At 40.7% G+C, this 137970-nt stretch overlaps 17 protein-coding genes and 1 pseudogene across 22 annotated transcripts; 7 read left to right on the top strand and 11 right to left on the bottom strand.

The window, feature by feature from the left end:
- Nucleotides 1-3168: 3168 nt before the first annotated feature.
- LOC139205038 (trypsinogen-like protein 3) lies at nucleotides 3169-7326 on the bottom strand. Its single transcript, XM_070835113.1, has 5 exons — nucleotides 7241-7326; nucleotides 7008-7149; nucleotides 5949-6202; nucleotides 3670-3806; nucleotides 3169-3520 (listed from the first exon to the last, which is right to left on the bottom strand). Exons 1-5 carry the CDS (start codon nucleotides 7278-7280, stop codon nucleotides 3329-3331), a joined length of 765 nt encoding a protein of 254 aa, XP_070691214.1. The 5' UTR covers nucleotides 7281-7326; the 3' UTR covers nucleotides 3169-3328.
- A 3587-nt stretch (nucleotides 7327-10913) lies between these two features.
- apoc2 (apolipoprotein C-II) lies at nucleotides 10914-11460 on the bottom strand. Its single transcript, XM_070835739.1, has 3 exons — nucleotides 11369-11460; nucleotides 11090-11246; nucleotides 10914-11008 (listed from the first exon to the last, which is right to left on the bottom strand). The coding sequence occupies exons 1-3, from the start codon at nucleotides 11415-11417 to the stop codon at nucleotides 10921-10923; spliced, it is 294 nt and encodes a 97-aa protein (XP_070691840.1). The 5' UTR covers nucleotides 11418-11460; the 3' UTR covers nucleotides 10914-10920.
- Nucleotides 11461-14452: 2992 nt separating this feature from the next.
- On the bottom strand, nucleotides 14453-16213 carry apoa2 (apolipoprotein A-II). The gene is made up of 4 exons (XM_070835114.1): nucleotides 16115-16213; nucleotides 15851-15895; nucleotides 15133-15364; nucleotides 14453-14889 (listed from the first exon to the last, which is right to left on the bottom strand). Exons 2-4 carry the CDS (start codon nucleotides 15891-15893, stop codon nucleotides 14733-14735), a joined length of 432 nt encoding a protein of 143 aa, XP_070691215.1. The 5' UTR covers nucleotides 15894-15895; nucleotides 16115-16213; the 3' UTR covers nucleotides 14453-14732.
- A 4510-nt stretch (nucleotides 16214-20723) lies between these two features.
- apoc1 (apolipoprotein C-I) lies at nucleotides 20724-21742 on the bottom strand. Its single transcript, XM_070835853.1, has 4 exons — nucleotides 21634-21742; nucleotides 21185-21252; nucleotides 20960-21095; nucleotides 20724-20874 (listed from the first exon to the last, which is right to left on the bottom strand). Exons 2-4 carry the CDS (start codon nucleotides 21237-21239, stop codon nucleotides 20814-20816), a joined length of 252 nt encoding a protein of 83 aa, XP_070691954.1. The 5' UTR covers nucleotides 21240-21252; nucleotides 21634-21742; the 3' UTR covers nucleotides 20724-20813.
- Nucleotides 21743-25869: 4127 nt separating this feature from the next.
- apoeb (apolipoprotein Eb) lies at nucleotides 25870-28126 on the bottom strand. Its single transcript, XM_070835510.1, has 5 exons — nucleotides 28110-28126; nucleotides 27808-27883; nucleotides 27555-27708; nucleotides 27114-27401; nucleotides 25870-27026 (listed from the first exon to the last, which is right to left on the bottom strand). The coding sequence occupies exons 2-5, from the start codon at nucleotides 27848-27850 to the stop codon at nucleotides 26681-26683; spliced, it is 831 nt and encodes a 276-aa protein (XP_070691611.1). The 5' UTR covers nucleotides 27851-27883; nucleotides 28110-28126; the 3' UTR covers nucleotides 25870-26680.
- A 4402-nt stretch (nucleotides 28127-32528) lies between these two features.
- Nucleotides 32529-34201, bottom strand: apoa4b.2 (apolipoprotein A-IV b, tandem duplicate 2). Its single transcript, XM_070835295.1, has 4 exons — nucleotides 34144-34201; nucleotides 33988-34038; nucleotides 33700-33850; nucleotides 32529-33604 (listed from the first exon to the last, which is right to left on the bottom strand). Exons 2-4 carry the CDS (start codon nucleotides 34025-34027, stop codon nucleotides 33028-33030), a joined length of 768 nt encoding a protein of 255 aa, XP_070691396.1. The 5' UTR covers nucleotides 34028-34038; nucleotides 34144-34201; the 3' UTR covers nucleotides 32529-33027.
- A 1456-nt stretch (nucleotides 34202-35657) lies between these two features.
- LOC139205357 (apolipoprotein A-I-like) lies at nucleotides 35658-36997 on the top strand. Its single transcript, XM_070835546.1, has 4 exons — nucleotides 35658-35775; nucleotides 35885-35932; nucleotides 36077-36227; nucleotides 36325-36997. Exons 2-4 carry the CDS (start codon nucleotides 35893-35895, stop codon nucleotides 36899-36901), a joined length of 768 nt encoding a protein of 255 aa, XP_070691647.1. The 5' UTR covers nucleotides 35658-35775; nucleotides 35885-35892; the 3' UTR covers nucleotides 36902-36997.
- An 11321-nt stretch (nucleotides 36998-48318) lies between these two features.
- LOC139205567 (meprin A subunit beta-like) lies at nucleotides 48319-54107 on the top strand. The gene is made up of 15 exons (XM_070835825.1): nucleotides 48319-48366; nucleotides 49310-49331; nucleotides 49468-49512; nucleotides 49757-49788; nucleotides 49874-49970; nucleotides 50052-50169; nucleotides 50278-50456; nucleotides 51219-51437; nucleotides 51550-51708; nucleotides 51847-52065; nucleotides 52708-53148; nucleotides 53278-53442; nucleotides 53641-53749; nucleotides 53863-53916; nucleotides 53991-54107. The coding sequence occupies exons 1-14, from the start codon at nucleotides 48319-48321 to the stop codon at nucleotides 53888-53890; spliced, it is 1881 nt and encodes a 626-aa protein (XP_070691926.1). The 3' UTR covers nucleotides 53891-53916; nucleotides 53991-54107.
- Nucleotides 54108-56146: 2039 nt separating this feature from the next.
- Nucleotides 56147-60936, top strand: LOC139204866 (meprin A subunit beta-like). Its single transcript, XM_070834885.1, has 10 exons — nucleotides 56147-56222; nucleotides 56477-56594; nucleotides 56959-57137; nucleotides 57583-57801; nucleotides 58224-58388; nucleotides 59147-59377; nucleotides 59513-59965; nucleotides 60077-60250; nucleotides 60371-60476; nucleotides 60858-60936. Exons 1-10 carry the CDS (start codon nucleotides 56147-56149, stop codon nucleotides 60934-60936), a joined length of 1800 nt encoding a protein of 599 aa, XP_070690986.1.
- Nucleotides 60937-62362: 1426 nt separating this feature from the next.
- Nucleotides 62363-66676, bottom strand: tomm40 (translocase of outer mitochondrial membrane 40 homolog (yeast)). Of its 2 annotated transcripts, none has more exons than XM_070835249.1 (9): nucleotides 66608-66676; nucleotides 65702-65925; nucleotides 65338-65498; nucleotides 64729-64830; nucleotides 64512-64617; nucleotides 63939-64061; nucleotides 63628-63704; nucleotides 63003-63105; nucleotides 62363-62871 (listed from the first exon to the last, which is right to left on the bottom strand). In XM_070835249.1, exons 2-9 carry the CDS (start codon nucleotides 65904-65906, stop codon nucleotides 62732-62734), a joined length of 1017 nt encoding a protein of 338 aa, XP_070691350.1. In that variant the 5' UTR covers nucleotides 65907-65925; nucleotides 66608-66676; the 3' UTR covers nucleotides 62363-62731. The 2 variants fall into 2 exon arrangements, with proteins under 2 accessions (XP_070691350.1, XP_070691351.1); XM_070835250.1 differs by having other exon boundaries at nucleotides 66614-66658.
- A 558-nt stretch (nucleotides 66677-67234) lies between these two features.
- ddx61 (DEAD (Asp-Glu-Ala-Asp) box helicase 61) lies at nucleotides 67235-75627 on the bottom strand. Its single transcript, XM_070834986.1, has 13 exons — nucleotides 75458-75627; nucleotides 73691-74540; nucleotides 73229-73292; nucleotides 73031-73135; nucleotides 72435-72564; nucleotides 71891-72037; nucleotides 71584-71678; nucleotides 71374-71496; nucleotides 71154-71282; nucleotides 70643-70823; nucleotides 70467-70568; nucleotides 70106-70327; nucleotides 67235-69691 (listed from the first exon to the last, which is right to left on the bottom strand). Exons 2-12 carry the CDS (start codon nucleotides 73867-73869, stop codon nucleotides 70113-70115), a joined length of 1470 nt encoding a protein of 489 aa, XP_070691087.1. The 5' UTR covers nucleotides 73870-74540; nucleotides 75458-75627; the 3' UTR covers nucleotides 67235-69691; nucleotides 70106-70112.
- Nucleotides 75628-75789: 162 nt separating this feature from the next.
- Nucleotides 75790-93164, bottom strand: bcl3 (BCL3 transcription coactivator). Its single transcript, XM_070835498.1, has 9 exons — nucleotides 92390-93164; nucleotides 91505-91625; nucleotides 84195-84303; nucleotides 79236-79437; nucleotides 77985-78073; nucleotides 77787-77864; nucleotides 77244-77411; nucleotides 76663-76762; nucleotides 75790-76572 (listed from the first exon to the last, which is right to left on the bottom strand). The coding sequence occupies exons 1-9, from the start codon at nucleotides 92907-92909 to the stop codon at nucleotides 76454-76456; spliced, it is 1506 nt and encodes a 501-aa protein (XP_070691599.1). The 5' UTR covers nucleotides 92910-93164; the 3' UTR covers nucleotides 75790-76453.
- A 3856-nt stretch (nucleotides 93165-97020) lies between these two features.
- On the top strand, nucleotides 97021-109933 carry cblc (Cbl proto-oncogene C, E3 ubiquitin protein ligase). 5 transcript variants are annotated; one of them, XM_070835179.1, is made up of 14 exons: nucleotides 97021-97125; nucleotides 97698-98079; nucleotides 102662-102808; nucleotides 102903-103059; nucleotides 103692-103813; nucleotides 104433-104570; nucleotides 104657-104744; nucleotides 104916-105047; nucleotides 107152-107331; nucleotides 107956-108087; nucleotides 108283-108341; nucleotides 108645-108728; nucleotides 108830-108885; nucleotides 109693-109933. In XM_070835179.1, the coding sequence occupies exons 1-14, from the start codon at nucleotides 97116-97118 to the stop codon at nucleotides 109824-109826; spliced, it is 1821 nt and encodes a 606-aa protein (XP_070691280.1). In that variant the 5' UTR covers nucleotides 97021-97115; the 3' UTR covers nucleotides 109827-109933. The 5 variants fall into 5 exon arrangements, with proteins under 5 accessions (XP_070691280.1, XP_070691281.1, XP_070691277.1 ...); XM_070835180.1 differs by having other exon boundaries at nucleotides 107149-107331; nucleotides 108286-108341; XM_070835176.1 differs by having other exon boundaries at nucleotides 107149-107331.
- Nucleotides 109934-110619: 686 nt separating this feature from the next.
- On the bottom strand, nucleotides 110620-112841 carry LOC139204968 (trypsin-like). Its single transcript, XM_070835017.1, has 6 exons — nucleotides 112757-112841; nucleotides 112393-112549; nucleotides 112055-112153; nucleotides 111757-111920; nucleotides 110933-111069; nucleotides 110620-110823 (listed from the first exon to the last, which is right to left on the bottom strand). Exons 1-6 carry the CDS (start codon nucleotides 112794-112796, stop codon nucleotides 110671-110673), a joined length of 750 nt encoding a protein of 249 aa, XP_070691118.1. The 5' UTR covers nucleotides 112797-112841; the 3' UTR covers nucleotides 110620-110670.
- A 1246-nt stretch (nucleotides 112842-114087) lies between these two features.
- On the top strand, nucleotides 114088-130772 carry LOC139204865 (transmembrane protease serine 9-like). Its single transcript, XM_070834884.1, has 17 exons — nucleotides 114088-114159; nucleotides 114253-114406; nucleotides 114497-114756; nucleotides 115115-115251; nucleotides 115387-115534; nucleotides 125723-125848; nucleotides 126227-126377; nucleotides 126467-126717; nucleotides 126831-126967; nucleotides 127164-127265; nucleotides 127402-127437; nucleotides 129243-129321; nucleotides 129530-129680; nucleotides 129797-130047; nucleotides 130128-130264; nucleotides 130378-130479; nucleotides 130623-130772. The coding sequence occupies exons 1-17, from the start codon at nucleotides 114120-114122 to the stop codon at nucleotides 130668-130670; spliced, it is 2310 nt and encodes a 769-aa protein (XP_070690985.1). The 5' UTR covers nucleotides 114088-114119; the 3' UTR covers nucleotides 130671-130772.
- Nucleotides 119573-121130, bottom strand: LOC139204969 (trypsin-1). The gene is made up of 6 exons (XM_070835018.1): nucleotides 121020-121130; nucleotides 120774-120924; nucleotides 120431-120681; nucleotides 120181-120317; nucleotides 119889-119990; nucleotides 119573-119752 (listed from the first exon to the last, which is right to left on the bottom strand). The coding sequence occupies exons 1-6, from the start codon at nucleotides 121057-121059 to the stop codon at nucleotides 119705-119707; spliced, it is 729 nt and encodes a 242-aa protein (XP_070691119.1). The 5' UTR covers nucleotides 121060-121130; the 3' UTR covers nucleotides 119573-119704.
- On the top strand, nucleotides 122705-124187 carry LOC139204970 (trypsin-1-like; annotated as a pseudogene).
- A 301-nt stretch (nucleotides 130773-131073) lies between the features above and the next one.
- Nucleotides 131074-133818, top strand: mrpl17 (mitochondrial ribosomal protein L17). Its single transcript, XM_070835665.1, has 3 exons — nucleotides 131074-131431; nucleotides 133175-133243; nucleotides 133364-133818. The coding sequence occupies exons 1-3, from the start codon at nucleotides 131258-131260 to the stop codon at nucleotides 133616-133618; spliced, it is 498 nt and encodes a 165-aa protein (XP_070691766.1). The 5' UTR covers nucleotides 131074-131257; the 3' UTR covers nucleotides 133619-133818.
- The last annotated feature ends 4152 nt before the right edge of the window (nucleotides 133819-137970 follow it).

Here is a 137970-nt window from a genome sequence, read left to right as displayed (position 1 = left end):
TAAGCCAGGTGCCACAGGGGAATGCTGGGAATGTAAGCCGGCAATGAGTGATGGCGACAGTTTGCCTAAGAAGCAGAGAAATGGAGGGAGATGGAAGTAGGGAGGAGGAGATGCCTCACGTTTACTCTACAGACATTGTACCAAACACTGATAAGCACTGTCACACAGGGGAAAAAGATTTTCCCCTACGGATCATCGTTCATTTTAATTCCCTCATTAATCAGTTTATGCCATGCTGTTTGGGCAATTTAGGATGATATTTGTTTTCAATGTGGGCCGTGCCTGCATGCCTGAGTTATGAAAGCCGGAGGAGAGAGAAGGAGAAAAAAGTTGGGAAATAATTTACAGTATGTTGGAAGAAGGGAGTGAAGTAGGAAGGAAAGGGACGATGGTTAACCATTAATAAAAGCAGGCAAATTATAGGTGACTTGGCTGAGAGAGAGGATTCCACAGTCTATCCACAATCTTTATGTGTGTGTCTGAAAGGTAGAAACAACAGCGATGGAGCCAAGAGGTGAATCAGACTTGTGTGTAGAATGTATTCCAGGGCACAAACTCACCCCAAGGTAATCTTTTCTGTACAACTTGTGATTGTGTTGGTCCATTAAATTCTGTGGGTGGGAGCTTAGGAAGGTGCATCTGACCTCTATAGACCGAGAAACAAGGTGCCATTTTGGATGCAACACACAGCTATGCTGCTTGTCAAGACAGCAACTTTGTTTTGTCATTATTATAATTACAGAGTAAGATTTTATCTTTTCCCAAGCCACAAAGAGATTGGTTTGGTCCAAACTGAAGTATTTCAACAACCATGGAGTGGATCGCTATTAAATTTGGCACAGGCATCCATGGATCCCTTGAGGCTGAATCCTAAAGACTTCTAGTGCCACCATGAAGTTGATATTTGTGATGTTGACTGAAATATCTCAACAACTATTGACTTGATCTCTGCAAAATCTGGTGCAAACAATCATCTACCTTTTAGGATGAATGAATATTTTGAGTGATCCCTCAACTTTTCTTCTAGTGCCATCATCTGGTTAAAATCTGGTTAAAATCCAAACAAATACCTGCTAACACAGTAAATGAACATGGTAAACATTATATCTGCTAAACATCAGCGTGTTAGCATGCTGGCATTAGCTGTAAGTGCCAAGCACCATCGCAGTATATCCTCACAGAGCCACTAGCAAAGTCATAGGCTCTTAGTCCTGCTATATGCTACATGTCAGGCATTTCCTTCCCATTGTACTATATACTATGTCAATGTTTAACCTCATTGGATGGCTTTGAGTCACCTTATTTGCAGAGGAAATGATAGGTTGAATTCTAGCTAGACATTACAGGGAAGAAGTGGGCTGTGGTGTTTGCAGAGGCACATGAGATAACCCATTTCAATTACCAGAGAGTTCAGGTGGAAGTTATCAGGGTGATCCTTTACATCTCCAGAGCAGCCTGGCAAAACCAGGAACCACACCCTCTTTGGAGGGAGGTAGACTAGAAAACTACACACCATAACAAACTGCAGATCATTTGGGATTCAGTATACAAACAGAGCAAGTAGGTATTTGGGGAGAAATGAAATCCCACTGGGTTTCAGGCTAGTTGTGTTGGGTATCCTGCCTGAGGGAATAAGTGAAGTACCCATTAAATCTATTACAAAAGCTAGACATTGTGACACAATAGCCATTACATTAAATTGGTCTCAATCAAATCCCCCAGAACGATAAACAAAGACTATCCAAATTGAGAGAAAAAACAAACACAACCAGCAGCTCTTAAAACCCACACCAATTAATGTCACACTGCTCTCTAAAGTGGCATCCCAGCTACCAAAGTCAGGCCCTCAGTTTGCCTTCTGTCCCCCGCTGAGGTGGGAGAGGAGATGGGGTGAGGAACAGGAGAGAAATAGTGAGAACAGATGGCGGAGTGGCCCCTATGTTCAGCTGCCTGGGTGATTATGGACACAGCTGTCAGTCATTTTGCATGTGTGTTTGTGTGTGTGTTTGTGTGTGTGTGTGTGTGTGTGTGTGTGAGTGTGATTTTGTGTGTGTGATCATATGATCTATGGTTCCTTTGTACTCACTGTGTCTTGGTAATGTTACATTAGATCCGTGAGTTTATGGCTATAACATATTTTTGCAAACATATTGGTGTCATGGCAGACTTCAGATCTCAGATCAGAGTTCACACCAAACCTCGCAAAGAATGTAAGATTCATGTCACCCATCTCTCTGTCTCTCTCTCTCTCTTTCTCTCTCTCTGTCTCTGTCTCCTTCTCTCTCTCCAGCTTTCCAGTTTCTTTGCCACGACGTCTTTCTTTATTATTAGGCTTTACCCCCATCTAGTGGTACTTCACATTCATTTTGCCCACCCTTTGTTGTGTGGGAGCATTTTCATGTTGCAAAATTGCCACACCTCATTAACAAGCTCATTCTATTTGACTTAATTTGATTTTGCTGTTGTAAATTTAATAATAAACTGAAATAAACACAAATTACGTGTTTCATTACTAAATAACATTTCTGTTATTTGCAGAATGCCCGCTAGCAACCCTTACAAAACACAGGTCAGTTTGTCGTGCCTGATATTATTATCTATCTTTCCACACACAAATGACAAATTATTAAGTTTCAAAAGGTTAAACCTGCATTATTTATCTTTTTGGCCAATTAGTGGCAGAGAAACGAGCTGTGAACACAACACTGACAGGCAGCATCACTACCTTAGAAAATTAATATGGCAGACCTGTTAGCAAACAGGAGTAATTGGAGCAACATTATGAATCACCGGGACTCACATTTCAAGCCACCTGATGAAAGTACATCATGTAACATTCACTGTTCTTTTTGCCATATTCTGTGCTTTTAGTGTTCAACATGTGGAACAAAACAAATGCATACACAGCAGGATGTGTGGGCATGTTGATCTACTGGGGGGGAAAAATCTGAGCTAATTAGCAACAACTATTAGCAGGCTGTAGGATGAAAGACAACCTACAAGTGTCAGAACCCATAACGATTATTTATTTATGTATTCATTTATCTATTGGTTTGTTTATAACTAACTTACTTTATAACTATAACTTTTTTGCTGAGTATAAGATTTTCATTTGAGACTACTGCATAATGCAAATCAGTTAAAATTATCTAGAGTACCACGTTCATTAAAGCAAAAGTGAGCTGTCTTGCTTAATTGGCTCACTGGCCCCTAAACCTTGGGACTGAGCATAGTTTGCATAACACGGAGCCGTCACAGTAAAGTGGTCAAGAGCAATGCTTATAATGGTGTTTACATTGAATCTGTGAATAAATGCCTCTCTGCTGCCTCATGTCATCATCCTTGGAGTGGTTTCAGTAGGCAGAGGGGGTGTGTAGTGGTCCATCACGCCGGTGATCCAGTCATTGTAAATGCACAGCTTGGTGTAGACGCTCGGGTCAGCTGGGTTGCTGCAACCATGTGTGAACCACTGCACACCCTGCAGCTGGCCATCACACACCATCACACTGCCACCCTGATTCTGGGGAGAGAATAGGAGACTGTTGTGGTTGTTTATGGGAAATGTATGCTAATAAGTGAGTAGAAATGAAATGAAAATGCTGTGATAGAGTGGAGGCGAGGGGGAAGGGTGAGGGGAGAGAGAGACAGATGATATGTGACCAAGCTCACCATGCAGTTATCCGTGTTTGCTTGACCAGCGCAGACCATGCCTGCGGTCCAGAACAGGAACTCAGGGAATGTGTTCACGCAAGTCCGGTCATCCACAACAGGCACGGTTATACACTTCAGATGTTGAGGATGCTCATCTGTTTCGAAGAGGAAGACTGTGTGTGTTATTATTCGGATTCAGTCATAAATATCCCATCTGATTCTGCAAGACAGCGTACATTTTAGACGATGTTGTGATATATGCTTTACCATCAATCATCATCCTAACACTTTCTCTCTGACAAAAGCTTTCTTCCTTCCCCTCAGCAGGCATATGGATTACTTCCCATTTTTATGCTTATCACTTCTTGCGCTGAAGCATAAAGTATAAACCTTGAGTAAGTACTATTTTCAAGGTCTACCTCTCTTAATTAGTCCTGATCACTGACTGGGCATTTTGACAGCCAATTAGAAACTCCTCTGATTAAAGAAAGCCATTTTTAGCCGTTATTAAAACAGAATGTTCATGCCTTGTTAGAGATGCAATGACCAGAATATTGATGAGCATTTTAGCAAGTGCAGACCCACCAGCTGATCAGAAACCAACATTCCCCTGAGTCACATTAGAAATGTTATAATGTTACAATGTAATGTTATACTGGTACATTTTGTATTTCCAACCCTTCATGAGGCTTAAATGTCCAATGACTGCTGCCAAAAGCAACAGCAAGCATTTCAACAAAGCAAGCCAAGTCACATCTGTAACACTGCATTTGTGTATTTCAGTCAAACAGGATTGAGGTTTTTGGATTGTTTCTGGAATAAACATCCAATAAGTTGTTTAACACTTGAAATGAGGAGGTTCTTGTTTGTGCTGTGAAACTGAAAAATGTGAAACTGAAGCTTTGCTCATAATCTGACACACTGGTAAGTGACTCTTCCAATTTTACTAATCCTGCTTGTTCGTGGCAGTATTTTGTGCTACATGTGAGAGTTAGAGGTATTAGACTGAGTTAGAAGTCCATTTAAGGTATGTTGTGTAGTCTGTTTAACCACCAGTGGTGCTATAGAGCAACATTTACAAGATATAGCATTTGTCCCCAGATTATTGTTATTAGCCATGCTAGCAGTTAGCAGCATGGTTCTCTACAGAACCAAAGTCATGGGGTCACATCTAGGAAGCCTCCAAACCACTAGTGTCACTATCGCAGGTGCTATAAGAAATTGAAAGAAAGAAGTTAAATAATGAATCCAGCTAGAGCTCCCCTTGGTTTTATCCATGTCCATAAAACTCACTCAATGCTTTCTACCAATATTGTTTTTCAACTTTCTAGTTGTGATGTATGCCATCAGTCCTGATGCTTTTAGCCATGTCTAGCCGTGACTCCTTGCTAATGGCTTCACCTCTTCAGTCGAGCATTGATGATGCCCATGAATGTCGAGGGTTCATGGGAGATGGTGTTCATTAAAAGCTGTTAAAACATAAATATTCAATAAACTGCAATATGAGATCATTTTTCTTTTTTTTTTACAGTCGTGAAAGGCTTTGTTAGCGTAGTTACAACTGTGAGCGGCATTTTGAATGCGGTTTTCTTACTTCTGGCTCTCTATGGTTGACAGAGTCACCACTTTGGTCCGAACTGAGATAATTAAATAACTATTTGAAGGATTGCACAGAACTTTGGTACAGTTTTTTGAAACTCATACAGTTTTTGAAAGTGAGTGCATAGAATTCACTGTTGACAATTTTCTACATCTATATTTCCTTGTGAAGAAACTGTCCACATGAAAGTGTCCATGGTGAAATTCGTATCTCGATTGTATTCAGAGGAATCTCTCACTGACACACAAAAAAACTAACAAAACAAAAACAACAGTATCTTGCTCTAGCTGGTAGTTGTCTGCTGGTAACCTCGAACTATGAGCACAGTGGTGACATGATACACACTTCTCTTACCTGTAGATTTTACTGCAAATCAGCAGCTGGTGGAGGTTCAGTCAATAGCAGGTTTCAAAAACATTCCAGAAAAGTTTTTAAAAATGCATTCAACGTGTTTATCAGGCCTCAAAGATACACACAAGGCATTTTGATGAAAAATCACTTAAAGTAAAATAATGACAACAAAACCCCTAGCTAGATCAGATATTCATGAGAAAGTTGGGCTCAAAATCTTGTGGGACAGGGAATTCTTGTGGACTGGATTAGGGAACAGTGGCTTTGCTGCGCTCATACTGAATTCTACTGTGGTGACAAGTTAATGAGGTGTGAAAGCCACAGAAGCACCTTTAAATCCACTTACATTGATTTGGGATGGTGGATCCCCAGCCGCTGACATTGCAAGTCTCCCCAGGCTGTGGGCAGCGACTGGGCAGAGGGACAGGCTGGACGTACTGGGTGAAGCGGGCAGGTTTGACCAGACGGACCATCGCGAGGCTGTGGAGGGGTGAGCGGTAGGGACTGTGATAGATAACGTCAGCAACATAAATGTGCTGTTCGGTGCCCTCCTCCACAGTTACGTCATGTTCCCCAAGGGACGCAATGGTGCTGTAGGGTCTGCAAGGACAGGGGAAGAGGAACTCGAATTTATTAAGCTCAGGCACGCCACTCAGGGCTCTGGCAGAAGCAGACCTATGACTAAGGAAAAGTAAGTCTTAATCAGACATGAAGAGCAAGTTTATGCATGCATTTTAATTAAGGAGGAACACAAGTGCAATTTTCAGTGGTTCTACCAACAACGTCAAAACAACATTAACAAAAGGCTGAATACTAAGACACATCTCTACATGCCTCGCTGATTGACTCATCTGACTCAAGAGAGATTATAGTGATGTGTCTGTTTTAGAGCAGCATGCCCTCTGATACAAAATAAATAAAAAACAGCAGATGTCTTACCTATTCATGGATGAGTTTTGTGAGCAAACAAAAAAAAGCAAACACAATAACAGCCTTACAGAAAACTTTCTGCTTTTTGATTTCCTCAGGAAATATTGAGCTAGATAGCGGAGGAGCTGAAGACTCAAGGTCATGCTGAAAAGGCTGCAGCAACTGAATCGAAGATTAAATAAAAATCCTATATTTGAATAATACATGGTTGAATTCTAGCAACGCAGAATATATCAAGCACCTCAGCCAGCTTTTACAAGGCCAGAAATTAGATTATACTGCTGATATTTGGGGGGAAATTGGATGTACATTTGATTTTTAGCTTCTATTAGGATGGAAATACTGCTTAACCAAAACAAATGCAACTTTTTGCATTAAATGTTTTGTTCCTCAAGAGCGACAGTCATAAAACAATTTCAACATATTGGAACAAGCAGTACGTTTTTATTTGACTCAAACAGTCACAATTACCTACATGGGTGAGCATTCAAAGGAGGTTACTATCCACCATTTGTTGATGAGAGCTCCACTGCAGGACGCTCCTTTACCGTGCAGGTAGACCTGCCAGGGTCTGGAGTGAGGCTGGCACGTCTTCTGCTCCTCCAGCGGATACGCTCCTGTAACACACCAGCAAGACCAAACAGAAGCTAAATGGCTTTTCCAATATCAACTTAATTTGATTTTAGACACAACATGGTAAATGTCAACCTGTGAGCCCAAAAACAACCAAGAGCAGGAGGAGAGTCATGCTGTATCTCTGCTGTTTCTGTAGCGTTCTTCTGTAGCTTCAATAGTGTACCATGGCTGCTTGGTTTAGTCTGGCGCCTTTATACCTGCAAGCTTTTTAGGGGACTATGGGAGGAAAAGATTGCTTTATAACTATCCAGCATCATTTCCTGTTCAGCTGCAACCTTTGTAATACCCTTATCAGAGAAATTTCACATCTGTTCATATCAATATGTTCAATTAGTGACACACCTTGTTTGCAGTGACCTGAAAGACATAGTTCAGACATAGATTCCAGTAACAGTTTTTGGTGAAGTTCATGTTTTTTTTTTCATAGACTAGCAAATATTTCCTGTGCACTGATTCCTTTGGCTCAGTGGGCTATATTAAAACATTTTTTTTCTGGTTAGTCTGTGCTAAGTGCGCTCTAAAATGAACAGTGTCACAGACGGATGAAGAAATCATTTGTTGCACTACAGTAAGTAATAATTAAAGAGATGTGAGTAGAGATATTATGTCCGCTGCTCTTTATGAAGTTAATATTTTACCAGGATGCAATTTTAAAGAGCTTGTCTCTATAATCACACATTGCAAAACTATGGCGAACCCACAATATTTGCTAATAATATTCTACTCCCCTTCGAGTATCTAACAAGATGATTGAATATATTTTTTGTATTTTATAATAGAAATTGTGGTTCTCTGGTTAAATTCTTACATAATTGTATGTTTTGTGGACACCTTTGACTAAAATGTCAATTGACCCCAAATAACTAGGAATTATTAATGCTTTGTATAGTATTTCCTTCTTCATTTGTGTGGTTTTGATACAAAGAGCACAGTTGGTTTGTTTATTATCTTTTTATTTTATTTGATTCCAATTAGCTTCTGCCATAGCCTTTCTTTTTAAATCTTCCTGTGGTCCAAACATTAAAAGATGTCCAAATATGACATTAATACAATCATTATTGCAAGACCCCCAAAAGATAAAGGAAATAGATAAAACAAATAATAATTCTGATTCAATACAAATCAATAAAACTGTCAATAATATCAATAAATGATACAAAATTACAACATATAATATACAATATAAATAAAATGAAGACAAAGCTGATAACAGTACAGCTACATTTAAGCAGTCCTTAATATTCATAATATTAATGAAAACTGAGACTGCAAAAGATATAAAACATGAATATTCATTTCTATACTACCACTAATAAGTAGTGGCCAGAACAGATCTTTATCAAGCCTGACTCATCAAAAATCATATTGATCCAGTCACACACTGCTTATAATAATAATCTGTCATATAAACAAGAACAATACTGGTGGGATAGCCCATTCTTCTCTTGAATGTGTTTAAAGTTAATTCTTTCCCAGTTTTTCTTTAAGACAGACTTGTCGATCTGTTGCTCTCTGCACTGACGTTAGCTTTGCTCTTTAAAATTGGAATTGTTTTGGATTCTTTTCACTGAAGTAGAAATATGCATGTAAGAAACATCTATTTAATATTTGACAAATGGGAGGAGTCACACAGCAGCAAATGAAAGTAGTCTATTATCCATATTATCGGCCCCAGGAGAAATATCTACAGGGACTGATGGCAGACATTCAACCTTTTTAAAGGTAGAGTCTGCGACATTGGAGAAACTATCACGCCCCTCCCTTCAGGCTTTCATAAATGTGTGCTGCTGAAGGAAGAGTCCACAATAATGATGAGAATACCAGCTGCCACCAATGCAATAGCTCTGCTGCTGGCTCTTTCTTTTGCTTTGTACACAACCACTGACACTCTCATCTTTTCAGGCTATCAATTGAATAACTCTGTAGAATGCCACAATCATATAATCACAAGCAAAATAGCCATCACGAGTGTAACAGTACCTTGAGCTCACAGTTACTGCTCACTTAGCTCGGAGGGTTTGCTTTGTGCTAACGGGTTAGCTCACTTATCAACAGTCTGTCACAGTGCGCAAACTAGTTCTTCCTCTCAGTGGGTATTTGCTTCATGCTGGGAACTTACGACAGTCTGTTGCTTGCTGTAACTCAAGTTTTGTTTGCACTTTCTCATGGCACTCTAATGGTGCAGTGCGAGCTTAGGCAGGCAAGTCCGTAAGCAGACAGGCAGGTCGGACGTCCAATCATTTCATTCGGGCCAGATGAAGTGATTGGACTGGTTTATGACAATCCTATGATAGCCACAGATACAGGATTTTTTTTTCTTCTTCTTTTTTTTTTATGTCACTCAAAAATAAGTTGCATACCCTGCCTTTAACAATTAGCAATTGCAACATCCCTTTTTGGGTGTGGCAGCTTTAAAATGTGGAAACCTGCTAGGTGGACATGCCAGCGTGCTCCCAAGTTTAAGCTGCGATCAACTTAATCAAACCACATTTGCAAGAAAAAAGAAAAAAAGAGTCAGAGACACAATAAGTTTTGATCACCAGAGCACATCTCTTCTCTTACTGTGTAATGTAGAGAATTTATAGTAGTTGCAGATGCTCACAGATTAAATCATGCTGGTGTCAGAGCCAGATCTGATCACAGCTGTAAGTTGAGAGAAAACACCAGCAGGGCTGTAAACACATCAATCTGCATGTGGCACTATATCTAAATTATTTGCATAATTATTGTAGTAGTATAATAACAGAAACAGCACCATTATAATATTGCATCCTATGTATCCTGAGTCTGTCTGTAACAACTAAACAAGATGATACTTGAAAGCAAATTCATCTCTGTACTTTGCATTGGTTGTAGCTCCAGAGGAGGCCACATGTTGTGGATTGAAGCATTTATTAAAAATCACAACATCCTTGCATCACTGGTTGTCAGAATCCACAAAACAAACTTCACAGACTCTGTTGTTTATTCATCTCCATCAGTTTCTCTGCGCATTTTACATGTTGTTTCTTTTCATCCATTATTAATTGCAACAGAGGCCTCTGTTCTCATGCTGCCTCAGCTGATAGAAGTCTGGTGCCTCATCGCAGATTCATGCAGACATAAACACGCCAGCCTTTACCTCCGTGAGATAAAAGGAAACACAGGCCTTTCACAAAGAGACGAGAGAAATGTGCAGGATTTACTATATCAAACAGTAAACTAAATTCTCAGTCATCAACCATAGACATCAGTTTTTTTGTTTTTTTTATTTTTTTGTATAAAAATTTCATCTCAAGATGTGACATATTTGAATTTATTCAAGAGGTGGGATGACTGTTAGAGTCAACTATGAGGGCGGGAAAAACACCAGTAGGTGGCGTTAGATGATTACATTATTTTCATTATTATTAATGGTTCATTGTTTTGCTAATTCTGAGACCCATGGAGAAATTTGGTGGTACAGGATGAGATGCTGTGGGCTTCTTTGCTTGTGCACACCAAGTTGTTCTGTCCAGTTCCTGTGAAAGCTTTTGGTTGTTTTCTCAAAGGAATGGGGCACCTGTTGGGTGGCCATGCCAGAGCAGTGGCCCAGGAAGGCACCACAACAATGTAATGTCCATCATTTTTGAAGATGCTGTTGGAAGTTTTGAGTTGCGATAAGACCAAGTTCAGACCAATTTTGGACCAAGTTGTTCCAGCCGTTGTTGTGGAGCTTGAATGTTCTGGTGCTGTCTCAACTGGTAGCTGAGATCAATTGGATCAGTTTTTGGTTACTGCGAGTAAAAGAGGTGGTAAATCTGGTCTTGCAGAATGCCAGCATAGGTGCTCACAACTGTGGTGGTATCACTGTAAATATTCCTGTGGGGCAACACATAGAAAGTTCAAATATAGATCCACATTATTTTAAAAATATAAAAATTTGCACTTAAAATCTCTTACTTTGCCTTCTCCTCCAGCTTCAGTCCCTTGATGCTTTCCAGGTATCCACTGGCAGTGTTAACAGCACTGTCGTAGTAGGATTTGAAGCCACCTGTGAGCTTGGTCAGGGTCCCCTGTTCCTCCTCAACCTGCCTTACCACACGGAAGCTTTCAGCATCTGCGCAAAACGGGTCAGAGGGGTCAAAGGGTGCCGAATTTTAAGAGGAAAACAAAGTGGATTTTTCCATCTCCAATTCATCCTATTCTGAATTCAATGTCATGGTCTCAGAATGCACTTACTGAGAGCAAGGAGTGCAACCAGCGCGGTAATGATCAGCGTGTGATTCATGGTGTCACTTGGACCTGTGAGCAGAGAGAGGAAAGAGACGAGAGAAGTTTGCCTCACTTTATCCACTAGGGTGAGACATTGTCATACATTTCTCCATTCGTGTGCAGCTCACAGATTTGTGGTGCTCTTAACTGTTTACTTATGAAAAGACTGCTCTGACTTTTTTTTTTAAATTCTTTTAGCATGACAACAAAAGTTTTCCTCACTTGCAATTCTGTTGAACATACAGCCTGTGTCTCAAAATATTCATTTCCTTTCAAACTTCCTCTTATCTAGCACAACATTCAATCATCTCTAACTCTGATCCCATTCAGAAATGGAAGTAAAAGAATTAGTACTCACTGTATTCCTCTCCAGAAATGACTGATGAAGAGAACAGAGTAAGAAGCACCACTGGCCTATCCCGTTTATATAGCAGAGTAAATGTGTTGACTTGTCGCTCCTAGAGCCAAAGTGCACTCTGTTGTAGATAAACCTCTGCTGTTGCCCGATGTGTGTTTGTGGGAGTGTGACGTTGTTTCTTGATAAAACAGACATTATAGCATTCTCTATGTAAACAGGGGGTGTTAAAAAAAATCATCAGAAGGGGCTTTAAATGTCATCAAAATCCACTTCAGAATATAGTCTTGGTTTGATTTTGTAAGGCACTGAAGGGGGCATAATGCTGATACATTTCCGGCTAACTTCATGGGTGTGGCCCTGACTTTGAATACCCCACAATCAATTCTTTTCAAATGATTAGGTCAGTAGTTCATCAGTGCAGCACGCTCTTACACCTTGCCCCCTTCACAGCCTCCATATGGAGGCACTTGTTACTTGCATAATGGTGGTGATGCGTTCATGTCACATCACTATAGTCCTAAGTCCTGTGAATGTGCCGATCAGGTTGGCTGATTCAGATTATGAAATATTTAGGCCAGCGAGATTAGATTTTGTTGGGCCACAGCTAGAAGACACCTTCCAGCTCCTCTTTATGGACATTTATCGGTGGGTGGGGTGGAGGGGTTATGTCTTTTTTTTTTAAGAGAAACAGAACTTCTCCCACTTTTCCAAGCAAAAGACCCTTCAACAGCTTCTTCTCATCAGTGGGTCCTGAATCCTGAATTGGAGAAACAACTGTTTTAGCACAGGATGTTCTGTGAAATTTATTTATTTTTTTCTCCTTTGTGTGATTTGATTTGATTTGTAGTACAACTGGGGTACAAAATGCAGACTGTTTGATTTTGCACTCATGTGAGTTTTATTTCTTTCTAAATAACAATAATATGTTATGTTTGATATCCTGTCTGAAGTGATAAATTGGATTGCTTTATTTTTTAATTAATTTTTTTTGTGTGTTTTTGATTGTTTTGTGTTTTTATCCTTGAGGTTTTGGCTTGATTGATGACAGTAAATATTGCGGCTCTGGTTAATAATTGCTTTTTTGCTTACCAGGGTAGATCAAGTGTGCACAATTTTGTGAACAACAATCACGTGTTTGTTTTTGAGCTAAAGTGAAAATCACAGGGGAAAAAAACCCTACAGAACAGGCTTTTAGAATGGTTCATTGGAGCTTTAGATTTACTACATAATTTTTAATTAATCATTAATCATTAAACTCCTGAACAAGAAGTGTATTAGCTTCCCAGCTACCTGTTTTCTTCATACTGTATAATTGCAAATGGACTCAGTTTTACTCTCATGCGTTTGGCTTTTAGAACTCATTTTCCCAGAAACAACTAAATGTTGAGTGAGCACGAATTAAACAACATCCCAGCCAATCATGTGATCCAGCCCCACATGTCATGTTGCTTGCGACCCAAGAGCTCAAGACAGCTGTTGGCAGCAGTGAGATCCAAACTGTCAGAGAAGCTCGCGCTTCTGCTTAAATCCAGCTAATTCAGTGCTGCGATGACTCGGCTCTGCTACACGCAACACAGAGCTGTATGACAGACACAGTAGTATATCAGTGGTGCTCTCTGTTGTCTGAGTGTCATTTCTTGAACAGTGCAGTTACACAGTAGAGATGTTTGTATGTTTAATGCTGCTGCTCTCCCACAGCATGCTACCATTCTATAGTACCTCTGGCTTGGGCCCAATGAGAACATCTATGAACACTGAATAAAGGAAATGCTTCAGTGAGTCATGACTCATTAAGATTGCAAAAACAATACTGAGAAGTTGTCTTCATCACCTTTATTTTGATCACTGAGAAGGAGCAATGATTTTAGTATAGGAGTGTACAGTACAGCTTGCTATAATTTTTCACCATTCTGGGAGCAAAGTTTGATTTCCTTGGCCCCCAAACTGGGTCGAAGAGCTCTTTTCAGAGTATGGATTGCAAAATATAGATGTTGAAAACATGAAACAACTTGATGTCTTATCAATAGTGTCTGTGTCCCAGATGTTCATTCATTTTAAATTACAGTTCCTCTTTCATCAAAGTGGTAAAGTGGCAGCTGATCTTATAAACCAAACAGTTCCACAATGTTTAATTGAATATATCCTCATGTATGAGGCAACAGTGGGGATTCTTTTTAGCAGTGGCGGTGTGAAGTAACTGTGCTTAAGTACAAATTTGAGGTTTATGTACCTAAGCATTTCCATTTCATGCTACTTTATGCTTCTACTCCACTACATTTGGAGGCAAATATTGTGCAATTTGTTTTTTGTTGCTTCACTATGTTTATTTTACAGCTTTGGTTAATTTTCAGATTGAGATTATTCATACAAACTAAAAGTCAACTAATAAATCTTGATGTATCATTATTGATAAAGCTACACAGCAGCATTTACCAGCTGCAACCTTAACGTGACTAAACACGAACACATCGCTAATTATGATCCAGAAATTCAGGTAGTTCTGAAATTATGCTTAACAAGCTTTTGAATGAAGTACTTTTACCTGTCATTTAACCGGGTTACTAATTTTACAAGAACCTAAAAGAACACTACTCAAATAATATGCTCAGATAAATTATGCCACAAAATTAAACCTTGTGATGTTAACAGTGGAGGTAAACCTTCCATCTCTTAATGAAGAGGCACATCTCAAATAGTTTCCAGTTCACTTTAATGAACACACTCACACATATACATACACAATCGCACTTTGGTTAGTGTACAAAATACTGTTCATGCACAGGTGCATAGGTGGTGTTGACATGTTTTCCCTGCTTTTAACTCCACTTTATCTGGCAAGGATGTTGATTTGAAAAGAGTCAAGGGATTGTATTTGCATTGTGCATTGCTCTTCTCAGCCTAAACTGGTGTGGTTTCTATGAGCTATCATCTATTACAGGCTGTGCACAGGTGGTTCGCTACAGTTGGTCTTTATTACTCAGTAGGCATGAATTTATCCAGGTAGACCTTGATGTGGTCGATGGAGCTGCTCAAGAAATCGCCGATGTAGGGACGCATGTACTGCTCATATGCACCCAGGGCGCTTGTACGAGCCTTGTCCATCAGGGGACCTGCCTCCTGGCCCACACCACTGTACAAATCAGGGAAGACAGATCAGTTAAAGACATCTTCATGGTAAAAAAGATTGTTCATCTAAGTAAGAGCCTGCTTAGGCGTTCTGCTTTTCTGTGTATGTTATATTTGCAATAGCAATTATGATATATGAATGTATATTAGTATTATTTCACAGCAAATGTGCAGTTGAAATGGATACATAACATCTTCACATTAGCAGTTTTTTGACAGTCAAAACACATAAGGGGTCTTCACTCACGTTGCAACCTTGACAACAGCTTGGAACTCAGGCTTGGTCTGCAGATCCTCGATGAAATCCTTGGCAGTCTGTCCTTGCGTGCTGTCACCGACCTTCTCCACCAAAGGAGCAGCGGCGGCCTGCAGCTTGCCATATGCAGTCAGCAGCCTCTTGTAGAATGTAGCTTTCATTTGATCATACTTGTCAACAAGTTCCTGCGATGGTGTGGGAATCTCACACAGGCTCATGGAGACTGGAATAAAATCAGAGTGGCGGGATCCTTATGTTAGTACCAGTGCTATAATAACCTGATGAGAATAAGTCTTTTAATTTGACAGGGCTCTCTATTCCAATTCTTGCATTGGAAGAATTATAAACTGTTTAAGGATTTGTGCGTGAATTTGCAAAAATGCTTAACTTCTCATTCATGCTAAATGTGTCCAGAATCAGATGTCTGTAATAAGTCTTTGTCTTGCATGTCAACCACAGATAAAGCAGAGTAACAGCAGGCCATGCAGCATTGTCCATTAAATTATTAGAGCAAATGTGAATGCAATAAAACCTGTTAAGCTTTTATCATTTTACAACAAGGAATGCAGATAGTCTGAAAAATGAAAAGGACAGGCACTTAAAGCCAGCTGTTTTCTAATTCTCCCATAGTCACATAGAAGTTCAGCTTTAGTTAAAAATAAAATCCACACACTGCACTTGCTCGGATTGCATTTGTATGTTGCCTTACCCTGCAGAGCGAGGATCAGTGCCAGGGCGTATTTTGCATTCATATCTGAAAAAAAAAGAGAACTTAAAATCAATCTCTCCATTAGGTGGGTCAATATTCTTCAATGCACATTTGACATTTTAGCAGTAAAAGATGATTAACAAGTTCACAAAACCACAGGATGCAAAAATCAAATACCTAAATGTTTTCTGCAATAGAAATGTGTTAATGAATTCTGTTGAGGAAAGAAGCAGTGGAGGCTGCTGCATTAAGAAGAGAGATTACCTGCTGCTGAGTTAGATGTACAGCTCCAAGAAGTGACAGTCTTCTCTGAAGGCGAGTTGTCTGTAACTGGGAGCTCACATCTGGACAGGATGATATAGGGGAGGACTGCAAACAAACGTCATCCAGTGTGCATACACACACGTGCATGCACACGCACGCTCTCACACACACACACACACACACACACACACGTCCACCTACACAAAGTCCAGTGTACATGATATTTAAATACATGTGGAAATAAGACTTAGTGGTTATGCAATTGTTCTTCAAATGTAAGTTTATCTGTACTATTATGGCGATGCACTCAGAGCCCTCCTGATACCGCACAAGTGGTGTGCCATAGTGCATGCATGTGGTAATCGTTATGTTTCATATGGCAAAAATGTCCTAAAGCAGCAGATGTGTAGTTACCTGCTGCAGTAAAAGATACTGTCAGATAGATGAACTCTTACTAAACAGCATTTCTTTGATAGCAGAAGAGAGTCACTTTAAAATGCCTCGTCTGAGTCAAACTGCCAACAGGTCAGTCACCCACGACCTGTCCAGACACACATTGTGCTGAACACAGAGCAATGCATGCTGGGATTTCCGCCTTCACCTTTCACCCTGATAGCCTGAGACAGGCATTCAAGGCGATAAATTATCATTTTTGTAATGATGATTTGGAGGTTTTTCTTTTTTACTTCATTCTTTCTCTCCTTTTTTCTAGATTTTTGCAAACAGTAAGACTTAATGAGCACAGCAGCCATAGTGATGATCTGGCCTCTAAAAATACTAAGATTTATTTGTTCAGTGGCGGTGCTGAATGCTACTCGTTCAATATCTTTCGCAGGGAATGTTACCTATAGCAAAAGTTAAGAAACTATGTTTGTAAATTTTGTAAATGAGTCACCTTATGTATAGAATGTATAACAAGTGGAGCTGTTATATGTGAACCTGGAGCTTTATTATAAATTATTTTGATTCTCTCTGTATTTGTCATAACCAGCAAAGCCTGGAAAAACCTTAAGACACAATCAGTTCAGCAGTAGGTGGCAAGAAAGATGTGTCATGTTGGTGAGAATGTAAATTTATTTTCATTTCTTTCCTTTAGCTTTGAGGGACTTCCACCGGCATGTAGCTATCAATGGTTGTCTGGATTTGCTCCCACAGAGAGCTTTTGACATTAGAGGCCCATTCAACGTAGCTGCCAGTCACTGGTTGGATGTGGTCTTCGTAGTAAGCCAAGTACTGCTCCCCCGAAATCCTGGACTTTAGCTTTGGCTGTTCTATGAGATGCAAAAGTACACAATGAGTACCAAGGTGCAAATACCATATGCACACAAACACATTAGTGTGGAAACAAACAAAATACTGCAGTTATTCTGATACCTGCCTATCAGTTACAGAGAACACTAACTGGCTTGCATTAATGACCTTCTGGCAGATGATGAGCAGAGTGCTTGTGGAAATACCTGGCTTTCTCCGCCAGCCTCTGCAGTATTCCAGGAGCGTCGGGTTGTGTTGGGGCCACTGTCTGGGCCAGAAGTGGACCACATGCTGCAGAGGGGGACATTTGTCAGCCAAGAAAAGCACAGACACACCGGGAAAATAAAGAAACTGAGACTGTAGAATGTTTTTTTTTTTTTCAAAGCCATACCTTGTGTTAGTAATATGAGACTGAAAACGAGCTCTTTCATGTGCATCTGCCATGACCGCAAAGGAGAGAAACACGACTATCAGCGTGATATTATCATAATGTTATTTTCATAATGCAAAAATCTTCAAGCTAGATGTCACAACAACGATCTACCATATTTAGAGCGCATTCATTTACAGAATGTTGGGTTTTTTTTCATCTCAACTCCCTTTTCAACAATAAAACCATCATTATCATCTAATAAAATCACTGACTTCCAAATAAAATTTTACCACAGGTTCGTTACCATCACAACAAACATATGATAATGAATGACAAAGGGGATTTTTTTTACCTTTTCCTCTTGCTCTGGTCAACAGAAGTTGAATGAAACAAGTGTTATCGAGCCATTTTATTTGTATTACGTGACCTCAGCAGCGTGTACATTGGCCCAAATTGGATGAGTGTTCATCATGTTGCTTTTCTTTTGGCGTCATTGCATCATTATCATTTTTCTGTTACTGTCTTTAAGATTGTTTGGATATTCTCCCAAGTAAGAAAACATTAATGCATAGACATGAGCATGCACAGAAATGATCTGAGCGACAAGCGTTCAGAGAGATAAGGTTTTCTTTAAACTCTTCTAAGATTTCAAACACATGCATCTTAATAGCAGAAATTCTCCGGGCTCGATGTGAAAATTGAGCTTCATTTGAGTCACGTGAGAGCTTTTTTTCCGCAGGGTTTATCCATCACAGATAGTTATGTGATTAGTTTTGTCTTTACCCTGAATTAATACACAATATTTTTTAGATTCACAGACACTGAACTCTTGATATCTTGTCAAGATCAACATTAGCTGAGTTCAGTAACTGTCCAAATGCCCTTTGGATCACATATCTCAACCCATTTGATGGCTGCTGATATGTATACAGGCCAGTCAAAGTCTCTGTTCCAGCAGGAGAGATATGGGTTTTAGTGAGTGGGAGACATAGATAAACATTTTCAGCCAAGCGAAGCATTTCTGTGGGCAGAGTCCACCACAAAATCAATTCAATCTTGTCAGTTCTTCAGCTCTGTGTTCTGTGAGCATGTGAGAGGAAAGAACTCAATGCTGATGTTGAGATTAGAGTTCATGACTACGTCGCACTTACAGACCTGATCTCACAGCTGTCCAAACAGATGGGATCAAGAGTTTTGCTTGTTTTAGAATTGTGCATTCGGTATAAAACATCTGTACTGCGCTACAGAGTTAAAGATCTGTGTGTGTGTGTGTGTGTGTGTGTGTGTGTGTGTGTGTGTGTATCCTAGACATGACTGCAGACTCTCATTATGCACCAGAAAAGTTATATTTCTAACACAATATATACAATTACTGAATACCATTTAAAATGTAACATTTATTTAAAGACATATTTAAATTGAAATATTTAGGGTTTACACTTTCCTTTGAAAATAACTTTATTATAACAGAGTATACAGTATGTTTGCATGTACTGTATAAGTCTTGAGAATGACGGTGCCCTTTCTTGGTTTTCATTGAATAGTTTTGTGATGGGTTATAGCTGTGAGATGTTAAGACAAAATTTCACATCTTTGATTTTAGGGTCAAGTTGCTTTAAGTCTGCCCACACTGAGAAGTAGATTTTCCTCCGAATCCAACAGTTGAAGCACAAACTTTTCTTAGCGTGTACAGTGTATTCCCTTTGTCAAAACGGATGAGCTCTATGAGTAACCAGGAGGTAGCAGTTTACTTGACGTCTAAAACTAAATGAAGGGAAAGTGGTTTAAAGTTAATTTGGCCGGTGCCATATTGATGATAATCAGTGCAGCCTGTGACCTCTGTGCACCAGCTGCTGTGCCCCTGTCACTGTGTTCTCTTCATAGGAACAGATTTCAATGAACTGGGACAACAGGTGAATTATTAACCCAGCATAAACAGTGACTTTCGCTCAGGAGTTGTGAAATGCCATCATGTTGGCACTTGCCCTTTGGTACCAGCTAATAATGCAAATAAAGTATTATCTGTTAGATGCTGCTGGCTATTATTTGATCAAATGGTCAGCTTTAGTGCCCATTCATTTGATATTACTAATCATTTGGTCAAAGTACGATCACATTGTAATCAGGCTAATAAATGATGTTTGTTTGTGTGTGTGTGTGTGTGTGTTTCTAAATGTTACAAACAGAACTTTAGCTACAGCGAACATGCACATCCACATCCATTTGCAGCATTCATTAGTTTTCTACAAGACCGTGAAGTCAGTATCTTGCAGGAAAGATTCTCATCAACGTGGGACTTGATCATCTACACGTCATGATTACGTTTTTTAATGCCATGAAACACAGATGCATCTACGTTTAAGATAATGCTGATTATTCTCTGATTGCTCGAAGACACCTATTCAAATGAAACTGTGGTCATGTTGGAGCAGAGACCTCTTTTGAATTGTTAATATTCCAGTTATATAACGGGGGGCATAGATAAGATTTTTTCATTTTGGTTATTGTCTAAGCTCTGGCATGTTGCTTGATATGTGTCTCATGGATGTTGATTTATTAACTGAAGAAAATGGGTGTGTACTGAAAGAAGAAGCGAGAAACTTCGTCCTTCATTGAAATTTAATTTTCTGCCTGTAAATCTCTAAATATGAATAACTGGTCTGAGCTCATCCCACTTTCATGTAGTAGGATTGACACTTCTTTAAGTAAGTTAATTTGAAAATAATGTCACCCAAACAATTGTTTTTGTTATTTAGAGTTTCAGCTCAGTATTAGATTTAAAAACAGTTTGGAGGGGATTTATTGCACTTTTTATCTGACATATGGAGGCCATAATGTCATGGACCAGATCTGGCCATTTATTCATATTAAACATCATTTCCACTTTAACTTCAGTGAGTTCATACTTTCTTTACATAAATAGTGATGCTAACACAGGATTTATATAAAAAGCATTTTTATTTTTTTGATGTCTTTAATGTATATCCTTCACATTGTTTTTTTTTCACAAATTACATCGTCATCATGAAAGGAAAAAAAAAATCATCTCTTCGCAGAGAGGTCATGTGGGGTCGTCTACTGAGTGGTTTCGCTAATCTTGGTCTTCAAGATCTCAAACTGCTGCTGGAACCAGTCACTGGGAGGGAGAGCATAAAAAGTGTCTTACACAGTGCCATCATGCGCATGGGAATATCTGAGTGAATGTAGCCTAGAGGTCCTACCTCGTCTTAGAAACAATCTCGCTGGTCTGGATCTGCTCAAATGCGGCCTTGGCCTTATCAGCCAGGGTCTTGCTCATCTCGGTGACCTCGCCCCCAAACCTGGTCAACCTCTGCTCGACGGTTTCCTCCTGAGCCTCTGCAAGCGGACGGAGACGGAGAAAGTTACACAACGTGGAGGGAGGGGAGAAAACATAGCTGGGGGCTTTTAATTAACACAAGACCCACCTGTGTATGCGACAAAAGCCAGCATCAGCACGGCAACTGCAAGGTACAGTCTCATCTTGGCTGTGACTCTGAGGAGGAAGGACAGAGGCGGGTTTATTTGCGCTCACAGCCGCGCAAAAAGACGCCTTCATGGCGCACCGATCAAGTATATACATATATATATATAGTCTATAAGAATTTCGCCCCCGTTTGTCAGCACCACAGTGGCTGGACAGCTCCCTTTATGCTTAGTCCGTTCTTTACAATTTAATAATTAAAATAACTTCATTTCCGTCTCTGTAGGCTGTATTATGAAGTAAATATTAACTTCAGAGAAGAGCAACACTCCTGGATAAATACTTTAGGTTCTTGTTTGTCATTAAGTTTCTGTGTCCCCTGGTTAAGAGAGCAACAAAGAATATTTGTAGGCGTTTCAGGAATGATAGCAATGAAAATTAAACTTAGCCTACCTGTTTTCGGTCTCAGAGGAGAAAACAAATCGAGTGTGTTTGAATGCTGATGTGAGTGTGTCTTTATAAGCCCGCAGGGTTTTAGGAGCGTGACGCAGAACACCAGACTTCAGTCAACATGTACACGTGGTGACCTTGCGGTGTTTCTGACCCCTGTAATGACCAGCACCGATGTGATTGCATTAAAATGATGCTGATTATGATGGAGACGCCGCTGATTGCTTTATACGCTCCAGGGTTGTGTGATAATGCAGCGCACTGATGAGGTGAATCCAAATAAAAGTCACCATCTACCACTGTGTGCAGTATCTGTTTATTCATTTACAAAGAAAGAGGATGTGAATAAAGAGGGGCAGATGGGTCCGTAATCAAATATTTTACAAATAGTGGTGTGAAGAGATGAGCTTCTTAAAGGGATAGAGTTAATGCCTCAACAATAATGGTGTTAATAGATATGGTGCACTAAGGAACATAGTTCAACACTGATAGCATCATTACCAATAGACCTGAGCTATTTGGAAGCTCCTTTGGACCTGAAGTGTTGGCCAATGTGTTATCAAAATTTTGATATCTAGCAACAGAGCTGCTACAGGATCAGTTTTGACTGTCCCCAGCCTGACTCTTTGCAGCGTGTAGGTCAGATTTCACGTCCACGTCCTTATTTGTTATTCATCAACACTGATATATTGTTTGGGCTGAGTGGTTTCGCTAATCTTGGTCTTCAAGATCTCAAACTGCTCCTGGAACCAGTCACTGGGAGGGAGAGCATAAAAAGTGTCTTACATAGTACATAGTACATTTGTACTGTTACTATAACGCTAACCCCAATATTAAGATTATTCACACTACAAAAGCACTTCAGTATAAATAAAAGTCCTGTAGCCAAAATGTTACTAATTACCGATGTTTTAGCAACAAAATGCACATAAGGTATCCAGATTAAAACTTTTTTTTAATGCAGAATGGCTAGAATCAGTTTTATATTAGTGTATCATTCAACCATTATTGCTGATGTATTAACATGTAAGCAATACCAAATATTGTATTTAGTCAAGGTGGAGCTAATTTTATCTGCTCTTTATCCTGCTGGGTAGTTCTATACATATATATATATATATATATATATATATATATATATATATCCCTCCACTACATATCAGAGGGATATATATATATCCCTCTGATATGTAGTGGAGTGAGATAACTTAACATAGAGTACAAGTACAAGTACCTTGAAATTTTGGTTGAGGTCAGTACTTAAGTAAATGGGCATGGTTACTTTCCACCATTGAGCCGCAGCTCCATTTTTATGATTTGTGTTAATACCTTACTCCCTTGGCCAAATCTGCTGAATAAATGTTATCCCTGTCCTCCTAAGACTGACATTTGTAAATGTTGCCTTTAGCTCACACTCTCAAGCACACTGTCCTGTCTGTTTTGGTGTATTTTTCCATTTCATTGCCTCATCTGGCGTCTCTTTCATCCAGACCTTCCCTTTCTTGAAAGGGAAGTGAGTCAGACAAAGCTTCATCTTGTAAATTAGCATATAACAAAAAAACAATGCCGCTGGTTGAACTGCAATAACCCCTCATTACAAGTGTGACCTAAGTTAGAGCCAGGAAGTCTGTGTCTTACTGTTTGAAGGCTTCATCACCGCTTAACATATCTATTTTCACAGCAAGCAGCAAAGGGCCAAATGCCCATTTGTTCTTAATGTCTTGGCCTATGAGGTGCCATTGCTACGATAAACAGCCTGCAATTGAATAAAATCTGCCTTCACACGCCTCAACATTCTCACATTGCCGCTGAAAGACTGAATATCCATCTCTTTTTGTCATGAAGTGGCCAGTGGGTTTATGTATGAGCTTGTGCTTGCGTGCATATAAGCTCCTCTTGAATAATTGTAGGAGGCATAGGGCATGAAAGTTCTCAACTTGTGTGCTCCCAATTTGCAATAACAAGCTTACAAAAAGGCTGTTTTTGTGTCCGGCCAAGGGGCCCTGTGGTGACTGATTTTCTGTGCCAGCTATGAAGGGGGGGGATCGAGAGAAGAGAGGGGGTTGTAATAGGAGGTAAAATCCCTGCAGGGGTGCTTTCAGAGGGGTTACTAGCAGTCATGGGATAGCTAGCACCTGCAAGTTTGCTGGGACTTTTTTTTTTGTTGCTGGGCAGTGCTCAGCCTGCAGACACCCTACAGGAGCAGACGGAGCAGAAGTGCTGAACTGGCAGGATGCTTGTGGTTTTCCTGTTTTTATCCTCCATGACTGATCCTTGCAGCAATGGACAGTTTATTGTAGGAGTTCACATGTCTGTCAAAGGGAGGGTTTCTAAATCAACACTGGTTCCTGAAAAGGGTGATATCATAGGGGACAAACACCTACTTGTATTGTTAGTCATTCTTTCACTTTACATGCAATGCCCTTTAACACAGAAAGAAAAGGTAAACATGTTTTGTTGAAACACAGTGAGGTTGTTTTGTGGAGAACGAAACAACTTAAATCCTCATTTAAATTAAACTAAAAAACTACATTACACATTACACAACTACATTAAATTAAAACTATATATGATCTGCATTACTTTGCATATATATACAATTCAAAACCACTTTTAAGATTGTTTTTGGGGCATTTTGTCTTTATTTCTGTTCAGTAGAGAGTTAAACAGGAAATGTGGAGACAGACAGACAGGCAGACAGACAGACAGACAGACGATTCAAAACCAGGGATGCCTAGTTGTCATGTATGTTACGTGGTGAGCATCTTACAGGCCACTGTGACATCCCAGTTCAAGGTTGTGATAATGTCACACTGTAAGCAATCATAATCAATCATAATACACAGATTCTGGAGTTTGCAATTTGTGTGACCTTTATGAATCTTAATTATACATAACACAAGTGATTCTTCAGCAGTTACCAGCTCCTTGAGTAAAAACGATATCTGTTCTCAAAACTTACAGAGATTGTGTTTCTTTAAGAGGCAAATATATTTTGCTTTATCCTCCAAAAAAGAAAACACAGCTGCATCTTTGTGCTGCCTGGATCCAAGTGGAGGGGTCAGAGGAGAGGAGAGGAGATGAACAAGGGACAAATGGTGTCCTCTACTGGCCTCTGCTCTGCACTTCAAAGGCAAAATCCTGCTGAGTTTAAAAAGCTTAACTATTTCAACTTTTTTATTGGAAGATTGAGTGATCTGAATGTAGGACAATCATAGCTATCTTTTTCCAATAGGCGGGCACAGATGTGTAGCAAGCTGATTTTAGACTTACAGCATTTTCACGCAGACCATTATAGTTTAATAAGGTTTCTGTTTGAGGACAGATATGTTTCCAAATGGTTGCAAGACGTGTTAGAAAAATGAAAAATACATGTAGAAAGACTCATATTGAAAGTTTTCTATAGATATTTGGATGATTCGTTTTTTGCCTTTATTTAATAACTGACAGTGTAGGGTGCAACAAATGGTCCTGTGCCAGAGGTTGTTTAATGCACCTTAAACTGCAAGGGCAACGTGATGCACACACACACACAGACACACACGTGGGCACACTGCCTACAAACAATACTAGTGTTATTGGTATGTCTGAGCAAACATGTAAATAAGAATGTTCTGCTGCATGTCTTGCAATGTGATCTCAGACAAGATAATCGTAGAAATGGCAGAGTGTGACCATTAAGAGAATTTAATCAGGGGCACAGCATGTTCCCAAATGCCTGCTGGGATCAAGTGAAAGGAATCTGGGAACAGATCTTAACAAGCCTGAGCAAGAAAAACAGTGGGCCAAGGGTTGTGGGGGGGTGGAGACAGGGAGTGGATTAGGGTGGAGTACAGGTAAGACAAATAATAAGATTTTGATGAATTACCTCTGCAGGAACAGTAACTTTAAGACACAATTCAGCAAAGGGTAAGTGGGCCCCTGTGCTCATGTGTGTCAGGGGATGGTTAAAAAAACACTCTTACATAATTAGCCCTCATAGCCTTACGCAACAACTGCTATATGTAAGAACATGATGGGTAACATATCAGGGCTGAGACACTATGGAGCTCAGATTTCTTACTCAGATACTACAGATTATTTTAGACCATTATATTGAAACAACTAAAACGACTAAAAGTACAAAAGTGGCTCATGAGCTTTGTGAAGTCTCCACATGTTAGCGTAACTGAGCAGCATCTTAAATAATAAATGACTCCTTAATGTTTGATCAGAGAAACAAACAGTGGAAACAGAACATCTTTTCTAGGTTCTTTATTCACTCAGCACTGTACAGCACACTGCAGCCACAGGCAGTGCACGTCCAGTGAGCAGCATGGTGGGCATATGACACACAAGGGACAGTTTAAAGTCAGACTGAAGAACAGACAGGCAGCATCACACTTCACTCACTGATTGTCATAGTCTTTACATTCCACTTCTCTGTGAAGCACAACAAGAAATGCACAATACAGAAGGGCACTTAAGTGGTTCAGTATCACCTCTGGAACGTGTTATAATTCAGTGCATTCATGAAATGAAAGACACTTGTGTTTGGTGCATTTAGGGATGATACAGGCTGGAATCCGTGCCTATGAGGCTAAAACTCAGCAGTTAGATTTACAACCAAACAAAATGTAGGAAACTCAGGACAAAAACTTGGGGGATATGCTGATAGAAGTGGTTATTCAAAGTAGAAAAGCGAAGCATATAACAAATAATTGTCTCCTGTTTGTGTATTTAAAGGCTGTTTTTTTTTTCGACTGGGGTGCCGCACATGCTCAGTGATCAAAGGGGTCAATAAGAGAAGAAACAGCGACTATGCAGATGAAAGAACCCGAACAGACGTTTATCTGCCGACTTATCTGTAAGAGACGCACCTCATCCTTGCTCCTTCATCTCATCAACCCCCTTACCCTGAACAACAGAGCACTCAAATGAAGATATCACCTGCAAATCTCAAGTCCCCTCTTTGTCAGGGTATTAAGAAATCAGTGGTTTACTCATCCCCCCTGCTACAAACGGTGAACCACCAATCTTCTACAACCCTTAAAAAACACTCAGTCTTTCTTTAGGCAGTGGTGGTCTCCTTGACCTTTTCCACAATGCTCTCCAACTGCTCACGGATCTTGGTGGCGTAGGGGGAGAATGCGTCGGCCAGCTCGTCGATCTTGGCCTCCAGGGAGGTGCGCAGCTCCTGGGCGGTGGCCTCCAGCTGGGTCTTGATGCCCTCAGCCTGGGTCTCCAGCTGCTGGCCCAAGCCCTCAGCCTGGGTCTTAAGAACAGATGAGATGTCGCTCAGCTTCTTGGAGGCAGAGTCACCAGCCTGCTGGACGTAGGGCTCAACCTGCTCCCTCACGGCGCCCAGGTTCTGGGTGGCGCGGGACTGGAACTCTCCCAGGTAGGTGGTCACAGTTCTTAGGGTGAAGAGGAGAGAGACGCTTAGGCTTCATATCAACAAAGACAAGACAGAGTTCAAGTGTAAAAGCCTCCACCCAACTTACTGGCGAATCTCCTCGGTGTCCTTGCCGAGGCGTTTCTTCAGCTTGTGGCTGTAGGTGCTGATTCGGGTGTGGACATCATCAGCGTTCTGCTCCACCATGGTCTTGAGCTCACCCAGGTACTCAGTGCTGCGGTCCTTGGCATCAAGCATGTCCTTCTGGAGTTTGTTGGCCAGAAGCTGAAGGTCCTGAGACAGCTGGCCGGTGGAGCTATCGGTGTAGGGGCTCAGCTTGACCTGGATGTCATCTCTGTATTTTGCCAGCTCTGCCATGGTGTCAGTGATCAGAGTGCTGCGGGCAAAAGAACAACATGGTGAGACATAGGGACAAACCAGGATTTATAACATAAAGGATGAAAGATTAGGGAGATGTGTGTTTAGGAGAATGTGTGAGAAATACATGAATTAGGAGTGGACCGATGACTGCCTATTTAACATCACTTACTCTAGCTCTCTGTTGAGCTGGGAGGCCTTGAGTTCCTGCACAACTCCATCAGCTTTCTCGTTCAGGTCAGAGATGTGCTGCCAGAAACGGTCCACTGCAACCTCCCAGGAGCTTGTGGTGGCCTCAGTCTGGGGCACAGAGCGGGCATTGCAGCCTATTGAGGGAACATGTGGAAAACTTGGATAAATACACAAACATCAAATCCATTTATTAAAAATTATGCCTGTAAATCCTAGACCAGCGGCGCACTTACCAGTGATGACTGCCAGAGCAAGGATCAGAGCTACAGCCTTCATGGTTGTTAGATGGTTGTTGTTGGACAGAAAGACCTGTGGGATGAAGAGAAAAAAGGTGAGCAACCAACAATAGAAATGCATCTATTTTAATGAATAATGGTGTGTGGGGGGGGGGTAATTCCACAATATTTTCACTGGTAAACAGTGGTCTAGGACTGAGCACAAAGAAGTAAAAGCGATAGATCCAGTTGATTACAGCAGACTAAGCAGAAAAACGTTAAATAAGAAGACATGAGGTCTGTCTGCAGGCTGCACTCACCTTCAGCTTCAGCTCCCTCCGTGATCTGTGAGCGGTGACTGAGGGCTTTTATACCGTCTGAGGAGGCTGCTGCTGCGCGTGGGGGAGCAGTGGGAGGGGGGTTGTGATTGCCCGTTCACGTGGTGATGATGATTTCTTTTTCTTTTTTTTTTTTATGTCTGCTGAGATTCCTGTTCCCCTCCACGCAACCTGCCACCAACACCGCGACCGAAGTTCTCACAGGTTTGAAGGGATGATCGGGCAACGTGTAACTGGGTGACATTTTCACGTGCACTGTCGTTAAAAGCATTTTGTTGACAAACCTTCCATAAAAAGAACAAGGCTTTCGTGTTTTCCTATTTTATTTCACGAAGCAAAAGTGGCCGCAGCACAGTGTAAAATACTCCACTGTAGGTCAAATGTGATGGAGATGAAGCCACAATTATCTTGTTTGTTTATGAAATTAAATATTATACTAAAATACAATACTTGTATGAAGACACTTAATAACATATTGACAGTGTGTACCAATAATTGTAATTTCACAGGCAAAATTAGTGCTTTTAATACATTTCACTGTACTTAACCTTTAATCTTTATTGGGTTGCATTGCCACTTGTTTGTTCTTTCACTACTGGTTATTGCAGGCTTGGTGTTAACTGACCACAGCTTTGGAGGTTTTTGTCTTGTTTCTTATTTCTTATTTCACCTTTCCATCATCATTATGGTCTCATCTATTCATAAATCTTTCTGGCGTCAGGATATAAATTGATATAAAGTGACATATGCGTTTCAACCTAAATGGTCTGCCAGCACTAGCCGCTAACACAACCTCCATATGGCAACTTTACATGAATCACCATGGTTTAGGTATAAATAAGCACAAGATGGGCATGTTCGGGCCTGGGACACTCCGTTATAGCAAGTCCACTGTACAACGGCAGGATTAGAGGAAATATAATACAAAGAACATAAGCTGCCTTATAACCTGAAAAAATGTGTGGACACTGAACAAAAGAGGTAAATTATACAGGAACCACAGGGGAAAAAAACTGAAATCACATCTGTTTGTAGATTGTAGGTTTTCACAGAGGACAGTTATTTCCAAGAGATTTCCAGGATTTTGAAATTGGCACAGAAGAGGGAACATTTGATGCTGAAAGAAAGTGTTTGCCCCAGCTTATTGTGCAACTAAGATGTGTTTATTGGCAGGACATAATCACCATGAACACACAGACATACATACATGCCCTGTCCATCAGACATACCTGCTTTTTCTTGTTGTGATTAAGGGTTTAAAAGACTGATTGTTTTAGGAGGGAATCACACACACAGATGTCCCTGTTCTCAAAAACCACAGATGATGACAAACTCCAAAACTGAATTCATACCGAAACTTCTTGACTAAGCAGCATGTGGTTTTATTTCATCCTGTGTTGAATAAGTTGCATGTTGTTGAGTTTGTGATGTTAGCAGAAAAGATCTCACTGAAAGAGCCTCCTGTTGGTGGCTAGTCTTGAAAGTTAAATTGAAAGTGTGTTATATTTTACTAGTTATGGCGTGTAATGTTATGTGGTAAGATAACTGGATAATATAAATGATTAGTTAGGCCATACCGTACCGGCCTTGAGATACCACTGTTTGTTTCTGCTGGCACTAGTTGTAATAAAACAAAGGTTTTTTACTGTGAGGCTCAACTGTGACTCCATCACTGGCCATGTGTAATGACCTTTGCCCTTTAGGACTTGGTGTCTTTGTTGTCAGCCCAAGAGAGTCCTCTGATTTGTCATTTTTCACAGAAACCCAACTTTACACAGGAACAAAGTTTAAGTGGGTTGGCTTGGTCAGGTAATTAGTGTGATAGCATTTGTGTGTGATAACCGAAAGGGGTCAACTGTGTATTGAGTGACACCACCCACAGAGCTATCTCGTAGTGACTGAAATGTTCATGTCTCTGTTTAAAAGCGTGAAGAATGAATCAAGAACGAGATGAAACAGATAACTCAGCATGACCAAGTGTCACTTAGCTGTTAAAAACCAAAGACCTTTGACCTTGGTATTCCACAGCAGTAGTGTATAGTGCGGGTCACTGCAGGAGGTGTGTCGCACACAGAGCAAAGCTGTATGTGCTCAGCTAGATAACAAGCCCACGTCAGTTCAGTAGATCAAGATCAATGTTTTAATGTGTGGTACATTACAACAACACAGCACATTTTTTGTTTTTACATATTCATTAAGGATTTTCTCTTTTTCATCTTATCCCAAGTGTGACGATCTTCACTACCCTCTAAGATGTAAGCATTATTTGATATATTCTGTGTGTGTGTGTGTGTGTGTGAAGCAGAGATGATGGACAACAGTGACCAAGCCACACTCATGTAGAGATCACAGCCCAGACGGCACAGACCCACAATGCCGTGCCTCCTTTTGCTCAAACACTAGGATAAAGGGACAGACGTGGAAGTGAAAGAGAGAGAATCAGGAGGAACCGTGAGGTAATACAGTAAAATATCTGACACAGTCGTCTAAGCTACAGCTGCTTCTCCTTTTGTTCCACAACAACAGGCAACGTCCATCAGTCTATCAGGCGAGGGTGTGAGAGAGGGCATCTTTATGCGGTGTGAACGACAGTAACCCCACTGATGATGTTGTTCTCTGGAAGGTGGTTTGCAGAGTTTGGTTAAGTCTGGATGATCTCACCCTTCCAAACAGGGAAACATCTGTGTAGATGAATCAGAAAGGTTACTGCAGTTAACGTCTGTGGGTTAAAAGCTGTTGGACTGGGTATTTGAGTTCAGAGTTGTTTATAGCACCGTATCTCTGTAATGAAGGGTTCACTGGTTTTGACACATTTAGCTGCAATGCTTACCCATCAACAAAAGTAACCTTGAGTCAGATCGGTGCCTGCTATCATTCTCTGTACGATGCTCAGGGTAAGAGGACTAAGCTAAAGGTGTATTATCCTTTTAGGCTGGAGGACAAAACCCATGTGTCTATTAAAAAGTTTATTCACAACATGTTTCTTTGGGTTCACAGATCTTTTATTTGAGTACGTATTAATCTAAATCAGTGTAAATTACATTTGATTAAAATATTAGTTCAACTCATTTTAAATAATCCGCTTATTCGCTTTCTTGCTGTGAGTTGGATGATAAAATTCACACCGCTCTAATGCCTATGTGTTAAAATGGAGCTACAGCCAGGAGGCTGTTAGCGTAGCTTAGCACAAAGACCGCTGCCCTCACATAACACTGATCTCCCAGGTGAGTGTCCTGCACCTAAACCATTCTGCCACCACAGCCACATTCATCTTAGCAACTTGTCTTTCTTGCATGACCGGATTTGGTAGAAACAGCCGATTAGCAGCCATCTGGCTATATATAAATATATGCATACCAGCACTTCTAACACTCACCAACAATTAAATAGTCATTCACATATATAACAAAGTTAAAATAATTGAATAGAAGTTGTTGACAAAATGTTTTTTAATCTATTTTTCCCCCAGGCTAGCTGTTTTCCAGTCTTGATATTTATTGTACAGACAGGAGAACAGTGTAGATCTTCATCTAACTATTCAATAAGCATTTCCCCACATCTTAAATTATTCCTTCAATCTTTTTTGTTGCCTTTTTTGCACTTCGTCATGAATTTACTTTGATAATTACGTGTTATCTGGGATCACAACCCCAAAAGCACTTTCTGCAGTTATCGGCACAAAAGTGCAAACTCTAAACTGATCCAATGCACTGTCCCTGTTACATAAATACAAATAGAGACAAAATAATTGAACGTACTGAGCATTTATATGAATACACCAGGAAACGTATTACAGCACGTACCTTTACCATTTGCAGATTGACACATATAAAAGCAAAAACCTTCACATAATCAGTCATAATAGAAGAAATCAGAGCAGTGTGTGTGCGCTTGGAGGGTTAATGGTGAACAGCATAGTCTGTGACAGCTGGGGGCAGAACAGAGGAATGTTGTTTGCCACTGGGTAAGGCAGCGTGGGAGCGATCTGACAGCAGGGATGGAGACACAAACGGAAAACTGAAAAACAAGGTGGAAGCAGGATGTGTTTATGAATTTGCAGACTTGCTGAGACAAACCTGAACATGCCCTGTCCAAGACCCAGTACTGAAACTTAAGAGGGCGTGGCTGGAGGGGGCACAACATTTTGCAACCAGACACCGAACAAGAGAGAAAGGCTTTGTTCCAAACTGATTTTCGTGTTTGCCGTTAATATAGTTAAGTTTCATGCTTTCCTATAACTGTCAAAAGTTAAATCCATACATTGAATGCTCATATGTGCATATGAATATAGATGAAGTGATTTGTGTTCACCAAATGGCACTAATTCTTTTCAAGGATTATTGTTGCCTCCAAAAGTTTGAAAAAGTTGTACTTTTTCATGAATGGGGACGTGAAGTAGTCCAGAAATATTTACAGTGATGTAATGAACAAAATATTCTTGTTTTAGGTGATCAAACAATTTAATGATATGGATGTGAGCAGGCTGGACACACTGTTTCTAGTTTCCATCACCTCATTTAGATAACCATATTTGTAATTGTTGTTTTTCATCTAAATTTGAGAAGATGTACCGTCGTCACTTGCTTTAGTTTGCAAAAAAAACATCTGGCATCCTCAAACTTTATTTACTCACTCACTCATTTAAATTTTCAACAGACTTTGTAAATAACATGACAGACTTGCAGGTTGATGTTTTGTGTTGATGTTTACTTTATTTCCATAATATAGGAAGAGAGCACAGTGTGGGGTCACAGACCAACACTCAGGATTTATTATTTATCAATTTTGTAATACTTCAAATGTCTCCAAGTTGTTGTCATATTGGACATGATCCTGGGATCAGAGAATTGTGTTCCTTTGGATGCAGTTTCTTTTTGTTTACCATGAGATGGAGGTGGGCTTATTGGGCTTTGACAAAGGACTCATAGAGGGAGGTGAGACGAGCCTGGAGGTCCTGGGCGTAGGGGTCCAGCTTTTCCCTCAGGTCCTCAACGTAGGGGGCGGCAATTTCTCTGACCTGCTGGGCTCTCTGAGTCAGCTCACTCTGGACCTTCTCGGTCACAGGCACCACACTCTGCTTGAACTCTGCCAGATGCTGGTCCAACTTCTGCTTCAGGTCATCAGTGTAGGGCCCCAGCTGAACCTGCAGATCTTTCATGCTCTGCTCCAGGCTGGTCTTCAGCTCCTCGCTCTTCTGCATCAGAGTGGTCCTCAGGGTCTCGGAGTCCAGGGAGTCTGCGTAAGGAGCCAGCTCCTGTTTGAGCTGCTCCACTCTCTGCTGGATCTTGACCTTCATGTCTTCGGTGTAGGGCTCCAACGTGTCCCTGACTGTGCTCAGCTCCTGGGTCATACGCTCTCTCAGCACATCGGCCTCTGTGGTGACTTTGGTGATCAGGTCCTGGGCTGAAGGGGGGAGCTGCTCCTGCAGGGTGACGACATACTTGCTGGCCACATCAGCGCCATCAGTCAGACGGGCACTAGAAAAGAGAGTGAAGGAGAAGTTGTTTTACATATTCTAGTTAGGAGGAATTGCATGTCACCAATGTGGCTGCAATGGTCTTGTCTGATGTACCTGACTTCCTGTCCAAACTGAGACTGCCTGATCATCTTAAGGGTGTCATCAGCTGTCTCGGTGGCTTTGGCAACATAGTCCCAGAAAGCATCAGTCAGCACTTCCAGCTGGGGCTTGGGTGCATCAGCATAGAAGAGGTTGGCTTGACAGCCTGTCGGATTGACACAAGAGCAGCTTGAGAAGAGTGCAGATTTTCAGCCATCAACTTCATTTTGATTGCTCTTAGTTACTGAGGCAGTGCATGTTCACTTCTAATTCTAAGAATAATGAATTTTCCATCATACTCACCACTGAAAACGGCAAGGACGAGCACAACAAGGACCTTCATGGCTCTTAGACCTTACAACAAGGAGATATAGAGTTGATTAGCTCAGCATATTATAACATGAAGTATTTCTAAAATGAAAAGCTGAAAAGCCAGGCTGAGCAAATCCCCCATCTTACCTGAGTTTGCGAGTGTATCTGCAAGTCCACTTGGCTGTGCTTGTGCTCAGCTTGTGAGATTCTGCAGCTTATATAGCAAGCCAGGCAGTAATGATCCCAAAGTCCAGGTGCAATTGCCTTGCTGTCACTTTGCCTCACCCCGCTATCATCACTGATATCATGTGTCAGAGAATCCACCAAATTCACATGTATTAGCCTGTACTGCACATACACACTGAGTATGTGACCCAATTTTTATTTGAAACCGTGATTTCATGCATTCTTTGATGACCTTTCTCAGTATAATCACCTATGCATATGTGGGATTCCACAGTGTTAGTGTAACAAAGTCTGCAATTTCATCCTTAAATGAACCCTGTCCTCACAGGCCTGTCTGTAATCACTCAGCTGTTAGCTTCCTTAGCTGCAAATAACTCTCTGCCAAGCCACACAAAACCTCTTTCTTCAATTTCTTTGCTGTCCAGCATTGATTAGACTCGATTATACAGCGGGTGTTTTATTGTCTCTATTCACTTGACATTTTGCCAGATGACATTACAGTAACTGAAGGTTCTAGTTTCTGTGACATGTCAGTGCTCAATGATCTCTATGTGTCAGTTTGGTCAAAGGTCAGCAGACTCAAACACCGTCAGCGTCTGAAGGACAAAGTACCAGGAGGACATTCCCAAATTGACTTCTCTGAAACCACTTTTAAAAAACAGTATTTTACTTTTATTCATTTTTCTTCAAGTCGTGACTCCATTTCTTCCTTTACCTTTAGCCAAAGAAAGGTTCTACGTGGATTCTGAGACTTGAAACTAGACCTTTTTTTTGAAAAGGTTTGAGACCATCTTAAACCACCAAATACAGTTTTTCGTCAATATATGACATGCATTGACACACGTGACCTGTGTGAAAGTTTCAGAGGTTTACTCCCACTCTTGGTAATGCTTAAATGGTAATGCTTTTCCTTGTGAGGGACATTTGTGTTAATTCAATAGTGTAGAAAATGTCAGGGAACACTTTTTCAACCATCTTCATGTTACTCTCACCATCTGCCTGGCCACCAAGGCCTGAGTCAAGGAAACACAATGCTATTTTGACACTGATGCTTATTACTGATTGACTCCTTACACAAACTAAAGCTGCTGGATACTGTCAAAAAAGCTGACATTATGAGGGATTATTTTAAGCCCTTTCACTGTATAATCAAAACATTTTAGTGCCTTGTGCTATTTTATTCATGGTGTTTTACCCTAATACAAAGTTCGCTAGTGTAAGCATAGCAAGGTTATCTGAGGTTATCTGCAGGCCGTTAGCACTGGGCAACGTGGAGTGTGAATCACTTATCCTAAATGCTCAGAGGAAAACAACTGCCATATTTCTTGCATAGTAAGATTTATTGGTAAGACATTCCAAAAAGCCTGTATTGTAAAGATTGTGTCTCCTCTGCAGCGTCGGCGGTCATGTGATTGTTGCCAGGAAAAACCACATAAACAGGAAGAGAGCCATTATGACAACATGGCAGGGACTACTGGACTTTGGGCTCTTGATTACAACTGTCACCTGGCTTCAGTATATATACATGGAAGCATCAGTCTGACACACTCTCTAAACACGCTAAACGCTCAGAGACACACGAGCCAAAAACAGGTGAGTCTTTCACTACATTTCAAAACAAACCTTTAGGATGCACATGGAAATGTTTTGACATTCAAATGCAGCTTGAAAGTTAACTAGGCCATTATTGTTTTTCACCTAGACGCAGATATGAAGGTGTTCGTGGTACTAGCCATTGCAGTGCTGTCTGGTGAGTTTTTAACTTTAAAGTGTCTGTGTGGTTTAGGCAAAGCTTAGCCACGCAGCACTGCCTCAGCAACTAAGAGCAATCAAAATTAAATCGGTGGCTGAAAGTCTACACTGCTCTCAAGCTGCTCTTCTATCCATCCAACAGGCTGTCAAGCCAACCTCTTCTATGCCGATGCACCCAAGCCACAGCTGGAAGAGCTGACTGATGCTTTCTGGGACTACATTGCTAAGGCCACAGAGACAGCTGATGACACCCTCCAGATGATCAGGAAGTCACAGTTTGGACAGGAAGTCAAGTAAGTTGTATGATGCACATGACAATGGTGACTGGGCCTGTTAGTGAGTTGTGCAACACACAAACCCCTGATGGTCAAACCTTTGTCTGTCTTCCAGTGCGCGCCTAGAAGACAGCGCTGATATAGCCAGCAAGTATGCAGTCACCCTGCAGGAGCAGCTTCCCCATGCAGCCCAGGACATGATGACCAAGATCACCGCAGAGGCTGATGCGCTGAGGAGCATGCTGACCGAGGAGCTGAGCACAGTCAGGGACAAGCTGGAGCCCTACACCGAGGACATGCAGGCCCAGATCCAGCAGAAAGTCGAGCAGCTCAAACAGGAGCTGGCTCCTTACGCAGACTCCCTGGACTCCGAGGCCCTGAGGACCACTCTGATGCAGAAGAGCGAGGAGCTGAAAACCAGCCTGGAGCAGAGTGTGAGGGATATGCAGGCTCAGCTGGGGCCCTACACTGATGACCTGAAGCAGAAGGTGGACCAGCACCTGCAAAGTTTCCAGGAAAACGTGGCCCCCGTGACTGACAAAGTCCAGATTGAGCTGAGTCACAGAGCAAATCTGGTGAAACAAATGGTGGCGCCCTACGCTGAGGACCTGAGGGAAAAGCTGGACCCCTACGCCCAGGACCTCCAGGCTCGTCTCACCTCCCTTTATGAGTCCTTCGTCAAAGCCCAATAAGCCCACCACCACGCCTGCTCTGTCATTTATCACGATGCCAGCCTTGTTTGGTCTACCTCTGTTCAAACCACAAAATACAATAATCTAAAAATATCTGAATTGTGTTGTAAACCATATTGAAGTGGGTGTTTACCCACAACATGATATTTATTGCAAAGTGCAAATATTGCAAGGAAAACCTCTGCACTTGTCAAAAATGTATATATTTACTTTTTATTGTGTTTTGCAAAGTTGGAATATGTAACTTTCTTATAATTTCTGTAAGTTATCAAAAATAAACACAGGAATCTGCAAAATGTAAATCTGACTCATTTTTGTAATCTATACAGCTTATTGACAAGCCATCCTAAAGTACACAGCATTGATGAAAGTGTGATTGTGACATAAACATACAAAGGGACTAATAAAGTCACAGCTGCTTTTTACCCAGGAGGCAACTAGTATTTTGACTTCTCCTCCCGTGTCTTAACATGTCCTGTCGCAGTTTTGTCTCCTGTTCTTCAGAGGCAGACTATTGCTCTTATTCTTGTACTTGTCACAGCTTGCCATGAAACTGCACCTTCATTGTAACAACAGCAAATCAAGAAATGGCTGAGAGAAATGCAGATGACCAGACAAGTCAGTTATGGATTTATCCCATTAGATATCTCGTTAAAACAGAACACGTGTTGCTCTGAAAATCGAATGCATTCTCATTTGATTCTATTTGAAACTACTTGTTTGTTTTGCTGGTGCCTTGATAACCACAAAATTCTTTCTTTGCTTCTTCTCATCTAAAAACAATAACTGTGCAAACTCTTATTGTTCTGAATACACTATGCAAAGCCTTATCCTTCCCCAGTTGATTGTGCCAGCATCCAGCTTGGAGGATCATTTCAGTCTGGCCTTTGTATAATTGCAGCATTTTAAAGTGCTGCATTCAGAGACCAATGACACTTTACAAATGCAAATCTGATGCTCCAGCCTGTTTTGTACTTGAGTAGCACTGTAGTGCTATTCACATTGCATTATCAGTCAAATCAGCTAAAAAGTCATTGTTATGGCCCTTATCCCAACGGCCCCCTATTCTAATACAGGAGGCTAGACTGCTAGGCCCCACTCAAACTCTACAACACTGGGAGGAGGGAGCAGTTGTTTCTTTGAACAAGACACATCTTGCCTTAATGACCGTAGTGACAAACAAGGATTCAATGTTGTTTTGCTGTAGATAAGAGGTTGTTACCAGACTATTTCTGCTGATTTGATAAGGAGATGAATGCCCGTGGAGATGAGAAGATAGCAGACTCATGTCAAAGGGTCATTGTAAATTCTCTCGTTTGCTCCACCCTACTGTCCCCCATCAGCTGGTCTACTTTTTTGAGCAAGATGGTTATCAGGAGATGTTCTTGTGGAAGAGAACATCTTAAGTATATTACAATCCAGCAGCTCTGCAATAAAACCGTGAAGTTAGTGCTTAAAATTTGTCCAGGAAGGTTTTCTTTCCAACAATTGCATCATTATTTTCCAACTTAGATCTACAGCTTGAGTTGGTCTGAATAAAGAAAGGTAGTGCTTGTAGGAGGGCGATTGTATTGGACTGCAGAACACTGTAAGGCCAACTGTGCTTATCTGGCCATTGAAAAACAAGGTTGATTCTATGCGGTTCATATATGGCTATGTGGCTTTATACTTTATTTATGCTACTTCTTATGATACTTCTACCACACTACATTTCAGAGGAAAATATTGCACTTTGACCATCACTACGTTTCACTTACTGCATACTTACATTTCAGATAAAAGTTTTACTAAAATATATCATCAGGTTATAAAGCGTGATCACTGTTTAGAATAAATTACTCATCAATTTTAAGAATTAGTTGAAATTTGTTCCACACACCACAACATCAAGTGGCACGTACAGGTAATGATAATAATTAGAAGAAGAAGAAAAGTATGAAGAAGAATACCAGGGCAATTTTGCATAATGAGTACTTTTACATTTAATATTTCAGTTTTATTAAGTTTTATTGCTACTACTTTAATTCAAGTACCATCTAAAGCACTTTTATAGCAATGGAATATTTTTAGACTCTGGTGTTGCTATTTTTACCTAAATAAATCATCTTAACGCATCTTTCATCGCTATCTCAGGTGACTTTGAGCAAGACTCTGAACCCCCTTGATGTGAGTATGTATGAGGGAAAATGTGAGTTGCTTTAAGACGGACCCCTCAGCCAAAATATTTGTCATGTAATGCATCATTCATCACTGTACACCCAAATGGGATACATCAGTGTTCCCTGTGCTAATAGAAGAGGCCACACTGCCACCCTGTGGTGAAAGTGTGACAGAGCAGTGTAAAGGCCAGAGTGTGAATACCTCAACTCACAGTGTTAAAGTGAGACGAATGAGGAGGTTAAAGTCCTGTTGTCCTGCTCACAAATAAAGTGACCAGAATCTGATGTGGACATATAATAGCGACAGCAACACTGTCCCCAACAGAAGCCAATCCACACGCTAAATGTGTGTGTATGTGATCTCCCCTCTCTTTGCTCGTTGATGGTGCCAGTGTTTTTGGTCTACTGTTGTGCTTTCTACTGAAGCAACAGTGTCATCACACTGTAGGAAAGTAGGTTACCTCCCCACTGCGATGTTGAGCGTCCAGCAGCTGTGGAATCTCCTCGTAAAGTAAATGTCAAGCATACAGAGACAGAATATTTAAATAGGGGTTTGGCATTAGAGTATAACTCTGGTATTTCTAAACCCTAAGCCCTATTTTTACATGTTTTCGGTTTGAAATGACTGGTAGCTACAGAAGCATGTTGGAACTGGTTCAGTGGATCGCCTCTGCCAGCAGCCGGATTACATTATGGCTGTAATGTAATCCCTTAGGGGAATTTCACCTGATAGAATGGATCTTTATTGTCCACCAGGGTGGAAATTTGTCTTTGGTTAGCCAGACACAAGCAACAACAGCATAAAACACACAATTTAAAAAATAAAAAAACACATAGAAAGGTCAAATTACACATTTAAAAAACAGCTCATGTCAATATCTGCGTCTCAGATCGTATCAGTCACCTGCTGAATTGAGATTATTGATAGCACTTTGGATGAAGGACTGCTTAAATATATTTCTAGTTGCTCTATAGCGCCTCCCAGAGATCAAGAGCTCAAACTGGCCAAAGAGGGGATGGGAGTTGTCTGCCAGGATGCTCCTCACTTTCTGTGAGCCCAACACTGTGACCAGATGCCCACTATTTTTCTGGCCATTGAACTAATCCTAGATAATTTATTCTTAGATCTACAATTTAGGTGAATTTACCAGGAAGAAAGGTGAAAAGTTAAAATGCTCTCAACAATAGTTCTGTACACTATTTCTAAACTCTGCTGACTAACACTGAGGCCACTGAGTTTCCTGAAAAGATAAAGTTGCTGTGAGCATGTCTTGAGAATGTACTTGATATTTTTAGCAAACCTGAGAGTCCAGGACTTTACTGAGGTATTGAAAGTTTTCCACAGTTTCAACATATTGGACCTCTAGTGAAACTGGCTCTGTTCTTGTGCAGATAATTTACTCTTTTGTCTTGACCACACTGATTTCTGGCTGGCTAACCTGACACCATGTTTGAAGGGTCCTAATAAGGCCCAGATAGGCAGCTTCACCTACTGCCTCCGCTTTCTGTAGGAGGCCAACTAAGGCCATGTCATCTGCATACTTGAACAGTCTAAAATGTTTCTCATTGATCTTCAGTTCATTAGTAAAGAGAGAAAACAGCACAGGGGAAAGGACACATCCCCGAGGACTGCCTGTGGTCACAGTGAGCAGCAGGCCTGACATGCTTCCCCTGACACAAACCCTCTGTGGACGTCAGGAGAGAAAGACTCTGAACCAGAGAACTAACCCTGAATTGATGTTGAGGTTAATGAGCCATTTCGGGAGAATGTGTGTCTTCATTGAGTTAAAAGCTGAGCTAAAACCTATAAATAAAGTCCAAGCATGAGTTGTTTTGTCGCTGTGTTTAGCAGTCAGGACAGCATCAACTTACTCTTATATGCAAAGTGGAATAGATCTAGCTTACTTGCCACATCACTGGCAAGTTTTCTTTACACAGAATGGAGGTTATAGCTGAAGATTTACCACCTGGCTTTTTGGCACGGATCTGATTATTGAGAGTTTCCATGTCTTTGGCTCTGTGCATGTGTCAAGAAGAGACTGAAACAGCTTTGCAAAAACTCCTTTTAGCTTAGAAGCACAATCTTTATGAAGACGGGTTTTCAGTCCATCTGGGCCAGTGGTCTTGTTCAGCTTCAGTTTATATGGACTTGCGGCCACATCATTCTCAGTGATCACTACTGATGATGAGAGATTTTTTGCAAATATACATTTTGACAACATAGAAAAGTAGTGGAGAAAGTAACTTAAATACTTACTTTCTGAAAATAAACTTGAAATGAACTAAAATGCAAAATAGTGTTAAAAGGTGTCCTGGATCCACATCCATTCAAAAGGGACTGTCTATTGTGTGCAGAAGAGTGCATGCCTAAGGATCCAAAGCGCCCTGAGCGTTGGATCAACGTGGTTCACTGCAGGACAGTTGATAAGACGTGAGAAAAATCTCAAAGAGGGAGGTGATCCCAGTCCTGGAACTGATCAAATACAAACTGTGGTTTAGGAGAATTTTGAACATTTTGAAGTGGTCTGATGTGTTTCTCACATCCACATCCACAACTGGACTTAAATGAAATCTAAGACACTGACCATTAACATGATGCCAAATACATGATAATAGAATGATAATTACTCACTTGAAATTGAGCCTGAAATTAGGATATGCACCAACGCTTACAGTCCAGTTCACTGTATTGTAGAGTGTGACAAGTTAGAAATTGTTATCATAACAAAATATTATCTACAGGCTTGCATGCTTTCAAGCATTGTCGCAGGTAGTCCCTGTGCCCACTCAGCTCTCATTTATTTCTCACTGAGAGGATTTTTTGTTGTTCTTCCTATGGCCAGACAATTCTTTGTTTGGACCATCACTAAATTACTGTAGTGTTATTTCAATACCTTCATGCAGACTTGCCAATGTTATAAGATTTAATATATAATTTAAAAAGAGTATGTCATTGGCATCATGTAACACACTTATTTTGAATGTTAGTGTGTAATTCATTTCTTTTACATGAACATTTAGGTAAAGTAGCTTCCATGTGTCCACTTTAGTGATAAATTCTGGTATTAATTTAGAGTCATTGCATTGCACCACATGGAAGCTTTTTTTTTTTCCATAGAAATATTTATAAAATATGGAAAAGCACTTAAAATCAATAGAAAGAGGTGTGCTCTATTTGTCCAGTGTAGAAATAGAGTTCTTGTTGAGCTTTGAGTTAAATAAGTGTGTCACATTACATGGAAGTTATTGTAAAAAAAAAAATCCAAATAAATTCCGATTTTTCCAAAAAGTAAAGTAAAAATAAAATCTGTCATGTTAATAAAAATATGTATTTAAATCCAATATAAAGAGGTGTGTACTAAAATGCATTGCAGATCATGCAGATAATGCTCTGTCTGCATTCAGAGCAAATGTAAGAGGGATGAGACTTTGTCTGTCAACTAACACAGACAAGTGTTTCCTTTGGGGAGATAAACAGAAGCTGGAGGAATGAGGAACACAAATACAGGATTATGTTTATGTAATATCTATTTACTGATCGTGACTTAGATATCCTGACACACCTCTCTGTGTGAAGGTGATCTTTCCTGTTCCTTTCATCCTTTCATCACACGTCAAAGTAGAAAAAGAAAAAGAGTTTTCAAGCAAAATGAAGCGTGACTCAACTAACTGAGGCAGTGCAGTTGCGTAAATGTGGTTATACCGTTAACCACTAAATGTTCTGTTTTGGGTCCTGGACACAGCCCTATTTATCAACTATAAAATATATACCATTATGGTCATTTCCATATTTTGTTGCCTTTATCAAATGTGGTAAAGACTAAGGTTGTCACTTCTGTACTGCTCGAGACATTGGGTTTTATTGGGAAAACAATTGTTTGATTACAGCTTAAGAACAAAGCAACAAGGGTGAGGACCCAGGCACAGAGTCACAGCCAGAACAGGTTCAGTTAAAGAAGCCTCACTGGAAATGACAGATGGAAACACGGTGTGCGGGTGCTGCAGGGTCAAAAAAAGGTAGTAGGTAATCAGCAGCTTAAGGAGCAACTCAACATGAAACACGTTTTTTTAAATTGGTAAATTGCATGTACAGTCTTTACTTTATTACACTATCTACTGATCCTGCATGATCCTACTATAGTGTGCATTATCACAGTTGTTATTTTTAAATCCAGAAATTCTGTCCATGTGAGCCCCCCCCTCCACTAAATCTGTGAAAAATGTATGATGTACCCTGGGGCATGGGAAACTTGTGAAGAGGTGTGTTCAAGCTAAAACGAGGTGTTGAGTTGCTCTTTAACAGGAGCGGGGTGTGAAAAGGACACACAGGTGCAGATTCAGGTTCAGGCACTGGTTGATTTTGTACCTATCACCCTTACCCGTGCAGCAGTGGGTTGTGTAAGATCCCAAACGGTCAAAAAGCAAGTGAGGAAGCAAACACAAACACAAAGGTTAACCTTCCTCTTGGGTTAGTTTCCTGTTACCACCTCTTATGTTAACGGGTCGGTTTTGACCCGTGTCTTAAATCAGCTGTAAAATACACTAAAAACAAGTATTTATCATCCAATTTGTTTCTCATCTCTTGGTTACCTTCTTAGGCTTCCTTATCCATGAAAATATCAGTTGGGCCTTTTTTTGTCAGTATACCCCTCGATTTCAATTAAAATTTTTTTTAAAATGAACCTCAGGAGAATCATATAAATTAATAAAAGGTTGTTGTGTTACCTGAGTATTACTGAGGGGATTTAGAACACCTCTCTTAAATAAATTTGTTTTGTTTATTTTTTCATTTTAACATTATTGACTATAGTAACATCTATGGTGTTACAGGTCAATTTCGACCCATATATATATTTACTTCAAGAAAAAAGCAAAAAAGTTTGTTTTTTTTCAGCAATAAAACTTTAGTACAAACACAAAATGAAAAGCAGAACAAATATATTTATATATGTATAACATAAATATAAAAAAATATAGATTTGCTAGGTCAAACAAACAAACCAAAAATGTTATCCAGAACTTGGCTCACTGAAAATCTTGTTCTCATTTTTGCATGCTGCAAATTGGAAATGTGAAGTCACTAACTCTATACTGAATTGACCTCACATATCTCGACATGCTCGTTTTTGTTTGTTTTGTCTTTGTGCAGGTGTACTGGAAAACAAGGCAAAATGAGAATACTCTAAAGCTCACATGATTGGGAGAGGAGCTGGCTGTCAGTGTGTTGGCTGACAGTGAACTTATGATTTCAGTTTTGGCTCTAATTATTGCTTTATAATCTTACTTTTATAACTGGGTCGAAACCGACCCTAATAACACAAAGGTCATAATTTCAACTAGAGCATTTTATAATTTAGTGAGAACAAATTTTTTTGTTTTATTTTGTTGAAATAGAGGTTCCTGACAAAGTCATAAAGCCTTGATGCAATAAACAAATTTATGTGGTTATTCTATGCATTTAAAACCTAAAACGGGTCGGTGCCGACCCTAACACAAGAGGAAGGTTAAACCACAACATGGTGTTCAATACAAAATTTGTCTACAAGGCTTTTAGATGATAACGTCCTCTCCGTCACTGTATGGTCGCCTGCAGGATGATGGTTCTGTTGAAGGTCCATCAGATGGAGGTTTTATATTGTTCAAAGTAGCACCACTGGTGTGTATGCACGTGTCAATGTGTACTTGCATGTCCCTTCATACAAAGAACACACAGACAGGTTTTTACGGTATGCACGCAGCTGCTATTTTTCAACTTATAACTTAGATGACAGGTGAACAGTGGTTTGTCTGCTGGATTGTCTGGTATGATGCGAAAAGTACAGGATGTGCTTTATTAGTGGCAACGGCATGCGTTCAGCTACCCTCCTCCTCCTGTGTGTGTTGCAGAAAATTTGCAATCCAAAGTAATACAAAAATTGTAAAACCTGAAAATGTTCTCCCGTGTTTTTATCAGAAAATATGTGTTTTATACAGTTCTGCTGCTGAGTGTGGTTTTGAAGCAGGCATCCCCCTATGAGGCACATCACATTCATTTTATATTCAGATGATGCTTGTAACATAACACTGTGACCAGATGCTGCATCATTTATCTCACACGTCCATTTGCATATGTCCAGTTCATCTGTAGGAGGTACTAGAGGTCATATAAAGCGGACTACAGCAGATTTGTAATTAAGAATAGTTGGCTCATGGAGGCCTGTAACAAGAAATACGGCAATGTTTTCTTGGATTTGACTTTACTCATCAATTTCATAGATAATCAAAGCATCAAATTCATCATTCATCAAATTTATGAATAGCACATCAGGAGCAATCACTCATATCCTACATACTGAACATGGTGTCTTTTACTTGCTGCCCTCTATCACAAGGAGCCGGGGATGAAGAAACTGATCCAGACATTGTTGAGATAAACTAAGGTGTGTTTAAAGATCCATATTTGATTCAAACTATTACTTTTTGCCACTTAAAAAGACAATATATGGGGGAGACAAACTAATGACTGAGCACTATTGCTGTAAAACAGTACACTTGCACATTACCCTCAGTTGGACATATTGCTTCTTGTTTGATTATGAAATGTCTAATCGTTGGAGGCTTCTTCATGTACTGTGGCACAGATGGAAAAGCGGGCAATGATGCCAAAATGGAGAGCAGGAGACCAAATCCAAACGAAATGGTTTCCATGCCTCCAGTTTTCCTACTTTCAGTGGCAGTGATGTGGACCAACTCAACAGAATTTATGACAGGGAAGCAAAGGAAACCATCTATTTAATGAAACAGATCACAGGTGAAGTACATCTATCTCTTTGCTTAATTTCATAGTCACCAAAAGGATATCAGAGACGTTTGTCCACTCCAAAAGTTGTGGTGTGATCAATATATTGAGGTTGACAGCGTTTGATTGTATTCGAGTATAATAGAGGTTTTTTTAATGTTCTTTTATGCTTGAGGATAATGGTTTTAAGCCCTTCCAGTGAGAGCATGTTTTGTCATTCTGTATTCATTTCATTCATACATTTTCCAGGTCCACCAACAACTCAAAGGCACCTCCATCACGTTACACTGGGCGCCAGCAGGCTCATCCAGATGGGCTTTGAGGCACGAAATGGAGCTGGAGACTCCCTGGGAGGTTTTCATTCGATCACGTCATATCACACCCCAATACCTCCCCCTTAAATCTTCCCTTAAGCAACTCTGACGTGGATGTAATTGGTGTTTTATGTATTTGTTATATTACGTATTTCTGTGTTTATTGAACCTATTATTGGACTGGATGATGCTGATGTTCTTCAAATGGCAAAATACATTCACCTGTACATGTTTGTTATCTTTGCAAATGCTGCGATCTTGACAAATAAAATACAATAGATTTCTGTATGTTTGAACAATGCTTGGCCATGCATCATTTGAGTGGAGCTGGGGTTACCATTCAGTCTTGTTCTGCCATGGTGTCTGGACAAGTTACAGTGAAGTTACAGCCGACTGAACATCGCAGACATTCCTCGGGTGTTGACCAACTTGTGTTCTGGGACACTGACGCAGACAGATAATAGGGGAAGCTGCCTAAAGCAACTTGAAGAGATGTACATGACAGCAAAATACACGTTACTAATGAATATGTTGAAAGGTTTGCTAATACACTGTCTTGTCAATGGACAGTATATGCCAAAGAATGTAGAAATGCTTGTATTACACAACCAGTAACACCTCCTACCTATTTTAACAGCATTGGAAACAGCACAATGACCATTCTTCCATTATTGTCATCATCATTTGCAAGCAGGTGCGCTTATGTATCATCCCATATTATGCTTGTCTACATGTGATGCTGCTGAAATGGTAAAATCAGTACATCTGTACATGATGGGATTTTGATGACTGCATTATGCTAAAGCGCTCGACTTTATTATTTCATATTTTTGAGTTCTATTTTGTACAATCCTGACAGATCTTTTTTTTTTCTGTATCGCATCCTGTTTTTTTGTATGTTTATTTTTTTCTTTTCTTTTTTTGTGTCCCAACAAATCAGTTCACAAGTCAATTTTCTCTCAGTTTGGTTATTTCTGAACCTCTGCAACTTTAAAAACCAACAGGTTTTATCGAAGAATATACCTGCTGGTTTATTAATAATAAAAACTGAAATGCACCACACACATTACAAAATGTCTGACTTACAGTAATACCAAACTTAAAGTTTAAACATTATTTTCATCAATTTACATTTGCGTAAACATAACAGTGTTGTAGCATACCACTCCATCATATTTTGTACACCTGCTTCAGTCTGTCAGGGGCTAAAAATAAATGATTTTATAAAATAAATAAATAAAATAAATTATTTGAATTGCTTCAAAGGATTACGTGGTACCCATTGTAGCCCATTTGCAGATCTTTTGCAGCCCAAGGCAATCTCCTGGACCAATCCAGGACTCTTTGTGCCTACCAGACATTTCAAACGCATAAATAGGGTAAAAAATATTAAAGTTTTCCATTAAGCTCAAGGCAGCACTAGCAGAAGAGTGAAATATTTTGTACAACAATAGGACTTCAACTGCAACGTGTAGAGTGACTGCTGTCACAAAAACTAGATCAACCAGTTAGGGGGGCTTGTGTCACAAAGTACATAAAGGTATGAAGAAAACATTGCACCTGAGGTCTGTAAACATTTAAATGAAGCTGAAACGACAGTTCAGAAGTGAACACATTAAAAATTAATTGAAATGAAAAATGTCCCTGTTTTTACACTTGCACACCAACAGTTCAAGGTATTTTAGATTTCACCTGAGATTTTTATTGTGCAATAGTGTCTAAGTCTTTCTGATTATGGGGCACTGAAAGAGTATTATTTGTCTGAGAAATAATAATACGCCAAATTCTTGGAAGGCCTAGAGGAGAAATGCTAATGTTTAATCAGGGTTTTAGTGAGGTGAGTGTTTGTGGAAGGACATGTTTGGCGTCCTGTACAAGACCCTACCTTCACTTTCCTAAGAGGTGTAGCTTTAGACACATTTTGTACCGAACTGTAGAGAAGACTTTTAGAAGACTTATGTATTGGAGGCGCAAAGGTCTGATCAAAAATAAACCATATATTCAACAATTGAGGATACTTATTTGTGAGGAACGTAGTGATGCATCATTAAGATTGTTTTTATTATTTATTTATTTTATTTAGGATTAATAATTAAATATTTAACAGTTATATTCCATCATCCACTTTACAGCTCTCTGCCATCTTGAGGACATTAATTGACAATCATGAATAACTGTGTCATTGTTCTACTGAGCATACTTCATCTTGCCATGGTAAGTACATTCATATCTTTTATTATTATTATAGAAAGCTGCATGTATTTTAATGTGAATTTACTCCAGTTTGAGACTCTGGTGTACGGTAGCCAGGAGGTGCAAAACAATTTTACAATACGAGAAACACTTTTACAAAGCTGGAGACAAATTTACATTTTAGAAAACATTTTTACAAATCAGAAAACAAAATTACATTGCCATAACACATTTACAAATCCTGAGACAAATTTACATTTGAGAAAACAATTTTACAAGACTTGAAACACTTTTACAAACGCCGAGACAAATTTACAAGTGACGAAACACTTTTACAAGCGGCGGAAACAAATTTACAAGTAACTTTTTCAACCGGAAAGGGAATGTACCGCGTTAATCGGCTTATATGTTCGCCACAAAACGGGCAAAAGACCGCTTGACTGCCGTCCATCGTGGGTACATTCCCTTTCTGGTTGAAAAAGTTACTTGCGGCCGAAAACAAATTTACAAGTAACTTTTTCAACCGGAAAGGGAATGTACCAACTGTCGAGTAGAACCGGAAGTGATAAGGAGTTCATGGCGACCCACGATGGACGGCAGTCAAGTGGTCTTTTGCCCGTTTTGTGGCGAACATATAAGCCGATTAACGCGGTACATTCCCTTTCCGGTTGAAAAAGTTACTTGTAAATTTGTTTCCGCCGCTTGTAAAAGTGTTTCGTCACTTGTAAATTTGTCTCGGCGTTTGTAAAAGTGTTTCAAGTCTTGTAAAATTGTTTTCTCAAATGTAAATTTGTCTCAGGACTTGTAAATGTGTTATGGTAATGTAATTTTGTTTTCTGATTTGTAAAAATGTTTTCTAAAATGTAAATTTGTCTCCAGCTTTGTAAAAGTGTTTCTCGTATTGTAAAATTGTTTTGCACCTCCCGGCCACCGTACTGGTGACATCTGATCTATTCATTTCCAGTCTCTCGAGCCGTTGTTAATAGGTAAGTCTTTTTTTTTTGTTTAATAGAAAATAAAGATCAAATATTAATTGACATTAAAAAAGTATGAAATAATATTTTTATTTAATTTACAGATATGGTGTAAGCTTGTAACACATGTAGTCTGGTCTTTTTTAAGAGATCGACGATGATGAGGACTTGGACATAACTGAAATAAACGAAGGTAAGTCAGAGTTTTAGTTGTAGTTAACAGTGAATTTGAGTATATAAATGAGATACTATTCCCTGCCTACAATGGAACTATAGAAACATACCATGAATGACAGTCAACAGATACTGAGTACTTTGCAAATGAGTAACAGTGGCAAAGAAAATTTGTATCTATCTACTATCCATCAACTATGTTTTTTTCTTCTTTTTTTTTTCTTCTAGTAACAAAATCTATAATTTTTCTGTTTACCCTCCAGGCCTGGATTTATTTGAGGGTGATATTATGGAAGTAAGCAACATTTCTTATCATACTTTTTTGCTGAATAGCATGTTGAGTTTGTTCCATTTGATTTAATGTCTTTCATTCACACAAGGAAATTAAGGCAGAAACCAGGGTCACCAGGAATGCCATTTTGAATAGAAAACAGCTTTGGGACAACCCGGTTTCTTATGTATTAGAAGACGGCCTTGGTGAGTGAGAGTCAGTAGACCCCTTTCCTTCATCACTGTTGCATTGCTCATTATGACTTTGTATATTTTCTTTGAGCACAGATATGAACGCTAAAGGAATCATTCTGCAGGCCTTTGAACACTTCCGTTTGAAGACATGCATTGATTTCAAGCCCAGACAGTCCGAGGAATATTACATTTCAGTCAGAAAGAATCCAGGGTGAATATGTTTTTCCTCCTTACACATAATCTGATAACTTTCAATTGTGGCAGTCTACCCAAAATGTATTACTCTGCCTGATAAGTGCTACTCTCCTCCTCCCTGCAGGTGCTACTCTTATGTTTCAAGGATTGTTAAAAGTGGCCAGGTCGTTTCCATTGGCAGGCGATGTGATCATCTTGGTATAGTCGAGCACGAATTTCTTCATGCTTTGGGCTTATATCATGAACAATCAAGATATGACAGAGACGACTACATAACCGTTATCTGGAAAAACATCAAAGATGGTACAGTAACATCTCCATATTTTAAGACATCTCTCAAATACTATAATATATAATATTAGATTACAACACTCTGTGTATTAACTATTCCAAAGGTGTGGAGCCCTAGAGTGGCAATAGAGAGAAAAACATGTCTATGAAGGCCATGTTTTATTACAATGAGTGATCAAAATGCTATTGCATTCACACCAGACAGAATTCATGGCCACTCTGATTAATTATTGGCCACAAGATGGATTTCCTTCCCATATCTTGATATCTTTGTGCTGTGATTGTCGTGTAGACAAGCCAGAGACACTATTGCTCTTGTCTGGGCGCTTTCCGAGGCATGAACCAATGAGGGATGCAAAAGGGCTGAGCAGAGGACTCCAGAGAGCGTTTCAGACTGCATTTCAGTGCCGGCTCTCTGTGGGACGTGGGAACAAATTTTATATGGTGGCCACAAATTAATCAAAATGTGACAATGAATTGTATCCTGTGGGCACACAATAGCATTCAGATCAGTCACTGTCGTGAAATGTGGCCTCAACATATATTTCTTTTTTCTCTTTATGGCCTCTTCGGGGCTCTGTACAAAGGCTTGCTGTTTTGTATTTTTGTTCAAATCATAATCAATCAGATTTAGCATTTTAGATTTAATTAGATTTCTTCTCAAAATAAAGCACTTGACATTTTTAGATAAATAATAAACCATGAAAAAAACATTTAAGTATTGCACTGTTACAACACATGACGTGTCTGATTATGTGTTTTTCTGGTCCACAGGGTACAAGGGAAATTTTAAGAAATTAACCATAAATTCAAGTACAACATTTAATGCTCCATACGACTACTTATCAGTGATGCACTATGGCCAACATTACTTTTCAAAAAACTTGGGAAACACAATTGTCACTAAGCTACCTCAGTATCAGGACAGAATTGGCCAGCGTAAGGAAATGAGCCCCACTGATGTGTATAAGATCAATCGCCTTTATAACTGCAGTAAGTTGTAACTGTTTTCATGATGCTGAAAACGCACTAGTCATAAATTACTCAAAAAGCCATGCTTGAAATATGCAACATTATGATGCATGTTTCTGATGTGTGACCACAGACGCATCAGTTTCTTTTATGGAGCATTGCAACTTCGCCAGTGTTGATATCTGTGGGATGAGCTATTGTGAAAAAGGTTCGGTCAAAGGTTGGAAGAGAATCAGCGCTGCTGTTGAAGGACCTTTTTCTGACCACACCAACCTGAAGAGGGAGGAAGGGGGTAAGGCAAGATAATATAAAATATGTAAGACCTGTCCCAACAAACCAGATTATTCTTAAACTCAACAGCAAATTGTGAACATCGTGGGGGTTACAAAAATTACTAACTGACAAATGCTCAAACCTAAACACTCCCCAGGTTACTTCATGCATGCTAGCACAGCGTCTGGTCAGAAAGGAGACTCGGCCTGGCTGGAGACCAAGAGGATGAACCCAACTAGGGAGTGTCACGTTCAGTGTCTCCAGTTCTACTATTACCATAGTGGAAGTCAGTTGGATCAGCTCAACATCTGGATCAGAGAGTTCCAGGATGAGAAGGACTCTACAGGAAATATCCGTCTCATGGGTCAGATCACCGGTGAGGATAATGGACAGTCACAGGACAGGCTATGAGGGAAGACTATGCTCTGTACATAAGAGCTTAATACTAGTGTTGGCATGCTAATGTGGTCATAGTGACAATGCTAACATGCTGATTTTTACAGCTATAACCGTGGTATATCTGCAGGAATTTACCATGTTAACCATCTTAATTTAGCATGTTAGCCTGCCAACATTTGTTCATTAGCAGTACACATAAAGAACACCAGACGCTGACAGGAATGTCATTGGTTGGTATTTTGGTTGTAAACCAAAATACCAAATTTTATGGCAGTAGTCAAACATTCCACCCAAACCACAAATGTTGATCTTATGGTGGCACTAGTTAAAGAGTCAGAGGGTCATTAGGAGTCATTAGGAGTCATCCTCTGAGCACCGTGAATGTCTATTCCAAATTTGATAGCCATAAATCCAACTGTTGTTTACCAAAACTCAAAAATGTAAACCTCATGGAAAACTCACTGGGTCACCAAAGTCATTACGATTCATCTTCTGGGGTTAATGAATGTCTGCATCAAAAAACAAAATGTAATGGCATCCCTTTCAGGAATTGTTGAGAGTTTGCAGTCAGAAACAAAAATCATGAGCAATAGTTGGTAAAAGCTTTTTTCCCCTCCAGGTGAACCAGCCTTTGATTGGCAGTTTTACACGGTTCCTCTGAATGCTGCCAAGCCTTTCCAGGTTGTGTTTGAGGTGCGTAAAGGAAATGAGGACTCCTCGGGAGGCATTTCTATTGATGACATCAACCTATCTGAGTCTGAGTGTCCACACAATGTCTGGCAAATCAATTACTTTGAAAGGCTTTTGACAGGCACTGACTACAACAGTTATCTAGTCAGCCCGCGGGTGTACTCTACAGAAGGTTATGCCTACCAGATATTAATTGCTCTACGAGAGACTTTTTTTGGAGTTTATTTTCGTTTAGTGTCAGGTGACTATGATTCAACACTGGAATGGCCTTGCCCATGGAGGCAGGTGACCTTAATCATGCTGGACAAGAACCCACACATTCAACAACAGATGTCCAAACAGATCACTCTAACCACTGATCCATCGTCCTGTGAGTCTATTACAGTGATATCTCACTGCTCCGCTGTGACTGATAAGTTGATTTATCAATGCAGCCATCTGTAATAATGTCACCACTGGCATGTATTGGTAAGCAAACATGTCTTCTGTTTTTCTGAAGCTGTATTTGACAACCCCCGCAAAGTGGGAAGACATATCAGAAGCAGCAAAGAGTCTTTATACGTGAACCCAGCCTATGGGACGAAATCCTTCCTCACCCTGGAGCAAATTAGGAACCGAGACTTCCTAAAGGGGGACACTGCTGTCTTCCTCTTTTCAGTGGCAGGTGAGCTATTATGTCTCATTCTAATGAGATTTTTAATGAGTAAATTTTTGATGCTGCAGTGGGAATTCTGTCATTAGAATTTTAACTAATGTTTTAGTAAAACAAATCCACTACTTATATTCTGTTCTTAATTTCATATGCAGTTATGCAGGCTTTTCTTGTTAAAATTCCATTTAAATGAATTAATATTGTGTCCAGACATTTCCAGCCTGCAACATAAAAGCTCTCTGCCTTGTCCAAAACTTCCACCAAGCAAATTTACAACCACCTACCCAACCAACTATTACAAAGGCCCATGTGAGACGGGGTATGTTCAAAAGACTTAAATACGTTGTTACGTTTGTAATATCATAGATTTTTGACAAATAATTATGAAATCTTCAGTTAGGTAACCTGAGCATTCAGTTTGTGATTCTTCAGGTTGGACACAAAAGCTGAATCACACTGAATCTGCATTGGACTTGCCTCATAATGGTAGGTTGTACTTTGTACATACTGTGGAATTGTTCTGAATGTATTTGCCACCTAACTTTATCTTGTTTTGTTAGGAAATACACAGCAAGAAATGGAGATTCTGTCATTGTTCCCACGACAGGACAGTCATCCTTCCACTTTGAGCTTTCTACCTGTTCTTCATGTGGTCTCAGTTGTTGTATGGAATCAATGAAACAAACTAAATCACCTGCTAATAAAGAGATATTTCACATCACAGCTTTTTTGTGTGTTATGTTTACTTGCCGTACATTTAAATAAAATTTTCTTCTAATTGTAAATCATACTGCTTTCTCAAAAATACCATTTTTTACCTTATTATAAATAAGATAAAATTATATCATTAACAAATTGACGATGAAACAAGTAAGAAGTCCTTCAACATAGAAAAAGGATACATAAGACAACAATACAAATCCGAGAGACAGTATGGCATCAAAGCTGACAATCAGTGGCATACAATGGGTTAGGGTTTGTGGTCAGTAGTGTACAGAATTTTCAACTAATTTGTCCAGGTCTACTGCATTTCTGTGAAGTTTAATTACATAGTGAGATACATAAAACAATCAAGAGGCTAATGCTTTACAGCAAGTAAACATGATGGGAAAAAATGCTGATCAAATAAGACACACAGCATGACAGCAGGATATAGTTAAATGTTACTATTGTAGTTGCTGTAACTCATGTGTACTCAGTAGAGTCCAGTTCTTCATCAGGTGATGTGTGATACACTTGTTGTGTGTTTTACATCTGATTGCCTCAAGGCCTTATGATATCCTCCACACTAGGCATTTGTAGATATAAAATTGTTGATCACCACTTTCATTGAATTTTGAGTGGTTTAGTCAACTTTGTAACACCCATAGTGTTCCCTGTCAAAAGTGACCGCCATAGGAAATTAATGGATGAAGAGGAGATTTAACCGCAGATTGAGGAAGATGTCTCAGAAATTGAAGAAAACATTTATCCTGATTTTGATCCGGACTATTATGAGACTGACAAGTCAACAGATGGCGAGGAGGTGGCACCTGAGGAACAAGCACGTGAGATGACATTCCACTCCACTCCAATTTTTCAAGAGGAGACTCTTCCGTGCAGAGCTTGAGAAAGCTTTAGTGACTCTTGGCAGAGATAATGCATTACAGTGCTACTTGTAAATGTAAAAGGACAGCTGACTGCAGACAGACGTGTTTGTGCAGTAAAGGAATTTCTTAAGATCCTTTGTGTGCATTTAAAAAAAATCTGATAATAACTTGACACGTGAAGGTAGTAACAAAACGTCACTATGGCCCTGCATGCATTTCTGGGTGGGTCTTTAAACCCTCTTAAATATCTCGTGTCACAGCCAAAACCTCTCATCCAGTTGAGGAACAGACAATCAAGCTGACAGAAGGGAAACAAAGGTGGGAATTTTCTATCCTCCTTAAGCACAAATTAAACAAACTATTTTTGAAAAATCAAAATTTTTAGTAGCTTTATTGCGTTTCAGTAATATTTTTGAATTTTGTTGCCTCTTCATATCATTTCTGTTGTATGATTTAAGCTTGGTCCAAGACACACGTCCAGCAATGAAAGGCTACATTTTCCTTGTTGTGAACTTGGCAGTTTCATCAGCATTTTTCCTAAATGCAGTAAGAATATATTTATATTTGTACTTTATTATTATAATTATTATTATAATTATTATTGTGATTCTGCATGCCACACTTAATAATAATACATTGCTTTTAAACATTGATCACATTATTACATGTGTTGATGTGATCAAATATGTATTTTCTTATAGACTGGACCAAAGATAGTGGGTAAGTTGTACTATGTAATACTTTTCATTTTATTTAAAAAATTTAACATTCTTTTAATTTCATTATTTTTAATTAGTCAATGTTACTTTATAAGGCAGCATCTCATCTGTTTTTGTAGAAATTGGAGAAGACAAGGACATTACAGAAGCAAACAAGGGTAAAGTTATCTTCATATCATTAAACAGACTCTCTGGTGAGATTGTTTGGTCAACAGAGAATCTTTGTTGTTGTGCACCATAACTGATTGATTTTCCCCGGACTGTTTATGCTTCATCTTAGATTCAGTACATGATGATATTCTGGAGGTGAGTTTAGCATTTTTGTTGTGAGTTGTTAAAATGATAAATGTGTATGCACGAATTGTTTGTCTCACTCAATACATTTGTTATACATGTTAGCCTCCAAATATGCAAAGGAGTTCCATTATTGCAGAGAACAGACTGTGGACATCCCCGGTCCCATATGTTTTGGAAGACGACCTTGGTAAATATAATTTTTCTTGTATAATAACCAAGAATATCTGTTGGTGTACGAGGAGCACGCATATGTCACAAGTTCGTCAAATGGTTGCTCTGCTTAGGGAAGTCAGTGAAATATTGCACAACCAGCAGCACATTGAAGTGAACAAAGCTACTCACCGTATGATGATGGTTGAGCTCTTGCATCAACACAATGTGTGATTTATGAATTGCATTTAGCTTGTCATTTCTTTGTTCTTCCCTCGTGCACAATGGAAGAGATGAATGCTAAAGGAGTTATCCTGAGAGCCTTTGACCAGTTCAGGTTGAAATCATGCATTGACTTCAAACTAAGGGACTCTGAGGATTATTACATCTCTGTCCAAAAGTTAGGCGGGTATGTATTGCATTTTTCATTCCTAGGATTTTTTAAAATGTTTCTCATCATTATCTTTGTCGTTTGCTTCTTTTGTCCACAACAAGTCAATCTACATTAGGGCTACAAAGACTTTCAGAGGTACATGTATGTGATTGACCATGTTTGGTATTCTTTGGGCATATCTTTGCAAATGAGTCTGTATCCTTGCAGATAGATACAGAGGTGAGGTAGATCAGTGCTCACTATGTGAAAATTTAGCGTGCAAGTTTTTAGGCACATATTTTGTACTTGCTTTAGATCCCTTATTAATGCCCCTGGTCAGGTCAGCTATATGAAGGCACAAACATGAGTGGTACTGATGTGTGCCTTTTTCCCTTTTTAGATGTTTTTCATATATTGGGAAAGTACAACCCAACGGACAGGTCCTCTCCATTGGGAGGTACTGTGACGGGATTTCCACCGTTGAACATGAGTTCCTCCACGCTCTTGGCTTCTACCATGAACAGTCCAGATATGACAGAGATGATCATTTGACCATTGCATTCGAGAACATCCAAGCAGGTTTCAGGAAGACTTTCATTAAAACATTTATTGTCCTATATCTGTGTTACGTCAAGGTGTAGCAAGGATCTAGAGAGGGCCGCAAATGAAGGATAAACAATAAATTCATAATTGTATCATCAGCTTAGAATGATCAAATTAAAAGCAGGGTTATCAAAGGTATTTACAAATAACCAGTCAATTGATCAAATTATGTAAAAAGTAATTTATTAACAGTCAAATCAAACAATAAATACATTGCATTGTTCAAAAATAATTTATTGATATTTTTAACAATATTACGAATGTTTGTGTTGGTTACTTTTCCATTTGCCACCTTCTATCATTTGAAATGCCATTTAAACTTGAAGTAATCAGTGATTTTCATTTTACATTTTTAATCAATTTTATTGATAGGTTGTTTTATATGCTGTAATTGACAGTTGCTTTTATATGTGTCATCTAGGTTTCGAGAATAATTTTAGAAAAGTTAGCGATGAAGTCAGCACCACCCACAAAGTCCCGTACGACTATTGGTCAGTGATGCATTACGGCAAAAATGCATTCACCAATGGCAATGGATCAACAATTATCACCAAAGATCCACAATTCCAGGATGTTATTGGTCAAAGGCTTGAACTGAGTCCCAGTGATGTTCTGGAGCTGAACCTCCTCTACAAATGCAGTAAGTACTTAGAGTTTAAAGGGACCAACACCCAGTTTTAGGAATGTTTCAGGATTGTGTTAATGAATACAATTAGCCAAATCAGTGTGAACACAATGTGCCACCAATCATTTTACAAGTCATCTTCACTTAAAGCTGTGGTAGGTTGTTATTATGAAAGCACAATAGATTGAAGCTACTAACTTCATTTTCCTACATATGTTTCCAGAGAGCTGCCTCCCCCAGCTGTAGTTCTTAGAGATATCATTATACTTTTTCCAGCCCAGACACTTTTTTAGGAACATATTTAGGAACTTGGGAACTTAAATTGTGGTTCAACCTGAGTTATCAGGGCCTAAATTTAATCAAATGCTATTTTCACCCTGGTGTAAATTTTTGCTATTTAAACCCTTGTGTCTTGTGTTCTTTATTCACCTCTACAGACTCAACCATTGCATTTAAGATGCACTGTGGCTTTTCTGATGGGACCAAGTGTCAAATGAATAGCTGTTCACAGAGTAACAGTGGCTGGGAAATAGTAACAAAAGTTCCCGGAGGTCCTAGCTCTGACCACACCAGTCTACCCAATGGCAAAGGTGAACATCATGGTAAGAAAAAAATTACGTAAAATTAAATTAAGTAAGTCTATGTCTATGCTCCAACCAAGCCAGGGACCTCTCTCTTTCCCCTCATTTATCATAATTTTTTCAACTATCATGTATCTAGTAGAGGCATAAAGCCTTTATTACAGCTTTTTACCAAACAACTAAGTTTAACTTCTCTTTGAAAGGCAGGATCTACAACTTATTTTAGAAGCATTTTTGTTAATTGAAATTCTCATAACAGCCTGACAGCAATCGATAAATGAAATAGTTTGACAAAAAAAAAAGAAAAAAATCTGGTGTCTGTGGCTGTCACAGGATTATAATAAATGTAATTCGAACTGAATTAACCTACCCGCCTACCTGCATGCGTGCTGCAAGTGCACCTATTGTGCATGACCAAAGTCAGCGGCTGTGTACAGAACAATCGAGGGACCCGGCAGCGGCAGTGCCTGGTCTTCTTGTGGACTCGTCCACCACCAGTAACGATAGCCCAGCAGCACGTTCATGTATCGTGGGGGAGGAAAACCTGGAGGGAGGGGATGGGACATTTTTGGTTGGATACTTTCAAAATCCAACTACTTTTGCTAGTTTCTCCAACATTGTAGACTCTGACTTTAAAAGAAACAAATGTGAGCTTGAGGAAAGTCTTGCAACATAAATGTCACTGATAGATAATTTACTTAAAGTCTATATGCCGTACGTGCAGATATTACATTTAAAGGTCAGTCATAACGTATAAACTTTGGACAATACCACTATAGGTCAAGATCCAGGTTACTTCATGCATGCTAGCACAACATCAGGTCAACAGGGAGACTCAGCCTGGCTGGAAACCAAGAGGATGAGTCCCAGTAGGGAGTGTCATGTCCAGTGTCTCCAGTTCTACTATTACCACAGTGGGAATGAGTTCGACGAACTTAACATCTGGATCAGAGAGTTTGAAGATGAAGAGGACATCACAGGAACCCTCCGCCTCATGGGACAGATCACTGGTAATGTCAAGCTGTATGATTATCTGGTAAATCGTATCTAAGACCCTGATGAAGTCAGAATAAAAGCTATATATGATAGTGCACCCATTAATATTCAAGTAATGCAATTCGGTCATCAAAAAAATCTTCCTCCAGGTCCACCAAAATCTCACTGGCAGCTCCAGCACGTTCACCTGAATGCCACCAAGCACTTCCAGGTGGAGTTCGAGGTTCGTAAAGGAGCGGGAATTTCATCAGGTGGCTTCTCAATCGATGACATCAATCTGTCCGAGATCGAATGTCCACATGTAACCATGCAGATCGATGATTTTGAGAACGTCCTAGCCAACAGTAAATATAGAACCACTTTATTCAGCCCACGGCAGTACTCCAGAGGGGGCTATGCTTACTCGGTTGCGGTTGTGCTGTACAAGACATATTTCGGACTGTTTGTGCGACTCTTGTCTGGGGAGCATGATGATCGCCTGAAGTGGCCTTGCCTACAAAGGCAGGTGACTTTTCAAATGGTGGATCAGAACCCCAACATCCAGCAGCAAATGTCCAAGCAAAGGAGTATCACCAGTGACCGAAGCGTATCCAGCTCTGATGGTTAGTTTACAATATTAAAACATTCACTAACTCTTGAATGAAAAGCCACCTCCTGAGTGCACCACTCTCTGGTTATTTACCATTAATCTTCTATATGCTTCCTGTAAACAGGTTCATATTTATGGGACAATCCTCGTACGGTTGGAACTCCATTTGTAGATGAGAACAATGAGACCATCTTTGCCGGACCTCTGCTTGGCAGGAGCTACTTTGCAACTTTGGAAGACATGAAATCCAGAGACTTCCTCAAGGGAGGGAGTGCTGTTTTCGTCTTCAGCTTCCAAGGCAGGCTCATAAAAATGTTTTTACTACTAAACTTGATTGTAACTGCTCTGCTTGGAATTCTACAACAGACATATTTGAAATGTCTAAATCACTAAGAGTGAAACTCTGTTCTTTTGCTAGATCTCACTCCTCTAGTTCATGGAAATGCTCTGCCATGTCCACATGTGGGACCAGTGAAGATCAGACGTCCTCCTACTGATCAGGATACCGGCCCATGTTCATCACGGTATGACGTTGTATTATAAAATTAAGTACAATGAGAGAACAAAAACTTAAAAGATTTTGAATGTAGATTCTTACATGCCTTTCCAATGATGCTATGCATTTTACAGGATCGTACCCACTACTACCACTGCTACTACTACTACTGCTGCTACCACTACTGCTACTACTGCTACTACTGAGCCACCTCCCGAAACAACAGACGACAGGTATTCACATTTAATCAACGCTTTAAACTTGCAGAACCTGTTGGAATTTGTCTACCAGTTCAATAAATGACTCTGTAGCTTTACAATCGTATTTCCCCAAATAAACTACAAGGTGTGACTGGGACTTGTCCTAAGCGTATCATTTTATAAAATCCTTACCTTTGTTCCCCCTGTAGCATTTTTGGCCTCTCTCCTGGTTTGCTGGCTTCTCCTGTCCTCACCCTCCTGCTGGCATTGATGCTTCTGATACGTTGATGTGTGTCCCCTTCATCCATGTCTCACCTCTGCACAAGGACAGAGCCAGCAAATGTGGGTACTGGGTAAAGAACTATTCCCTGTATATTAGAAGTAGCTGTTGAGTCACAACTTATAACAGCATTATGTAGAACCTAAAAAAATGCCTGTAATGCTTTTCTTTTTGTGAACACATATTTTTTAGTATTTGGATGATCATCTGTGGGTTAATCTTGAAATTGTACTATTTTTCTTTATTGGATTATTGGAAGTATTGTAGTTCTTGGAAGACAGACTGCTTACAGTACGACATGGAATTTTATAGCTATTCCTGTACAGAGGTTCTTGATTCACAAAAATGTTTTATTTGAGAATTAAAGAATATGCCTGCAATAACATGCTTTTATTTTTTGTGGGATCTTGTAGTATGGGATGTTCTGATGCTTTCAAATAAATGTTTAGAACTGTTAACTATGTTTAAAACTAACAACTGTACAACAAAAATTCAGAGGTCACCAATGTGAAATAATCATGATGCACATGCCACATAACTAACAAAAAGTTAGCTCAGCCTCTACAAGAGTCTCACAGCCAATGCAATTAATGCCAAACATTACTAAAATTTGTAGTAGTAGTTTAGTTTTTATACATAGCCGAGTTGCTTGGCCATGTTTCCACATCGGACGTATGGATTTTTGGATGCAATTCTTCCATGAAGACCACGTCTGGACAGACTTCCCCAGACAGTAGATGGGTGTACCTGGGTCCTTCTGGTTTCTGCTAGTTCTGAGCTGATGGCACTGCTGGGCATCTTCTGATTTCGAAGGGAAGGAAACATTTCAACCGCTGCACTAAGTTTCCTGGGCCGACCACTGTGTCTGTGGTCCTCAGCGTTGCCCGTCTCTTTGAGCATTCTTCAAAAGAGCTTGAACAGCACATCTAGAAACCTCAGTCTGCTCTGAAATCTGTGTTTCAACCGAAACTGATGATCATTAGCACCTGTTTGGTATAACTGCTTAATCATACACCTGACTATAATCCTACAAAATCCCTGACTTTGTGCAAGTGTACCTGGAAGAACTGATGCTGTTTTGAAGGCAGAGGGTGGTCACACCGAATATTGATCTGATTCAGATTTTCCTTCTGTTCGCTCACTCTGTATTTTGTAAATTGATAAAAATAAACAATTTTATATTTCTGAAAGCATTCCTATGTTACATTTCTTCACCCCTGCCTAGGACTTTTGCACAGCACTGTATATCATTTACTGTTATTCTATAACATTCATAGTAGTTTTCAGTTGAATCAGCATCTCTGACACGTCAATAAAGACAATTGCACTTATAACAGTGTAGGATGGGTTGCACTGGACTAAATTATACTTTTCAGATGAATAATCAGTCTGAACTCTGCACCCAATTCTTCTATAAGCAATTACAACATTCAGTTCTACAAAAAGTAATCACATTTATTTCAATCCATCATACATGATCACCATATATTATTACTAACCACTTACTTTGATTTTCACATCACATGTTCTCATGCATCACTGATGCCCTCTGATATGCATCTCTCTAGCCTCTGGGTATATCCAATACACCATAAAGGAAAGACATTTGTGCTACAGAATGTAGGCATGGCTTAGCCCGTCCTGGCTCCTTGGTAGTTGTCTTTGTCTCTCTGTTTGCCCCAGAAATCACAGTTGTGAGAGAGTCTCTGAATTCAATTTCTAAAACTTAGTCCAGGTTCCTGTGTGTCTCTGTGCCGGTCCAAGCTGTGGCCTGTGAGGTGGCTCCAGGCAGCCTCCGCTCCTCTAGCCAATGGTGACACCGAAGCCACACTGGAACTTGTTTTTGCGATGGTTGAGGAAAGCCCCTAAGGCCAGTGTGAGAGGCAGCGGCAGCAGTTTCTTTTCAAGGGTCGCTCCCACCACCCAATTACTGTCAACTGTGCCTGTTGGGAGGAAAGGTGAAAAAGTGGATCAATCCCTATTAAGGGGAAAAACTACATGTATTTTGTAATGTTCAAATGAATAGTCACTTATCTTATGTTTCCATGGGCATATTCATACTGTTTTTATTTACCTTTAAAAAGCAAGTTAGCTTTGGGAAGGTCCAGCTGGTAACCGAAGGATGTTGTGGTGTCTTGCATCCTTGTGCTGGCTTCAAATTCAACTCCTATCTGCAGCTGTATTAGAAGACAGAGAATAAAAGGATAGGTTCACATTATTTCAAGTCTATCTTAATACAATAAGCCTAATACCTAAAAGCTTATTGAAATCATTTTTCATTGCTGTATTTTGTTCTCCTGTCTATTTAAGAGAAGGGAGACAAAATTATGAAATGCAGCTGAAGCTAGTATGAGGTTTCCACAGCCTGACCTGGACATATGAGATGGGTATTTTCCAAAGTTACAGTCGTTCAGTTTTTTTAGTATAAAATTTCCTCTTTAGGTTTCTCTGGTCAGCGGCCATGCAGTGGAAGCGTAATAACACACAGAAGGAATTTACAAAGACTACAAAGACTTTAGCTGACAGCCAGTACAGATAGGAAAAACAAGCACAGCTAATAATAAAACTGTTTCAATGTACATATGGGCACGTGAGTACCATTTTAAGACAGTCTTGAGAAAATGTGAACTAATATGGGAGAAGAACCACGACCAATGGCCAGAAATACATCCACACACACTTTTACTAACGTTAGGTACCTGGTCATTGGCTTTGTGATAGTATGTAGCGTGAGCTCCTGCACCTCCCAAAGTCAGTGTAGCTACGTAGTTTTCACCTGAGGTGAATAAAAGCAAAAAAAAAAAATACGATGAACATCTTAACATGGAATTCGACACCACTTCTGAAGCTGATCACGCGACAGTAAAGTGAATTAAAGTAGCTTATAAGTACTATGAATACAATTCTAGAAAATTGTCTAAATATCAAATTATGAAGTTAACAAAGCAAGATTGTAAAATATGAAGAAGTCTTGCACTGCACAGTTCAATAAGCACGGGGTGGATTTTACCTGTGTACCTGCCCAAGAGGGAGGTGACAGTTCCTTCCTCCCCTGGTCTCCTGTGGTACACTAGCTCACCACCCAGAGCCAGTGCTGGTGTGATAGACTGAAGATAGTGGGCCACCAAAATGCCTGAGGGGAGTAGTAAAAGAGCTTCCATGATATACACAGCATAGTCATTACTCGTCCACTTTTTTAGTTTGAATTTCTTCCCCTCTCTCAGGTTTTCTTGCACTTTCATTTACATTTTTTTCTAATTCCTGGTATTTCAGCTTTTCATCTTCCTTCTTCTTGATGCTCAACATCTGCCTCCACTGCTGTATTCTGATCCTTGTTGTTGTCCATTACCACAGGCATTTAACATTAATATTTTCTTGGTACCAACAAATTTAAATAGCACAAAATATTGAAAACAGCCAATTTTATTGTTGATTGTATTTTAGGGCTGCAACACACAATCATGTTTTTTTATTATTCTGTCATTTTTAATGAATTGTTTGGTCTACAAAATGACGCATAATTGTGAAAAGTGCTCTCAATTACCAATATATACAACAAAACCACCACTGAAACCAATCTTACCAGATCCAACAACTATGTCTGGGTTTCCGAGCGTCAAAGCGGAGGTGAAGTCTTCACCGCGATACTCCAGGTCACATTGCCAATTCACAAACTTATGCTGCTGAGTCTGCAAACACACAGAAAGTGACATAAAATTCTGAATTCTGTAATGACATTCAGTATTAGTGGCACTTAAAAGATGAAAAACAAACAAACAAAGATCTTTAAATCTACATACCTGGATGGCGATTTTGGAGCGCACAGCAGAGGTGAGCTGGTGGATGATCTGGGCGTTCAGACTGCCAGTATTGTCCATATCTCCAACCATGACTGGGAATGACTAAAGCGGCACAAAACACACTTTGATCAGCTCTGACGCCATGTGGGTAAGATATGAAACTTTGTCGTCTGTATTAAAAAGTAGATGGCATGGAGCCTTGGGCTGTATAGCTTTTTGACTATCAGTGTGAATGTTGTTGAGCGGTATTCATCAGTGCTTATGTGCTCCTTTGGGGGGAACTAACTATAACCAATAAAGTGCTTAATATTAGAACCCTGGCATTTTTCCTGCCACTATGCATGAGTATTCCTCTTGTCTTTGTTCATTCCTGATACAAATTTCCAAAGACAATACGACATAAAGAAAGCAATTTATGAAGTTTATGAACACATTACCAGTCCTCTTTGATCAGTCAGAACAATTACAGGAAATTCAGTTTTCTCCCATTCATGGAGCAAAGAAGCAACTAAAGAAAAGTACACTAGACAATATTCAGACTTCTACCATGACCAGGAAGATTTACAACCCAAAGTTCAAAATGTCAACATCATTTTAAATGATCATTACCTCTGCTGGTCCAGTCTGTTTACTGCCTACGTAGGTGGAACCAAATCGATAACCAGAATCAGCCATGGTACTGAGGGTTACAGTATGGCTGACCTGGAAGTGATTACTCAGGCCCTTGTTGACCACTAACCGCACCCCTTCCATCTGCAGAGGAAACACCTCTGAAACAGAAAAAGGGGGAAAAGAAAAGTTCTATGTAACTCAACATTGGATGATTATTTAAGCCTTTGCCAGTGTGACATTAACAACACTGGTATTACAATGCTATGATCATTACTTCAAAAAGGTGAACAAATGTGAGGAATAAACTACAAAGTCACAACTTGCTGCACATCTTACAAAAATCAACAGCTGGTCTTCTAACCTTTACATTTGCGGTGGCACTCCTCATATGTGCCTGGGTTTGGGAGCGAGGAATCTGCTGATCCAGAGTCAGATGCTGGAGGGACGGAAGACACTGAGGGCATAGTGAACCCTGGAGGGACAGACACCGCCCCTGGGACCCCTTGACTACCTCCAGCTGCAACTGGGGCAGTACTGGGGGAGGCGGCAGCCAACACACTGCCCATGCTCTGAGACAGTAACACACTGGAAAAGAGATGGAGAGTGGATGAATAATTTATCCAGTTCATTAATTATATTGATGAAATTTAATCACATAGCTGCAGCTTACTGACAGTTAAAGCAGCCCCAGAGAGGGTGAGTCAACATGGCACACATTGATTTGAATGACTTGCAAGGTTTAATATAAACACATTAGTACTCTTAGCATACAGTTACCCTCTCCTCACACAGTACATCTAATGTACTTGAGCTCAGTTAGCTCTCTTACTTGCATTCAGCTACCATTAACTTCGCTAGCTGTAGTGACTGATCTGTCCCACTGGCATCAGCTGTAAGTTACGGCTGGTCGGTTGTAGCTAAGGCCCACTTTAGTCACACTGTCGACACGTAAAGGAGATAACAATAAAACCTGGCAACCACAAGAAACATCGAACTGTTACTCGTGCTTAGCTACAGAGACCACATTAGGCGATAAGCCAGTAGCCGGCAAAACTATGCGCTAGCAGTATTTAACCCGTGGAGGCTAATGCAAGCTAGCAGGATTGGTTGGTTAGCTGGGTGGCTAGGTAGCCATGTGGAGCCAACCACGAGATGTGTTAGTCTCCATATGGAAAACACGGCGACTGAGATCACAGTACGTGGAGAACTGACGCTGTCGACTCTTCTCATAGAAATACTCGTGCAATTTTATGGTTTAGCTACTCACGCTTACGGTTTGGGTCCAGGGGGGGTAGTTCAACACCGGTAAAGTTCACGACAACGTCCGTGACCGTAGTTGACAAGTGCCCGCCTATTTCCCGTGACTCGACCATTGATTGGCTAGTGTACGTCTGACTTGAACCGCCATTGGCTGAAATTACGGCTGGTACCGCCCTCTCCTGGTGACGTACGCAGGGTTCATTCGCCTAACATTCGCTTCATTCAATCTCCCACTGAATGACATTCCAAGGGTACACCTATTTTAGGGGCCTGAGCGTGTGATCACACTAATAAACCTAATCACGTACACCGCCCTATTTCATATACAAGTAAAATGTATGTTTTTATAGGCATATTAATAATATTAATAATAACCAGGGCTTCGATATGTGGTTTAAATCAGTAAATGCAATACTACATTTCAGATTTGTGGTTTTTAGCTGCATCCTGTATCTCCAAACACCAATGAGGTCAGCTGGGTGAGAATTCTGAGGAAAACCTTTTTACTCCCAAACCTGTAACATGATAACTCAAAGAGCAGATGGATTTTCCACTGACTTTGTGAGACTTATTCATCCACACTTACCAAGACACTGAATCTTGACACAGACTTAGAAAAAACAAAAACAAAGAGTTGGAGTCAGTTGGACTTTAATGCATTTGAGGCGCCGGCGTCAACACAATTCTTGCCTGTCAGTGTTAACACAGAATCTGGTCATCATGTCATGACGGTATTTCTCCAAAATGCAGTGATGGGACAAAATGGTCTAAGGTTACAAACCCACTCAGAAAATGTCACACGACATGTATTAATTGAAGTGTTACTTGCACTGAGGCTAAGTAGTTGGGGGCATCAAATAGGGCACTCCAGAGGCACACATGTAGAAAAGAAGGGCAATTACTACTTCAGATGCTTTAGATGAGGGCCCATACTATGTGCCCCCTTCCCTGGTGGGGCTTGGCAGTAATGTAACAGTCAACCAAAGAACCAGCAAAAGCTGGCTGGAAATTTCACAGTATTAATGTTTAAAAGTTGATTTTGTGCTGAAATCAAAAAGTCCAAGGCTGGTATACATTCGCAAAACAAGAGCAGCTCTAGCTGGTCATATTTATAATTTCTCAAATGATCAATGCATTCGTTTCAAATTAGTAAAAACTGCAACGGTGCTTTCAAAAACAGACTGACTCAAAGGAATTGTTTGGGTGATGTTTTACCAACAATACAAAGTTTGGACAAGGGCCTGGGCAAAGCAGAGGTTTGACATTAGTCTAAGGCACTCTGGAGGGAAGAAGGGCCACAGAAACTACACTTGATGGCTGAACAAGTTGGCTGGTTTCAACTTGCTGTTAACTAAAGCCCCTCTCATCCCGTCATGGTATTCACAGATGACCACAAGACCTGAGAAAATGCTGCCTGATGCTATGGCTTTAAAAAGGTTCAGAGAGTCTAAATACTGACTTAATGTGAATATTAGATCTGTGCTTTAACAAAGCGTACTACAGGGTCACTGACATCACTCCGTCATTCAAATTTCTCATTTCTACAGTAAACACTTAAATATAAAGGAGGAGCAAGTTCATTATCAGCAACACTGTTTCAGGTGCTCTGTGCTGGAGCACCGTGGTAACTCGCTTTTAAACACTTAAGTGGTCACATTGGTTTCTGAAGCCATCTGTAGTATTATGTAATCCTTTGTGTATGCAATTCTTCTCTTCCAACTTTGGTTCCCAGTTGATGGATGTTAATTTGGTTAAAACTATAGACGTCTGTTCAGTCAGCCTTGTTTTTTACTACTGCATCCCTAAATCTTGACAAGAACGCTGTTGAGCAAATAGAAATGATGGCCAAAGCCACTTAAATAACTACACTCAGTGGCCACATTATTAGGTACACCTGCTTGTTAATGAAAATATCTAAGCAGCCACTCAGTGCATTAAAGCATGCAGACATGGTTAAACTGTTCAGACCATCAGGAAGGGGGAAAAAGTGAGCTAATTGACTTTGACTGTGGAATGATTGTTGGTGCTTTTCTCCTGAGATTTTCACACACAACTTTATACGGTTTATAGACAGTCGGGGACAAACACACACACCCTGATTGGCAGCTATGAAGGCAAAAGTGCCTTGTTAATGAGAGAGGCCGGAGGAGAATGGCCAGGCTGGTTCAAGCAGTGAGCAGAGGTATGCAGACAGGATCACTACAACTGCACAGCAGATGATTAAAAAAAAATGTCACCTGGTTTTGCAATTTCTGCAGCGACAAGCAAATGGTAGGGTCAGAATTGGACATTAGCACAAATACATCAACAGGTCATGGTGGTTGTGGCGGTGTAATGGCTTTTTTGGTTCACTGTTAGCCATTAACACTGACTGAGCATTGTTTAAATGCCAGAGCCTTTCTGAGTGTTCATGCTGACCGCGTGCGTCCCTAAATGGCCACATCTTTTAATGGTTATGTCCTTGCAGGATACCATGCCACATCACAATGACTCCCCTCCAATTGCCTCCAGTCACCAGATCTCAGTCCAACACAGCACCTTTGACACGAGGTTAAGCACCAAATCCACAGCATGAATGAGCAGCTGACAAATCAACAGCAACTGCATAAAGCTACCATATCAATATGAACCAGTCTCTCTAGGGAATGTTTCCAGCATTTTGTTAACTACGCCATGAAGAATTCAGGCTGTTCTGGGGGTATGTGGGTGTGGGACGATCTGCACAGAAAGGATGAGAGTTGAACTTTATCCTCAAAGTCTACATTTTCATTCACATTTTCATTCTTACAGTCAAAGTACAAAATATGTAAAGAGTGGCTGAGTTCAATGACAGACTTGAACAGTAGCCCAAAATCACATATACAGCGGCAGAGAGGTAAACTAATTGAAGTAGCGGGTTTCAATGGGGAAGATGACAGTTTGCTTGCATATGTGCAGACAGAACTGGAGATTGATGTAAACTTAAACTGCAGATGAATAGAAAGTCAAAATAGACCATTTTGGTGGCAAAGTGGAGAAAATAAATCTTCACATGGAATCTTCTGCGATGCGTAGCCAGTGTGGTGTGACGAATGCCAGGCGCCATGTTTCCCTGAAGAAAAAAAAAAACAAAAACACAAAAGCCAAGTTAGAATTTCTGATTACTACCATGTGAATGAGACACAGCTTTAGCAGACCTGCAGAGCAGACAGCTGGCTGTGTGCGCTGATCAGCTCTATCCAAATCCATGTTGACTGCTGTGGTGCAGTCCGAGGGGGACGAACTTTGACCCATCACCTTTAAATCCTGTAAAACTTCAGTTAATCTTCTTGATGAAAGAGGATATAAGCCAATGATTAGCAATGCTGCTAGTATTGGCTCTCTTTCATGCCGAAGCACACTACAGACGTGTGGAAACATCCAGGTTTATTAATATACCAGGTACCAATTACGAGTTATGAATACACCAGGTACTAATTTAACATGGAAGTACCACGCTTTTTTGTGAGCGGTTGGAAGAACTGACCGTTCATTCAGGCTGCTCCCTGCTCCTTGTTTTTGATTCCACCAGCCACTCCGTCATCATCATCTGGATCAACAGAGTGAAACTCTGCCACATACAGACTCTTATCAATGCTGCTGGGGATGGGCTTAATGTCAGTAACCAGCTGATCCTCAATATTCTTCAGGTTGTAGCGGTCATCTGAAGTAATCAGATTGATGGCCAGACCCAGGTGACCAAAACGCCCTGAGAGAGAAGAGACAGTGTAGCTATTATGTACTGTTAGTAATAGGATCACAAAGTGAACCTGGTTGTATCAGATATTGAAAGCAGTAGCTGTAAACAGAACTGGAGTGTGACAGTGTAGAAACAGGTTAATTTTCACCTGATCTGCCAATGCGGTGCAGGTAGGTCTCTGCACTTTTGGGGAAGTCAAAGTTGATGACCACATTCACTGCCTGGATGTCAATTCCCCGAGTGAACAGGTCTACAAGAGAACAGGTATATTAGTCAACCTGTTGGCCACTAATAACTTTAAAATGCAGAACTCCCTTTACCTACCTGTGCAGACCAGGTTTCTGCACAATCCATTCCTGAAATCATGGAACACACGGTTCCTGTATTCCTGCATCATCTTTGCATGAATGTAGAAGCATGAATAGCCCAGCTGAGTGATTTTCTTGGCCAGAAGCTCAACCCTCTGAGTGGAGTTACAGAAGATGATTGACTGATTGATCTGAAGCTGTAACAGAAACAAAGAAGTAGGATTATAAATGATTTATTTCTTAAATTTTATCCTATGGGACTACTGAAGCTACAGTTAGTTAGTTACTATAGCAACATAGATACAGTCACCATATACATGTACTTGTGTACAGAGTCACCAACATACATATCAGTCAATTTTGTGTAAAATGAATTTAAAAAATGGTTTAAGAGTAAAACAATCAGGCTTGAAACTTTTAACCAGAGATGGCAGAGCAGCACTGCTTTTTTAGCCTGGTATCCAGTTACTCTTCAGGATGGTACAGTTCTTTAGACCGTTTAGAACTGGTAGGTGCTAAACACTCACCCTAGAAAAGAGAGTGTTGAGGCAGTGGACCTTCTGTCTTTCAGTCACATAGGCATAGTACTGAGTGATGCCCTTCAATGTCAGTTCCTCCATCAGGTTGATCTCGTACGGCTTCTTCAGGTGCTTGCTCTGGACAGCAAATTCAGTGTATTATGAAGTCTAAACAAGATTTTAGATTTTTTACGTCTACAGAGCCTCGAATTGCTGTATGAGTTCTTACCATGAATTTTTGCACACTGACAGGGAAGGTGGCGGAATAAAGCAGGATCTGACGATCCCTTGGCATGAAGGAGATAATATCTTCAATCAGGACCACAAAATCCTGGGATAGCAGCTTATCTGCCTGAATAAAACAATATTTTAAAAAAGCCCATTTATAAACAGTCAACGATACTGAAAAGTGAATTGAGACATTTTGAGCCAAACCCACCTCATCCATCACCATTACTTGGGCCTTATCTACTTTTGCCACACCCTTCTTGATCAGGTCTAGTATCCTGCCTGGTGTAGCAATCACTACATGCACTATAAGGAGAGGAGGAAAGAAAGTCTTTGAAAAACTAGCAAAACTTAAATATCAATAAAAAATACATATGAGTCATGACTTGAGAGCCACAAGATAAAAACATTCAATGTAACACAGTGCAGTAGCTTTCAGGAAAGAACTGCGTATCTACAGTCATCTTTGTGGGAACACCCCCTTTCATTATCTTGAATATTTACGGCATGAGGAGTACCTGTCTCATCAAGACGCATGATGTCATCCCTCAAGTTGGTGCCACCCGTGGTAGCCATGACTTTCACACCGCCTAGGTGTTTGCTGAGCTGAATGCTGATCTGGCTCATCTGTAGGGCCAACTCTCTAGTTGGTACCATCACTATGGCTGGATTGAGACAGAAATGGGAAGGGCTGATGAAATGCAAGGGTTGATGGGATGCATGGAGAAAATTAAATGAAGTGATGCTCTCAGAAAAATTAAACCTTCTATAGTCGCACCAAAAACCCTGTTCACCAGCAGTAAAAAGAAACACACTGGGTAGAACAACGCAGTGATCATGGACCAAAGAATCTGTCAAATGTGCTGAAGCCTTATTAAATCAGGTGTGACTGTTACTTTACACGCCAGGAGAACAATATTTGAATTGATTGTTAAAAGTAGCAAAATCTGCCGACGGACACCAAGATATTCCTTCCAATTCTGCTTCTGTTTGAAACGAGATCCCTCTCTCAATTTCATTGTCTTGAACAAGGACCCTCTCATCCTCTGAGCAGAAACTCACCCTGGATGTGATCCTTCTTCAGGTCTATCCTCTCCAGAAGTGGGATGAGGTAAGCTCCACTTTTTCCTGTGCCATTCTTGGCCCGAGCCAAAATATCTCTGCCTGACAGAGCAATGGGGATGCTTTCCTCCTTTTGGCAGACAGACAAGTCCAATCAGTACAGCAGGCAAGGTTTGCTGGACATACATTTGACTTGAGGCAAGCAATAACGAAGAAGAGATACAAATGACTATCCTATTTCTTCCTGAATAAGACTGCAGTGTCACATCACAATGTGACAGTACCTACTACAGAGAAGAGCTTCTATAACTGCAATTACACCATTCATATTTCATTGGTATGCACATGCAAGAATACGAGTTTATGGGGTAGTATGATCAAATGTCTTCAGAGAGGAGGAGGATGTATAATGACTGAACAAGTAATTTTGTGAGTGAAATCTAGACCTTCTCGAATTTGAAACTGAAGTAACATTCATTTTTGTTTAAATTTTGGCCTGCATGAAAAGCCGTTAGTAAATTTTCAGGCAGCCTCAAAGTTTACTAAGAAAACTCCAAATCATGAGCAAGTGGGCAAGTTCAAGTATCTTTACATACCTGGATAGGGGAGGGTTTCTCCCATCCCATTTCAAAGATGCCCATTAGAAGTTCCCGCTTTAGGCAGTAGTCTTCAAATTCATTTCCCTTAGTTGATGTCACATCCTGGGACCAGAGCAGAAGCGTGACATTTTGGTTTAACAGGACCTAGAGGTGGATGTGAATGTTGCCTGCTATATCAAATAAAAGTTACCGTACCGAAGTTTTAACCCTGTTGTCTTTCTCAGGAAGATCCAGGCATTTCTTCCAGTCATCACCAAACCTATTAAATTGTAAGAATCGGCATTGTTAAGTTTAACTAACGGTTACACTGACAAAAGCAAGGCTCTGAAATATAGTGAGCCCCAAAATAAAGCTTTTTTTGGCAACCCACTGGGTTACTGGTCAGGAAATTAACTGTTTTCCTTCACAAGTAATGGGATTTCTAAAAGTACTGAAATCAGATATTCTCATCTTGGTTTAATGTTGTTTACACAGGTTTGAAGTCAACTTTATCGTGTTAAGAAAAGCATATTAGAAGCTTTGTCCTCTGGGAGGGAATCTAATTCATATTTAACTTGTTTTTCAGATTTTTGCAACAAGTGTAAGTAATGAAGCTAAAGAACCTATACAAAAACATTTCTTTCAGTTCAGAAGTTAAGTATGTGGAAAGTATCTTACTTGATGCCTGCGCTGCTCTGAGGAATGCTGGTCATTTTCATGGGGGCACTGGGCTGTTGGGCAGTTGCAAGGAGTCCTGACTGTTGTCCAGCTGGCTTAGTCTGTCCTCGGAGCTGCCCATTTGCTGGTTTGTTCATTCCAATCATTGGTGCTGGGTTTGCTGTTCTTGCTGTAGCCATGGGTTTACACCTTAGCGGGCAATTTTCCTAAGTGTATGTCGAATTTATATTTGTGTGTTTTTCCGCTGATCCGTTTCTCTTTAAGCACCTGTGTACAAAAACCTAAAAGCTGGAAAAATAGCTTTATTGTATCCTTCCTTTTTAAAGAATGTATTGCGTACACAAGCGGACGTTCAGACCTCTTGAAAAGAAGAAGTCTGAGTGTGAATTCTGTCTATTTACAAGACAACTCTCCAAAAAAGGGAGAAATTAACATTCATATGAATAAATAAATCAAATATGTGACCAAAACAAAATCTTACTTTTCTCTCACAAGTACCCTCATCCTGGCTGTATAATGATCTTAAATTTTCTTTGTGTTCTTCCAGTATCTTGGCTTTTTTAAGTCAGAGTTCTGCGTTTATACATTCAAAATGGCAAGTAACAAAATATGATCTGCTTGGTCACGTCTCAGACTATTCATGTGATTTGTCCCTGTGACATCAAGTCTTCAAACGTCTTTCCTGGTGCTCAACAATGGCTCAAAAGAAGTCAGTCAAGCAATATTTTCACACAGTCCACCACTCTGTGGTTCTCTTGTTCCCGACTGCTTTTTTTGCAGCTGCAAAAGTTGAGATGGCAGTCTGCAAAGCGCTTTGGGAATTGCTGATCAACAAAAAAATCCAGAGTACCTGCCAGGCAATAAAAAAAAAATGGTGAGTGGTTATTTCAGAGTATTGACAAGAGAGCGAGAAAATAACAGTACACTCCACAGTGAGCAACCCAAACTAACTAGACTTAAGATCACTGGAGATCAATAACGTCATTTTAGCTGTATGCAATGGCAATGGCCATCTCTAACAAGCTGGAACACAAACAATGCCACGTTTAGCAATCCCATAAATACTCACCGACAACAGCTAACGTAGACTGCAAGAAGTTAACCACAGCTAGGTAAGAAATCAAGAACTTCGACTCAGCTGTTTAACGTTAGCTGAATTAACAAGAAGAAAGTCGTGGAGTTAACAGCTCAGTTGTAGCACTGAATGGGAATAATCAACTTTGTCACTGCGACTTTGTTGTGATACCTTGGGTACGAAGCTAATCTTATGCTAACCTAATAACAGTAGCGAGCGAAGTCGACTGGCAGACCAAGTTATGTTCACAGCTTGCTAATTAGCCATTTTTAACAGTTGCACAGAACACAAAGTTAAGCCACCCCACCGAGGATTGTCCAGTGGGTCTCTGCTTTCATGCACACTTTGTGTTCACTAATCGATAGCACAGTTAGCTTGAAGGAAGTTAATTAGCACGTCTATAAGCAGCGTTAAAACTTTTTGTTTAGCAACGTGGCTTTAACCATCAAGCTAGCAAGCTAATGTTAGCGTTGTGCTACGCATTGTGACTGTTTGTGAGAGGGATCTTATTTCAAACTGTTCATCGAGAGACGGTGCACAATCCTGCCTGGACTCTGTCGGTTCGCACCTGTCGCTTCGACACTTTTATTCAACCTGAGCTAACGGCTAAGCTAGCATGCTAATGTTAGCTTAGCTAGTACGCGTTACCGATAACGCTAACTTAGTTATATGCTTGAGAAATGACTCGTTACCCAGTCGGAGACAGATGGTACTTCAGCTTTGATACATCCACCCAAAGTCTTCCCCGTTGTGCCGTTGCTGAACGTTATACCGACCGTTTAATAAAGTTTGGTAAACACTCGCTATTTCGAGAAACCAACGAGTTCACACTCTTTTGTCTCTTCTTTCACAATCTTGGCATTTCAACATGGCCGCGCACTCGTTTTTGGGCTGGTTGTTTGCGCCTAAGGCCCTCCCACTGACCAATCACAGCGCTGCTTTCAAATCTGCACGGACTACCGGAAACATCGTCCATGAGGACGAACTGACAAAACAAGACAAAGGTGAATCTGTTGGACAGTTTTTATATAAAAATATCTACAACTTTTGGCAACAATAAAACAACACGCAAAGCCACATGTACATACAGACAGACCTGAAAGGTACTGTGGATGATATTATGTCATATGATTATAAAATGGCAGAAATGTTACTGTGCAATATTAAGCAGCTCAAGTTAAATTGTCAAGCTTTACAGTAAGCAGACTGGATGCAACTCTCTACTGTCCTCAAAAAATACACTTTCTCACTGAACTTAGGCCCATGTCCATCATTTACTGACACGTTCAGGCTGTCTCAAAACAGTTCTTCATGTTCAGCTTTGAGTGCATGCAGTGGCAAATGTCTGTTCTGTAGAGAAATCCAGCTGATCTGCAGCAGCTTGTAGCGCCCAAGCATTAGGGGAGTGCACATGGCAGCAGCTGGATGAGTGGAGACGTTGCAGGCACTCGTGTCCATGCAAAAAAAAACAAACTCCAAGGAGGGACTCTAACTATGACTATATTTTGTCATGGAGACCAGGAAAAGAAGGCCAGCTTATTGGGAAGTCTAATATCAGGTGCAGTCTTTTGCTGGTCTCTCATCCCATTGGCAGAACCTTCTCCTGGATGTCCTTTTGGACTATGAAGTCTCTTTGTTGGTTGGCTGTGTGGAGGTAGTTTCAAGTTGCTCTGACAAATAATTTTGAGCTATTTAAATTGAAATAGAAGCGCAGATTGAGTCTTTGAAGAGTGGGAGGCGCTATGATGAGGGGTGTATGGTGTAGTTGAAGGCGAATATCCATGACTGTGGATGGGAGATGGGGACCCTAAAGGAGAAGAAAATAGATGAACAAATGAAATACTGTGATTTTAGTGACGATGTGTACTTGTATGTGAACTTGCCTGCACGTTCTTACCATTTTCCGTTAAGTTGCTCCCATGTGGTGAGACAGACACACAGCGTTGGTCTTGAACTCTTATCTGATTGGAGCCTCTTCCTCGTAACACATCTGCTATCTGCAAGAAGGAATTACAGACTGTTACAACCTTGTCTGCATGACTTCAAATGAGCATCACAATGAGCTATAAAAAAAAACAACTCGAGTCAAACTGAAGTATGGGAGGGGAAAACACTGCACCATTCAAGTCTGTCCTCTAGAGGGGAGGATACACACATAGCTTACTTTCCATCTCTGGCTCCAGCGATTTCTTCCTTCTATCCTGACCACAGCTGAGTCAAGAGTCTAGATTTTGCAATTGTTTGCATTTCTTCTGACGTAACTTGAGTAGCAAATGGTTGGGATTTTCCATCATAAAATTACAGTGAATGAAAGTTTCCACAATCACAAGAAAGGCATTTATAAGTCAATTTGGTAACCTTTTTTGGGGATGAGCTGAAATGTCTAACAGTAGCAACTCATGACTATAAAAAAAAGAGGCTTAAACAAAAAATACAATAAGAAAGCATGTATTCTTTTCTTGTCACCTCCTCACTCACTTTCTTGTTCTTGGCCACCATCACAGGGGTGTCGTTATGGTAGTTCTTGAGACTGCTGTCGGCTCCACTCTTCAGCAGCAGCCGCACCGTGTCCACCTGACCTCGGCCACAGGCGCTGTGCAGTGCTGTGTTCCCACTGTATGACTGGCTGTTGACATCGCAGCCACTCTGCAACAGACAAATAGAAGAAGTTGACACAGACGTGATTCATAAAGGAGGCCAGAGTTGATGAACTTCAGCATGGAAACTGAAACAAAAGGGTGCGGGTGAGTTAGATCAGATAGGTGAAGATGAAGAAGAGAAAATGCTTTTAAAAGAACAGATAAAGGCAGGAGAAAAGATAATTTTGCCCATGTACAACACATCTGCTTAAAGCTATACTATGAATATGTTGCTGCAGTTCTTTGAAGGCCTTATCTATAAGCTAGAAACAAACTCAGTATGAAGCTTATAAGCTGGAAAGAGACAAACAGACTTATCAAATAGAGCTGAGTCACAACCCTTCCCTCCCCTCTTTCCTCCCTGCCCACACAACCTCATTACCTCAATGAGGAAGTGGACCATGTCTGCGTTATTGCTCTCCACCGCATGCATGAGAGGACTCTGACCGCTTTTGATGTCCTGATAAAAAATTTTAAAAAGCACCATGGGAAAAATCAGAGGATAAAGAGACAGTAAATTCAAAAATTGTGATGTTGTGAAACTTAATCAGCGCTGAGTCAGTAAAGCACAGGGACTGACCATTGCATTGATGTCAGCTCCGGCATCCAGCAGCATTCTGGCCAAATCCCTGTGACCACGCAGCACAGCCAGATGGAGAGGGCTCAAACCTGAGGACAGGGACAAAGCAGAACATCAGTTTTACAGCAAGTAAATGCAGACATACACATAGACATACAAATGGAGGTGAATGCATGTACACACTCCTGCATGAGCTACTGTGCACATACCTCCACTACCTCCACACACAGTATAAACTCTCAGAGACACAAGCAAGGCAGCATAGAGCACATTTTCTACACAAAGGTAATTTAGTATAGTGTATTATGAATCTTATAGTGTATAACAGTAGACTGCAAAGAAACAAGAAGCTGAGAATTGCCGAGCTACAATGGCCGTAATGTAAGTCCTTAGGGCAATAGCACTTTTAGTGCTTTTAGTGGCTGTTTTTGCGAGTGACAGTCTCAGATGTTACATTACAGAAAAGATCTCTACAGAGATAGACCTGTAAGATCCTTTTGTTTAACAGGAAATAGCCATTGAATCCCTTGGTCCAATGCCATTAAACTCTATTGACAAAGACAATTATTTTACATGGGAGTTGACCTAATGCAAGCAAAATAACTGATAAAGGCAGCAGTAGACCAGCCACTCCAATGTTCTGTGAGGTAAAATTACTGTTTTTGTCAATGGAGGTTTTAATAGTGCAAAGGATCTTACTTGCCTGACACTCGCAATTTCCCCAAAGGTTTACGTTGCAACTATTAAAGTGGCGGGGAGCAGGGAAAGAAGCCTGTGTGTATTTTGGGGGGTTTCTCTTGTACTCAGTCTTGTTACTTTAACGCTAAAGATGTCTCTTGTGTTGTGATATGATACCCCAAACCAAAGAGGAAGGATGTGCTCTTCTCTTCCCACCCACACACCCAAAACAACCGACCTGACCCCTCCCCAAACAAGCTTTCACATTTCTGCTTAGGAAGGTAGCCCATGTGGTTGTTGTTCTGTTACCAAATAGATCTGTGTACGTCGTCAATGCTGTGACAAAATCCATTTATGATATCCAGTTTTATCTAATACTCTTAACTTGATAGACTGTTCGTGTAATCGTTTAATAAATCATAGGGAATTCACTGAGGAGGAGGTGGTTACAAAAATTACAAGGCTTTATCAGATTAAATCATTTAATGAGAAGAGCTAGTAAGTCATCCTAGACCTTTCTTTGGCAAAGATATCTTCAGAGCTATAAAACTTCTTCTGGAGGCCACAACTTACCCTGATAGTTTCTGATCTCCAGGCATGTGGAGGACGAGGAGGGAGACAGCACAACAGAGAGACAGTCACGCTGGTCGTATTCACAGCAGAGGTGGAGCGCCGTCTGGCCATTACGGTCCAGGGCAGCAGGGTCGGCCCCCGCTTCCAACAAGACCTCCACCATGTTTGCCTGCTGGGTTATGACTGCCAGATGAAGGGGAGTCTGAGGGGGAGGATGAGAGCAAAATGACAGTTCAGACAAACCAGTGTATTCAGTTCCATAACCACAGAAAGCAGCACACGGTCTCTCAAAATAGTTTGTACTATTCACACTGCAACACACACTAGATGGCATTCAGACAATGTGAACCCCCCACTAATGCTGAACAATACTCCCACTCTCTACATCATTCCTATCGCTTACAATTTGAGATAAATAGACTTCTTACCCTGCATAGATGCCATTATTTCAAATCTATCTATTTTGATACGTCTTCTGATATGAAATCCCAGCAATCCAATAATTTGGTCCCTCCCCCAAGTTTTTTTTTTTTCCAAATTGCAAATCCATCAAAGAAATAGTTCGACATTTTGGGAAATAAATGTATTTGTGTTTGGATGGAGAGTTACATGAGAGGATTAATGCCACTAATGTCTGTATGGTGATTATGAGGCAACAGGTAGCTTAGCTTTGTACCAGGACTGAGAACAGGGAAACAGTTAGCCTCTCTTTGACTGAAGACCAGCACCTCTAAAGCTCCTTTATTGACATGTTATATCTTGTTCAATCCATACAAAAGCCAGAGTGTAAAAACTCACCTCAAATCATCATTTCTTGTTATAATATAGAGCATTTGTTGGCTCAGTGCTGGCAGGTGGATTTTCTAACATCTGGAGAGAGTCACGCTAGCAGTTTCCAATCCATATGCTAAGTTAAACTAATCAGCTTCTGGCTGTAGCTCCATATTTACCATACAGACAGTAGTATGATCTCCTATAACTCTCAGCAAGAGAGGCAATAAGCATATTTTCCAAAATGTTGAGCTATTCCTTTGAGTTTTTAGATATTCTGCTGTTAGACAGGCAGACCAACAAATCAAGACTTACGAAACCATGAGCTCTATGGTGTAAGTAATGATTAATAGATATGAAATGTGCAGGGTATAAATTTACAAAATCAGCACATTATTGTAAGTGAGGTTGGAAGAGTGGAATTATTTCTAGTAAATGCCACCTTTAATCTCTAACCGGTTCTACAGGTTAAAGGTCAGTGGCACAATAAAACAATGCCTGCAAAGACAGGCCAGTGCCTACAATGGGTAAACAAGGAACTATGTGAAGTTATTCCTTGTACACATCAGGAGATCATTAGAGGAAGACACAAATATTACGTGCATTTTCGCCCAAATACACAAGCACACACACAGTGCCAAGATTTATAGCTGTGACCAGCCAAATCAAAGTGGCCGAGTGACAAAGATGAGACCTTTGCACCAAATATCACAGTGCAAACACGAACAACAGCGACAACCCGAGCATGAGACTGTGTGATTAATCCAAAATGAGGAGGAACCTGTTCTGAGAGACAAACAGACTGCAAGGACGGGGGAAAAAAAACATTACACACAGTTCACCAGGTGTTTGCCTGGATGAATCTACCAAGTGCTGAATGAAATCACTTGAGCAATCTAGGATGTTCCTTTGGATGAGGTCAGCATGTATCATCCTGGTGATACTTATGTCAACCCTGGCCAGGGAGTGCACTGACAATCTGCTGTTTGAATTAAGCAATAGTTCAGTCATAAGGGGAAGTCTTTAACCTGGACTTTTTAGCTTCTATTCAAGTTACACAATAAAAGCAGCAATCAGGAACAGATAGTTTCTCCAAGTTTCACTTTTGCTGTATTACTACAGTAAGTGTGTGTGTGTGTGTGCTGGGGGTTTGTTCCAGTAAAGACTATTAAAAAAAAGGTAGTCGTGGGACAGCATCTTTGTGGAATTCCTCTAGTGTGTCAATGCCAGTGTTCCTCCCTTCATCTCCTGTTTCCGTGAATCCTATGACTCACCCACACACACTTACGGACAAAAAAAGACAAATGTGCGCACACACTTTCACACACATGCAATAATATCCCTCTGTAAAATGTACATTCTTTGAACTTCCTGTAATCAGCATATACTGTTGAACAAAGAGCTTGAAAAGCAGCCACTATTTTGATGTCACACAGCGCTAATGAAACTGGTGCGAGAGTATCCTCTTCAATCATTTCCAGAACATAAGTCATTACCTTTCACACTAAGGCCTTTTAAAGCCTTCAAAATAGGGCTATTGGAGTTGGCAGAGTCTAGCTGTGGCTTCCTGTAAAGGATTTCAGAGTGACTAAAACAAAAATCCAGCAAAGATAAGAGGGAGGGTGGGAAGGGAGGCGGGGGGGTGCGGTGGGGGTGGGGGGTTGGAGAGACGAGGAATGAGGAAGAAACGGAAGCGGCAGAGGGGAGTCCAGGGGAAAGACAGGATAACAAGGGAAAATCCCTTCTCTTTCCCCTGGGTCTGTCCTCGCACACTTGCATTCCAGCAAAATGAGTGGATCAACATGAAGGAGGTGAAAAGACGACAGGAGCTTTCTGGGCATGAAGAACAGCCCCGGGCTGTAGGCAGTGCCAAACACAAAGAAAGGTGGAAGGCAACACTAAGAGAAAGAGACTGTTCTTCTGTGGTGAACACTGGAGGGTGAAGCCAGTCCTGTTGCACAAATAAACATCACACGCTCTTATGTCAGTGTTGCTGTCAGTTATACTGATAGCATCAGTCAGTGCATCAGTTATGGCTAGGAACTCTAAATCATCTTAAATTGTATGCAGCGAGAGCTTTGAAAAAAGTAGTGAGAGAGCTAGACAGATAGAGAGACAGAGACAACGAGAGAGAGAGAGAGACACGCGCAGGAAGGGAAAGTCCCTGCAAACTACCCTCTGAACCTGAACTGAGAAACAGCCCAAAGCAGGGGGGGAGTCATGTGACTTCTCGGAAGGATACTAAAGCACGCACAAACACACACACATGTCTCACTCATGCACACACACTCACACTAGAAAAATAAATTGACATGCCACTAGTGTGCACATGAACAAACTGGAAAAAGTCATGTGAATTCACATGAATCTGAATGAAAAGATATCAACAGTAAAGATGTGTCTTTAAAGAGGAAGTGCTACAAATAATCATTGCAGCTGTAAAACATGCATTATAGAGGATGTCTTTAACTAATGTGACCATTAGTGCATGTTTCAGTGTGGGTGGCTCTTGGGGATTCAGTCCCCAAAACCCACTGGTGTCAGCTGTGGCGTGTGTGCTAGTGTAGCACCACTGATAGCATGACCAGTGTGGGAGTATCAAACAGCTGTCTCTACCATCATAGTAGCTCACAGAGTGGAAGGCAAATCAAGCACTGACACTTGCACTATTGTTCAGTTACGGTACTGATAGTAACACTCTGTCAAAAAGTTCTATATGCAAAACCACAGAAACCCGGGATTTGTCATCAATATTGGAAAAACTGTAATTTATTTTTTTCTTTGTCTTTGGGAAGTTGGCCAGTGCCAGAAAGTGTGTCCAGGTCTGCCTGGTAAACTTTATGTTTTGAAAAATAAAAAATTCCCTTGTGTAATTTTGCCTGTTCTTAATGCCTGGTATTCAGCTAAAACCACACAATCTGGTAGGCAAATGACTGTAACAGGACCTGCGCCTGAAAATCTCCCTTTTTGATTACAATTGCATATGGCATAACAAATGTAACCGTGTGAAAAGATAGTGTGTGCATGTGTGCCTCGTGCATGCATTTTCATACATAGGGCAGACACAGGATATCATGAAACCTATGCTGCTTCAGCCTCAGTGAGGAGAAAAGACAACAACCAATGATAGCACCAGCATTATTTCTGGTAAGTGAGCCTGTGCTGTCCTGTGTGGTGTGAGAACTAAAGCTCTGCACTGGCTCAGGTGGTTTCTCTGTTGAAGGATGAAAGAGAGAAAGCAGGCAGAATGCAGAGGTAGAGAATGTGAAGGGGTTGACTGTAAGGCCATTCATTGGCTGGGACAGCCCTGGATTGGGAAACACTCTTAGTACACATTCCAGTAAATACACCGTAGCTTATCCCTTATAATGTAGTGAGTTCAGGGGCGCAGCCACTTTTTCAAAAGAAATAAGAAAGAAATACTCATTGTGTCTATTTAATATCACTGTAAATAGCCAAAATTTCCCAGTCAGTCAGATTCTTTATATGCATGAAAAAAGCTAAATATATGCTGGAATAAGAGTTGAATGTGAGCAATTTGAGCCATGTAATTTTCCAGCCTGTTTGTGTGTTTTTAGTTAAAGCTAAGAGGTGAGTTCATGACAGTTCGTGGGAGGCACACTTTGCTTTGCTTAATCGTCTTGGCTCTCTCCTCTGAATTTCACAACATGGCAAATCCAACATGCTAACAATGAAAATTCTAAGTAAAACTGAGCTCTAGAAAACTATGTACAAAATAAAACAGCGTGCTGGAAAAGACACTAGTCCTTCCCAGCATGAGCATGGCTTTGGCTTGTGGCAAGAACAGGTGGAGAAACCAGGAAGGGTGAATTCCACTGCATAACCATCAGCGGCCATGACTGTAAGAGTATGTAATAACACAGTGCAAGGCAAGGAGGAAACCAAGGCACTTCCTCTTTCATTCTTTTCCATGTTACTGTTATCAGAAGGGTGAGGCAGGGGAATGTGTTTTACATGCGGTGGTTGTTGGGGCAGAAGTGTCAAATCGCACTTGAATTCCACGTCTGGCACACTTTAAAAAAACACTGCCACATTTGAAAGGAAAACAAAATGAACTGTTAATTCGAAGTCTGATTTCGTAAACATGATGATAGCGGCTGTGGGTGCATGCACCTATGCTTTAATAGACAGAAATGTGGCGTGTGTATTAAAGTGTATTTGTTTTACCTGGCGGAGATTGTTGTAGATATCGAGGCTTCTGCGAGCCCACATCAGCAGTTGGATCAGTTGGTAGACGATAGCAAACTCCCCCTGCACCACAGCTATATGGAGAGCTCTGTAATGAATACAAGAAAAAAAAACAGATGCATAAAGAATTTTCTGATGGTATGCACCTGGGTCTTGTCACTATTTAGTTGTTTTCTTACTTTCATGGTTTTTGTATGGATTAAACCAATAAGATATAATATGTTCATTAGTGAGTTTTTAATGTGCTGGTATAGGTGGATTCTGAAAAAACATACAGAAGAATGAAAATCACTCATTCTCCTCAGGGGCTCTAAACTTATCCTGTGAAGGACGTCTGGAGAAGAAGTGAAGAAGTTTTTTTTTGTGATCAGCGGCAGCAAAATCTACTTGATCACTTGATCTAAATGATCCCACTGACGGTTGTACCAAGGAGCTCCACAGATGTACATGACTCACACAACCCTTATCACACCCTTATCAAATGTAAAGGGGAAACAACTATCTGTGGTCGCTATGTGAAGCAAAAGAACAAGCGCAGGCCAAAGTTTAGGACTGGGAACGGCAGAAAACAGCATAGCAGTTTTCACATTTTTCTTTTTCATTCTGTCAGAAGAGGCAGCTTCCAGTAAGAGCTGGTTTTTTGTCACTTCCTGTTGTCAGTAACAATGGCAGCATTCTTTATCTCTGTGTGCTGTGAAATCCAACCATTAAGCTTATGGTTTCAGACAGGGGCTTTCTGTAGGTTCATTCAGTCAACTCCACCAAATGGATAAGTCATAATCAGACATGCAGTACGATCGTAAACCAGGAAACAAGGACGCTTCTTGTGAAGTTAAATGTACTCTTGCACAGAATTTGAGGTCAGAAAATACATTTTACAGTGACAAAAGCACTTGCAACACTTCCTCTCAACTATGTGTCCCACTGACATGAAGTCATTAACAACATTTCCTGTCTGAGAAAATATATATTACAGACATATCTGAGCAAACAGAAAACGCTCCGATGTATACTGCTAAGCCCCACTTTTGGACACAACATTTTCCTGCACATTTTATCGAAACTGGTGTATGATTCAAGCAAAGGTCATTCACATGCTTGCATGTATGCATGCATGCATGCATGCATGCATCTATCTATCTATCTATCTATCTATCTATCTATCTATCTTGTGTAACTTTTTGGACTGATGTGTAAAAGTCAGCATAATGTATCTATCACATTATGTCACATGTAACACAGTATCATGTTACTCTAATTATCTCTTTCGGCCACATGAAAACCAAACAGTTAACATAATCTCTATATTCACAATGGAGACATTCAAATTCTTTGACAGCTTGATGAAGGCAAGTATGAACAGAATAACGTGTGTGGTCTTTAACCGAAGGATAAGGATGTGCCAACCCTCACTTGGTGGTTGCAGGGGGAAAAAGCCATGCTCTACTGTCTCTACTGAATGCCTGTGTATATGATTAAACAATCTAAAAAGAAACTGCCAAAAGACAAATGCAAATTGCGGATACGCCGTATGTGCATGTGTAGTTATGTGTAGTTATGTGTAACACACGCATGAGCAAGCATGGACAACTTGACAGTGTGAGTAAAAAACAAAACACTGGTGTGAGAGAAGGTGGATCCGCAACCGAAATAAACAATCAGATGATTTGCTCCTGACATCAGAGCAAACAGCACAAAAAGCAGAACTGCATGTTGGAACGGGAGTGAGCGCTGTGGTTCTTTCCTCAGCTGGTCCCTGTTCCTGTAACTGAGCTCAACACAGTGAACAAATCTCATCTATCATATAACATATTTACTGTACATGCTATCAGCTACCCATCATTTGCCTTAAAAAGCCCCATACAGTGCCTCACCCATAAATCTTGCTGCAGTGTATCCACAGTCAAATATACAGTAGTTTCATGCTGTTCCAGTATGAGTTGTCAAGAATTTGTCATTCTGATGAAAGTGTTTGATGCTTATATGCTCTGTTAAACAGAGAGCCATCTGTTTATCAGAGCATCTTTCCAAGTATTAAGCTAAGCTATTGTATCAATAGCTGCCTTCATTTAGGCCTGAAGTAAGCCTATCTCTTTTGACATACTCTTTACTAGCTGCACCCATCTCTCTCTTTTTCTCTTAAGATGAAACTGTACTGTTGCTAGTTCCTGGAAGTGGGGCATACCACAGCCCCAGATAACCCCAAACACAGCGGCACTGACGCAGACAGGAGACCCAAGCTTGCAAGGGAGGAGACTGTGAGAAAAAAGACAAGGCAGTACCCATTTTGGTATGGAGGGTGAGGACACAGCCAAACTGAATGATCACATTGCAGCCGAACACATCCTGTGGTCTGTGGACCAGCTGAGCTATGAGGTTATGTGTCAGTGTGTGTGAATAGTAAACAAAAGAGAAGCAGAGACGCACCACAGTCCGGCTGACGAGAAATGACAGCTTTACGTCCCATTGTATCAACTGCATTGATCGTCATAAAGAATGATGTGCTGAAAGTATTCATGGGGGAAATCTAGGATGATCAAGCAGTTAATTGTTTCGTGGGATGTTTTTTTTTCTGAGAGCAATGCTGAATTCATCATAAAGGGAACATCTACAATTGTCAAAAGCCATCACAGCACAGAGTTTACAGTAATGCACTCAGTTTTAGCCTTGAGTCAGTCAGAGAGTTTTTGAGTATGTCATGCTCCTTTGAAAGTGTTGTTTGAAAGCAAATCTTTGTACAGTGGTTGAGCTCAGTCCTTGGATGATGCAAGATAATGAGCATTAATCGGTATAAATATCAGTTGAAAACTTGGGTTAATATAGTTCAAAACACAGGACACAATCTCATAGTAAGTACTAACTCATGTTCACTCTCTCAGTGACGTTAGACGATAGTAAAACAGGTAAGAGGAGGGCTGTGGACTCTTTTACAAAACCTTAATGAACACAAATACAGTATCTCAGTTACTGTCAATTCTAAGATTACATCTAATGATTAGTTTAATGAGGTGGTGGAGGTGGTACCTTGTTTGGCACTGTGGGCTCACACTTTGAACCAGTGTTTGCATGGGTTCTCTCTAGGCACTCCCTCCCTCTCAAAGACATGCTGGTTAACAGTGGAGTCTAAATTGTCAGTAGGTGTGAATATGAGTGTGAATGGTCATCTGTCTGTCTATGTGACTGACTGGCAGCCTGTCCAGGGTATGCTCTATCTCTCGCTTAATGGGCTGAGATTGGATGGATGGATGGATTAATGATGTGTGGCAGCCTGCATAGTACATGATACAAAATAAGCACTCCACTCCAAAATAAGTGAATGAAAATTGAGGTACATCAGGTGATTAGCTGCTATGTTGGTGAAATTACAGTACATCTTAGCAAAGCTCAGTTATTCGCCATTATTGTTGTCGTGTTGTTCAAGTGGCGTGGTTCTATGGATTGAAATGTTGCTCAGTTGGTCCACTACTTTGGTCCAGACTGGCATATCTATTAGATGGATTCCTATGAACTTTGGCACAAATATCCATGGTCCGCAGAAGATGAATCCTAATGACTTTGGTGATCCCCTGATGTTTCCTGTAGTGCTACTATGAGGTTAATATCATTTGCAATTTTGAGTGAAATTTCTCCACAACTATTGAATGGATTGCCATGAAATTTGGTACTCACATTCAAGATGGATTTTAATAACTTCTGTAGTCCCCTGGCTTTTCATCACACTCATATGTTACTTTGAGACCAAATACCTAAAAACTAACTGCATTTCCATCAACCTCAACTGCTCTATATGTTTATTTCCAATTAGCAAATGTTGCATGTGAACACACTAAACAAAGATGATGAACACAGTAAACACTATCTGCTAAACATTTGCATGTTAGCACTACGTAGATCACAGTAGCATTTAGTTCAGAGCACCATGGTGCCTATGTGTAGCCTCAAAGAACCGCTAGTGTGACTGTAGCATTTTAGCCTTGTTTATGAATTTGTGTGTGTCTTTTCATAAACAAAAACTTGAATGTTTTATCCAGTTCAGTGCATGTACAGAATCAAAATAATATGTGTTGTGCTGACATGCCAAAGCAATGTGAAATTATCTAAGTCTGCATGACAGGTAATGATCCAATAAAGGTGTTGACAGTTTCAGTAATCAGAGAACGGCCAAACTCTGCATAATAGTAGTGTTGGTGTGCAGGTAAATGCACTGACTGACTGGAAGCACGCAGGAATTCAGCTGTAAGAAAATGAAGACATCTGCACATCACACTCACAACACGACAGTGAGGATAAGCATATGACACATAACACAGAAATGGAGAGAGAGAGGGAGATGATGCTGATAGAAAGAGAGCGGTAAATGAGGAAGTGAAGAGCGGATGTTTGGGTTTTTTGAGCCCATTCATTTAAAAACACAGAGAAAAAAGAGAAAGACAGAGACACCTGAGAAAAACCGCAATCGTGTTTAACAACTGAGCAGCCACTGGTTTTCCCGAAACTAAGGGGCTCAGAGGCGCTGAGAACAGAGGATGAAGAGCCAATTGACGTAAGAACCTTCACGCACATTATGCATGCGTTCACGCACTCATGCACACAAACACACACACACACGTACATACAGACAGTGTGAAAAGGACAGGGGGCTGCGAACGCTTCCTTCTGCAGAATTCACACAAAGTTTCAACAACCACAAAGCAATAAGTAGGCAAAGGTCTCGACTTCAACACAAGGGGACTACATTTTGTGAGAAGTCTCTGCACTGCAGCTTTTTTTTTTGCATGAAATCACCAGTAATAAGATAGTAGTCATATTAGTTTTCAATTTTTTTTGTAAGATGCTCTGTGTCAATGATTTATTGGAACGACACAGCAAGACAAAAATCTAAATCAGGTGATAGGGCACTAGTTCTAAAGAGCCATAAAAGTATAAAGATAAAAAAGTATTTTTCATCATGGCTTTTTTCTAAGACTCAACATACACCGTAATCTTCTCACTCCCTTGCCACTATCTGTTATGGCAGACACGTGATTATGAGCCTCTGAGGATGATATGGGACAGTGAGCAGCTGTGACATGTCACGGGACTTATGAGTCCCCTAAATGTTGGTCATCACAAGTTTGTTTCGAATGGATGCAAATGATGCTGATACTTTTTGAAACCACAACATCAAAGTGCCACTTAATTCTTGGACATGCTAGTTTTTTCAGTCACATGACTCTGGGTGTGTGTGTGTCTGTGTGTGTGTGTGTGTGTGTGTGTGTACGTGTACATGTGTTCTCATATCAGCTTGACATTTCAGTTAGTGTGTGGGTGGGCATCAAACCCTCAAACAAAGTCAAGTAACCATGCGTTAAAGTTTAATATTTGCATTCATGTGGTCTCCCAAATTGTCTTGTGTACAGTATTTCTCATTCTCAACCGCCTCCATTCTATGCCCTGAGAGACTTGTTAACATAAAATTATAAGTTGTTCAGCGCACACATGGACAAATGTTAGACATGCCTAATTAATCAACGGGCTCAGACTCAAGTGCTATAGCCTTCAGATTAGCGTGTTAGATCAAAGCACCCATTGCCACTTAATGAGTTATTCCTGATCTACACTAAACCAGTTCTCCTTCTAGAAAGTGAAACAGCAGCACAGAATTTGGTTGGATAGGAGGGGGCACTGACTGTACGTGTTCAGTATACAGAAACAGGTGAGTCACAGAGATTATAACAAATAAACTGAGATGATACAGACGTCTCACAAAACCACATCAACAGCTTGTGCAACGCCAAGGATTTTGTTTATGAGGTCAGATCGTCACTTGTTGAGACTAGCGTTGTTTGTGTGGGTCTAGCCCAGTGAATCCCTTCTATTGACATGCTAGATATGTGACCGTTCCAGTTTCACTTTTTATGTTGATGATATAAAAGTTTTGGCTGAGAAAATAGTACTTTATGTGTCAAGCCTGCAGAGAGGCAATATGCAGGTTGCAGTCCGTCATTGGCTGGTAAGAGGCTATGATGCAGACTGAACATGTCACTCTGCATCATAGCCTGACTGTGGCTATAATGCAGACTGTGACTAACATGTCACCATAGGAAAAACTAAGGTGTAAAAAATAAAATGAATGCTAGCTGACCTCCATTTGACTGCTTCGGTTTCAGGGTTCTGTGAATGCTGGCTCACATGTCATGGCTTACTGGGACGTTTGAATTCCTACTCCCACAAATCAAAATGTCTGCTGTGGGGGTTCAGGTAAGGCAAATTTGAGAATGCAGACATACCAGATTCATGAATCAGCAAGCACACACAGAGATTATGTGTAAAACCTTAAAGGATAGTTCTTAAACCTGTTACTTTTTTTTTTTTTTTTTACATGTTTTAGGTTCGAAAGGACTGGTAGGTACATAAAGTTGGGGAATTGATCTAGCAGATCACCTCTGCCGGCAGTCAAGAATGGGTGGCGAAACAACCTACAGTGGCTGAAATGTAATCCTTCGGGGTAATTGTACGTCCACTAAAAGTGCTTGTTTTTACTAGGCTGAGATTCTTTGGGCCCAAGTTTATCAGTAAAAAATTAAAGCTGAAATACTATAAAGAACATTTTAGGCTGAAATATTTCTATTTTTATCATCTGCATGTTTAGATGTAGCTACGTATGTCCTGCAATCCACTCCTAGGTGCCATTTTTATTATTGACGTGCAGAAAGTTATGTGGGCCTATTGTAGTTTGAATTAAAAGTGACCTTTTAGAAAAAACAATTCAATGCAAAGAAAACAATGTGCATCCATTTTAAGCCTTGAAATGAATCTGTGAAGCATTTAACTTACAGTTTCAACTGAGTCTAACTTTCATATTTGACAAGCTTGCAAGTCTCGAGTCATCACTTCCAAGAAGTTAGGACTATTTTTGCATATCAAATTAAAATAGTACTCATTAAGTAGGGTGGCACAATAGTTCAAACTCTTAGTCTCTGCAGGTGAAGATGTGAGCTGGGTCTGCTCAGTCTAAACAAAACGACAATGAATCTTTCCAGTCTGCTGGAAACCTCATGAATACATATGACTGTGGAAGATTTCAGGTCTGTGATGTTTCGACTGCTAACACATCCGTCAGACTGAAATTTGATGATTATGAAAATGCATGAGGAAGATGAATCATGATCCTCTAAGTTTACTACATGCATCATTGACTTGTTTTTTTGTTTTTTTTGATAGGTGGATGGATGGATCTGCTGTGTATATGACACCAAGAAAGTGACCTCCTAAATACCGACATAAGGTATTCGAAAACATTAACATACGTGTCTCCATCTTCATCTTGACGTGTAGCCAGAGTCATGCCAGCCAGCGGGTATCCAGTTTGGTGGGCTAGGGGGTAGTTGAGCTCTGGGGTGGGGGGCAGACAGTTCACTGGGTAGGGACCTAAGTAGGAATGACAAAGAGAGTGAGGCAGAGACAGTGAGAGGAAGAAAGGCATAGAAGGTGGGAGGCAGAGAGAAAGGGATGGAGGTAAATGGAGAATGAAATGGCTGGGATGGCAAACAACTCATTTTTTTGTAATGAGGAAGTGTGCAACTGTGCATGTATCTGTGTGTGTGTGTGTGTGTGTGTGTGTGTGTGTGTGTGTGTGTGTGTGTGTGTGTGTGTGTGTGTGTGTGTGCGCGAGCTCAGCAATCAGTCATGAGTTGACCCAGTACTCTACTTTGTCAGTGAAGACTGAAGAATAGCTGCAGAATTGCTGACTGGACATTTTCTCATTGATTCAGCTGTAGCTGCCACATCAACTGTGACTCTGTACACTTTCACACTACTGACTAAAAATATCAACGAAGAGGGGAGGGTGTGCTCTGCTGTTACTGTTTTAAAAGTGCCTGACACTGCAGGTTGTGCCATGCTGTGCCTTTGAACCCTAAATTGTGTCTCTAAGTCATCCTTACCATTCATCAGAGGGCGCAGAGATCCTATGTGCATATGTGTCACAACCAGCCTAATCATTTTGGCCACTGAAAATAATAGTGTCTTTAGAAAACAGGAGGACCCTTGAGGAAAATGTGTGCCACTGGCCATAAATAACGCTGAGTTGACGAGAACTTTATAGAAACAGCAAAACTGTTACGCATAACAAAATTCAGAAACTATGCTTGTTACACATGAGAGTTAAATAACTCAAAATCGTTCACGCTTACCGTAACCAAGCGGCTGCAAAATGGGTATGGGACATAGATCTGCCTCTTCAACCCGCCTGCCGCTCACTGCCGCTGCGGCGAGCCTGCTTTCAGCCACGGCTCGTTCCAAACCACCGGGGAACCTTTCCCGAAATTTCAAGTTCGTATCCTCAGCAGGGGAACGGCGGTCTGCACTCTGTGGTGGATCCGGTGACTGCCTCCGGGTCTCCGGCTCGACGGGAATCGGCCGTTTCCTAAAAGGAAGACTGAGGGTCGATTTGTCCGCTGGACGTTTGCGAGTCGCGCTGGTTTCTGACCCCGGTGCGCCTCTGACCGCGGGGCTGCGTATTTCCAAACTGTCCGTTCCTGTGCACGCCGGGGGTGCAGGTGAGCCGCCTGTCACCCGACTGTCCCTGACGCGTCCTTTGCAGTCCGGAGTCCTCGACCCGGTGCTCCCACGCTCTCGGTTAGTGGTGCGCAGATCCAGCGGCGCGGTGGCAACCGACTGGTGGTCACCGTTCATGGTCATGATCCTCGGCATCAACTGGGGGCGAAGGCGCTCGGGATGTGAAGAAGTCTCAGGTGTGAAAAGTGAGTTAGTGAAAAGTCAGTTCATCCAAAGTGTCCAATAGTGCGCAATTCCCATCCCCATGAAATCAAATGGGCAGCGATCAAATCATCACTTTGTTTCCTTTTTTCACTGGAGTGCTTTAGAGTTCAAAATCATTGAGTCACAATGCAGATTTATTTTCGAGGAAGAGCCAAAAGAGGTTTGGTGTAGATAATGTGTATCCCTGCGCACCTATGGCAACGACTGCAGGTACACTGCAGTGCTCATCTGCTTTAATGAACGTAGTCAGTGGCACTTGGCGGTGCTTTCCCCTTTTAAACCGAAACAAACCGTATAGTGGTCCTACATCAAGGGAGGGAGAGAGACAACAGTGCGTTAAATTCACAATAATTTCTGCATTTCCGACCTCTCAGACATCTGTCTGTTTTGCATGCAAGTTCAAAACATCTAAGTTCTCAAGAAGTTCAATGAGAGGAAAGACGGATCGATGCTTTTGCCGGTGCTCTGAGCACGTCGCTGTGCAAAATGTGACAAATCTGACTAAATCTGAGGACTGTTGCGCTGAATTTTATTGTCATTGCAGTTTTCTTTTTTGCTTTAAATGGCACTCTCGTGTTGATTAAAAAAAAAGTATTTAGGCTGTTTTCAAACGCGTGGAGCAGCTAACACAGTTTCATACAGAGAATGGCTAAAAGTTCAGACTAAGTTGAATGTAAGAATATGCCAGTTACGTCTTTTGCAGGTAAAATGTAGTTTGCAAAAAAGTGTAAAAATGTATTTGTTTTTGTTCTGAAAGCCCCTAACAGACTGGCTCGAGGAAAACATTGACTTTAACAACATGCAATGTGCACAATTCCACACTTGAAGCATGAAACTGGGCACATTACCGTGGTCATGACCGTTTTGAGGTGACTTCCTTTTTGAACTTTTCTATGCCCTCTTAAGGATGTCATGGAGGGGATTTTTTAAATGTCATTTTGATCACATGTTTCAGCCAGCAGACATTATGTTGATTTTTACACCTCAGTCCAAAAAGTTACACAATGTCTAGATAGATAGATAGATAGATAGATAGATGTACTTTATTGACTCCAGACTGGGAAAATGTGTCGTTACAGCAGCACAAATAAAATAGATACACAATAAGGAAAAAGCAACTAGAAAAAACACTAGAAGGAATATATACATCAAAAGTCACAAATGTCAATTTTATTTTATTTCTGCAAATATGTGAACTCCCAACACTATAAACTATATATTGAAAGCTCAAGTCAGCCTAATGCTTAATTCTCAATAGTTTAGTGCTCTGGTGCCGTCTGAAGGATGCAGATTTTGCGAGGTGCAGTCCGTTGGATGCACAGTGTAAGTTGGATCATTGATGTATCAGTCAATCTGTTGCCTCAGGTTGGTGACATGTACACCATACGTCAGACTCAGAGCTGAACTTTTACTTCCTAAAGGAGCAATAAGGAGAATAAAGAGGAGGCACTCCATCCAAACCGATTGACTGATCAGGTGATGCCATGTCACAGCTGCCCTGCATGTGGCCGTGTGAGCTGACCACAGACACTCACACAAACCATACATGTGCATACACAAGCACACAAATCACACCTCTTTGTCTCTAATTGTATCCTACTCCACCCTCAGACCAGGCTGTCATCACCGGGGTCAATTTGGGACTTTCCTCTTTCCACTGATGTGTGGAGCTGCCAACAGACCGTCAAGCTTGGTGTCTAAAGTCCCTAAAAGACCATAGCACTACACAAACATGCTCTGCAGCTGTCAAGGCACTCAACCATGATGTCCTCCTCAGGTATTAGGTATCATCATTAGCGAAAAGCACGGGTCTACCTCCTTCACAGCCCGGCTCATCCTGGACACACACTTCATTGTTTATTGAATGAGACACTGACTGGGGTTTAATGGTCCTTAAAAGCATATACATGTATTTAAATAGAACAATCACATACTCTTTGATATCTAAGGGCCCAGGAGAAATAGTCCTCAGTGGTAATCATGAAATAACATATCCAGATACAAACAAATGAAATAAGGCCCCCTTGTGTCAAGAGGACAAAGGTGCAACTAAACTTTTAGTGGTGAATGATCAAGGTGAACAATGTGCATTTATCACACTGAAAGACATCTCCAAAAAGAGACATCTGTTTGGACGATGTGGTATAACCAGTGCTCTCTTTGGCTGCTGAGTAAGTGGCTTTGACATTTGCTGCAAGTGGTGGCACAACTGGAAAAAAATCTGTGCTCTCTCAATTACGGTAAATTCAATTGGAAACTGGCATTTGAATAGGCAAAAAAATTCGGTGACAGCACTTGGTGAGCGGTGTGTGAGTCGGTGCCTCCCTCTTGTGGATGTTGAAGCAGAGGTTTTCTCTTTCAGATGGCGTAAACTGAGGGCCATAACGCCCCTGAACGCCATAAAAGACACAAACAATGTTCAAAAGTATTGTAAAGTATTTTTAAAGAGTGGTATCTGTTGCAATGTTAAAACCCCTACTGCATAAATAATACATGCTCTGTACACAAAATATGTAATATCATTATATTCTCTTATACACCACTTATTTTCAATGTGTAGTATTCCTACTAAATCAAGTTTTAGTGTTCTAAAAGTGTTCTCCTGAGTTTCTGTATGTAAAGTGTGAGCTGCTCCTAATAGAACTGACAGCTGATGCTCCTCAGCCTGCTTCTCACATAGGTAAATATTTAGAATAGACAGCAGAGCAGCAACGTTTTAAGCCACAAAGACATGAATAGCCACCTTTGTTTAGTGGCAAGAAGGTTTGTTTAGTGAGGTGAGGTAGCATGCTAACTGGCTAGTTAACATAAACATCCAAGTACAGCTGAGGCTGATGGAAATATCATTAGTTTAGTCAGTTACTTGGACATTAAACCAAAATATTGGACGAGTAAACGCTTTGACCTGATGATGGCGCTAAAGGAAAAGTTGAGGTCCATGTGAGTAACCTACTGCACAAGAGGACAGGGCCCTGCTGAGGGGGGGTTAGAGGTCAAGTGAGAGGGCAGCACCAATTCTGCTGGTTTCACTTGTTTGTTTTACCAAAACACGTCAAAATTAGCTGGACCCAGCTTCTTGAATGTGAGATTCGGTTGCTTTTCAGTGTTTTGTGCCATTGTTAATTGAATTGTTTAGTTATTTCTGTTAGCATGCTAACGTTTGCTAATTATCACTAAACACAAAGTACAACTGAAGCTGGTGAAAAAGTCATACTTGAACATAAAACAAATACACCAATTCATCCTGACGGGACATGAATGTCTGTCGATGGCAATCCATCCAGCAGTCTCAGTGTGGACCAAAGTGGTGGACCTACTGGCAGACCAGCTGAGGTGAAAGTGCCTTTTTGTGAAATGAACGCCTTACTTTTACCAGCACATGCTGCCATGTCAGTGTTTACCTGTCTGAAGAGAGGTGTCAGGAGTACCTGAGCATTAGAGAAGCTGTGGGAAGCTCATTTCTAAACATCGCCACAAACGATAAATTCAAATTAAGTGATAAAAATCAATTTATCGGACACCTTTAAGTGGAATATAGTTTGTTTTTTTGAATATATTTTTAAGTTCTTAAATTCTTAAAGTCTGTTTTTCGAGGCAAATAATTCTGGCTCCGCTCCAACAACTGTTGGTGTACTTAAATAAAGACTGACAGTTAAGTTTTTGTTGTTATTTGATTAATTAGATAAAGCAGTTTTTACATGGGGACTAAAACATTTAGTTCAGGCAAGCAGACCTGCGACCCACTTGCCTGACTGGGCAACTGAAGAAGAGAAAAAACCACGAGCTTGAAAAGTATGTATTACTCTGGTCTTTTCATTCTTAATAAATGTGTGGTTTTGATTCCACACGTTTCTGTCTTCCACCCTCCCATCTCTCCCTCTCTCTCTTTCTGTGTGTCTCTTTGCTTGACTGGCTGAGCAATAGAGCAAAGAAAACAAACCTGTTTGGCTGGCTGCAACCAGGAAACAAATCAAAGGGTGCACCAAGAAGAGAGAGACAGAGCAAGGGTGACATCAAGAAAGGGAGACGAAGAGGCAGCAGCGTTTCAGCCAGTAACGGAACACATGTTTCCGCTGTGCTGTGAGTAGACCTCTCAGCTCTGAGAATGTTGGACTGCTGGGCTGCTGAGATGTTCGCATGAATTTTGGTAAGCAGAGTACTGTGCTAAAAAGAGGGCAAGAGGGGCTAAAGACTGTCAGCCTCAAACCCTCTTTCCTTTCCTTTTTAGTTCACTCTCTCTCGTTGGGCCTCTTGTGTGGTATTGTTGCTGTCGTGGACAAAAAAACAGCCTTTGTTTAACAGACCTTGTATTTTTGCATTTTTCTGAAAATCGGGCAGATGAGTGTGAAGCTACAAACAGACATGTGTGGAAATGCTTAGCTTTGGAGATGCTGCAATAGAACGTGCTATCTATTGTTGGATAATATACTGCGTTTGGACTGTTATTACACAGACTGAGGGAGGATGCTTTTTGATGAGGATAAAGATATGTGCTTTTCAGACAAAGCTGGAAACATTGTCATTGTGAGGACAACAAAGGTCAGCCTAAACATTCAAAAACTTGAGCCAGTTTGAATACCTCCTCCCATTTCTACTCAGAAGCATTTGCGCATTGAAATCAAGCTTTGATATCTCTTAAAAACAGTAGGACTATTATTATCTATTGTCACGCCCCAACACATATAGGACAGACTCACATCACTTTCAAACGCCCCACAGTGCAAATCATGGCAGCAGCAGAATCAGGTGCCTCCACGAATACAAGATCAAGCTGCCAGCCCCCTACCAGTGGAGACTGGCGGCTTGTGGACAAGGCCGTCAGAAGACTGAATAAGCTCCACGAGTTGTGCACTAACCCCCGGCTGGGCCTGAGGAACAGTCCGCCATACCTGCCAGAGCTGGTATCTGAGACGGCAGCACTGCTCACGCAGGTTTGGGAACCCTACAGAAGCTCCAGGGCGGCAGACGGCCAAGTGCCCCGGGGAGACGAGGCCAAGTACCTGAGGGTCCATGTCAGAAACCTGCTGGATAAGACGGACAGGGCCGTGCTGCTGTTTAAAGAGGGACGGGAGAAGATATTTGAGGAGTCATCCAGCTACAGGTAAGAGGCACCCTGGCCTGCACCTACACCCATACACAAGAACAGCACGTGTTAGTAGGATAGTTTGGTTTTAAAGATATTCTCTTAAAAAACTTGAATGTAAATCCTTCATTAAACGCTTCTTGCTTTCATTCATGATTATATCCTTCATACATCATTCGTTGTTTTTAAAATAACTCAAATAACTAAACTAAAGTAACTAAAATAACTCAAATAAAAAGTAATCAGTCATTTCATAATCATGTACATATAAGTGATTCTCATTGTGGAGTACAAAAAATCTATTAGTTGCTTGAGAGCAAATGTGTCAGCAACAATTTTCATAATAAATGATTCAGTTCATTTTTTCTGAAATGCCTGTATGTGCTGGTTACAGCTTCTTAAATGGGAGAATTTGTTGCTGTTCTTTGTTTTGTGTTATTATAAATTAAAACTAGGGTTTGGACTGTTAGTCAGACAAAAGGCATCATCGCAGGCTCTCCAAACTTCCAGTGGGCATTTTTCATGATTTTCATTTTTATCTTTTATTTGTCACATCATTAATAGTCTGTATACCCCACAAATTAAATTCTATTCCAAATAATTCGAACAAACAAAATGTCGGAGACCTCACGGCCTCAATAAATAAAACCATAATGTACATATTAGTACACATTTATGGACGGGCTTATATTTTAGTAGCGATTTTTTTTCCAGTTCAACCAAATCATGTCCTTAAACCTAAAATATGATCCCTGTCCACACAAATTTCTTTTAGTGGCCGTTCTGTAAGACATATAAAGTGACTTCAGAGCCAGAAAGAGGTCTCTCATCCCTTTAATCTTTATCATTTACCATGGGACCAGGGCTTGGGCCCTTAAGAAAATCCCAAAATAGTCTTCTTTACTTGCATGACCAAAAGAGTCATAACGTAAAGATCCAAGTTATGACAGGTCTTTATCCTTCCTTGAACAACTAAAATTAAACACTTTAAAAACGCTTCAGCTGTCCCCACAAGTTCAATATAGACTTCATCATGTACCAGAGGAGAAAAACACCACGTTCAGCAAGTGTACTGTTTGGCTAAAGTGGATATTTTGGAACAGCTAAGAAGGGGTGACTTTTTTATTTCGAGTTTTGGCTGTGTCCCCTGCTCCTGTTAGGACTACTAATGATGAAGGTGGAAAAAGGGCCAAACCTGCATCTTTGTGATGCTAATGTGGTGAAACTAGGCAAAAGCAATTACAACCTCAGTATGTGAGCAGCTTAGGAGAGACGCTGTCTGGCCTTGAACAGACAATTTTTTCTCACTGTATGTTTATACAATATCCACAGTGTATAGACAGATATCCTCTGCTTATATTTAACTGTATCCTCTGACTTGCATGTGGCCTAAATTCAGGACTGGATGAGCACTCAACCATGTTGCTGTTGTATTTATTGGGGATTGGGGCCATATGGGGTTATCTATCTATCTATCTATCTATCTATCTATCTATCTATCTATAGATACAATACACTGCATCGAAACATTATACGTGTATGAGAAAGAATATTCTTACTCCTAATATTGTGCTGTTGTCATTTCAACCGTATCTCTCAGCCCCACTCAGTCAGTCGAAGCACCGCTGAGCTCCGGTCCATCTGGTACAAATACATTCCTCTCTTCCTCTTTTCTGTAAAACATACTCTCATTGAATGATGATTTTTATTGCAATTGTTGTCAAAGATTTTCTGTTAGCAGAATCTGAAAATTGTATAAGGTATACTTGAAGATTTATTGCATCATCTTCAAAAATCTTCTGTACACACAAGATAACAGATGGCCTTCTCACCGCAGCGAGATCTGCATGGTCAGTCATGTGAAAAATTCACTTAAGTGTTATATGTAATGTGGCTTCGATGTTGACTCAAATTGTGTAAATTCTGTGTCTATAGGGTGTCCTGCTACAATGTCAATGTCAGCTTGTTACCTCACAGACTCAGACCAGTAAGCAGCAGGTACTCAGTCCACTTCTACTTACATCAACAGTCGGATGGTTAAAATAACAATCTACTCTTAGTTAGTAAATTAAATTTTGGGCTGGCTATAATGTGAAGGTGAAAAGAGAACTGAGATCTGACTCAGGGACAGAAACAGACAGTGGAAGGTTAGACGGCTGGAAAATCATTGTCTGTGACACACCGATGGCTTTGACCGTCTCTGACTGGAATTTAAGAAGCACATGCAAATGTGCACATATATATATACTGTATATATATTATATATTTGTAAACTCTGTTAAACTAATAAACTTATTAGAACTGTGAATAGAAAGAACATAAGCATCAAGCACGCATTTATTAATCAATATGCAGTTATGTTATAAATCAGCGAATGTAACTATTAAAGACGAAAATACAACTTATTTTTACTAAGTTATACATTTCACATTATAAAACGTTGACAGTAAGAAATACGTGATCAGATAGTGTCCTCTTTGTGTTCAAGGTGTGACTAGAGGGGTTTCGCGTGGTCATTTCAATTACACAAGTTGTTGTTTTACACAAGAAAATCACTGGTAACATATTTGAATGTTTAATGTAAGGAACGCCCAGATAGTTTTGGGATATGGGAAAATATTGAAATTTCAAAGTAAAAATTAAACAGTGTGTTAATCAGTGAAATTGGCGTATGACACTGGCGTATGACACTGTCTCATAGCCATCTGATTTCTTCTATTGTAGACTCCACGAGTTCAAACATGGCTGCCCTCAAGATCTATACAAGTTATCCTCCAATTCTGCATGAGATAGAAGTAATCAAAGCATTTCACATCAAGCCTGCTGAGGTTCACAGATCAAGCAATGAGCAATGTGCAATGGCTAATAATGACACAATTACAGCAAATGACCAACTAAATCAAAGGTTTCCATAACGCAGTGCGTAGTCCAGCCTCACTGCTCCGTACAATATCTCTGCCCATTTGTCCAAAAGAGAGGTTGGCATGGTTGCGTTCACTATAAATTTTACCACCACTTCTCTATCTTTATCATTATGTTTTTATACACGCGGGTCGAGCCAGAGTGAGAGATGTGGCTTACATTTCCTGCCACCTTACTCTCCCCTCCTTAACACCATAGAGGTTTCCTTTTCCTCATTGAGGTGGAAAATCTATAATCCCCACCCACACAAATGTTTGATACCTGGACAGTTCTGCAGAGGGTTTCCAGAGATGCATCTTAACATGTCTTGCAAAAGAGCAAATTGGTTTCATGAAGATGAGAACTTGTTGCCAACTTGTTGCAGTATTGTTTTATGTATGCTTCATTAATTAATAACATATAGTTTAACATGCAGTGGAGTACATTTGATGCAGTCAAGTTTAAAAAATATTAAAGTGCATTTCCACTCAAACACATATTTTGTTTATTGTTACTTCACTTGAATGTTTGACCTTCACAGAGCAGAGTGGACTTTGTGTCCAGTGGTTAAATTATATGTATATATTCTGGATTTTTCAATGACGTAACGGAGTAGTTATTCTGAAAAAAGTAGGTAACAGATTTGAAAATCGATAACAGAATGTTTTACACGTATTATGTAAATACATGTCAGGAAGCGATCTTTAAAGATAAAAATATAAAAATATAAATTTTTACTTATTCATGTTTTAGACCTGCATCATTTTTTGTCAAAGAATGGTATTATAGTAGATTAAATTGATTTTGAATTTCTGCAAGGTTACCTGCAAGGTTGGCTGCAGGTTGGCAGGGAGACACATGCAAGGAGTATTTTAAAAAGTAAACTCAAAAAATGTTCATGTATGCAAAGACAGTTGTCAAAAAAATTAAAAGATAATTTATAAATGACCTCAGAAGAGCCTAGAAAGAGAGTAAATACTTGTAAAGATTGACCAGAAGTGACACACTGGCCACTGGAACATTTTGTGGTATTTACAGACAAGCAAGTAGCAGAGAGCATCCTGTTTGAGCTGGACTACCTGTGTGTGTGTGTGTGTGTGTGTGTGTGTGTGGTGTGTGTGTGTGTGCGTGTGTGTGTGTGTGTGTGCGCGCGTGCGTGTGTGTGCGTTTGTGTGTGTGTGTGTGTGTCTATGGAAAGTATCACCAATGCTTGTTTCAACTGAAGCAAAGCAGTAGAGTGTCAAGAGCATATGTACAACACATAAAGCTATGTTTCCACAATAAAGTGGCTGATTTCTACACAATCAGTTTGAGGCGGACTCCCAGTGTTTAGCACAGCTGTTGCTGAACATGCTTGCAATGCAAGTCTTAACTCTTAGCCAACGTAATTAGGTAAAACCTCAGGGAAACAAATGTTAATGTCACACAAGTAGAATGCAGGAGAATAGACATGATATAAGGTAATAAGATCTTTCTGTACCTACAGCTTGAGTGTGAGATAAGAGCTATCAGCTTATGGCAAATGACCTATTGCTGCACAAGATGGTTTTATATATTTGTATGTGAGCACAAACCGTTATCACAAGCCAAATTTCACACCTCCCCCTTTTAACTCTACAGGACCAGAAAACATGACTGAGCAAAGTTTTTTCTATTTCTGCACCTGCAACTGAAAGTCTGCTGTGTCTTTTATTCTCAGGAGGAACTTGACCAAACTCTCCTTGCTGTTCAGTCACCTTCTCTGGGAGCTGAAGGCCGTGTTTCCAGAGGGATGTTTTCAGGGTGACACCTACAGAGTGACTAAGACAGAGGCTGATGAGTTTTGGAGGCATTCATTTGGCAACAAGTGAGTGACTTTTTTTTTCTTCATTTTTTTTAAGTTGTATGTGTGCCCACATTTGCCACATGTTATGATAATGTAATAAAATGTGTTCTGACAGGTGTATAGTGCCATGGAATAGTTTTAAAGAACGACTGCAGAGTGCACACGCATTTGAAGAAGGGATGGAGTCCATGGCTCTGAAGTCAACTATAGATCTCACTTGTAATGACCACATTTCTGTGTTTGAGTTTGACATCTTCACTAGACTGTTTCAGGTAAGGTGATCACTTAAGGGAATACTTTGACAATTCATTGAACACGCTTAGTTGCCGTTTTGCCAAGAGTTAGGGAAGATGAATAGCACTCTCTTATTTGTACAATAGATTTAAAGCTACATGCAACAGCAAATTAGCTTAGCTTAGCATAAAGACTGGAAATAGGAGGAAAAAGCTGGCATGGCTCTGTCCAAAGGGAGTTCAAAAATTTTGTTTAATCAGGATACTAACCTAAGGCGATAAGTTGCTTAGTGAAGAAATAGTCTGGCACATATTCCACCTTTAAAACTACAACATGCCATTTTCACACTTACACCAATAGGATTTTGTATTGATTGATTTTAAACAAACAAGATATACTGTGGTAATAAGTGAGTTTGAGAGATCCTGGCAGTAAGATTTTGTTAACTTCAGTCAGCCTAACTGTTTCCTGTCTTTACTGTAAGCTAAGCTGCAGGCAGTAGCTTCGTGGCATACAGACATGAGAGAGATATATTCTCATCCACAATAGTTCCTAGCAAGACAGCAAACAAGTGTAGTTGCAGAAACGTTGAACCTCTTCCTTTAATAATAAAGCGTGATGGCCAAGAACTCAGGCCCTGAGAATCCTCACCTCTCCTGTCCTTTTGTAGCCATGGAGGTCACTCATAAGGAACTGGAACCAGCTGGCAGTGACTCATCCAGGCTACATGGCCTTCCTCACCTACGACCAGGTTGTTGTTCGTCTGGAACACTACCTGCACAGACCTGGGAGGTGAGGACGAGCACAGCAACAATCTCTTCCTGATGCACATCTTAGAAAAGCAAAGCTCATTTATATCACACACTCTCAAACTAGCATACTTGAAGAGGTTGTTAAATTCTTAAGTTGCATCAGGTCAATTGGCCATTGAAGCAGCATAGAACCACAGCACTCCAATTCATGACTTTTTAATATAGTTTGAAGTACCTTGTGTTTCTTTTCCTCTTGAGTTTTTGCCATATTTTTCATAGCGCATCAAACTTTTTGTTCTTGTTATGTTGAGGATATTTAGAATCCTGAACAGCTTTATTCGACAAGTGCGTGAACACATACAAGGAATTTGACTCCGGTTATGAAATTAATCAAAAAGTTTAGTGAAATTATGTAGAGGAACAATATGCATGACCCAAAAGATCATTCTTTTTTTAGAAAGAGAAGAACTTTATTGGAACTGCACAAGTACATACAGTCCAAAGCATTTTCAAGGGACTCATTAACACTCAAAAACAAAATAATGTGTTCAAGTGACCTATCTTTGAACTTTAATGTCTGAATTTCTCTGAATTTATTTCATGTGTGATTTTCTGTCTTGTAAACAAGTGTGCTTTACCGGCATGTCTGTCCCTCCCAGCTATATCTTTCGTCTGAGCTGCACGAGAATGGGCCAGTGGGCTATTGGCCACGTGACCACTGAAGGTAGCATCGTCCAGACCATCCCCCAGAACACACCTCTCTACCAGGCACTCATGCAGGGCTTCAAGGAAGGCTGGTTAGGTCAAACACACACACAGGTCTCTAGTTTATTTTTTCCCTGTGTGTCTTTTCTCAAAGTGCTATGTGTTTATGTGCCTGCAGCTACATGTACCCAGACGGCCGTGATGTGAACCCCGACCTGACGAGCTTGTTTGAACCGGCCCAGAGGGGCAAAGTCAAAGTTTCAGAAGTAAACGGATGCACTTTATACCTCTTTTTCAATTCATCAAACTGCCAACAGCATCGTGAAGCTTTACCAAGACAAAGCATAAATCATAACCTGAGATGTTCTCTTATTGTTTTCTGTCTTGTCTCTCTGTCTGCCCACCAACTCCAACATCGCCACCGTAACACCCAACAGGAGCAGTATGAGCTTTACTGTGAGATCGGCAGCACCTTCCAGCTGTGTAAGATCTGTGCAGAGAGGGATAAGGACACTCGTATCCAGCCCTGTGGGCATCTCCTGTGCCAACGCTGCCTCACAGGCTGGCAGGTATGAACGCCTATCCACTTACTCATTGTAGCCTGCTGGACAGTGCATCCCCCTTTATCTCAAAACACCTTCTAATCACCAGCCATCCCATGCTCAACACTGACAGATTGTTACTGTAACAATCGTCATGTGTTCAGTGGAGCGAAACAGTCAGGGTTGACCAGCCTGTGTGTGAAGGCCTGCCGGGAAATCACTGCTTGCATGGTTTGGTTGTTTCTTGTTGTCCCATCATACTATAACGGTTCCGGTTATTTGAATATGGTTTGGGGTTAATCCCAGAAATATGCTCCATTTTGCATGTGACCTATATTCATTTGCTGTGTTATGTAAAATAACCCACATGAATCAGTACCATAGCTGATTTATTCATTTTAAACCAAAAAACTCTGCTCGATTAAAAAAAAAACTTGCTAAAAGAACCGGTCTTTAAAAAGTAACTTAACTAACTTACATGCTACTGTACCTAGATATTCCCTTCAGAATTTACAGGGAACTATCACACAGCCTTCCCAAGGGCATCAGAGCAGTTTTATGGCACACTTCAGTGTTCACTGACAAGTCATCAGTCAGCCATGTTGAAACAAGACATGTTAAGAAATATTTATTACACCTGTGCTTGTGAATTAGATCACATTGCATCCACAAGACCGTCAACTCTCTGGCTCTCTCCACAATTAGAGCTGTGGACTCCACACTTAAACCCTCTTCAACTAGTTCTTTGCATGAGGAAACATTTGGATAAGTAACTATAGACAAAAGCTTGATTCAGGGGTTCAAAAAGAAAAGGGCAGTGAAATTAACCATTAATATCAGTGACAGATGCCATCAGCATAGAAAATTACACTTGTAAAATTGTAGACGGGGAATACAATGAGACTGTATGAATGCCAGAGAAAGATTCTTAAAAAACATTTGTTCACTCAGGCCTTTGGCAACTGTTGTCTTGTTGTTTGCTTTGTTTGTCTGTAAAGCGTCCTTGGGTTTTTTGAAAGGTGCGATATAAATGCAAGCTATTATTGTTATTATTATCATTATTATTATTATTATTATCATACACTGGTCTGGCAATGAACAGTGTGGACAGCATGATGTGCGCCGTGCGCACATTTTTGCTCCTGCAATGGGGTTTTCCCAACTTCCTAGTTCCTCTTTTAATCAGAGAGTGGCATTGAACATACCCAATCAGAATTAAAGTTGCTGCTGGAACATCACTGCTTTATGCTCTGCTACTGTTTCTTTCAGTCAGCCAGCCGGCATCCTCTCATCTGTTCAGGAGGTGTTAAAGTCTTTGCTATGGTGCTGAGTAGCAAGTCCTGACATTTGGCCGAGGGCTTCCTGTGTGTGCTCAGGCTCACATCCTCCTGTGTATCAGTCACATCCACTTTGAAAAATGGTGTGAGAAGGAGAAAGAAACAGACATAAACAGACAGACAGAAAATTAGATATGCTTCGTGGACGTCAAACCACAATGGAAAAGTTGTAAGTTTGTCGAGCTTGTGGTCAAGCAAACTTCCTCATCAACAGTAAGTTTACAGTAGAGCACAATGACTTGATGAGTGCACGGAGAGCAAGAGGCAGTTGAAAGGCATCTGCACACATATGCAGCTAAATATGAAATAGCAGGATCCATCAGTTGTATTATATGATTTTACAAGCAGCTCGGACAAGTAAAAGAGTTTGAAAAAGGTTAAATAATAGTTGTCCAAACTGCAGATATGTGAGTCAGACAAAGTGAAGAAAAGCCATGTCAACAACAAGGAGATACTGCATGATATGGGCATCATAAAACCTGGAGAATCACAAAGCCTGTATGCTAGTGCAATCAAAGAAATTGTGAAATCTTATGATTCACCTCCATCCTGTTTACATTTGTGAAAAACCACTATCTACGTTTGTCTGTTGAACGTAGTATTTTCCACCTCCTTCATCTTTCGAAAGAAACTGGTGGCTTTTTTCTTTGAAGACAAGTCCAACATATTCTACAACATACAGTTCAAAGGACATGAAGCGGCTGTTCAATGAATGAATGACAATGGCTCTTCACATTCATATCGTGTGTCTCCATTACTCTGCCTATGACCTATCATCAATAATTATCCAGCAGAAGTCAGCTGGCTACACTTGCCCATACTGTCGCTGCGAAATCAGAGGAACAGAGACCATCCTCATCGAGCCCTTCCTGCCAGGCAGTGATCAGTGGGAGGACGAGTGTGAGGATGACACAGAGGAAGACGACCATGAGGACATTGAACTGATAGTAAAGGAAATGGCTGCCCTGAGGAAGGTGTGTGAATCTATGCCTTTTTATTTTGTATAATTTTAGCCATGATAGCAATGAGTGTTTGCTTGCCCTGTGAAATATCTCAACATCTACTGGATGGATTGGCAATAAACTTGTATAAATATTCATGGTTCCCATTGCAATAACTTTGGTGATACCTCAAACCTTTGACAAATTACTTGAACATTTTTTATCATACTGGAGTATGTTTAAGTGTTCATTTTGAATTCAGTTTGGTTTTAATTAGTTCATTTATGCTATAAAACTTAATCCCAACCTGCAAAAAGTTGGGCAGATGTATGGTGGGATCTGAATACCGTGACTCCAGCCCCAATCGCTACCACGCAACCCGTGGCTTCAAATGCCAGGGATATACTGTATGTTGGCCTCATTTTTGTACATAGAGGCATGTCACTCATCTGTATACACAGCTTGTCTGTCAGCAGCTTATTAAGTCTATAAATGTATGCTTGTAGTTCAGTGATATAGCAGGAATTGCTTCTTAAAATCAGCCCACCTTGTTTGTAACATGCATCCTCTTCCTCATAGTCTCCTCCTGTCCCTTTAAAGCAATGTCTGCCAAATGAAAAAATCAACACTGACTGCTTATGTTTTTTTTCTCAACAGTTCTCAAGTTTGGATTACCAGGTTCCCAACTCCCACCACAGCGTTCCACCTCTGCCCCCCAAAAGCAGCACTGCCTCACACTGTCCGTCTCTCTCCAGCCACTCCCAGACATCAGAACCCAAGAAGCACTCGGCAAGTTCCCACTGATGCTCAAACCATTTGCATATTGTTGTTTGCGATGTGTTTGTTTTCTCCATCCTCAGAGAAACTGAACTCTGAGAAGGGTTAATTGATGCACAGCACTGCAGACGCTCACCAGCTGCAATATGTGAATATGTGTAGTAGCTGACGTCTGCACAATCTTTGTGCCATGTTTCCTCTCTTCAGCAGGCTCACGGTGGTAATGAAGCACGCAGAAGACACAAACAGCAATCAAACATGAACAGGTTGGACATTTTAAAACAGAGCAGTCAAGGGGAAAAATGCTGTTGTCTACATGTACACAACCAACATACAACAGGAGTCTAAATTTGAGCATGTTATTAACGCTCTACTGAGTGTATTCATTCTACTTAGATAATTGTAGCATTGTAGCTTTATTTAGATGTGTGTGTTTATATATTTATATATGTATATATATATATACACACACATATATGAGCATTTACTGATGTTTTACATCATGTAATGTCATTTTTTCAAAAGCATAACATGGGAAATATAAAGTATGCTGTGTACTTTCTATTTAGGCGTCAGGGGGAGGACTCTCACAGCAGTGAGGAGGAGAGCTCTGATAGGTTGAGACTGCTTCAGCCATACCCACACTCCCACAGGTGACTGACGGCTGTCTCCATAGCGAGTCACTGCAATAAACGAGTGCTTGACCTTTTTATACATTTACTTATATTCCCCTTTTATGTTCTGTTTTAAACAGTGCTGAATTCCTCACAGAGACAAAGCTATCTTCGTCCTCCCAGAGGGGTGTTGACTGTAAGTTAAGGCATCATGTTATAAGCTTGTATCCAGAACAGTGCACCAACAGGACTGAAACCTAATAGAAGTTGTTAGAAGTAGAAGTGAAAAATACGAGTTTAAGTATGAGTTTTTATTCATAAAAGACACTAGGCACAAGGCTATACTGGCAATTAACTCCAGGAAAACAACAGGCTTCATCATTTCTTGACTGATGTGATAGCTTAATGAGCACTAGTTGAGAAGCTGTTTTTCTTCCCTCTCAAAAGCCTACACCGACTGCCTTGTACTTTACATGTTGTTAGGCTTTCTCTGTGAATTTTGCCAACCTGAATCGTGGTAACCTTGCTAGCATCTTGTTATTTCATTGTTCCCAAATGGATCGTATTCCTACAACAATTTCCTTTTCGCAGCAATGCAACACAGCAGTTGTTGTTAGTGACACTTTTGTTTGACAGATCAAAATGTTTGCTGTGGAAAAACTCTATTCAGGTTCACTTTCACCCCAATTATTTCCTCCTTGGTCATGCCCACCCTGAAATGGTTCACTCTCCAGTTTGAGAACCACTTATTTGAGGATTTGAGCCTCAAATCTTAAATCTGCTGCAGTAAAGTTAGGACTCAAAGCTTTCTTGGTGACCTATAACCGAATAATAGTCTCATGCTAGAATTCAGTCATTCATCTAAAAAGTTAATAATCTCGTTTTTAAAATCCCATGCGAGTGTTTTACAGCAGAGACGTAGGTTGTGGAACACGATTACTTGTGTCTCCTTTGCTTCTCATGTGACTCATTTTAGCATGTCCTCTTGTGTTTGTGTGTGTAGGTGGAGCAGCATGGCTCGGACCTTCCAGCCCTGTCAAACAGAGACGAAGAAAGAAAGAGAGGGAGGAAAGGAGGGCAAGGCTCAGACAAGACAAATGTGGCCAGGGAGACATTACAAGAACAATGTCGTCCTGACAGAAAAGCAACAATTGCAATCTAAAGACTCTGTAAATAACGTGAGAAATGCCCGCTGACTAAGATATTTTAAATCCACAAAATGAACTCCTTATTGAAGGTAAAAATAGCTCTCATGTTTAACTGTAAACGGCTGTGTGTCTGCTGCATTGTTGTAGTTGAAATAAGTGAGTGGGACTGACAGGAAATTTGCTCTGTGAGGCCTCCTACTGTTCGATAATTGCACTGCCATTATCTCTACAGTAGGTTCAGTACTGATTCCTTAATACAGTCTTGCACACTACCTTCTTTGCAACTAAAGGGTTTTCTTAGCCTCCATGAAGTAATAAAAGTATAATGATGGATTGATATTTGACAATGAAATGAGATGAAAAGGGTCAGTGACATACAAATAGAAATAAGCTACCTCATCATTTAACCCATTCTATAAGTAATATATTACTAATATATTATCTGAGTAAATAAAGGCCTCTATATAACTCATGTAACAGTCTTATATGGTACTAAAGTCAAACAAATAAACCTGTAACTGACACAGACTTGGGCATCTAAGTAGTTTCATTTGGTGTTTTTTCTCCTCTAATTGACATGAAAATATGAGAAGACAAATGAAAAGTGAATATATACCATGTGGTTTTATTTCATTTTCTACATTCTGGCACGTGTTGATTCTGGATATATGACAGGGAAAGCTTCAAAGGAGACAAGACCCCAGAGAAAGACGGGAAAAAAGTAAAGCTAGGGCTTTGAAAGAAAATAGGAATGAGTGGTAATGTAGGGCACCGAACAGGGGAAAACAAGTGGGAGAAGTGGAGAAAAATAAAGTGAAAAATTGATCATGTCTTCAGGGGTTGGCTGCGATGGTTTCCTGAATCCAGTACATGAACTCGCACACTTTGACATAGACTCCGGGGTAGTTAGGCAGGGCACATCCCTGACCCCATGACACCAGGCCTTGGACCTCTCCATCACACACCAGAGGGCTGCCAGAGTCACCCTGACGAACAGAGGGAGTGAGTGTGAGCATGTACACAGTGTTTAATTCTTCCACACAGAAAAAGCTGTCAGTCCGGTTAGTCTTTGGAAGCATTTACTCGACAACTCACATTGCACGCGTCTTTGCCTCCCTCAATGTATCCAGCACACACCATCCTGGGTGAGATCATGTCAGGATAGGCGTTCTTACAGTCCCGGTCGTCCAATATGGGCACGTCCAAACAGTGCAGAAGAGTGGGCATGTGCACTGTAAAAGTCAGAGCAGAGACACTCAGAGAAACCCAGACAAAATTATGAATTATTTCCAGCTGCATAGTGTTTTTTTGTAAAAGTTACTCAAACAGGAGAAAACAGTGTATTAGTGGGGGGTTCAGCCACAGATTAATACACATTTGGTGCCTTTGTGAGTATTTATGGCAGAAGGACGGTGTACGTGGGGTCAGCTGCAGTACCCATATTTATCGTAGTGAAGGAAGATGTCATCCAGTGCAACAGTAGCTCAGAGATTTCTCAATGACAACGATGGAGGTAGGAAAGGCTTTATCAGACTTTGGCTACACAAGCAATACTTGTTTGTAGGATCACTTGACTGGTTTTGAGCTTTTCACAGCAGGTATTGACAAAACGAAGAATGTAGACTCTCTCCAGACTTATCCTGCTATGTGTAGGATGTGAAAATTGTCAACTTTGATGGACTCAGTGGAAATTAACAGACGTAGCCCCCTGGCCATCTTGGATCTGGTTTGAAACCAGCATATTGGCTACACCAGTCTCACCATGACCCAATTTTCCAAAAACAAAATGAGAAAATCTGAGTGATTTAAAAGGAGCTAAAATCACATTCTGCTCTGCAAACTCTACATATAATGGCACTAAGCGTTTTGCTCTTTGCAAACTTTAGCATTGCAATTTCGAATCACAGTTATCAACCCACCCTCGCCACCCAAGGCGGTGTTGCCCCAACCAGACACAGAGCAGCGGAGCCCAGCCATTGGGCACCCTGTGGGCAATGGGATTGGTGCGACTGCCTCTGTCACCTCCACTGGGTGGAAGAGCTTGATCAGCATCATGTCAAAATCCAGAGTCTGGTAGTCATAACTGCACACAGAGAAATATAAAGTAAGTTTTAGGCTTCAGCTGTTCCTCTGCACTGAATGAATGACACAGACGATCATAAAATTGTGCAAAGGGAAGAAGATTCTCAGAAGGGATGATTAGTTTTTTTCACTCACCTAGGGTGCCAGATGATGTTTTCGGTCTTCATGAGCTGCTCCGTACCCTCAAACACTCGCAAATCGTGTTCTCCCAGCATGATCTGCATGGCATAGGGACTGAGAAAGGAGATGAAATATACTAGAAAAAAAGTGGAAGCAGAAAAACCTTTTGGCATTTTATTTCTTAGAACTGAATAAACCTTCATCTGCCCATTTTCCCCAATTTGGAAAGCATGTTTTTTGTTTATTTTTAAATCAAGAGGGGAAAAAGCAAAAGTTAATACACAAGGTTAAAAAAAGTGGAATTTAGCAGCAACAGAGGATGATGTTCATTTACTCAACCAGTGCATACTTACTTGTACCAACAGTGGGCAACAGAGAGCACCCACTGTGAGTTGATGAGCACCCCACCACAGAAGTGGTAGCCATAGTTGAGGGAGGCCATGTATGGACGAGAGTGCGGATAACACTCGTAACCGCCAATGATCTTGCCATCTTCACGGGGAACTGCCACTGTTACACACACAAACACACACACAGAGAGGTACAGGGCGACAGAAAGAATAAGATTGTATTTCAATGTTATCTTTTACCACAACTTTCCATCATATTTTTGAAATTGCTGATATTACAGAACCCATATACTTGCTCTCATATGTCTTAAGTATGTATGTATGTATGTATGTATCGCTGTGCATGTGTGCGTTTCTTCGTCTTTACCAGCAGCTCCCACCATCAGCAGCAGAGCCAGCAGTCTCATGGTGTCAAGAGAATCAGAACAGAAGACACCTGGACACACCCCGGATCATATTTATATCCTACCAGGCCCCCTGTGCACGGCCCATTCCCCCCTCCTTTCTTCCCTCTTCCTGTTGACCCCATCTGTGTCCTCACACTCTGTTGCTTTGCTCTACGTGTCAACCTAAATCTAATCTCTTATCATGCTCCTATTTTCATACTTGCCAACTTTTGCCCCATCGTAGCGCACCCCCTGTGGTTATGTCATCTGTGCACCTCATTTGCAAATGTGGACCAAGGTCTCCACACATTTAACACCTGTTTATGGTTCTCTCATGGGTCACTCATTGTTGGCAAGCTACAATATACAAACAATGGAAACAGTTACAAAACCTTTTTTTAAGATTTAGACCAATATGACCAATGACAGCAATAAATGTTGTTTGGCATATTGGCAGATATTTTATATTATACACTGTCACCCATAAAGTTGGAATAATTTGCAATGGTTAATTGTGGTTTAAGTTTCACTGTGATATGTTTGGAAGAATTTGATCAATAAAGTTGAGAAGATATACACTTTATTTATCAAGAATAAATCACATTGCCTCAATCATTTCATGAGAAGAGGTAAAAAACATTTAATTCCAACTTTATGGGCAACAGTGTATATTATGTTTTATTAATAGTTTTGTTTAAGAGGGAAAAAAAAAGTGTAGCTTTACAGCTCTTTTGGTTGAATAAATGCCAAGAGAGGTGAGAAAGAAATCACCTGTGGCTTCAGGAGCAGAAAACTAAAACGTTGTGCTGTGTGGTGTTTTTCATGTCAGACAGCCTGTGAGCTCAAACGAGTGCAGATGAAAACCTTCTATTCCCTCTATTCTTTTCTATTATATTCATTCTATTATAAACCAATATGTAATAACACAATGTGGCTGGTTGCAATAATTCACTGTGGTGTCTCCTAGAAAGCAAACCATGATGTGTCACACTTAAAAACCATTGGCACATTCATTTAGGTGATAGGTACAGAAAATCTATTAAGTAATCCATCATAAACAGAGTGCACAAAACACTGTCCGAGGCCAACAATGTGTGAGATGTGGCTCACTTATTAACTGAAAGGCTGAACGTGGCACATGGGGAGATAAGGTTATTTTTCAGGGCAGGGATTGGGGAGGGAGAAATGGGCAGAGAATTTAGGGTGGGTGGGTAGAACTGGCTGGGGGTATGGAAGTGTGGAGGGGGCGCGTGGAAACACACTGGGGAGTTTAGGTATAAATGCAGTGAGTGACAGATCATTCACGTCCAGCCTGGTCGTAGGAAGGCTTGAGTCAGCCACAAGATGATTGGCCTAATTGTTCTCACACTCCTGGGCGCTGCAGGTAAAGCACATTTGCAGAACAGTTCTAGGGGATAAGAATTGTGATGAATGATTTGATAAATATGAAGAAGTTTGTATTTCCTTTAAATCATAGCCGCAGCCCCCACGGATGACAGGATTGTGGGTGGCTATGAGTGTTCACCCCACTCTCAACCCTGGCAGGTGTCTATCAACATCGGCTACCACTACTGTGGCGGCTCCCTCATCAACGATCGGTGGATCATCTCTGCTTCCCACTGCTGGCAAAAGTGTGTACCACAGCACCGCATACAAGGATTCCCGTACGAACTGTATGTTTACGAGAATTGCGATCATTTTGTTCTTCGTCTCTGTTTCAGCCCCTATTCACAGATTGCCGTCTTGGGTGACCACCACATCTGGGAGAACGAGGGCACCGAGCAGTTCATGTCAGTGGATGCCATCTACTGGCATGAGAGTTACGACTACCAGACCCTGGATTATGACATCATGCTGATGAAGCTGGCCCACCCTGTCACCGTGAACCAGTACGTCAAGCCTATCGCCCTGCCCAAAGCCTGCCCCACACCAGGGGACATGTGCACCGTGTCCGGATGGGGGAACATCTACACTGATCAAGGTGAGGGGCCCCTGATCTAAACATTAAAAGTCGTGAAAACATTTTGCCTCATGTTAACAGGATGTTGTGACCTTTCTTCATGCTTTTGCTGAGATCACCTGAAGAAGCAAAACATTGCAAATTATCAAACCCTCGGCCTTCCATAGCTTTGACCATATTCAATAAACCATTGAGCACCGATACTGTACCACCAAAATGGTAGTGGCCAACTTTAAATATTCAAACTATCACTATATATGCTTTGGCTTTGGAATTGTTCTGTCATATTATTTAATAATGTAAATCTAAATATTATGATATTACCCACTTTAGACAAAACATTTTGCGATTATCCCCCCTTTGTCTCTCTTTTCTGCAGTGTTCAACCCATTTCACCTTCAGTGTGTGCAAGTCCCCATTCTGTCTTACAAGGAATGTGACGCCTCCTACCCCGGCTTGATCACTGACCGCATGGTGTGCGCCGGATACCTGGAGGGCGGCAAGGATGCCTGTCAGGTATGTCCACACATTTACACAGCACACAAAATAAGGCTTGTTGGTGTGTGTACATTTTTTTAACAAGCATTAAATGTGGTGAGATGGAGGCAGGAATAAACGTCTCATCTCTTCTTTGTCCTCTTCCCTGCACAGGGTGACTCTGGTGGTCCTCTGGTGTGTAACGGGGAACTGCAGGGTATCGTCTCTTGGGGTCAGGGCTGTGCTCAACCCAACTACCCTGGCGTTTACACCAAAGTCTGCTCTCTGATGCCCTGGATCAACGAGATTCTCTCCATCTACAGCTAGGCTGTGATCTCCTGTCACAGAACTACATGAGAGAGGGGAAACCAGACAGAGATTGAAATTGAAGGAGACAGATACAGGAGGTGGTGGTGGGTAGTGTCATGGAGACGAGCAGCAGGAGAGTGGCTCAGACAGAGAGACATCCACGTGGAGAAACAGAGGGAAAGAGAGAGAAAAAGGGATGTGTTCAATCATAGTAAAATCAATAAAATCTACCATGTTGTGATGCATCAGTGTGTTTATTATTGACAATATTGTCGTCCTGCGTCTGCTCTCAGTGCAGATACTCTAGAGCAACTACATGTATGTTGCTCTAAGACTTTTTCTTTTACTAATTCTTTATTCCCCAATTACAGCTAACGTCAGTGTGTGAATTAGCTTTTTCTCTGACCCATATCACCAAGCAATCACTCCACAAGATTTCCATCAAAATAAGACACACACACTCACACACTCACGCAGGCTGTTGTTTGATCTTTTAATGAAAGTTGCTTTGAAAAACTGCACAAATTCCCCAGTCTTTTTTTAGTGTTCTTGGAGCACATGAACGCAGGCCTCATTTTGAGTTTCTGTCTCCTGAGAGCAGTGTGTTTTATGCACCTAGAAAGGAAGGACACAGATGTTGGAACAGCCCATTTGTCAATGTCAGTATACTTTGAGAATCTAAAAAGGAGTTGCACTGCCATTTAAATTTGTCCAATGAGCTCCATTCAGAACTGAGGACTTAGTCATGAGTCCTTTCTCTGACAAAAATCTGCCTGCAGAAAAACTCAGAAAATGATAAAAGAAGTCTTTTCTTCAGCAGGGGGTCTTCTTTGAGTGCTCTGTCATACGTTTTGTGGTCATGTGACTGACGACAAGTCAATTCATCATTTTCCTTCAATTTCCTTCAAGTCTAAAATGATGAACATATTTTAAAGGCGAAAGGCAGTATTACTAAAAAAAATGTTTTTAATTATCTGAATATATGAATAAAAGTGGGATGTTGCCTTGAAGCTCTCCTAAAATGTGAATAATGGATCGTTGGTATAGCTTTGGGTTGACTTCACCTGAAAATGCTCTGTCATCATGGTTCAATCCAAGCCGAACCAAAGACCTCACAATTCCTCACTCTTTTTCGAGCTACAATCAGCATGAGAGGAACTGAATATGAAATGTTTTGACAGTTGCTAAAATTCTGTTTCTAAAAATTGGGCGCTCTACTGCACTGCATGAGAATGAAGGTCGTAATAAGAAAAACAACAGCTTTTTGAGTAAATAAGCTCTTGTGGTTACTAAAGGCTTGGCAACAAAAAACAAGCTTGGAGTCACACATTTCTGATTGATCATCTGACATTATTCAGTGGGGAAAAAAAGAAAGTCAATCTTAGCCATCTTAAACTATTGCCACCATTCAGGTAAGCATTTAGATGCTCAAAAGCACTCTTCAACAAGAAAAGAATTGTCATTCTTGCCATAATTGCCTTGTTTTCTAGTCCATGAAAGGTTGTTTGAAGCTGGTTGAAAAGCAGCCATCAGCAGTCAGTTACGCCGAAGTGACAGCACATGTCTTGTTTGTCACTCATTTGACCATCAATCGATGGACAGTGGCACAGACATATCTCCCATCTGTTCTCCACAGAGAGAGAAGATTTCAGTGCACAGGCTGCTCAGTCCAGAAGTGTGGATCATCCCTCTTCATCATCATCAACGTGGCACAACATACCAAGAGAGATGAAGAGAAGAAATTAAATACGACAGGATGACAGATAAGTAAATGAATGACTGGATGTAAAATTTAAAGTCCCTTTTAAAAATCATTTTGCATATCCATTTCTAATTAATTTATTCATACATTCAAATGCTGGGAAATGAATTTGAATTATTAATTGGCAGCAACCACAGACATGCCTCCTGTAATGAGACATGGGACTTCTAGTGCCGTCTAATGCAGAAGTACCTGCAGTCCTTCCACAGGTGAGCTGCATCATAAATCTATTCAAATACTGTCAAAGACGGTTAAAAATCAAGCTTCAAAGTTAATGACCAAATCCTAAGGTGGTGGGCTTGTCAACAATATTTTGCTTTACACAAAAAAACCCCAGCAAAGTATTAGACAAGTATTACATTATTATTAGACAAGTCATACATAAATGTCATTTTTAGGATGAGTGGTTGCTTTTGAACAAGTTGAAGCAACACGAGTAGCATTTGCCACAAACATGCAGGAAAGAATCCAACTATAATTTTGATTCAAATATCATCAGTGTAATCCAAATAAAATGTCAATACCTTAAAATCTATCAGATTCATTGCAACATTTTAGAGTTAGGGTTAGGGCACGGTCTGAGGCAACAGCAACCACAGCTACATCATAGAAATAAATAATGCATTGACATTTATATAGTGGATCAGCGATGCTACTTTTTATTTCACCTGATATTTTGACTTTTATCAAGGTCTTATAATCAAAGTAGTTTTCTACTTGGCTGATTTACTTGAAAGCCATTGTTGAGTAAAACTGACAATTATCAATAATGCACAACACATGAAATGAAAACTTCAATCAAGTTAAGGAAATTCCATGCACACTTTTAACTTAAGGCAGCCAATATCAGGAAGCATTATTTATCACATTTCAAACCAGATGAAACACTAGGGCAGACCTGGGAAGTCACAGTAAAGATTAAATAAGATCAGAAAAAGGAGACACCTTCTCTGAACTGTACTCTGAAATCTGTTCTTTGAAATTATTTTACATAACATAGAACCAAGCGATGTATTTGAGTCCGGAACAAAATATTTAACTGCAAATGGTGTAAACAGCAGTCGACGGTGTTGAACTGCTCGACTGAACTGGTTTTGATCACTTAATGGGCCGTTGTGCACTCTTACAAGATGCAGACCTAAAATTGAAGAAGACCAGAGGTGACTCAGCATAGTATCGCAGTTCAGGCTGACAGAATGAAGCGGACACAGTGCGTTGGCCGAATATCTTTTTTTGAAAGTTGTGTAAAAACCATAATGGTCCATGATGGCCCCATCCGTAGCCTCAGGACACAACACCCTGCAGCTCACCATTGCACATGGCCGGGCAACCAGTCACCCTCCGAGTATAAAACTCAACAAGCCATACCAGGGATGTCATGCAGTTATTGCTGTATTCCTGTCTGAACTCTGGCAAGAATCCTCGCCTCCCTCCAGGTATCCAGCATAGAACATGGCATCAGTGATCACGCTGCGGAAGGAGTTGTCACAATCCCCGAAATGGGGACATTCAGCCACTGCAGCTTGTTTCTGTCAGCAGCTGGAGATCAAGAAAGAAACAGCAAGATTCAACTGGAGCTACACTGAAGTTCAAACAGTCATGTTGAGAGCGCAAAGCAGGAGTTATTACTCACTGGAGCTCAAGGGTTGCCTCATCTAGAGACTGTGCACATGGTGCCAGCGGGGGCACAGCTGGTGGACAGAGCCAAAGGCGGCACATACTGGGTGAGGGTGGCAGGCTCGCACACCTTGATCAGCATGATGTTATGAGAGCTGTAGTTAAGGTGGCACGTGACACAGGAGGAGCTCATGAACTACTCTTGCTCACCTTCTTGGTGATCTTGATGCTGTGCTCTGCGAGAAATGCCTCAACGTGGATAGAAACAATCGAAGAACAGGGAATCAATGGAAAAAAACCACACAAAAATGACCATCAAATATTTATTTACATACACCGCAGGTCAATGAATCCTGGAAAGCATATGGAATGTGTTTACAACTTGTAGCAATAGACCACAGAAGTGGTAGCCAGAGTTCAGAGAAACCTCATGGGGCTGGGAGTAGGGCGTGCTCTCATACCCATTACCTGTCATACCCGACAATCTTGTCGTCCTGTCATTTGTCATTTCACTAGTTTGGATGTCAGGTTAAAGTAGGGACAGCAGATCAGCAGATACATAATAACCAGTAGTTTCCCTTGTTTCTGCTCTATTTTTCTGCTCTATAACTCGTGAAATTTAATTTCAGTGAAATAGGAAGACACAGGCAAAAAAATGAGAGGGAAATCATGTGGAAGTCAAGGTGTAAGACTTTATTGAGTCAGATGGAAATTGCTGCACATTGTTTGAATCTCAACAACAACGCTGTTGTTAGAGTGATGGCAGAAAGGCAGCGGAGAAGGATGGTGGTCGCAGGATCAGACTTAATAGCTGGCCATGGTGGACTCCAGCCACTCGTTGAAGAGGCAGACCTGTGAAAGGAGAGAGAATGAGGTTTGTTAGCACAGCCATTAACAAATATGATTCATTTTAAATAGGCAGGCACAATGTGAAATTTCAATCTCACACAGCTATGTTATTCATCAAAATTAGATCATTTAAGTTTACCTTGGCGTAGACACCGGGGTGGTTCTTCTCAGCACACCCGTAGCCCCAGGACACAACACCCTGCAGCTCACCGTTGCACACGACGGGGCCACCAGAGTCACCCTGAGAGAGAGAGAGAGAGAGAGAGAGAGAGAGAGAGAATAAGAACAATAAAAAGTTAAATAAAGATGAATGATTTCACTGGATTTCAGCACTGAAAGGAAAAATATGTTCAAGTAAATTCCCAGTATTCTGACTTGTGAGAAGTGCTGATCTTGGACAAGGACCTCTGCAGTCTCCTCTTGTTACATACCTGGCAGGAGTCCTTGCCGCCCTCCAGGTATCCAGCGCAGAACATGGCGTCAGTGATCATGCCGGGGTAGGAGTTCTCACAGTCTCTGTCAGACAGGATGGGGATCTCCAGGCACTGCAGCTTGTTGCCGTCAGCAGCTACGACGTGTAAAACAAAGCAAAAAGTTAAGGGAAAAAGGTTTAAAAGAACACAAATAGAAACACTGAAACATTCTGTAACTCCCAGCTTTTAAGATGCAGATGTTACTCACTGGAGCTCATGGTGTTGCCCCAGCCAGAGACTCTACACATGGTGCCAGCGGGGGCACAGCTGGTGGGCAGAGCCACAGGCTGCACGTACTGGTTGAGGATGGCGGGCTTGCTCAGCTTGATCAGCATGATGTCATTGTTGATATTGTAGGAGCTGTACCTGGGATGGCGGATGACGCGGGAGGAGCTGATGAACTGCTCAGTTCCCTCAGAGACCCTGATGTTGTGCTCTCCGAGACGCACCTCAACACGGCTGGAGAATAAAGAGAAGATCAGCCTGTTAAAAGCAGAGTCATTCCAGCAAGCAAAACTTTGTAATCTTTGTAATATGAAGAAGTGACGTACGACTTGTAGCAGTGAGCAGCAGACACAACCCAGTTCTCGTTGACCAGGGAGCCGCCACAGAAGTGGTAGCCAGAGTTCAGAGACACCTGATGGGGCTGGGAGTAGGCTTTGCACTCATACCCACCGACGATCTTGTCGTCCTCCGTGGCAACTACGACACACAGCAGACCAACCAAGTCAGCAACCAAGTAGACATTTTAAAATTGAGTGATCAGAACTAATGAATACAAACAGAGAGACGCTTACAAGCAGCTCCGATGAGCAGAACGAAGACCAGAGACCTCATGGTTGCTGTGTGATCTTGTGGATGAAAGACTTCTCTTGGAGTTCTGGTTTATATGGAAATGCTCTTCCCTACTTTCACTGCTGAACACACCCCCAAGGTTATTTTCAACCAATCACAGTCCTGGAAAAAATGTTCTCGGTATCGGAAAAGTAAATATCTTGTTGGCTGTGGGGTGGTCCGTACTGACATACTGCATGGGTGAAATTGTATTTGTAAAGGAGGGGCAATGGGGCATCCAGCCCCAATGCACTTTAAGATTAAACTAAGCAAATGTGAGCATTTATTTGAAAAATAGTTCATATGGCATGGAGTGATTGATCTCTGCATTATGCCTGTATGTGCTTTGAATTAGTTCACTCATCTAAGGAACAAAAACTAGTGTCTCTTGGTATCCCTGCATCAGCTAGTTTACATGATGCTGTGACTGTTTCGAAATCAAACATTACTTTACTATATACTGTATGGAATTTTAAATGTATTTTGCACTGGATGTATTTTGTAATCGTTAACCTTGACCTGGATGGATCTGTGCTGTGAAGCCGTGTTTGCAGCTCTGCAGATGGCCTGGTTCACAACCACAGTTGGTGAATGTGGCTTTCACAGGAAATCCATCCCATGTGTCTTAGATAGAACACCACAAAAAATGTTGATACAGTGAAGTGACAAGAGACAAACAAGAAGACGACGCAAAATCATTGCATGAGATCCCTGGTAAAGACGTACATTATAGTTGTCAAGCAACTATAGCGGCTTTTTTTGTCTTAAAAGTGATCTGATGATATTTTTATAACATTGTTACTGTATTGAAAAATCAATATTAATGCAAAGAATTATAACTAACCAATGATTAAAAAATAACTAAGCACAATCACACAATCAGTTACCATGATTTGGGATTAAAATGCAGTACAGATCTGCTGTTGGTGAAGTGTGAGTCAACCTGAGGTACATTTGACTTTTTACATGTTACAGTTGAGCTGCTGCAATTCCACATGACTAATATTCATGAATCACATGGATATGTATGAGGAGAAGATTAAAAGGTGCATGATTTGTCAAATATCACAGTTTGAAGATTAGAAATCCACACAGTCTAGATTATTCCACTCATGAGAAATTTAATAGCATTTTTTCTCACTTTTATAGATGTGTCTAAATGACACTGTTTCAGTAGTCGTTAACTGACAAATAGCACTCAAATATGCCGTCAAACAGTGATTAGAAAAATGCGAATGGACTGCAGTATTATTTGCCAGTACAGTAATTATACTGAGCTGAACATAAAAATTAACGTCTCTGAGGGGATTAATGTCACTCAAAGATAGACGCCTATTATGTTCCAGTCATTATGTTGTGTATTAGGCTTGCTGTAAGTACAGTTTCACGTACTCCGACTCCTCTAATACTGATCTGTGACTCAGCCTTGAGTAAAGCATTATGTGAATAATCCAGCTGCTTCAGCCATACTGGGCTGAATATTGTTGGATCACAGGCAGTCACTTCAAATGAACCATCTGGTGGACAAAAATTCACCATCAGGATTAACATTTTTATTATTATATTTTGACAGTTATTGGACCAATCAGGCAGCTTGAAGTAGATATGAAACAGGGATTCAGGTGATTGGACAGAACCACACACTGCAGCTATGAGGTCTCTGGTCTTTGTTCTGCTCATTGGAGCTGCTTGTGAGTGTGATATAGTACTTGAAGAGCAGGACTCCTTTCATGCAATGTGTGCTTTTGTATATTTACTATACTGAAGCAAACTCCTACTATAACTATGTCTGGCTGTCTGTCTTACATCTGTTTTTAGTTGCCACGGAGAAAGACAAGATCGTCGGTGGGTATGAGTGCACGCCTCATTCTTGGCCCCATCAGGTGTCTCTGAACTCTGGCTACCACTTCTGTGGCGGCTCCCTGGTCAACGACCACTGGGTTGTGTCTGCTGCACTCTAGATATGTTCAGACCTCACTTATCCATCTGATGAGGGAAAAAACATCAAGACATAAAAAAAAAAAAAGCATCCACCTTTTGGCATCTTCCACCACCTGTTATCTCTTTCAGTCACAATGAGGTGCGAATGAGAGAGCACCATTTCGGAATCACTGAGGGTAGCGAGCAGTTCATTAGTGCTACCCGTGTCATCCAACACCCCCTACTTCAACAGCTATACCCTTGAGAATGACATCATGTTGCTGCCACCCTCACCCAGTATGTGCAGCCTGTGGCTCTACCCACCAGCTGTGCCCCCCGCTGGCACCATGTGCACAGTCTCTGGCTGGGTCAACACCATGAGCTCCAGTAAGCAGAGAACAGTTATTTGACACAAACTAAGATTTCCGAAACTCTGTCCAAATTCACATATAAAAAGAATTTGCCCACAATCCCTAACAACCCATTCCTACTGCATACTTCCCATTTGTTTTCTGCTGCTGACAGGAACAGGCTGCAGTGTCTGGAGATCCCCATCCTGTCTGATTGTGACTGTGACAGTTCCTACCCTGGCATGATCGACAACTGGATACCTGGAGGGAGGCAAGGACTCCTGCCAGGTGTGTGTCTCTGATTTTATATTCAAATTCTACTACATTACTTTCACTCCTCTCTTATTCAAACTCTTTATCACCATGACATGCCATACTTATGTACAATGCTGCAAAGGTTTACAATACATGAAGAATAATTCTGTCTCTCGCTCAGGGTGACTCTGGTGGCCCCATTGTGTGCATCAGTGAGCTGCAGGGTGGGGGTGTTGTGTCCTGGGGCTACGGGTGTGCTGAGAGCAGCCCGGCGTCTACGCCAAGGTAATATTTCATTACATAAACTAAACCTCGAACTATCACCCCCTTTGATGTAGTTAAATTGCAACAAACTGACTAATGCCTTTCCATTTTCAGGTCTGTGTGCAGAGTGAGCGGCTGCACAGCTTGATGGCCACCAATTAACTCCAACATTGAACCTCCACACAGACAACCTAACATTAGTGCTGGAAATGAATCATGGGCTCTTCTGTGCAATTATTGTTCCATTTCTATTAAAAATATCCATCAATGCAAATCTAACAAAAATGACTAATTTAGACAATGAATAGATGTTATCTGCAGGCCGTTATTGTTAATACAAATTTGAACAAAAAATACAAATAGAATGAATGAAATAAAACATTTTTTTCTGTTTTATTCATTAGTTAGGACACAGACATCCAACAAGTTTTTTTATAAAGACCATTATTATTTCTAAACCACTTCACCATCTCTTGTATCAGTATAGATAAATCAGCCTGACACCAGCAGAACAGGGGTGCAGTATAACTTATAAATGTGAGACTATCAAAATTGATTAAGTAGATTTTCTTTTTCTATTTGGGTAAGTATTGTAGGTCCAGTGTGGAGTGAGAGAGAGAAAAAAAATCATTATTTTAAATGATATCTGTTCCATTAAACAACTTGCCTGAGGGTCTCAGAGTCCAGATTGTCTTTTAAGTCACTTTTTGTGTCTATACTCATTTTTATTTATATACTTATTTTGCTTTTGTTGCTGTGCCACTCATATGCATTATTTGTTCATGTTATTCTGCACTGATGGCACAAATCTAACTCTTAACTTTCCTCTGCTTTTTTAATTATATACATGAGTATATTTCAGATACAAAATTGATTTATAAATGATGGTTCACTTTTATTGATTAAAGGCCATACATATCCACACAGGTGTATGGCTGATGCGACCTTCTCAGGTTGGAGTTGTGCAAAGGGTCTACTGGATCTAGATGAGGTCACCATGTACTAATAAGAAGGATAAAAGTGTGACTTGTCCTACAATAAAACTGACTTTTGCTCTAAAGATTTCTGGATCCAGGGCGCTCTGTAATCTAACATTTATTCTGCAAAATGAGTACATTTGATTTTGGTGCTTAAAGTACATTTTCCACGTAATACTTTAGTACTGTTACTCAAGTAGAATTTTAATTACAGCACTGTTATTTGTAATATAATATATATTATAAATTGTGGTATCACTACTTTTACTTAAGCAGAGGACTTGTTCCTGTTTTCACCCTATTTGTTGAAAACTGCCGTGTAAAAGATTTTTTGACCTGAGGTAACAGGTGCTGAGAAACACACTGCTGTGAGATACCGTGTTCACGCACATCTAAATATAGAGGTGACTTGTGTACCTGTGTAATCTGACCAGCAACTTTGAGCACATAGACAGTGGATTCAAACCTTAACCAAAATAAAATATCCTCCTGAAAAACATTCAAATCTCTAAATAAGAATAAAGTTGTGAACAAACTAAGTACTCATTGTGAAAAATGCTGGACAAAGTGGTGCTAAGTCAAACTCCATATGCTGCTTAATAGCAATAAAACATATATTAGAGATTATCATTTATTAAAAAAAAAAAACAGACTGTCTATAGTATATTAATGTTAATTCTAGTTGTTGTATTGAATACAGTCATTAATAAATGAATGAATACATAAAAAATAAGGACAAATGATCCATATTCAAACTTTCCCTCATGATTTCCCATCTTTGCTGACAAGAGTCATCCTTACTTCCATAACGAAAAGTGTTTTTTTCAATCGTAATTCTGGAAATGAATCACCTGACTTCAACATCGTGCCACAGAGATTGGCTCCTCGCTGACCAATGAGGACAGCCCGAGAGCAGGGCAGCTCTCCTGACCGCGGATAAAAAGCAGAGCTGCAGGTCCTCTCATCCACAGGATCACACAGCAATCATGAGGTCTCTGGTCTTCGTTCTGCTCATCGGAGTTGCTTGTGAGTGTGAAGCTGTTTACAAGCAGATTGGCTTCCCCTCTGCTTCCAGCCTTAATCCCTGAACTTTGCTCAGAATAACCATTAGTTAAACATGGGTTTGACATTTGAGAGTGGCTGATTGATCTCTGGGGCAGCACGGTGGTGCTGTGGTTTGCACTGTTGCCTCAGAGCAGGTTCCAGGTTCGAATCCAGGTTTGAACTTGGGGTCCTTCTGTGTGGACTTTAAATTGACTGTAGATGTGAGTGAGTGTGAATGGTTGTCTGTCTGTATGTGTTGGCCCTGTGATTCAGTCCAGGGTGAATCCCGCCTCTCGCCCACTGTCATCTGGGATTAGCTGCCAAAACAGCTAACTTGTTGTTGACATGTGTGTGTCGTAGTTGCCACGGAGGACGACAAGATCGTCGGTGGGTATGAGTGCAAAGCCTACTCCCAGCCCCATCAGGTGTCTCTGAACTCTGGCTACCACTTCTGTGGTGGCTCCCTGGTCAACGAGAACTGGGTTGTGTCTGCTGCTCACTGCTACAAGTCGTACGTCACTTCTTCATATTACAAAGACAAAGTTTTGCTTGCTGGAATGACTGTGCTTTTAACAGGCTGATCTTCTCTTTATTCTCCAGCCGTGTTCAGGTGCGTCTCGGAGAGCACAACATCAGGGTCTCTGAGGGATCTGAGCAGTTCATCAGCTCCTCCCGCGTCATCCGCCATCCCAGGTACAGCTCCTACAATATCAACAATGACATCATGCTGATCAAGCTGAGCAAGCCCGCCACCCTCAACCAGTACGTGCAGCCTGTGGCTCTGCCCACCAGCTGTGCCCCCGCTGGCACCATGTGTAGAGTCTCTGGCTGGGGCAACACCATGAGCTCCAGTGAGTAACATCTGCATCTTAAAAGCTGGGAGTTACAGAATGTTTCAGTGTTTTTATTTGTGTTCTTTTAAACCTTTTTCCCTTAACTTTTTGCTTTGTTTTACACGTCGTAGCTGCTGACGGCAACAAGCTGCAGTGCCTGGAGATCCCCATCCTGTCTGACAGAGACTGTGAGAACTCCTACCCCGGCATGATCACTGACGCCATGTTCTGCGCTGGATACCTGGAGGGCGGCAAGGACTCCTGCCAGGTATGTAACAAGAGGAGACTGCAGAGGTCCTTGTCCAAGATCAGCACTTCTCACAAGTCAGAATACTGGGAATTTACTTGAACATATTTTTCCTTTCAGTGCTGAAATCCAGTGAAATCATTCATCTTTATTTAACTTTTTATTGTTCTTATTCTCTCTCTCTCTCTCTCTCTCTCTCTCTCTCTCTCTCTCTCAGGGTGACTCTGGTGGCCCCGTCGTGTGCAACGGTGAGCTGCAGGGTGTTGTGTCCTGGGGCTACGGGTGTGCTGAGAAGAACCACCCCGGTGTCTACGCCAAGGTAAACTTAAATGATCTAATTTTGATGAATAACATAGCTGTGTGAGATTGAAATTTCACATTGTGCCTGCCTATTTAAAATGAATCATATTTGTTAATGGCTGTGCTAACAAACCTCATTCTCTCTCCTTTCACAGGTCTGCCTCTTCAACGAGTGGCTGGAGTCCACCATGGCCAGCTATTAAGTCTGATCCTGCGACCACCATCCTTCTCCGCTGCCTTTCTGCCATCACTCTAACAACAGCGTTGTTGTTGAGATTCAAACAATGTGCAGCAATTTCCATCTGACTCAATAAAGTCTTACACCTTGACTTCCACATGATTTCACTCTCATTTTTTGCCTGTGTCTTCCTACATTATGGTATTGTCATCACAATACTTATAACCATGCTGTGATATTTCACAGAAATGTTGAAGAGTTTATCGCTGTTTGAGGGCAGAAATAAGGGAAATACTGGGTATCCCTTATCTGCTGTAGACAATTTAAATAAAAAGTTAAAAGTTTTTACAGTAGAAATAAGCCATAATATCATGCAATGTGCTGATTCCACATTTACCACACCAAGAATAATTTGTTCAGAGGCACAGTTTAATCCTGCACAAAAAAACTATGACTATAACTATAAAGTTAATCCTTTCAGTGATACATTGTGTGTCTTTAATGCTTAAAATGCTTCAGGTAGTGTTAAAGATGGTTTAAAAATTCTCATGTGTATAGAACTCTGAATGGAAAATCACCTGAAGTACCAGGATCTAAATGTCAACATCCTTTATGTTATTATGATATCATTATGGTATAATATATATAATATAATATGGGTTGAGGGGGAGAAGTGGGGCTAAATGTTTGCACTGCTTTTGAGTATTGTTTATGTTTTCTTTTATGATGCATCCTAATTTTAAAAGCATAATAATTTATGACTTGGTTTTTAATTAACTTCGACCAGACTGACCAAATATAATCATGTCTGCAAACAGCCCAATACCTCGAGAGTGTTATCAAGAGAGCACACAACAACACCTGCAGAGACACGAAAGAGCTCTTGTGAGAGACTATTAAGTAGCGGAAAACCCATAAAGCTTCTAAACCTTTAAAATAAGTAGTGTGGAAATTGAATTTGGATGCATGGCATCATCGTCATCATCAATGGCACAAAATGTGATTGAGCCCAAATCAGTGAGAACAATCCAATGAATGTGACAAATAATGCTGCATCAGTGTGTTGTGTTCACTGACTATTACTGTGGCTTGTTACCTGATGTATCACATGAATCTGATGCCATTTTTGATTTAACAGTATTTTACTTTTTATTATTTCCAGTAGTAACATCCATTTGTTTGTTGTACTTGAATGCATTTGCTTGAATTATTTTATTAGTTAATGTATTTAGCATCTTTGCTTCTGTGAAGATTCTCAGTCATCCAGGTCATAGTTATTCACTGGACTTGTTGAAGGTACCTTCCTAAGAAGTCCTAAGAAATCTTCTTTACTCCTTACCTCACATCAAACTTTGGCAATATTGTTCCCATGACTTGACACATTAAAATAACTGAAGAGAATTGCGCTGAATTAAACAAAGATAAAGTAGTTGCTCTGTATAAAAGAGCTTTCCCTGCAGTTTTCATTTGCAAAGGCCAGAGCCAGTCAGTGAGTGAGTCTGTGAGAGCGGCTCCACCTGCCACTACGTCTGGGGAGTGAAGGTCAGGATGTTGATTACAGCCTGATCAATACACACTGGTCTGTACTCACACCAGGCCAATGCAAAAACAGATCAAACAAAAGGAACATTATTTTTGTGACAGAACTGAACAAAATCCTTAAACCAGAGTTCCATTAAGACTATGGAGTCCCTTTCTGGCAAAATAATATTATGTAAAGTAAAGTTTATCCACTGGCACACTTTGAGGGTTTTAATTGGTTAGCAGCACCAGGGGTGTGTCTGGGCAGCTGGCATAAATTAATGCAATGAATAAAAGGCCGGAATGGACACAGGAACATTTCTACATCAACCAGTCATGAGGTCTCTGGTCTTTGCTCTGCTCCTAGGAGCTGTGTGTAAGTATTTAGGAAGCATCAACGATCTCAGAATATATTTAGTATGGGAAATACAATACCTGTGGTGTGGATCAGTTATGTGCCAAAGAAAATCTATGACCCAGAACATCACCAAAGAGGCAAAGGAGATGCAAAAATGTTGGACATCTGCAGAGGGACTTTTTCAACATACTACATACAGCTATATAATGACAGATTTTCTTTTCAGTTGCCACAGAGGATGACAAAATTGTTGGAGGGCGTGAGTGCACCCCTCATTCACAGCCCCATCAGGTGTCTCTGAACTCTGGCTACCACTTCTGTGGCGGCTCCCTGGTCAACGAGTTCTGGGTGGTGTCTGCTGCTCACTGCTACAAATCGTGGGTGCTCCTTAAACATCAAACACAAAAAAAAAAAACTAGACTGGTCTCTCTCAAGCCATCCCTCCTGTTCTCCATTCTCTCTGTCTCACTCACAACCTCTGCCTCTCTTTCAGCAAAATGGACATCGTCCTTGGTGATCACAACCGCTGGTTCATGGATGGCAATGAACAGATCATTCCTGCTGCCAGCGTCATCCCTCACCCCAACTATGAGTCCTGGCTGGTTAACAATGACATCATGCTGATCAAGCTGAGCAAGCCCGCCACCCTCAACCAGTACGTGCAGCCTGTGGCTCTGCCCACCAGCTGTGCCCCCGCTGGCACCATGTGTAGAGTCTCTGGCTGGGGTGTGACCATGAGCTCCTGTGAGTATCAAACACTGTCAGCATAAAGGACTTAATCGCGTTACATTTGTCCTCATGTCTCTGGCTATGCATCTCCACAGCTGCTGATAGTAACAAGCTGCAGTGCCTGGAGATCCCCATCCTGTCTGATGAGGACTGTGATAACTCCTACCCCGGCATGATCACTGAGGCCATGTTCTGTGCTGGATACTTGGAGGGAGGCAAGGACTCCTGCCAGGTGAGTATTGCAGTCGTACACAAAGTATTTCTTACTTGTTTAGTATCGTCCGTACTTAGTTGAGACTGAAAACTTTTATATATGTCCAAACTGCTTTGCTCCCCCACTCTCAGGGTGACTCTGGTGGTCCTGTTGTGTGTGATGGTGAACTGCAGGGTGTTGTGTCCTGGGGCTTTGGGTGTGCAGAGAAGAACCACCCTGGTGTCTATGCCAAGGTAAAAAAAAAAAAAGCGGAAAAAAGTTTCTCACAGTAATCATTTATTTCTCTTTTATGACACAGAAATGTTCTGAAAGTGTGATGTGACATGAAGTTTTCAATATGCCTTTTTCATTTATGTTTCCCCCTGTCTGGCATCAGACCTGCATTTTCACAGATTGGCTGCAGAGCACCATGTCAACTTACTGAGTTCAGTCCGATTCTACCTCTGCAGCAGCTGTTTCTATACTGCAAAATGAAACTCTGGCCTGCTGTAATGGCGACTGAAATAAAATAAAAGTGTAACACCTCTGTTTTTCTCTTTCTTTCTGGTCTACCTGGCCAATCTACACAGCACATGCAACGAGGGAATAAGAACGTACATGTTAGTTAATATTACTTATTTTTTACTTGTCATATATGTTTATATATATATATATATAAATTATATTACATGCGTTTTAAGTATTATAATTGAAAAGCATGTTATATAGTATTGAAATGGTCCAGAAAGATGTAGATCTGCAGAAATTGGGAAACACTAGTTGCAGTGAGTTTGGGCGGAACTGTCGCTCGGCAGTACGATGACCAAGTCGGACTAATTTGACGACGCACCACCAATGTCAAACCCAGCAGGTTCAGCATTAACTGAACTGACCTCAGGATCTGTCCTCACACCGAGTTAACTTCTCTAACATCCAGTCAGCGGGCGGCTTGAGGAGCTCACCCGCTTCACTTTGTCCGTGAACGTGCTCTGCTTTCCCGTTTGTTTGTCGCGGCGAATCTAACCGGACAAGATGCGCCTCACGTTGCAAATGTTGATCTCCCACGGCCGGGTGGCCCGGAAGTTGGGTCTGGGTCCAGAGTCCCGAATCGACATGCTGCGGAACATTTTGACAGGACTGGTCCGGCACGAGAGGATAGAAACCACGAGGGCCCGCGCGGATGAAGTCCGTTTCTACGCCGAAAAGGTACCGAGGAGCCGGAGATGCTGCTAGCTAACATTAGCTAACAAGGCTGGTACAGTGTTTGACCAGCTCTAATTAGCCAAATAAACACAGTACAAAAGTTACACTAACTACGTCTTTCATCCGGAAATGTTGTTGCTTTAATGGTAAAAACACAGTTCAGTCTGGACAGTATCTCACCATCATCACTCCAACAAAACTCTGGTATGATTTAATGTTAAAAAACTGCCATATTTTGATGTGAACTCTGTAATTACATACACACACATTAGCATTTTATATCTACAACACATTTACTCCAGTATCAAAGTACTGCTGCTACAGTCTAGTGATTAAAACATATACTAATTACAACATGCAACACAGCCCGTCACATACTTTGTCAGCAGTCAAAATAGTTGCAAATAATTTGTAGAAATCTCAAAATTATACATTGATACATGAATCCGTATAATACCACAATGATTTAAAAGAGTAGAATGAAATCTGTTTTTTGCATACATATATGCATATACACTACTCACAAAAGTTAGGGATATTCGGCTTTCAGGTGAAATTTCAGGATGAACCTAAAATGCATTCTAACCTTTCCAGGTGAACTTAATGTGACCTCTAAACCTTTGAATGCACATGTCCAACTGTTCAGTGTTTCAGTACTTTTTGCACCAGTTGCTGTTCTCTAACAAGAAGCTTAACAGCAACATTCACAACAGGTTTGATCCTTGAATCGACCAATACATTTCCTGCTTCAGTTAGAATTGGTATTTAAACAGTCCTCCTCATCATGCTGTTCACATTCTGACATCATGAGACCAAGACGACACCTAACAATTGATCAGCAGCACCTCAACACTGGAGGCTTCAAACAGGAAGTCCTCAGATGGAAGTTTTTTACTGAGCTTAGAGGGTCACAGAGTGTCATCAGGAGGTTGTAACAGTGATACAGAGAGACTGGAAGAGTCACAGAAAGGAGAGGAGTGGACGTCCTTTGGCCACATCCCAATTTATTGAGACACTGAACATTTTTTGTTGTGGTATACCCACCACTGTTGTTAGCTTTTCTTTCAATAAATTGTTTAAGATGAATAAAATTACCATTGCATGCTTCTACTTAAATGCCCTACTTTCATTATATAATATCACTGTAGCATTCACTTTTTCCATATATTTCACCTGAAAGTCGAATATCCCTAACTTTTTGTGAGTAGTGTATATGTGTGTGTGTCAAAAGTCTTATTGTGAGTCAGTTAAATTATAGTACTTTATGTAGTGCGGCTCAATATTAATTTAATCATGTGATCCACCATTGCTTTGTAGACAGACTTTGTCCTGTAGTCCAATCAGAATACTTCATATGGGGAAATTTAGGTGGACACTCAAGCATCTTATCTCATTAAACAACCGTGGACATCAATATGCAGCTGTAACAGCCTCCATGCTTGTGATCGCTTTAGTTACTGTTATAAATGTTTGCACTGTGCAAACTGCTAATGGGAGGGAAGCGGAAGTATTGCTGCAGAACCCCTGAGTCCTCCTGTAGGACGCTGTCGGGTCCCTGAACCTAATGAGACGATCACTGCACCCGAGGCAGCCCGGTGTTTTTTCTCTGTCCAAATACAGTCCCACAGTTTCACACTTTACATGGGTGCACTGGTCTACTATGCAAAACACTCAGATTTTAATTTGCCGTTCTTCCACACTCAGTGGCTCTGACTTAATGTGCTTTCATGTTTTGTTTTTCACCAGCTGATTGACTTTGCCAAAAAGGGAGACACCGATGAGAAGGCAATGAAAATGGCTAGTTTTTGGCTGACGGTACGTGTCTGCAGCTCGTCACAACTGCGTCAAGTTACAACATGTGTCTCTCTGAACATAAACAAAAGAAACAGTTACTGTGAAGTCATTGTTTAGTTCAAGTGTGCTTCCTCTCTGCAGGAAAAGGATCTGGTCCCAAAGCTCTTCAAGGTCCTGGCTCCACGGTTTGAGACCCAGCCAAAAGGCTACACACGGATGGCCCACATCCCCAACAGACAGAACCTGGACCGAGCTAAGATGGCCGTCCTGGAGTACAAAGGCAACCCCTTCCCTCCTCTCTATCCTGTGAAAAAGGAGAATGAACTGACTCTCATCAACCAGCTGCTCAAAGGCTACAGAGAGGAGCGGGCACAACAGTTACCGGCAAAAGCTTGATTAAAACCACCCTGCTGTTGGATCAGTGATGGCGGGCGCTGAGGCTTGATGCTTGGGTGCTGAAATGCTTCTGAAGAGTCGCTTGCAGATGATGCAGATCGCGGCTTATAGGGACTAACGCATGTCTTCATGTTCCTGCTCCAGAGTCACCTGAAGTGAAGAGCATTTCTGTAAAAGGACAATTATGATTGATTATCTAATAATAAATATTGTTTATAACAGTAACAGATTTTCACTTTTATTTCTTTGAGCAGCAGGTGTTCACCAAGGGAGGTTTGGCTAATACAACAGCAGCACACAAAAGGGGGGGGAAAGGCTCCAGCAATGAATATCCTAAGGAAAAATGTTTTCATTGAACAACTCAAACAAGCACAATTGAAGAACAAAGAACAAGTAGCTCAACACAACTAATATTACAGGTGGTTTCTCCAAATTCAACACAAAATGGCACTTTTAATGACGACTGCAGTCCTAAATAATTCAACCCCCTGAACAGACTCATAAATCAAGGTGTCGTCTCAAACACACCTGATACAACTAAGCAAGGGCCTCATTAGTGGCATCAGGTGTGTTTGAGATAGAACACATGAAAGACACAGACTGGCTAAAGGTTTGTTCACAGTGATGTTTGGTTGCATGTTAGAAATATGGGTGAGCCAAAAGAAATGTTCATAAAGTTAAGAGAGGAGATCATTGCCGTGCACAAACAAGGAAAATGATGCAAAAAGATGGCAAAGGCACTTAATGTTCCCGGAGATACTGTTGGAAGCATAGTTTGCCAGTTCAGAGCTAAATGAACACTGACTACATTACCTGGATGTGGCAGAAAGGGGAAGATATCAACAGCTGCCACCAGATTTCTGAGGAGGCAGGTGGCCAAAAACCTGCAGCAAGACTTGGAGGCTGCAGGCACTGAGGTTTCAATTTCTACAGTAAGGAGCAAACTAAACGCTGAAGGCCTCCGTGACTGAACTCCAAGACGTTCACCACTACTGACCCAAAAGCACAAGACAATATGTTCTAAACCAGCCACAGAGGTTCTTGGATTCTGTCCTGTGGAGCTTTGAAACAAAACCGGAACTTTTCAGGTCTGTGGATCAGCGGTATGTCTGGAGGAGGAGGAGGAGGAGGAATGAGGCATATGTGAAGAGAACGCTCTGCCTACAGTGAAGCATGGTGGTGGCTCTGTGATGCTCTGCTGTGCTTCTTCTGGCACTGGAGACCTGCAGCGTTTGGAGGGAAAGATGGATTCAATCATGTATGAGGAAATCAGTCTGTGAGGAGGCTGAAGCTTGGACGCCATTGGACCTTCCAACAGGACGATGAACATACCTCAAAGTCCACCATGGCTTGGCTTCAGAAAAAGTCCAGGAAGATACTAGAGTGGCCGTCACAGTCACCTGACTTGAATCCCATAGAAAATCTCAAATCAAAAATTTGAAGAAGGCGGTTGCAGCACAGAAACCCCAGAATATTGGAGGATATTGCTAATGAGTAATGGGTTAAGATTCCTCAGGAACGCTGTCAGAACCTGGTGTCTGGTTGTGCATCAGGTCTTAACAGCAAAAGGGTGCTCTACTAAGTACTGAAGAGGCTTTTCAAGAGGGGGCAGAATAATTTTGAGACTGCAGTAGTCATTAAAAGTGGCATTTTGTGTTGACTTTGGAGATTAGGATTAGTTGTGCTGAGCTATTTCATTTGTTCTTCTTTGAATTGTTGAACACAGCTGAAAGTTCTTTAGTGCAACTGCACATGAATTAGCCGGTGGTATGGTGATTAACCCCCCTCAAGTTCTACATACCATTTCTAACAATGAAAACAGGTGAAATGGTAACAAAAGGCTCTATTGTGTGCGGCTGCAGGCTGTCTTGAGCACGTATAAACTTACAAGTGAGACCGTACCGGCAGGGGGCTGTTAAATCCTTCTGTGGAGTGTCTGTCAGCATCATTAGCAAAGATTTAAATTAACCATTTTTAATTGGTTAATCCATCCATCAATATCTGCTACTTATTTAAGCCCATGCCATGTTAATTGATTACTTAAATTACTAGGAATTATTGTTATATACAGCTGGGATGTGCTAACAATTGTGATATAAGTCAATGAATTCCTGTAATTAATACATTATTGCAGCACTTATCATCCCCACTGGTTTTCTTTCACTGTTATGACAGTGACAAAGTGACAAAATGGTATAAGATTGCACTCTGTGTGGTACTGAAAAAGTCTTTAATGTGCTCAACACTTCAGAAACACTCTGACGAGTCGATGCCTGCGATGATTAAGGTCTATTATGCTGTATGCAGATGTAGACAGATCAAAAGGTGTTAGTGCATAAAATACCTTATCACTTCATCATTACCTGAACCGAAGTGCAGAAATTGTTCGAGTAATGGAAGTGAAGTGAATTGAATTTTTTCCTTTGAAATACTGGCAGCGATTAGGCTGAAAGCCATTTTACAAATTTAGACCCTAAGTGGAGAGCGAGCACAGGCAGGCACAGTTTGTTGTGACTCAGCAGTCACAGAGCACGTTACTGGCAGCAAGACTGTGAAATGTAATAATAATTAGGCTCGCCTACATCAGACTGTGACAAGCCTGGAGTCTGCCCCTGTGGTGTTTTACTTTACTCTTCTAAGGAGAACAGATTCTTAAAATAATTTGCAGATATTAGATTTGACACATTTGAATACATATCCTACGTGGAACACAAACATTGTAGACAAAAAAAAAAAAGCATTCCCAGACAAGGCCTCTAATAAAACCATACTTTTTTTTATTATTTTGGCAAAAAGTGTATATGTACAGCGTATTCAGAATTGTCATTTGACACCATTAAAATGCATTTGAACAGTGCTTCAGTGATGTGCTCTTAACCAGATCGCTCTGAGTAGCCTAAAAGCTGTGCTGTTGTCTGTCATGCATACATAATCTCTTTTCCTCAAGTCCTCTCACGTGCGTGTCTCAGTCCTGTAATTGTATGTCAATATACACAAGGTTGAAGCAGCGATACGGTATCAGCGGCCCTGTCCGTTAGCCGAGTCACCCTCCGTCTATTCAGTCAAGTCATGGCAACCATAACAAGAGGCAACAGCAGACAAAATGGCAGACATGCCTAATATAAACCAGACACATAATCAGAAATAACGGCTAGTACTCTAGTTCAAGTATCATTCTGTTTCACAGACTAAGTTACACCTCTGACTACACTCTCACAAGTTACACACCACAGTCCTAACACCTTTAAATACTCAATTACAGCGAGATTGCCATTGATAAATCTGTGGACTATTATTCGAGGACCACCGTTTTTATGAATCAGAAATCAATGAGTGGTCAAGATAAAAGTGGTGTGCGCTCTCTCAGGTTTGTTTTTTTTTTCACTTTCTGAGTTACAGGAAGCTGGTGGTAAACTCAGTTTCAATGACACTCTTACATGACTTAGCGACTTCAGTGATTCAATGTTAAATCACGTTGACCGAGCACGACACCCTCCCTAAAAATGTCCGCACAGTCGATGACGTTTTCAGACTGTATTTACAGGTGTATGCATCTGGAATACTACTCGATGTGGTGTGAATACAGGTTTCAAAGCAGTCCTATAAGGTGACATCATCACGAATAAACAGACTAAGACCAGGAACATTAAAGTGCTCCATGCAGGACAGACAAAATGTACAGTCTGTGTTGCTGTTTTCACAGTTCACCTACAAGGCGTTTTTTTTTTTTTTTTTTTTTTCTTTTCTCTTCGTCGTAGCTCAATGTTGGGGGATGTGAAACTAGTAATATTTGTTCAGCTTTTCGCACGGTTTAAACATTAAGAGTGAGATAAAGCTAACAACTATTCATGTTTCAGGTACTGGACAGAGGTGAGGATGAAGTTACTTGCGTTTTAAAAAAAAGGCAGCCTTCTAGTCTTAAACTACGGATTTGTATTAGTTGAAAGCCACAGAGAGAGAAGAGAGAACTCGACAAAAGGCGTACTGTAGTATTCCAGTAACTTCAAAATCACCCCTGTCCTTGTGCTGTATTGCATCAATACATTCACCAACGTCTACATACACAGAAATGACATTTTTGAGCAGGCATATTCTGCACTCCAGTGAAAATTCAACTAAAACTGGTTTTATATTGGTATTGAATTTATCCAGTCAAATGTATACTAAAGCCTATTGTATGTATTTACAAAAGTATACGTTTCAATACACACAATAAGCCTATATTGTATGGTCACGTGGAGTACATATATCAGCTTTTTGGACGGGAAATACAATACAAACATGCGTGTTTTACGAGTACCTAGAAGTGCCCACAGTAAACGTGACATTTTACATTGACACATCAGCATATC

Source organism: Pempheris klunzingeri, chromosome 8 (assembly GCF_042242105.1).
Source record: "Pempheris klunzingeri isolate RE-2024b chromosome 8, fPemKlu1.hap1, whole genome shotgun sequence".
NCBI classification, from domain to species: domain Eukaryota; kingdom Metazoa; phylum Chordata; class Actinopteri; order Acropomatiformes; family Pempheridae; genus Pempheris; species Pempheris klunzingeri.
This window is presented reverse-complemented; position numbering and strand designations above follow the sequence as displayed.

Coding starts and splice junctions, on each gene's coding strand:
- cblc (XM_070835176.1), top strand. Junction 98,080..102,661: donor GAGGAGTCATCCAGCTACAG/GTAAGAGGCACC, acceptor TTTTATTCTCAG/GAGGAACTTGACCAAACTCT. Junction 103,814..104,432: donor TACCTGCACAGACCTGGGAG/GTGAGGACGAGC, acceptor TGTCCCTCCCAG/CTATATCTTTCGTCTGAGCT.
- LOC139205357 (XM_070835546.1), top strand. CDS start 35,893: ATGAAGGTGTTCGTGGTACTAGCCATTGCAGTGCTGTCTG. Junction 35,933..36,076: donor AGCCATTGCAGTGCTGTCTG/GTGAGTTTTTAA, acceptor TCCATCCAACAG/GCTGTCAAGCCAACCTCTTC. Junction 36,228..36,324: donor CAGTTTGGACAGGAAGTCAA/GTAAGTTGTATG, acceptor TCTGTCTTCCAG/TGCGCGCCTAGAAGACAGCG.
- LOC139204968 (XM_070835017.1), bottom strand. CDS start 112,796: ATGAGACTGCTGGCTCTGCTGCTGATGGTGGGAGCTGCTG. Junction 112,154..112,392: donor GTTGCCCACTGTTGGTACAA/GTAAGTATGCAC, acceptor CTCCTTTCTCAG/TCCCTATGCCATGCAGATCA. Junction 111,921..112,054: donor AACATCATCTGGCACCCTAG/GTGAGTGAAAAA, acceptor CTCTGTGTGCAG/TTATGACTACCAGACTCTGG.
- apoeb (XM_070835510.1), bottom strand. CDS start 27,850: ATGAAGGCTGTAGCTCTGATCCTTGCTCTGGCAGTCATCACTG. Junction 27,709..27,807: donor TGCTCTGGCAGTCATCACTG/GTAAGTGCGCCG, acceptor TTCCCTCAATAG/GCTGCAATGCCCGCTCTGTG. Junction 27,027..27,113: donor GACACCGAGGAGATTCGCCA/GTAAGTTGGGTG, acceptor CTTCACCCTAAG/AACTGTGACCACCTACCTGG.
- tomm40 (XM_070835249.1), bottom strand. CDS start 65,906: ATGGGCAGTGTGTTGGCTGCCGCCTCCCCCAGTACTGCCCCAGTTGCA. Junction 64,618..64,728: donor GCTCCAAAATCGCCATCCAG/GTATGTAGATTT, acceptor GTGTGTTTGCAG/ACTCAGCAGCATAAGTTTGT. Junction 63,705..63,938: donor CCTCTTGGGCAGGTACACAG/GTAAAATCCACC, acceptor TATTCACCTCAG/GTGAAAACTACGTAGCTACA.
- LOC139205567 (XM_070835825.1), top strand. CDS start 48,319: ATGAATAACTGTGTCATTGTTCTACTGAGCATACTTCATCTTGCCATG. Junction 49,971..50,051: donor TGTATTAGAAGACGGCCTTG/GTGAGTGAGAGT, acceptor CTTTGAGCACAG/ATATGAACGCTAAAGGAATC. Junction 50,170..50,277: donor TCAGTCAGAAAGAATCCAGG/GTGAATATGTTT, acceptor TCCTCCCTGCAG/GTGCTACTCTTATGTTTCAA.
- LOC139205038 (XM_070835113.1), bottom strand. CDS start 7,280: ATGACTCTCCTCCTGCTCTTGGTTGTTTTTGGGCTCACAG. Junction 6,203..7,007: donor TCCTTTGAATGCTCACCCAT/GTAGGTAATTGT, acceptor CTGTCCTTGCAG/ACCCTACAGCACCATTGCGT. Junction 3,807..5,948: donor ATCCACCATCCCAAATCAAT/GTAAGTGGATTT, acceptor TCTTCGAAACAG/ATGAGCATCCTCAACATCTG.
- apoa4b.2 (XM_070835295.1), bottom strand. CDS start 34,027: ATGAAGGTCCTTGTTGTGCTCGTCCTTGCCGTTTTCAGTG. Junction 33,851..33,987: donor CGTCCTTGCCGTTTTCAGTG/GTGAGTATGATG, acceptor TCAATCCGACAG/GCTGTCAAGCCAACCTCTTC. Junction 33,605..33,699: donor CAGTTTGGACAGGAAGTCAG/GTACATCAGACA, acceptor TCTCTTTTCTAG/TGCCCGTCTGACTGATGGCG.
- apoc1 (XM_070835853.1), bottom strand. CDS start 21,239: ATGAGACTGTACCTTGCAGTTGCCGTGCTGATGCTGGCTTTTGTCGCA. Junction 21,096..21,184: donor GGCTTTTGTCGCATACACAG/GTGGGTCTTGTG, acceptor GTCCGCTTGCAG/AGGCTCAGGAGGAAACCGTC. Junction 20,875..20,959: donor GAGATTGTTTCTAAGACGAG/GTAGGACCTCTA, acceptor TCTCCCTCCCAG/TGACTGGTTCCAGCAGCAGT.
- mrpl17 (XM_070835665.1), top strand. CDS start 131,258: ATGCGCCTCACGTTGCAAATGTTGATCTCCCACGGCCGGGTGGCCCGG. Junction 131,432..133,174: donor TCCGTTTCTACGCCGAAAAG/GTACCGAGGAGC, acceptor GTTTTTCACCAG/CTGATTGACTTTGCCAAAAA. Junction 133,244..133,363: donor TGGCTAGTTTTTGGCTGACG/GTACGTGTCTGC, acceptor TCCTCTCTGCAG/GAAAAGGATCTGGTCCCAAA.
- apoc2 (XM_070835739.1), bottom strand. CDS start 11,417: ATGAATCACACGCTGATCATTACCGCGCTGGTTGCACTCCTTGCTCTC. Junction 11,247..11,368: donor GGTTGCACTCCTTGCTCTCA/GTAAGTGCATTC, acceptor CGTTTTGCGCAG/ATGCTGAAAGCTTCCGTGTG. Junction 11,009..11,089: donor AAGCTGGAGGAGAAGGCAAA/GTAAGAGATTTT, acceptor GTTGCCCCACAG/GAATATTTACAGTGATACCA.
- apoa2 (XM_070835114.1), bottom strand. CDS start 15,893: ATGAATGCAAAATACGCCCTGGCACTGATCCTCGCTCTGCAGG. Junction 15,365..15,850: donor ACTGATCCTCGCTCTGCAGG/GTAAGGCAACAT, acceptor ATTTTATTCCAG/TCTCCATGAGCCTGTGTGAG. Junction 14,890..15,132: donor GCTGTTGTCAAGGTTGCAAC/GTGAGTGAAGAC, acceptor TGATTTGTACAG/TGGTGTGGGCCAGGAGGCAG.
- LOC139204865 (XM_070834884.1), top strand. CDS start 114,120: ATGATTGGCCTAATTGTTCTCACACTCCTGGGCGCTGCAG. Junction 126,968..127,163: donor GCGGCAAGGACTCCTGCCAG/GTATGTAACAAG, acceptor TCTCTCTCTCAG/GGTGACTCTGGTGGCCCCGT. Junction 127,266..127,401: donor ACCCCGGTGTCTACGCCAAG/GTAAACTTAAAT, acceptor CTCCTTTCACAG/GTCTGCCTCTTCAACGAGTG.
- LOC139204969 (XM_070835018.1), bottom strand. CDS start 121,059: ATGAGGTCTCTGGTCTTCGTTCTGCTCATCGGAGCTGCTT. Junction 120,682..120,773: donor GCTGCTCACTGCTACAAGTC/GTACGTCACTTC, acceptor TTTATTCTCCAG/CCGTGTTGAGGTGCGTCTCG. Junction 119,753..119,888: donor ACCCCGGTGTCTACGCCAAG/GTAAACTTAAAT, acceptor CTCCTTTCACAG/GTCTGCCTCTTCAACGAGTG.
- LOC139204866 (XM_070834885.1), top strand. CDS start 56,147: ATGCAAAGGAGTTCCATTATTGCAGAGAACAGACTGTGGACATCCCCG. Junction 57,138..57,582: donor ATTCGAGAACATCCAAGCAG/GTTTCAGGAAGA, acceptor TGTGTCATCTAG/GTTTCGAGAATAATTTTAGA. Junction 58,389..59,146: donor TGGCAAAGGTGAACATCATG/GTAAGAAAAAAA, acceptor ATACCACTATAG/GTCAAGATCCAGGTTACTTC.
- ddx61 (XM_070834986.1), bottom strand. CDS start 73,869: ATGGCTACAGCAAGAACAGCAAACCCAGCACCAATGATTGGAATGAAC. Junction 72,038..72,434: donor GAAGAAGGATCACATCCAGG/GTGAGTTTCTGC, acceptor GTCTCAATCCAG/CCATAGTGATGGTACCAACT. Junction 70,328..70,466: donor GCACCGCATTGGCAGATCAG/GTGAAAATTAAC, acceptor CTTCTCTCTCAG/GGCGTTTTGGTCACCTGGGT.
- bcl3 (XM_070835498.1), bottom strand. CDS start 92,909: ATGCCGAGGATCATGACCATGAACGGTGACCACCAGTCGGTTGCCACC. Junction 76,763..77,243: donor TGGTGGCCAAGAACAAGAAA/GTGAGTGAGGAG, acceptor TCCTTCTTGCAG/ATAGCAGATGTGTTACGAGG. Junction 76,573..76,662: donor GAGCAACTTAACGGAAAATG/GTAAGAACGTGC, acceptor CTTCTCCTTTAG/GGTCCCCATCTCCCATCCAC.